At 41.9% G+C, this 125,489-nt stretch overlaps 4 protein-coding genes across 9 annotated transcripts in view; 2 read left to right on the top strand and 2 right to left on the bottom strand.

Moving 5' to 3' along the window:
- The window catches only part of LOC110525095 (semaphorin-6A), a 92,330-nt gene extending 75,323 nt beyond the window's left edge, over positions 1-17,007 (top strand). For all 6 annotated transcript variants that reach the window (XM_036979395.1, XM_036979396.1, XM_036979399.1 and 3 more), the window contains one exon: positions 13,457-17,007. In XM_036979395.1, coding sequence (XP_036835290.1) covers positions 13,457-14,574 — 1,118 coding nt within the window. In that variant the 3' untranslated portion in view covers positions 14,575-17,007. The remainder of the gene's footprint in view (positions 1-13,456) is intronic.
- A 24,327-nt stretch (positions 17,008-41,334) lies between these two features.
- commd10 (COMM domain containing 10) lies at positions 41,335-83,556 on the bottom strand. Its single transcript, NM_001160539.1, is given in 7 exon segments — positions 41,335-41,766; positions 41,865-41,927; positions 75,714-75,824; positions 77,240-77,395; positions 82,488-82,598; positions 82,957-83,047; positions 83,434-83,556. Coding segments are annotated over 7 exon segments (600 nt in total). The 5' UTR covers positions 83,463-83,556; the 3' UTR covers positions 41,335-41,727.
- Positions 83,557-84,415: 859 nt separating this feature from the next.
- On the bottom strand, positions 84,416-107,746 carry LOC110525261 (adaptor related protein complex 3 subunit sigma 1). Its single transcript, XM_021605243.2, has 6 exons — positions 107,444-107,746; positions 102,771-102,862; positions 92,596-92,707; positions 92,339-92,410; positions 91,418-91,525; positions 84,416-85,149 (listed from the first exon to the last, which is right to left on the bottom strand). The coding sequence occupies exons 1-6, from the start codon at positions 107,510-107,512 to the stop codon at positions 85,021-85,023; spliced, it is 582 nt and encodes a 193-aa protein (XP_021460918.1). The 5' UTR covers positions 107,513-107,746; the 3' UTR covers positions 84,416-85,020.
- A 10,204-nt stretch (positions 107,747-117,950) lies between these two features.
- Positions 117,951-123,731, top strand: LOC110525260 (cysteine dioxygenase type 1). Its single transcript, XM_021605242.2, has 5 exons — positions 117,951-118,225; positions 119,906-119,983; positions 120,548-120,711; positions 121,032-121,201; positions 122,759-123,731. The coding sequence occupies exons 1-5, from the start codon at positions 118,056-118,058 to the stop codon at positions 122,786-122,788; spliced, it is 612 nt and encodes a 203-aa protein (XP_021460917.1). The 5' UTR covers positions 117,951-118,055; the 3' UTR covers positions 122,789-123,731.
- The last annotated feature ends 1,758 nt before the right edge of the window (positions 123,732-125,489 follow it).

The following is a 125,489-nucleotide window of genomic DNA, read 5'->3' as shown; positions in this document are numbered from 1 at the left end:
TCTAATAATAGCCAGCTGGTGTGTGCTGCCTTCATAAGCCTGCAGTAGCTAAGTCTAATAATAGCCAGCTGGTGTGTACTGCCTTCACAGGCCTGCAGTAGCTAAGTCTAATAATAGCCAGCTGGTGTGTACTGCCTTCATAGCCCTGCAGTAGCTAAGTCTAATAATAGCCATCTGGTGTGTACTGCCTTCATAGGCCTGCAGTAGCTAAGCCTAATAATACCCATGCTACACCAAACTTTCACAAAAGTTGCTTAACTTTAAAAATTAATTAAAGTAATTGTTTGAATGGAAAATATGAACAGGTAATAATTATATTGCGTCATTAAATTAATTACGAACAAAGGTGATTGCCTACCGTAGGGCCTAACCAACAAATGACAGCAATAGGCTCATGCTATTTATTTTACGACAGGCCTAATTTTAACCTTAAAATACACTGATCAAAAATATAAACGTAAACGTCCCATGTTTCATAAGATGAAATCAAATATCTCAGAAATGTTCCATATACACAAAAAGCATATTTATGTTGTGCACAAATTTGTTTACATCTCTTTTAGTGAACATTTCTCCTTTGCCAAGATAATCCTGACAGGTGTGGCATATCAAGAAGATGATTAAACAGCATGATCATTACACAGGTGCACCTTGTGCTGGGAACAATAAAAGGCCACTCTAAAATGTGCAGTTTTGTCAGACAACATAATGACACAGATGTCTCAAGTTTTGAGGGAGCATGTAAGTGGCATGCTGACTGCAGGAATGCCCACCAGAGCTGATGCCAGAGAATTGAATGTTCATCTCTACCATAAGCCTCCTCCAACGTAATTTTAGAGAATTTGGCAGTATGTCCAACCGGCCTCACAAGCTGTTCTTGTCTATTGATGTTCTGTATTATGTTATGTTTAATGTTTTGTGTTGGACACCAGGAAGAATATCTGCTGCTTTTGCAACAGCTAGTGGGGATCCTAATAAAATACCAAATACCAATCGCAGACCACTGTGAACAGAGTGGCCCATAGTGGCGGTGGGCTTATGGTATGGGCAGACATAAGCTACGAACACAATTGCATTTTTTCGATGGCAATTTGAATGCACAAAAATACCATGATGAGATCCTAAGGGCCATTTTTGTAAGGTATCTGTGACCGATTAGGGCCTAATGAATTGATTTCAATTGACTGATTTCCTCATATGAACTGTAACTCAGTAAAATCTTTGAAATTGTTGCATGTTGTGTTTATATTTTTGTTCATTATAAATATGGAGCACAACAGTAAAGACAAAACTTCATTTAGCCAACAAAAATATCTCAACAAAATGAAACAAAACACTTTTTTGCATAGGCTATTTAAATAACTTGTTTAGATGATTAAATTGGCCTACAATAATAATAATAATAATTTACAATAATAACAATAATGACTAAACAATTGATAATAAATACAAAATTAAATCAAAGGTAGAAAATTGCATCAAACCTCAACAGCGAGTTGCACACGGTCCGTTTGACTGCACCAATGTTCTTCTCATCTTTGTCCACTACAATATTACAACTTGTCCCCGAGGACATTCCCCTCGTTGGCTCCTATTCACTATAGTCTTTCTCCTCTAACTTTCATTTAACTTTCATGAAAAAGGACTCCAACTTCACAATCAACAGTAGCCTAGGCCAAGGCTCCAGTTTCAGCCGGATATTAGCTATACGTTTTATTGAGTTGCAATTGGCTGACCCAGATAACAAGCTCAAACAGATCTCATTACACAAACACTAAATTAACAGAGGACAGGTCCAATAGGGTCCAGTCGGTAGATACATTTTAATTGAACATACCCGAGACCCGTGGCAATTATATCAGACCCGTCCCAGATCCGAGACTAAAGTCCGAATTTAGGACCACGATCCGCTCGTGTCCCGGGTCGGATCTCTGAATTTTGTGTCTGTTGAAACCCTGAAGACCTCTACTTTATCCCTCTTTCACCTGGGCAGGTGCACTTCTCTTCTCATTCCTAGCTCCAGGTGCCGAATGTACTGTGAAAACACAACAGGAGAGCCAATCTAATACATCAAGGCTGTAGGTCCTGACAGCCTCTATCTCTTAGCATAACCACAGACATCAAACCTCCCTCTTAGCCAAATCAATATGAATACTGTACATAGAGTACAGGGAAATCTGAATTCATCATCACCAGAAGATGTTTTGAAATAAATTAAGCTTTAAATATCGAAGACTTATAACTTCCCAAATTCTTAGCCCCCAGATTCATCCCTGCTAGCAATTAAAATTACATGACATTCCAACTTCTTCTTTGCAACTCACTCATTTTGGGATCCTTATCTGTTAATGAATATGACAGTATCAATATGTATTAGGGCAACACATTGGAATAATTAGAATGGTAAAACAGTGGATATCTAGTAACTCCCCATCTACCAGATGAGAGCACCACTGTTGCTTGGTGACCAGTTCTGGCTTTCACAGTACATTTGAGCACCGTTGTGTCTGGGCTCATCTATCTGTGTGATATCCCACCTCTCCCCTACGACACTCCCTCCCTCCCTGCACACCACCGTCTGTTACCATTGTGAACAGTCTCCCTTCCACAGGACCTTTCATCTGTCCAGATGGAATGTTCCAAGGCTGTACCTTATTGTAGTGCAAATGAATTACTAACCGTATTTATGGAGCATCTTACCCTCTACCAACTGGAGTTATACCTATCTATCTGTCCCCTGCTCTGTCTGAGGGAATGAATCCTGTGCTCCCCTTCTCTCCCTCCTCCACCCCCCGACCTGTGGCCATCTCTGTGTGTCTCTTCAATTTATGGGTTCATTACAAAAGCTATCCAGATGGAGGGAGGGAAGGAAGGAAGGAAAGGGAGGTTTTCTCTCCCGTTGCTCTGTGGCCTATGTCGTCTGTTCCACGTAGAGTCAATTTTCTAATGCCTGAACGGTATGTCCACAACTAACTCTCACTTTACTCCCTGGCTCAGGTTTGAATGGCATCTGTGTTTATGAAAATAAATCATCTGGTTGTGTACCATGAAGGGTAGATGTGTATAGGACATGGGAACATATTTTGTTGTGCTGGAAACGATTCTCAGTGTGTTTCTTCTAATGATTCACTATTGATGAAATGGACCTAAATCAACAAACGTGTCTGTTTTCCCCGGACAGTTTTGCTTTTTCAGTATTCCATGTTTACATGTGTATTCTATATGTATATTTCATTTCATCATTGTTTTAGACATAGGCCTTTTTTATTCAATTAACAATATTATTCACATGGTGGTGATTTGCACCCTGGTTGTCATAGCAAACACTCTACCTTCTGGTTGTCAAAGCAAACACTCTACCTTCTGGTTGTCATAGCAAACACTATACCTTCTGGTTGTCAAAGCAAACACTCTACCTTCTGGTTGTCATAGCAAACACTACCTTCTGGTTGTCATAGCAAACACTCTACCTTCTGGTTGTCATAGCAAACACTCTACCTTCTGGTTGTCATAGCAAACACTCTACCTTCTGGTTGTCATAGCAAACACTCTACCTTCTGGTTGTCAAAGCAAACACTCTACCTTCTGGTTGTCATAGCAAACACTATACCTTCTGGTTGTCATAGCAAACACTACCTTCTGGTTGTCATAGCAAACACTCTACCTTCTGGTTGTCATAGCAAACACTCTACCTTCTGGTTGTCATAGCAAACACTCTACCTTCTGGTTGTCAAAGCAAACACTCTACCTTCTGGTTGTCATAGCAAACACTATACCTTCTGGTTGTCAAAGCAAACACTCTACCTTCTGGTTGTCATAGCAAACACTACCTTCTGGTTGTCATAGCAAACACTCTACCTTCTGGTTGTCAAAGCATACACTCTACCTTCTGGTTGTCATAGCAAACACGCTACCTTCTGGTTGTCATAGCAAACACTCTACCTTATGGTTGTCATAGCAAACACTATACCTTCTGGTTGTCAAAGCAAACACTCTACCTTCTGGTTGTCATAGCAAACACTACCTTCAGTGCTGGTATTTTACACCAGACAGTTTGCCAGTTGCACCTAGAGGGTTATTTTCAGCTTCAGTTCCCTGGCACCTGTGTGGCATGATAGAAGCACAACCTCAGAGTGGAGACAATTACTGTGCCAATATGCCATTTAAGTTTGAACACACCACTATCAGGCTGGAAAGTCTGTAGGGGAGTCTGAATAAAGGGAATAACAGAAATGAGGACAACGATCTGATTACTCAGGAAGCCTCTGATTACATACCCTGTAATGTTAAGGTGAACCGAGAGAGACAATGATATGTCATCTCCTATTGATTGGAAGTATGTTTAATCTATTTAGACTGTTTAGTAGTAATGTTTGCAGAGGTCAGAAAAATAATCAGACCTGTTATTTTTACTATTGTGTACTTCCGCCATTTATATCGAGCTTCAAGCAACAGGCTTCCTTCCTCCCCATTAGCTTGCATTGTGTTGCCCTGCTAGGTTCTTTTACCTCTGCCTCAGAGAACACATACAGTGCAGCACGTCTGCATTTCACAGGATCCACATGGGTCTTTCCTCTTTGTGTCTTTCAGATGTGTTCTTACATTTTAAACCCAAGGTGCTCTATTTAATCCATTCACCGTAAAATGGGTAGCAATTAAAACAAGTGATTTTAATTTCCACAGTTTGATCTGAGTAGATCTCCACACGCTTAGCTTGAGCACAGTGTTCTCCATCTTAAATAGGTGGGGCTTTAAGCGATAGTTGTAAATAATAAAAAATACAAATAGAGTCCTAAAAGGTTCTTATGTACCCATGACTCAAACGGAGTACAACAAACTGAGTGGGAAAAACATTAAGAACACCTTCCTATCATTGAGTTGCACCCCTTCATGTCCTCAGAACAGCCTCCATTTGTCAAGGCATGGACTACAAGGTGTCCAAACGTTCCACAGGGATCCTGGCCCATCCCTAAGCAGTTTCCTTCCTGTCCTGCATCTCAGTTCAGAAGGACGACTGCATCGTTGATGTGTCTGGGTGGTTTAATACATCATCCACAGCATCATTATTAACTTGACCGTGCTTGAAGACATATTCAATGTCTGATTTGTTATTGTTCCCCATCTACCAATCACTGCCCTTCTTTCTGAGGCTTTTGAAAAGCTCCCTGGTCTTTGTAGTTGAATCTGTGCTTGAAATTCAATACTTGACTGAGGGACCTTACATATCAACATATGTCCCTCAGTCAAGTATTGAATGTAAGTATTGACTGTATGGGGGACAGAGGAAGGGGTAGTCAATAAGAAATCATGTCAACCCCTATTATTTCACACAGCTTGAGTCCATGTAACTTATTATGTGATTTGTTAAGCCAAATGTTAGTCCTGAACTAATTTAGGCCGGCCTAAACAAAGGGGGTGATATTATGCAACAACTATATTATAGTTATTACATTTGTCAAAACATTTTCACGTTTACATTATGTAGTATTTTGTCTAGATCAATGACAAACAATCACAGTTAAATCTATTTTGTAATGCAACAAAATGTGATCAAATCCAAGGTGGGTAAATACTTCTGATACCCACTGTAGCTATAGCTACATTTAATGATGGTCTGCCTCTTCCTCTCAGTTGAAAAGACGACCATGACCACAACCATGATCTTTGAACACAGAGATTTATTCAAACTGTATCGTGGAAATTCGGCGCAAAAAGCCCAATTGAAATTTAAGGCAATGTTCCCACATTGGCAGAGGCGGCATTAACTGTGAACGCTGCATATGTCAACTCAATTAAAAATTACCAAAACATTTCTATCGCAAAATCTGTAATACTTTCGATAATGAATACAGACTGAATAGAGCCCTTAGTCTTTCAGCATGTGGTAGGGACACATCACTGAACGCATTTCAATGTGATTGCGATTTTATCCTTTTCAGACAATGCCTGTGTATGCTATAGCCCCACTCAGAGGTTATAGCCCCAGTCAGAGGTTATAGCCCCACTCAGAGGTTATAGCCCCACTCAGAGGTTAAAGCCCCAGTCAGAGGTTATAGCCCCACTCAGAGGTTATAGCCCCACTCAGAGGTTATAGCCCCACTCAGAGGTTAAAGCCCCAGTCAGAGGTTATAGCCCCAGTCAGAGGTTATAGCCCCACTCAGAGGTTATCACCCCACTCAGAGGTTAAAGCCCTAATCAGAGGTTATCACCCCACTCAGAGGTTATAGCCCCAGTCAGAGGTTATAGCCCCAGTCAGAGGTTATAGCCCCAGTCAGAGGTTATAGCCCCAGTCAGAGGTTATAGCCCCAGTCAGAGGTTATAGCCCCACTCAGAGGTTAAAGCCCCAGTCAGAGGTTATAGCCCCACTCAGAGGTTATAGCCCCACTCAGAGCTTATCACCCCACTCAGAGGTTAAAGCCCCAGTCAGAGGTTATAGCCCTAGTCAGAGGTTATAGCCCTAATCAGAGGTTATCACCCCACTCAGAGGTTATAGCCCCAGTCAGAGGTTATAGCCCCAGTCAGAGGTTATAGCCCCAGTCAGAGGTTAAAGCCCCACTCAGAGGTTAAAGCCCCAGTCAGAGGTTATAGCCCCACTCAGAGGTTATAGCCCCACTCAGAGGTTATCACCCCACTCAGAGGTTAAAGCCCCAGTCAGAGGTTATAGCCCTAGTCAGAGGTTATAGCCCTAATCAGAGGTTATCACCCCAGTCAGAGGTTAAAGCCCCAGTCAGAGGTTAAAGCCCCACTCAGAGGTTATCACCCCACTCAGAGGTTATAGCCCCACTCAGAGGTTATAGCCCCAGTCAGAGGTTATAGCCCCAGTCAGAGGTTATAGCCCCAGTCAGAGGTTATAGCCCTAGTCAGAGGTTATAGCCCTAATCAGAGGTTATCACCCCAGTCAGAGGTTAAAGCCCCAGTCAGAGGTTAAAGCCCCACTCAGAGGTTATCACCCCACTCAGAGGTTATAGCCCCACTCAGAGGTTATTGCCCCAGTCAGAGGTTATAGCCCCAGTCAGAGGTTATAGCCCCAGTCAGAGGTTATCACCCCACTCAGAGGTTAAAGCCCCAGTCAGAGGTTATAGCCCTAGTCAGAGGTTATAGCCCTAATCAGAGGTTATCACCCCACTCAGAGGTTATAGCCCCAGTCAGAGGTTATAGCCCCAGTCAGAGGTTATAGCCCCAGTCAGAGGTTATAGCCCCACTCAGAGGTTAAAGCCCCAGTCAGAGGTTATAGCCCCACTCAGAGGTTATAGCCCCACTCAGAGCTTATCACCCCACTCAGAGGTTAAAGCCCCAGTCAGAGGTTATAGCCCTAGTCAGAGGTTATAGCCCTAATCAGAGGTTATCACCCCACTCAGAGGTTATAGCCCCAGTCAGAGGTTATAGCCCCAGTCAGAGGTTATAGCCCCAGTCAGAGGTTAAAGCCCCACTCAGAGGTTAAAGCCCCAGTCAGAGGTTATAGCCCCACTCAGAGGTTATAGCCCCACTCAGAGGTTATCACCCCACTCAGAGGTTAAAGCCCCAGTCAGAGGTTATAGCCCTAGTCAGAGGTTATAGCCCTAATCAGAGGTTATCACCCCAGTCAGAGGTTAAAGCCCCAGTCAGAGGTTAAAGCCCCACTCAGAGGTTATCACCCCACTCAGAGGTTATAGCCCCACTCAGAGGTTATAGCCCCAGTCAGAGGTTATAGCCCCAGTCAGAGGTTATAGCCCCAGTCAGAGGTTATAGCCCTAGTCAGAGGTTATAGCCCTAATCAGAGGTTATCACCCCAGTCAGAGGTTAAAGCCCCAGTCAGAGGTTAAAGCCCCACTCAGAGGTTATCACCCCACTCAGAGGTTATAGCCCCACTCAGAGGTTATTGCCCCAGTCAGAGGTTATAGCCCCAGTCAGAGGTTAAAGCCCCACTCAGAGGTTATAGCCCTAGTCAGAGGTTATAGCCCCAGTCAGAGGTTATCACCCCACTCAGAGGTTAAAGCCCCAGTCAGAGGTTAAAGCCCCAGTCAGAGGTTATAGCCCTAGTCAGAGGTTATAGCCCTAATCAGAGGTTATCACCCCACTCAGAGGTTATAGCCCCAGTCAGAGGTTATAGCCCCAGTCAGAGGTTATAGCCCCAGTCAGAGGTTATAGCCCCACTCAGAGGTTAAAGCCCCAGTCAGAGGTTATAGCCCCACTCAGAGGTTATAGCCCCACTCAGAGGTTATCACCCCACTCAGAGGTTAAAGCCCCAGTCAGAGGTTATAGCCCTAGTCAGAGGTTATAGCCCTAATCAGAGGTTATCACCCCAGTCAGAGGTTAAAGCCCCAGTCAGAGGTTAAAGCCCCACTCAGAGGTTATCACCCCACTCAGAGGTTATAGCCCCACTCAGAGGTTATAGCCCCAGTCAGAGGTTATAGCCCCAGTCAGAGGTTATAGCCCTAGTCAGAGGTTATAGCCCCAGTCAGAGGTTATCACCCCACTCAGAGGTTAAAGCCCCAGTCAGAGGTTAAAGCCCCAGTCAGAGGTTATAGCCCCAGTCAGAGGTTATAGCCCTAGTCAGAGGTTATAGCCCTAGTCAGAGGTTATAGCCCTAGTCAGAGGTTATAGCCCTGGTCAGAGGTTATAGCCCTGGAAAGAGGTTATAGCCCTAGTCAGAGGTTATAGCCTCAGAGGTTATAGCCCCACTCAGAGGTTATAGCCCTAGTCAGAGGTTATAGCAGTAGTCAGAGGTTATAGCAGTAGTCAGAGGTTATAGCCCCAGTCAGAGGTTATAGCCTCATTCAGAGGTTATAGCCCCAGTCAGACATTATAGCCCTAGTCAGAGGTTATAGCTCCACTCAGAGGTTATAGCCCTAGTCAGAGGTTATAGCTCCAGTCAGAGGTTATAGCTCCACTCAGAGGTTATAGCCCTAGTCAGAGGTTATAGCTCCACTCAGAGGTTATAGCCCTAGTCAGAGGTTATAGCTCCAGTCAGAGGTTATAGCTCCACTCAGAGGTTATAGCCCTAGTCAGAGGTTATAGCTCCACTCAGAGGTTATAGCTCCAGTCAGAGGTTATAGCTCCACTCAGAGGTTATAGCCCCACTCAGAGGTTATAGCTCCACTCAGAGGTTATAGCCCCACTCAGAGGTTATAGCCCCAGTCAGAGGTTATAGCCCCAGTCAGAGGTTATAGCCCCAGTCAGAGGTTATAGCCCTAGTCAGAGGTTATAGCCCCAGTCAGAGGTTATCACCCCACTCAGAGGTTAAAGCCCCAGTCAGAGGTTAAAGCCCCAGTCAGAGGTTATAGCCCCAGTCAGAGGTTATAGCCCTAGTCAGAGGTTATAGCCCTAGTCAGAGGTTATAGCCCTAGTCAGAGGTTATAGCCCTGGTCAGAGGTTATAGCCCTGGAAAGAGGTTATAGCCCTAGTCAGAGGTTATAGCCTCAGAGGTTATAGCCCCACTCAGAGGTTATAGCCCTAGTCAGAGGTTATAGCAGTAGTCAGAGGTTATAGCAGTAGTCAGAGGTTATAGCCCCAGTCAGAGGTTATAGCCTCATTCAGAGGTTATAGCCCCAGTCAGACATTATAGCCCTAGTCAGAGGTTATAGCTCCACTCAGAGGTTATAGCCCTAGTCAGAGGTTATAGCTCCAGTCAGAGGTTATAGCTCCACTCAGAGGTTATAGCCCTAGTCAGAGGTTATAGCTCCACTCAGAGGTTATAGCCCTAGTCAGAGGTTATAGCTCCAGTCAGAGGTTATAGCTCCACTCAGAGGTTATAGCCCTAGTCAGAGGTTATAGCTCCACTCAGAGGTTATAGCTCCAGTCAGAGGTTATAGCTCCACTCAGAGGTTATAGCCCCACTCAGAGGTTATAGCTCCACTCAGAGGTTATAGCTCCACTCAGAGGTTATAGCCCTAGTCAGAGGTTATAGCTCCACTCAGAGGTTATAGCCCCAGTCAGAGGTTATAGCCCTAGAAAAACTCCCTGTGATGCAAACGGGGCTTTAAAGTCTTCCCAGACCAAGCAGGCAGTATAAGCAACAACTAGGATCCACTAACTTCACGGATTAAAGACTGTCTGTGAGAATGTTCACACATCTCTGTCACTCTTGATGACAGTGTTTCTCATTTACAAGGAAGTGCTGGGTTGTTTTGACACGAAGGAAGAATATCTGAAATCTGGATTAAATATCGGTGTGACAAGGCTTTTGGAGGTATGAAATTCAAATTAGATTGTTGGCTATTAAATGTATTCTGGTGGCCTTTCACTCTGCAGTCTGAGAAGAGTCAAAACTGGAAGATATAAATCACTGTTTATTACCTCACACAAGATAACATCGTTATGAGGCAACAAATAATTAAAATTGCTTTCTTTAAATGTTAAGCCTCAACACGCTGTCCTAGATACTCTGGGATTCTCAATGTCAACCAAGAACATCCAAGTATTAAAAAGTTGAACATCTGTTTACTTGATGAAAGAGCCCTTCAAATGAGGGAAGCCACCTTGATTTAAAAGCCTGCTGTCTTTGGATTTTTCTGAGGCCTGTTGTCCTTTTGTTGCACCCTCTTTGAAGTTCATTTGAGAAACAATTGACTTCATACATGAAAGGTCTGGGGAGGCTCCCCCCCCCCCCCCCCCCCAGTTGCTTGAGGCAGGGGAGCTATGTTTGAGGGAGACCCAGTCACTGTTGGTTCAGAGAGGCATTAACCTTCCTCTTACCCTGGGAGAAGACAGTCGGCCAGCTCCATAGCTCTCTTTTCTCCACAGTGGACGCTTAGCTCTGACATGCTCAACCCCTCTGACTTGTTGTTCTCAACTCAAATCCACCTGCCAGTATTTGAACTGCACCATTGTGGATGATTCATGTGTTTAAATTCAATGTCACAAAGATTTTGTACCAAAGTTGTCCAATGATCTCCCATAATAAAACGAGCGAGACAGCGACGGATGTATTTATGTTCTAGAAGGTTTGAAATGGAAGGGACCAGTACTGCCAGAAAACAACTCACGTACGGCACACATTTCTTTCAACAACATATTTTAGAGCTGCTAACCTCAAGTGCTGTTTGGTTATACATTCAATCCTTTTTTATTTATGTATAAAGTCAAACGTTTCAGTCCAACACTTTTTAAATAAAACCTATAGCTGGATGTAATTTCAGTCACAAGACAATAACTGACAGAAAACACAGGAGTAAATTACAGTGTGCCGTGCTGGCATAGAAGGGAAAGCTGAAAGCTTACAAATGGCAGCTGAGGCGTGTGAAACAAGAAGAAAGTGGAAGAAATGAAAGACTCTCTGATGTTACCAACTTCAGATGAGAAACAGATGTTTCACATGGAGGCAGGTCATTTAGTCATCAGATGCCTCCGCATAACACACGTCATCAATTAATACCACAAACTAGATAAAACTTGTTACTCCTCACAGAAATCATTCAGTAAGACAACTCCACTGATAAGCACTTCATTTGGGCGGAATGAGGAAAAATGCTGTTTCTTTTATACTCCAGTTTTAGGACGAACGAAGCAGGATTATAGATGTTCGTTTTACAGACACTCAACAGGCTCGCCTTTTCATTCCACGAAAGATCAGTGTCTATCTGTGTTATGGGAACCGTGATTCTCCATCCAGCAACACAGTGACGTGGCCAAGCTGGAAACATAAACTGGGACTGTAATCCTGAATGGCACCCTATTACCTACAGAGTGCCCCAAGGGCCATAGATAAATGTAGCACACTAAATAGGGAATAGGGTGGCATTTGGGATACAGGTATTACATTATTCAGATCTTTATAGTACTCCTAATGACGTATGACATAGTGTGTACAGTACTGTAGTACGGCACACCCGATGGAAACCAACTGCCTAATCCTCCCCTTTAAAATAGCTCATCACCACCTCTGCATAGGTCTGATGGAAACCAACTGCCCAATCCTCCCCTTTAAAGTAGCTCATCACCACCTCTGCATAGGTCTGATGGAAACCAACTGCCCAATCCTCCCCTTTAAAGTAGCTCATCACCACCTCTGCATAGGTCTGATGGAAACCAACTGCCCAATCCTCCCCTTTAAAGTAGCTCATCACCACCTCTGCATAGGTCTGATGGAAACCAACTGCCTAATCCTCCCCTTTAAAGTAGCTCATCACCACCTCTGCATAGGTCTGATGGAAACCAACTGCCCAATCCTCCCCTTTAAAGTAGCTCATCACCACCTCTGCATAGGTCTGATGGAAACCAACTGCCCAATCCTCCCCTTTAAAGTAGCTCATCACCACCTCTGCATAGGTCTGATGGAAACCAACTGCCCAATCCTCCCCTTTAAAGTAGCTCATCACCACCTCTGCATAGGTCTGATGGAAACCAACTGCCTAATCCTCCCCTTTAAAGTAGCTCATCACCACCTCTGCATAGGTCTGATGGAAACCAACTGCCCAATCCTCCCCTTTAAAGTAGCTCATCACCACCTCTGCATAGGTCTGATGGAAACCAACTGCCCAATCCTCCCCTTTAAAGTAGCTCATCACCACCTCTGCATATGTCTGATGGAAACCAACTGCCTAATTCTCCCCTTTAAAGTAGCTCATCACCACCTCTGCATAGGTCTGATGGAAACCAACTGCCCAATCCTCCCCTTTAAAGTAGCTCATCACCACCTCTGCATAGGTCTTGTGTGATACATGCATAATACATCTGTACTTGGTGAGGACTGTATTTTTCTATGTAACTCTAGTAACTCTGGACGGGCATTAGATAACACATTTATCAAGGAGCTGGAGGTTATCACTTCTGTCTGTGTTTATAGTGATGAGGACTCCTAATGCCGGAGCTGTGCCCATTTAATTAAAAACAACCTACTGTTGTTTCATTCCATCCAATATCTTCTCTCTCTCCCTTCCTTTGCCAAGATGCTCGTCATCATTTTTTGCTGCACTTTCATTGAATCATCACTTTAGTTGCCCGGAAACCAACCGCCTTTCTTTTAGTTGCCCGGAAACCAACCGCCTGTCTTTTAGTTGCCCGGGAACCAACCACCTGTCTTTTTTCTTCTTCTTTCCAGCCCTGGAAAGTGGCCTATAAGAAATGTATGACACGACTACATTGATTTGGAGGTCCAATCAGAGATTTTTACTGTTATTCTCTGATATGAGATTGTATCGTAGCCATATGAAACGAGTCCCATTTGCATCGAGGAAAAAAAGCTTTCCTTTTGAGCGTTCATTTATCTAATATATATTTTTCATTTCAACTGCCAAGGTTTAATCTTTGAATTCATTGTAGGAACCATGAGCTCATTTTTGCCAAGTGTAAGGCTGGATTTAAACTGATAACATTTCCTGACAGTAGGCTACAGTATTGCTGCAAATAGTACAAATTGGATATGACAAATGTTTCCTTATTATTTGTGCTTCATTCGTCAGTTAATTTAACCATTAGATTTTCAGCTAAGTCATTGATCACTCATATATTTGAAATAAATGAATCCTTGTCTTTGCAGGGGTTATTCGTGAGAGTTACCAGAAGGGGCGTGACCAACTGGTCCCTGTCACACTGCTGGCCATCGCTGTCATCTTGGCCTTCGCCATGGGCGCCATCTTATCTGGTATCCTCGTGTACTGTGTGTGTGACCACCGGCGGCGAGATGTTGAGCTGACCAGGCGTAAAGACAAGGACCACGTTCACGATAGGAGGGGATCCATGAACAGCGTGACCAAGCTGACGGGTCTGTTTGAGACCGGGGTCAAGGACGGTCACCCAGAGGCCATCCTCACCCCGCTTATGCACAACGGCCGCCTCACCAATGGCAAGATGCTGATCAAAGCCGACCAGCACCACCTGGACCTTGCCGGCATGCCCACTCCAGAGTCAACCCCCATGCAGCCTAGGCGCAAGCCCAGCTGGGGAAGCCGCGAGTGGGAGAGGAACCAGAACCTGATCAACGCCTGCACCAAGGACCTGCCGCCCATGGGCTCCCCAGTCATCTCCCCTGACCTGGCTCTGAGGGCCTCCCCGGGCCACATCCCCAGTGTGGTGGTGCTGCCTCAGCACCAGCACCAGAAGGCCTACCAGCATGAGTACGTGGAGCAGCCCCACCGCAGTGACCTCAGTCAGATGAGCCTGGATGACCAGGGGGCCACGCTGGAGTACAAGGCCCTGAAGAGCCCCTGCCACGGCCTTAACCTGGTGGAGAGCGACGGGCTGCCGCCTCGCGTGCCCCAGAGGGAGGCCTCCCTCACCATCCCCCCCGCCGTGCCGCAGATGGGCAAGCGGCTGGAGGTCCACTCCTCTGTCTATGGCCACGAGTTCAAGCGAGGCTACCCGATGAGCGCCCAGAAAGGATCTGCCCTCAAAAAGCACAACACCAACTCGTCCAACTCCTCCCACATGTCCAGAAACCCCAGTTTTAACCGTGTGGAGATGCCGCCCCCCGCCCCACAGAGGGTGGACTCCATGCACATGACTTCCCAGGGGATGTCCCTCTCCCGACAACCCAGCATAAGCTCTTATGGTTCGTTGCCCCGGACCGGGGTCAAACACCTCAAGCCCGACGTCCCGCCTAAACCCTCTTTAGTGTCCCTCTCGACGAGCGTCAAGTCCAATGACTCCTGCACATAATCATCACGCTCAGAAAACAAAACAGGGAACACGATTGCATCTCCTTTAGTCTATGTACAGCAAATGCAACACACTTTTAAAAGATCTTTCTTTTATATATATATATGTAAATATTCTACAAATGGTTGTTGTTGTTGTTGTTGAGCTCAGGCTGTTGACTCCCAGTTCCTCAGAAACACAGAACACTTGCTACTGAGAAGAAAATTACTTTCATGAACATTTCATTGGCGAGCAACATGTCACCGTTGTAGCATTCAAGACGTGGTTGTGTTGGACATTTGAACACCATGACTTGACTGATGTTTTGTTTTCTTAACCGACTGCCAAAAGCAGACAGCGGGAGAAAAGTGGATCAATTGTATAGTGAGGACTGGAGGGTTCTCCCAGCAAGCACTTGGGCACAGTGAGCTCCGACTGGAGCGACAGCTTGAGTTTACGTGGAAAACTGTGAAACGCCTCTCAGTGTTACAGCTACTGGCCACAGCAATCAAGTTCTGGTTAAAAAAGCCTTGGTCTGAGAATCTCCTGCACTGGTTACTGAATAACACATGACTGTTAATACTAATAGCTTGTTGTATTTATTTTTAATAAGTGCTTTTGAAAATACTGACTTTTTAGGCTCAGAGAGAAAATCTTTTAATATGAATTAATCAAGTGTGAAATTATTTTAAGTCATTCAACTGGAGCCAGTACCACTTTCTTGACACAAAAGGTCCACTAGGTCCTTTGGTTTTTGAAGCTTGAGTTGTATGTGACCTCTGTCTGAGGAGGAGATATTTATTTAACTGTGCTAGATGGAACCTACATGTTGGAGCAGAACCTCCCATGTTAAAGCAGTCAGAAAAAGACAAAACACACAACTCCTGGAACTCACTCCCATAATCACTCCTACATGGGCATCTATCTACGTACGTTCGGCACTGTGGCTTTGCAGTCAGTAACTTCTCTCTCTCCCGGGTTGGCTGCTGGCTCACTGCGTGCCAACAAGCCTCATTCTTGCATGTAAAGTGCAAATGGGGGAGAAAAAAAACATGGAAGTCCACACATGAAAAAGAGAAGTGTGTGGATGTTGGGCCCTCTGCCAGGTGTGGAGAGCGGCCATTTTGGCAGGTTCTGAAACGTCCCATTTTCTCTAGGCGCGTCATGCAGGCCTCTGACTGGATTACATCTGTTGATAGCCTGCTTCTCTTCCACATGTACATTTGTGCCTTACACCCTGAGTAGTGACCATTTCTTTAGCTGTTAACTATGTTTCTTTGTGGTATTTTTCTGATGTTATCTTTTCCCTGGTTTGATAAAGGCAAATATAGAATGTAGGTGTCCTTGTTGTAATTCTGGTCCCTAGAAATATACCGGGGGTGGAGACCCCCACATTCTTATTTGTGGTTCATTTCTGATTGTGCCAATGATGCGCTTAAAGCAACCCGTTTGTTGTGCTGCCAGTGTCAACGATGTTGTGTGTGTGCGATGTTTTTTTTTCTTCTTCATAAAATAAGTCCTGGTATTGTCTTTTATTTTGCTGTTTGATTGGAGTGAATCATGTTTGTTCTTGAGAGGGCCACTTTGGGTCTTGCTGGTGCACAGCAATAATCTAACACTAACGAACGAGAAACACAGCAACATACTGTGCTGATATGACACCTGGTTCCTAGTGTACACTCTAGACAGTGAAAAAGCAGGCTGGTTCCTGTGATAGAGAAGAGTTTCATAACTATGAGGAGATGTATTTAACCTTTTTTAAAAACACATGTTCCAGGAGGATTCAAGTCATTTAATTTGTACTAACTCCCTTTATCAAGGTGAATGAGAGTTTAACTGAACAATCTGATGTTTGACACTTATTTTTTTTAAATTTTTTGCTTGATATTCATTTTTATTGACCACGTCTCCCCAAATGAACAGAGCACTCTCTTGGTATATTATGTAGATAGGGGAGTTTCTTGATCTCGAGCAGATTTTGATTTACAATGGAGAAAAGCCAACTATTTATCATCCACAGCCAATGCACGAAGAACGTGTAGAACATCCCCACGTCTGAGGCATATATAGTATGTGTTAATTTGAACTGACATGTACACAGATGCACGTAGGGTTCGATTGCAATGAGTGCATCATCATGAGACTAGGCTTAGTAAAGGGGAGGTCATTTGAACCCCGATAGTGCAGACTGCATCTCTGGCCGCGGTATCCATGGTTACTGTGGACAGTGAGTCTCTGTGGTGTGTGCCTTTGTCTTCCACCCTTGCTCTATATATATATATACACACACTGACAGATGCATCAGAGACACTCTCTCAACTCCTTTTGAACTGTAAGATATTGTGATGTCACACTGCTTCCTTCCTTAACATCTGATTCACAGCTTAATGTATGTTGTCGAGAAAATTTCTCTTTAATAAATGCAAAATGTAATAAAAAAAAAAATTCATGTCATGAAGATGGTTGCGTTTCCTTGATTTAAGAGCAAAACATTCTTGAAATAAAGATGCTCGCTCTGATATTAGTACACCTGAACAGATAAAAATGATTTTTAACTTATGGGCAAACGCTGCTAACATCCTCAATATGTTTAGAAGATTAAGAATTTTATGGCTTTATATCATATTTAGGCTAAGAGTAGGCCTTTAAGAGGAAGCATTTTAAAACAACTTTTCTGTTCCAAGATCTTTGGTGAATTGTTGGCGGTATTTCAACGTGAATAAACAACAGGCTGATAAGCATCAGTCTGGAACCGTTCTCTGGTTTACAGGTTGAAGTCGTTAATCATCCCCTTTATGATAGGTGTGGAGATTAGGTTACAAGGATATGATTCTAACATTAATGGCCATTGTCCTCTCACAATCATGTATTGATTGTTCACCTTTGTGGTACTTTTCCCATTTTCACAGCTCCTAACGTAACACAGGCAGTGTCAGAAGGCAGAATAAGTCCTCAATCATGATATAGCTAGTTTTACATTGACCACTGACTAAGCTCATTTCTGTAGTAGGTTAAAAAAGAGACAGGGAAAGCTCCATGTCGCCACAGCAAACAGTATCTTGTGCATGTACTAAATGTCTTTGTTAAACCAGTTAAGCAGAAATATGTTGGTTGAGGGACAACAAAGCTTTCTGGGTAACAGACACGGTGAGAGAGAGAGAGAGAGAGAGAGAGAGCGAGGGCTGTCAGTATTAGTGGGACCCCGTAAACAATACAAAGTGCTCATAGCCCATTGCTGGATACAAAATGACAATGTATCCAAATATAATGTAAGATAATGTATATTCCTCTGATAATGGACAACCAAAAATAGGCACAGTAATGACATTCGCCGTATGTTATAAAAAAAAAAATCGATGGGAATTCTGTTTGGGTAGTGATCTACTGTAACATAGCAACGGGACCTCTCTGGTGTTTGCCAGGAAACGTACCAGCACAGCTAGACCAGCACCCTCCCCACCACATCTCTCTCTAATCCCTACTGGCAAGGCTCTGTGCTCATTTTGATTGCTGCTGCCCCACAATCTGTGGTCACAACAAGCTTAGTGGACTAATCCTTGACTCCTCATCCAGCTATCAGTTCTCACTACTGATACATGTCGTATAATGACCCACATCCTCTTACTATGTGTGACACTCCCTGCCACTGGTCCACGGTTTCAGCCAAAAGACTGTACACTACAATAATGTCTCTCTGACTGTCCTTCCAAATTAGCACAGTTCATCAAGTCATTAACAACCAATGGCCCCTTTGATGGTCATGACCATTGGTTTGTTGTCGTTTATGTATCATATTGGTATTGTGTGTTGAGAGAACGCCAAGAGTGTGCAAAGCTGTCATCAAAGATAAGGGTGGCTACTTTGAAGAATCTCAAATATTATATATATCTTGATTTGTTTAACACTTTTTTGGTTACTACATGATTCCATATGTGTTATTTCATAGTTTTGAAGACTTCACTACTGTTCTACAATGTAGAACTGGAATGAGTAGGTGTGCCCTAACATTTGACTGGTACTGTATATACAAATAACTTTATTACTCCTGTATGAGCAGAGGACCCCCCCCTTTACTCGACAGCACCCCCACCCAAAGACATCGTTCCGCGGTCATGGTAGTGGGAGGAGGGGAATGTGCTGTGTGAATGAGGAGAGGAGAGGAAAGATCTTGAGGACACAGAGGGCTTAAGAGGTGACTGAGCATAATGGATGGCAGTGGGATCAAAACAAAGCCCATGGGTGATGTGAGGGAGCAGAGTGGAGCAGAGCAGGGCGACTTGGACATGGTCCTCCCCCTCACTCAAAAGCCAGTGCCTGGGACTGGGAGTAACTGACTGACTGAATTTCAGAGAGCAGGGTTAATCCTCTGGGAATGGAAACCCTAACAGGGAGCAGAACAATGTCCTCGCAACACTGTCATGATTAAATGAAGATCCTTTTTCTGCAGTATACAGTGCATTCGGAAAGTATTCAGACCCCATGACTTTTTCTACATTTTGTTACGTAACAGCCTTATTCTATAATGGATGAAATAGTTTTTTCCCCTCATCAATCTACATACAATACCCAGTAATGACAAAGTACTTTTTTTGTTTTGCAAATGTATTCAGACCCTTTACTTTACCTTGTTGAAGCACCGTTGGCAGCGATTACAGCCTCCAGTCTTCTTGGGTATGACGCTACAAGCTTGGTACACCTGTATCTGGGGAGTTTCTCCCATTGGTACTGTATGTTTTTCAGCGTCAGGGACTGGGAGACTAGTCAGGATCGAGGGAAAGATGAACAAAGAAAAGTTCATAGAGATGAAAACCTGCTCCAGAGCTCTCAGGACCTCAGATTGTGGCCAAGATTCACCTTCCAACAAGACAACGAACCTAAGCATACAGCCAAGACAACGCAGGAGTGGCTTCGGGACAAGTCTCTGAATGTCCTTGAGTGGGCCAGCCAGAGCCCCGACTTATACATCTCTGGAGAAACCTGAAAATAGCTCTGCAGCAACGCTCCCCATCCAACACGACAGAGCTTGAGAGGATCTGCAGAGAAGAATGGGAGAAACTCCCCAAATATAGGTGTGCCAAGCTTGCAGGGACACTCCATTCAGTATGATATGGTACATTTCATATGGTATGTATTCATTTGTGGGTCTCCATCATCCATGTCATATGATATGTTACGAATTACAATTCATATTATATGTTAAGAATTTGCAAAACATACAATATGTTATGAATTTTCTAAATGTATGATATGTTACAAATTCCAAAGAGGTGGCTAGGTGGCTAACGTTAGCTAGCTCGCTTACAATAGCTAGGCTAGGGGTTAGGGTTAATTTTAGGATTTAGGTTAAAGGATTAAGGTTAGGGGAAGGGTTAGCTAACATTCTATGTAGTTGCAAAGTATCTAAAAAGTAGTAAGTAGTTGACAAGTTGCTAATTATCTGAAATGCTAAAGTTCTCCGTAATGAGATTCGAACTTGCAGCCTTTGGATTGCTCGACCCATCCACCCTGATCAACCACCCTCCTTTCATTTCTGTCTTATGTAACCATACCAAACTTAACATATCAGAATAAATGGATTGTATCGGATTTACGTACAGAATAATATGAAATGTTCTGAGACCGGGTTGGTGTAACAGATCAACTGTTCAATTTGACCATATACTGGTATTATAAACCCCGCTGCCTATGATATTGCAGAAATTGAAATACATAGCCTATCTATTTAGTAGGCTACTAGGTTCCATTAAATGATTGATGCGCATGGTAATGACTCCTTTGGGGAATATTAACCCATTAGGGCCAGAAAAATGTAGAATATATTCTGCAATGATTATGAAAATAAAATAGGAAAAAGAAGTCTAATTATTTTAGATTTTAAAAATAGATTTTCGCTCTTCTCACTAATGGCAAATGGTTGCATTCAAAAGGTTCCATTCTTTATATTTTTATGGATGTGATTTTCATCATATCCCCAATTTGGGGTTTATATTTTGTCCTGGGGTCTCATTTATAAAGTTGCATATGCACAAAATATGGCCCAAAACATGTGTGGGCCAGTTTTCATTCAAAAGTTGGCCTTTCTAAAAACTGAACTTGACATGAGAATGTGTTTATCCTCCCGAATCCTTTAGACAGTGAGTGCACACTGTTTCTAGTGGTTGAAGCATTGCACGGCACTAGTAGCCTTGTGCAAATGGGAATATATGATGACGCTCTTATTCATAACAACAACAAAAGCAGGTAATAACAACATGCAACTATTTGCCGTCAGTGAGAACAGCTATTTGTGTTTTCTTTTAATTCTAAAATAATTAGTAATAGGCATCTATGTCCTATTATTTATTTCATTTTCATGATAATTGCAAAATAAATTCATCACCTTTTCTGACTGTGATGGTGTCATACTCGCGAAATAGCCAATGGGCCTACAACAAGTTAGGATAGGCTACCATTTGTCCTATCTATCATTTAACTGGACCCACTTCACAGTAACCTAGTAGATAGATAAGCTATTTCAAGTATTTTGCTCTATGCTTTCCGATCCGTAGCGTTTTTCGGCTAAAATGACATACCCAAATCTAACTGCCTGTAGCTCAGGACCTGAAGCAAGGATATGAATATTTTTGATATTATTTGAAAGGAAATACTTTGACGTTTGTGGAAATGTGAAATGAATGTAGGAGAATATAACACATTAGATCTGGTAAAAGGTAATACAAAAATAAAACATGCATTTTTTGTATTTTTTCATCTTTGAAAGAGAAAGGCCATAATGTATTATTCCAGCCCAGGCGCAATTTAGATTTTGGCCAAAGTTTTAGACTGATCCAATGAAACATTGCATTTCTGTTAAAAATTTTGTATCAAGACTGCCCAAATGTGCCTAATTGGTTCATTAATAACTTTTCAAGCTCATAACTGTGCACTCTCCTCAACAATAGCATGGTATTCTTTCACTGTAATAGCTACTGAAAATTGGACAGTGCTGTTACATTAATAATTTAAGTTTTCTGCCAATATCAGATATGTCTATGTCCTGGGAAATGTTCTTGTTACTGACAACCTCATGCTAATCACATTAGCCTACATTAGCTCAACCGTCACGAGGGGTGACCCACCAATCCTGTAGAGGTTTTAATGGTAGAACATACAGTTCACCCCTATTAGACAGGCTATTATAATTTTAAGTTATTGATCTCCTTGCTCCCCAAAAGGAAGCGTTGTTTATAACACACAGTAGAACTTAACATGTGAACAGACAGCTGATATTCATAGCCTTATGTAGTAAAACAAAACAAAACATTTAGAATGTTTCAGAATTTGCAGTGGAGCAAATTGCAGTGACGCTCATATTCCCCCCCTCCCCCCTCCAAAAAAGCAAAACATTGAATTCATACGATCTGTTTACAGGTCCACAACAATTTGAAATTGTTTTTGTCTTACAGAAACGGTCACTGAAAACATTCTGCCAACACCTCTAAACACATTTTTTTTACCCCTTTTTCTCCCCAATTTCGTGGTATCCAATTGTTGTAGTAGCTACTATCTTGTCACATCGCTACAACTCCCGTACGGGCTCGGGAGAGACGAAGGTTGAAAGTCATGCGTCCTCCGATACACAACCCAACCAAGCCGCACTGCTTCTTAACACAGCACGCATCCAACCCGGAAGCCAGCCGCACCAATGCGCCGGAGGAAACACCGTGCACCTGGCCACCTTGGTTAGCGCACACTGCGCCCAGCCCGCCACAGGAGTCGCTGGTGCGCGATGAGACAAGGACACCCTTACCGACCAAGCCCTCCCTAACCCGGGCGACGCTAGGCCAATTGTGCATCGCCCCACGGACCTCCCGGTCGCGGCCGGTTACGACAGAGCCTGGGCGCGAACCCAGGGACTCTGATGGCACAGCTGGCGCTGCAGTACAGCGCCCTTAACCACTGCGCCACCCGGGAGGCCCTGTGATAGGTATTTTTAACGGGAAACATGGGTATGGTGTGCACCAAGTTCATAACTGGTAGAAGCTTTTTCCTTTAACGAGTCCGACGCTTTCCCGGGAACAGGCCCAAAACCCAGGAATTTGCGTGAAGAGAAGACGGAGAAAAAGGGGGCGGAGGTCGGGCTGCCTTCTGAGAATTCGTAGGTCAGCAAGTAAACCCCCACTGCCATCTGTTCTATTGGCCAACGTGCAATCATTGGAAAATAAAATCCATGACCTACGAGCAAGATTAAACTACCAACGGAAATATCTTATGTTTCACCGAGTCGTGGCTGAACAATGACATTATCAACATACAGCTGGCTGGTTATACACCGTATCGGCAGGACAGAACAGCAGCATCTGGTAAGACAAGGGTTGGCGGTCTATACATACTTGTAAACAACAGCTGGTGCACGATATCTAACAAAGTCTCTAGGTTTTGCTCGCCTAAGGTAAAGTATTTCATGATAAGCTGTAGACCACACTATCTACCTAGAGAGTTTTTATCTGTATTTTTCGTAGCTGTCTACATACCACCACAGACCGATGCTGGCACTAAGACCGCACTCAATGAGCTGTATACCGCCATAAGCAAACAGGAAAACCCTCATCCAGAGGTGGCGCTCCTAGTGGCCGAGAACTTTAATGCAGGGAAACTTAAATATGTTTTACCAAATTAATACCAGCATGTTAAATGTGCAACCAGAGGGGAAAAACTCTAGACCACCTTTACACCAAACACAGAGATGCGTACAAAGCTCTCCCTCGCCCTCCATTTGGCAAATCTGACCATAATTATATCCTCCTGATTCCTGCTTACAAGCAAAAATTTAAGCAGGAAGCACCGGTAACTCTGTAAATAAAAAAGTGATCAGATGAGGCAGAGCTACAGGACTGTTTTGCTATCACAGGCTGGAATATGTTCCGAGATTCCTCCGATGGCATTGAGGAGTACATCACATCAGTCACTGGCTTCATCAACAAGTGCATCGATGATGTCATCCCACAGTGACTGTACGTACATACCCCAACCAGAAGCCATGGATTACAGGCAACATCCGCACTGAGCTAAAGGCTAGAGCTGCTGCTTTAAGGAGCGGGACTCTAACCCGGAAGATTATAAGAAATCCCTCTATGCCCTCTGACAAACCATCAAACAGGCAAAGCATCAATACAGGACAAAGATCGAATCATACTACACCGGCTCTGATGCTCGTCGGATGTGGCAGGGCTTGCAAACTATTACAGAATACAAAGGGAAGCACAGCCGAGAGCGGCCCGGTGACACAAGCCTACCAGACGAGCTACATTACTTCTATGCTCGCTTCGAGGCAAGTAACACTGAAACATGCATGAGAGCATCAGCTGTTCCGGACGACTGTGTGATCACGCTCTCTGCAGCCAATGTGAGTAAGACCTTTAAACGGGTCAACATTCACAACGCCGCAGGGCCAGACGAATTACCAGGACTTGTACTGCTGCTCTTTAATTAGTTGTTACTTTTATTTCGTATTTAAATTTGTTTTAGGTACATTTTATAAACTGCATTGCTGGTTAAGGGCTTGTACGTAAGCATTTCACTGTAAGATTCGGAGCATGTGACAAAGACAATTTGATTGGATTTGATTCACCTGGTCAGTCTATGTCATGGAAAGAGCAGGTGTTCTTAATGTTTTGTGCACAGTGTATTTGAACGTATCTGTAGTCAGATATAACTATAATTTCTGTTGTCATCTGGCGTGACTGGGACTATTGTCAGTCATCCCAATGTCAGTTGGCATTATGATGACTACTCAGATAAAGTGTGATGGAATGTTGTTAGGTGTTGTTAAGGGTTTGTATAGTATGGCTAGAAGAAGCCGTTTGGCCATTGACTCCTTTCCTGTTGTATAGAAGAGGGAGAGTGAGAGATCAAATAAGTGATGCGGAGAAACTCTCACCTCACTGTTACTCCACGGAACAACTAACACAAGACTAAAGTGACACATTTAAGTGTGAAAGTTATCACATAACTGCAAATTGGTTGCCAAAGTTCCATTTCCTACAGACACATTTCTCTGATTTCCAGATATATTTCTGTCTTCATTGTTCTATGGTTTATTTTTTATTATATGAAGTATCATTACATATTAATTTGGTACAATGTGTTGCCCTGCTCTTGCACTTTCACAGAGTTGCATCAGATAGAAGGGTAAGGTACACTGACAAACACCCATGGAAATTATTCATGAATGTGTCACAAGCATGGTACCTTCAAGGCTAAGGTAGCACAAGGTGAAATGGAAGGTGTGACAAAGGACTATTAAAATCAGCTGGCATGCTATTAAAGTCAAGGAGAACCGGTCATTCATCCACCTGTCTTGTCAGAAAGCCTACCAACAAGGCCGGTCATTGATGCCATTTGAGATTCAGACACGTAGTTGGAGCTGGTCTGATTGATTTGGCACAAACACAGATAAACATCTTGCCTTGAATCAGACGGAGCCATAAAAATATTCACAACTGCCTACTGCAAACCTTAGATTGTTAGATAGAAAATTGTTGTCTGCAAACAACTTTGGCACAAACAAACTCCCCAATTTACACAAGACCCAATAGGGAACATGGCCAATGGTCAGACACTTGTGGTTTGCACTTACATAATGTATAATTATGTCACACTGACAGACATTTCAAGTCATAAATAACTAGTTGTAAAACTGAATCTGTCCAGGTCTCTCAGTCGCAGAGCCCTGAATAAACAGATCCACATGACTGGGAATCACTCGTTGCATCTTTACACATGACATCCCCTCTGCTATCAGGCCTTGTCTGATGTCTCTGTCCCCAGACTTTCTGTGGGTTCTGTGTTTGACTCCTGGCTGTCAGATGGGCCGGTGTGGGCTGTCCCCAGTCCTGCTCCAGCGCCTTCTAACTGGGGTCCAGATATTATCACTGAGCTGGGCCGGAGAGTCTCCATGTTCAAGGTCCTCATACACCTTCTCTGGGGAAACGATGAAGAAAGCTTGTTTTTAGCCAGAGATGTTTTCATAGGCTAGAGTGATTCACCATCTTAGCAGCTGTGTGCTCTGACATAACACAATGTTGTAAATTGATTCCGCAGTCTCTTCATGGCCAAAGGTTTCCATGTTTACTGCGTTTATCTCATAGGCATATTGTGGAAAAAATACTGTATCCTTGACCTTGGATTCAATCACCTTGTGATTGAAGAAAGAAGAAAGTGAAATGAAACATTGGTATGAAGAGTTTCATCAACATCAAGTTGCAAAAACCTTATTTGTCAAGACGTATTGTTTTTCAATGTTGGGAAATGATTTTGAACTTGGCATCAATTCCAAGGCTGATATTTTCCTGGCTAGCTATACTGGATACCTGCCTTACTTTGCCTGGTGCTGTTGTGCAATATTTACTACGCATTACAACTCATTATTAATCATCATTCCAACTTCCAGGGATTACCTGGAGGTAATCACATATTGTGTGTGACGAGCAAAAACTAAAGCCAAGCCATCTGGCCCCTGTCCTCTGTTGGAATACAGCCCCTCTGGACACCCAGAGAGACAAGGCTCCTTGTACATCACCCCGCCTCCTTCCCTGCCTACCACCACCCCTGTCACCTGATCCTGAGGGTATGGGTCACAACTGTCATATCTGTCCCCTCCCCGCACACCCACACAGATACAAGCACGCTCTCTCGCTCTTTCTCTGGGCTATACTCAGGGGGGCCCAGCTGTGGCGAGGCTCACCTAGGGCTGAAGAGAGGATCACAGAGCATTGAGGAGCTGTGGCCAAGCTCACCCAGGGCTGAAGAGAGGATCACAGAGCACTGAGGAGCTGTGGCGAGGCTCACCCAGGGCTGAAGAGAGGATCACAGAGCACTGAGGAGCTGTGGCCAAGCTCACCCAGGGCTGAAGAGAGGATCACAGAGCACTGAGGAGCTGTGGTGAGGCTCACCCAGGGCTGAAGAGAGGATCACAGTGCATTGAGGAGCTGTGGTGAGGCTCACCCAGGGCAGAATAGATCACTCGTGGAGGATGACAGCGCTCTGAGGAGCTGAAGGTCACCAGTGTCGTGATTATGTGCCAGAGGTGGCCAAGCATGGAGCATTCCCAGTGATTTTTTATTTCACACAGAATAGCAATTCATGAATGAAATGTGTTTGTTTCCAAAACGATGAAAGACTTCTCAGTCACCTGTTAGAAGATTAGGGATCATCATTATGATTTTGGAAGGATTTTGATTCCTGAATATGGAGACATGACAATGTCAAATCATCACATGGCAGAAATTCAAGAGCTCAATGAAAACGACAATGTGGAAAAATCTGCTGTAGCACATGCAAGAATATAGGATTTCATTAATAAAATCAACCTCTTAAGCCTAATTTGGGATTCTCGGACCGTTTATATACCGTATATATATTAAGGAGTGTTTATATACCGTATATATATTGAGGAGTGTTTATATACCGTACCCGGCCTTTAACGTAATTTCTGTGCCGAATCTATTTCATGTCATTACAGGCGAGGTCAAGGGGCCAGACAGCGCATCAGTCACTCTTTTTACATTTAATATTGACCCCTTTAACGAGACCTGTAACCTATTGACCCCTTTAAATAGACCTGTAAACTATTGACCCCTTTAAAGAGACCTGACCTGCATCCCAAATGGAACCCTATCCAATATGTAGTGCACTACTTTTGACCAGAGTCTATAGGCCTTATGTAGTGCACTACTTTTGACCAGAGTCTATGGGCCTTGATCAAAAGTAGTGCCCTACATAGAGAAAAGGGTGACATTTGGGACACAGCCCTGGTCTGAGGCACATTACAGAGAAGAGAGTGGGTGCCTGTGAGATATCATCCTCATGATAATATGATGGCAACCAAACCCATTGGAGATGTTTATCTATGAAGGGAACCAAACCCATTGGAGATGCTTATCTATGAAGGGAACCAACCCCATTGGAGACGTTTATCTATGAAGGGAACCAAACCCATTGGAGATGTTTATCTATGAAGGGAACCAACCCCATTGGAGATGTTTCTCTATGAAGGGAACCAAACCCATTGGAGACGTTTATCTATGAAGGGAACCAAACCCATTGGAGATGTTTATCTATGAAGGGAACCAAACCCATTGGATAAGAGGACTGGCCACCCTTCATAACCTGGTTCCTCTCTAGGTTTCTTCCTAGGTTTTGGCCTTTCTAGGGAGTTTTTCCTAGACACCATACACCTGCATTGCTGGCTGTTTGTGGTTTTAGGCTGGGTTTCTGTACAGCACTTTGAGATATCAGCTGATGTAAGAAGGGCTATATAAATACATTTGATTTGATACATTTATCTATGAAGGGAACCAAACCCATTGGAGATGTTTATCTATGAAGGGAACCAAACCCATTGGAAACGTTTACCTATGAAGGGAACCAAACCCATTGGAGATGTTTATCTATGAAGGGAACCAAACCCATTGGAAACGTTTACCTATGAAGGGAACCAAACCCATTGGAGACGTTTATCTATGAAGGGAACCAAACCCATTGGAGATGTTTATCTATGAAGGGAACCAAACCCATTGGAAACGTTTACCTATGAAGGGAACCAAACCCATTGGAGATGTTTATCTATGAAGGGAACCAAACCCATTGGAAACGTTTACCTATGAAGGGAACCAAACCCATTGGAGATGTTTATCTATGAAGGGAACCAAACCCATTGGAAACGTTTATCTATGAAGGGAACCAAACCCATTGGAGATGTTTATCTATGAAGGGAACCAAACCCATTGGAAACGTTTACCTATGAATGGAACCAACCCCATTGGAGACGTTTATCTATGAAGGGAACCAACCCCATTGGAGATGTTTATCTATGAAGGGAACCAAACCCATTGGAAACGTTTACCTATGAAGGGAACCAAACCCATTGGAGATGTTTATCTATGAAGGGAACCAAACACATTGGAGATGTTTATCTATGATGGGAACCAAACTTATTGGAGATGTTTATCTATGATGGGAACCAACCCCATTGGAGACATTTATCTCATCACTGTTTTCTCTTGTAACTATTATAGAGATTACTATTCATTGTTTACTTACAAACCATTAAAGTGACAGAGGGAGAATGATTTATTGCTGCAATTCCATTGATTTATACGGAATCTATTGTTGAAAATAATTATATGGAATCGTGCTATATACTGTAATAACATGATGAGATCCTATCTCACACTGAGCAAAAATCAAGAATTATTTCATAACACATACAGTTGAAGTCAGAAGTTTACATCCACTTAGGTGGGAGTCATTAAAACTTGTTTTTCAACCACTACACACATTTCTTGTTAATAAACTATAGTTTTAGCAAGTCAGTTAGGACATCTACATTGTGCATGACACAAGTCATTTTTCCCACAATTGTTTACAGACATATTACTTCACTTACAATTCACTGTATTACAATTCCAGTGGGTCAGAAGATAACATAGTTGACTAAGTTGACTGTGCCTATAAACAGCTTAGGAAATTCCAGAAAATTATGTCATGGCTTTAGAAGCTTCTGATTGGCTAATTTACATCATTTGAGTCAATTGGAGGTGTACCTTTGGATGTATTTCAAGGCCTACCTTCAAAATCAGTGCCTCTTTGCTTGACATTGTGGGAAAATCAAAAGAAATCAGCCAAGACCTCAGAAAAAAAATAGTCTGGTTCATCCTTGGGAGCAATTTTGAAATGCCTGAAGGTACCACGTTCGTCTGTAAAAACAATAGTACGCAAGTATAGACATGGGACCACGCAGCCGTCATACTGCTCAGGAAGGAGACGCGTTCGGTCTCCTAGAGATGATAGTACTTTTGTGTGAAAAGTGCAAATCAATCCCAGAACAACAGCAAAGGACCTTGTTGCTACAGCAAAACAAGTCCTTTATTGACATAACCTGAAAGGCCGCTCAGCAAGGAAGAAGCCACTGCTCCAAAACCACTATAAAAAAAGCCAGACTACGGTGGGGACAAAGATCGTACTTTTTGGAGAAATGTATTCTGGTCTGATGAAACAAAAATAGAACTGTTTAAATGGACAATGACCCAAAGTATTCTTCCAAAGTTGGCAAAATGGCTTAAGGAAGTGACGCAGTGTACCTGAAAAATGGCGCAGCAGTGGAAAGATCATCTCGTAATGGGCCGTCTCTGACTGCCTCTGGAGATCAGGTGCTATCCACAAACATCTACAGATACATGACGAGGTCAGGCAGGCAGGCAGGCTGGCAGTAAATCTCCTACTACGCCCAGACAATGTTATGTCTTTCCTCCGCATTAACTAGATGGGCTCGACAGAGGGGTGCTTTTTAATGGGGCTATCTGGTGAGGCTTACTGCCTTGGAGGCAGCCCTGCAGCCCAGCCTGGATCAACGCCCCCTGCGGTCAATCTGCCTTTCCTTCCCCGTGCAGATGCTGAAGAACTGAAGCTTTTTCCCCTGAAAACAACTAAATACATGAAAACTTCACTTAAACAGTATGAATGAATGAAGCATGAACAACGTGACTCCTGGTTGTTTCCATGTTGACGTGCATTGGGAAAAACATGGTCAAAGGGCTTTATCAATACATTTGATTGATTGATGTCTTCATCCATGGAATCGACTTCTCTAAGCAGTCCGAGAATATCAACGGTATTTCTGAAGTGTCTCTGCTTTCTTATTTTTATAATGCACGTCGATACAATGAACATGTCAGTACAGTGAATTACTGGTGTTAAACTTGATCATAATCAGTCAATTAATACCGGTATCATCTATTTTTGAGACTACTGTTAAGGGTTGATAATTGTTTGCTTTACAACCCATTAAAGTGACAGATCATTGATCGATACAGGGAGAATTATTTATTACCGCAATTCAATTGATTTATACGGAGTCTATTGTTGAAAATAATGATATGGAATCGTGCAATATAATAACATGATAAGTTCCTATCTCACACTGAAATATCAAGTGAGCAAAAATCAACAATTATTTATAACATATAGATGTTGCATATATAAACAACTTTTTTTTCATAAATAATTTCATTTTTTTTAATAAACATGTCAGATGAAAACACATTCCTCTCCAGGTTTACTGTGTTCAGGTTTACTGTGTTCAGATTGTTTACTGTGCTGATGATGGGGGTGGCAGGTAGCCTAGTGGTTAGAGTGTTGGGCCATTAACTGAAAGGTTGCTCGATCGAATCCCAGAGCTGACAAGGTGAAATTCTGTTGTTCTGCCCCCGTTCATCATCATTGTAAATAAGAATTTTTCTTAACTGTCTTGCCAAGTTAAATATAAAATAAAACAATTGTGTGATTGAATACTTCTGTGATAGAAAATAATGTACTACTATCATCTTTGTCACTTTTTGCAGTGGTGGAAAAAGTACCCAATTATCATACTGGAGTAAAAGTAAAGATATGTTAATAGAAAATGACACCCAGTACAAAAACTACTTGAGTAAAAGTCTAAAAGTATTTGGTTTTAAATATACTTAAGTATCAAAAGTAAATGGAATTGCTAAAATGTACTTAAGTATCAAAAGTAAAAGTACAGGTATAAATAATTTCAAATTCCTTATATTAGGCAAAGCAGACGGCCACATGTTCTAGTTTTCATTTATTTACAGATAGCCAGGGGCAATGCTCCAACTCTCAGACATCATTCACATATGAAGCATGTGCTTACTGAGTCTGCCAGATCAGACGCAGTCGGGATGACCAGGGATGTTCTCTTGATAAGTGTGAATTTGACCATTTTCTGTCCTGGTAAACATTCAAAATATAAAGAGTACTTTGGGTGTCAGGGAAAATGTATGGAGTAAAAAGTACATAATTTACTATAGGAGTGTAGTGAAGTAAAAGTAAAAGTTGTCAATAATGTAAAGTACAGATACCCCAAAAATCTACTTAAGTAGTACGTTAAAGTAATTTTACTTAAGTACTTTACAGCACTGCCATTATATGTCTCAATATGGTTCTCTCTCTCTCTATTTCAATTAGACAATTCTACATCAAAATGACCCATCTGTACCATGTAGACTAGGGCTGTCTAGTCTACTTGTGCATGCTACAGAATGTATCACTGGTAATTCATATTGGCTGAAGAAGATGTAATCATGCGTGCTGAAAGGATTCTCCACCATGCACGTTAAGTTACTCCCACACCTCACACAGCTGCCGTGCCTCAGTCAAGCACATTATGGAATTATGTAAAAGTAAACACTGCAGACTGTAAACACTGCAGACTGTAAACACTGCAGACTGTAAACACTGCAGACTGTACAAACTGCAGACTGCGAACTGTAATCACTGCAGACTGTAAGAACTGAAGATTGTAGGCACTGCAGACTGTAAGAACTGCAGACTGTAAGAACTGCAGACTGTAAGCACTGCAGACTAAGCACTGCAGACTGTAAGAACTGCAGACTGTAAGAACTGCAGACTGTAAGAACTGCAGACTTTAAGCACTGCAGACTGTACGAACTGCAGACTGTAAGCACTGCAGACTGTAAGCACTGCAGACTGTAAGCACTGCAGACTAAGAACTACAGACTGTAAGCACTACAGACTAAGAACTGCAGACTGTAAGCACTGCAGACTGTAAGCACTGCAGACTGTAAGAACTGCAGACTATAAGCACTGCAGACTGTATCATCAATCAATCAAATGTATTTATAAAGCCCTTCTTACATAAGCTGATGTCACAGTGCTGTACAGAAACCCAGCCTAAAACCCCAAACAGCAAGCAATGCAGGTGTAGAAGCATGTATGAATTGTCAAACTATGAATTGTCAGACTTTATGAATTGTTAAACTGTATGAATTGTTAAACTGTATGAATTGTCAGACTGTATGTACTGCCAGACCTACTCATTTAGCAGATAAGTGTGGCTCTAGTCTCGCACACACACTCCAAATATTGTGACATGTCTAAGAGGTGATCATATTGTGACATGTCTATGAGGTGCTCATATTGTGACATGTCTATGAGGTGCTCATATTGTGACATGTCTATGAGGTGCTCATATTGTGACATGTCTATGAGGGGATCATATTGTGACATGTCTATAAGGTGCTCTTATTGTGACATGTCTATGAGGGGATCATATTGTGACATGTGTATGGGGTGCTCATATTGTGACATGTCTATGAGGGGATCATATTGTGACATGTCTATAAGGTGCTCTTATTGTGACATGTCTATGAGGGGATCATATTGGGACATGTCTATGAGGGGATCATATTGTGACATGTCTATGAGGGGATCATATTGTGACATGTCTATAAGGTGCTCTTATTGTGACATGTCTATGAGGGGATCATATTGTGACATGTGTATGGGGTGCTCATATTGTGACATGTCTATGAGGGGATCATAGCACAGTAGCACCATAGAAAGAACCATGAACTTTTCTGCGGTAAATGGATTATCCTTTTAGTGGTGCACAGCAAATATTTAATCATGATCGCCACCGCAGCACAGAGAGCAAGCTAAGCTATAACTAAGTTACTGAAGCTCGACCGCAACAAAGCTCTTTCATCCACTAAGTCAACAAGGTGCACAAAAATATTAATCAGACAATATAGCTTACTTTAGAAGCAAGTACTTATCATAATTCACAGTCTATTATTAGTACTATAGGCTAAGCATGAAATGTTCATGTTCTTCTGCTTAACTCTCAAAACTGAAAATGTGGAACAGCTATAACCTCTGTGAAATACTGATACAAGACCATGACCGTAACACTTCAAGACCGTAACACTTCAAGACCGCAACACTTCAAGACCGTAACACTTCAAGACCATAACAATTCAAGACCGTAACACTTCAAGACCATAACAATTCAAGACCGTAACACTTCAAGACCATAACAATTCAAGACCGTAACACTTCAAGACCATAACAATTCAAGACCGTAACACTTCAAGACCACGACACTTCAAGACCGTAACACTTCAAGACCATAACAATTCAAGACCGTAACACTTCAAGACCATAACAATTCAAGACCGTAACACTTCAAGACCGTAACACTTCAAGACCGCAACACTTCAAGACCACGACACTTCAAGACCATAACACTTCAAGACCATAACAATTCAAGACCGCAACACTTCAAGACCATGACCATAGCACTTAAACACCATGCCTATTATAGACTATGCCAAAAACAGTCCTCAAGTTCTAGGACAAATTTTAAGACTTAAACACTATATTTTTGCATGGTCTAACATTCAAGTCTACACAAGTGTAATGAGATGAATACAGTTGTAATTGCCTGTTTCAGAGAAGTCTTAGAAAATGAGGTTAAAATGGATGAGAGTGTGGGCTAGTGAGGGGGAGGGCTGGGCTGAGGGAGGTAGTCTGTCGTCAATCTCATTAGCACACACATTCACACGCACACTTCCCTCCCTACATAGAAGCAATTGACACTGCTCCTCATCCCACAATGGTCCTCCCTTCCACATACACAAAAAAGGACGCATGTACAGACACTTGTTCAAGCAAACACACACACACACACACACACACACACACACATAATGACTGGCGCACGCAGACACAATTACATGGTCACATGCCCACCCACACACACACACTCTACTTAATCAATCGTGTTGGCACAGCAGTCCTTTCACAGCTGTTCTTCCACTTAGGCTGAAGACGGCAATATCTGGCTATTGAAAAATCTGTCCATTTCCAAATTAGGAGACGGACTCATATTACACAGGTCGGAATAAAGACGCATAAATACTTAACTACCTGCATAAATAAATGAACAGAGAAATAAAAAATAACAGGCAAGTTAGTTACAGAAAACACACAGACTCAAACAAAGCCTATGTGGGTAAGCAAGGCAGGCACTGAAATGCAGGACAAATAAGGTGTAAAGTTGGACAACATGGAAGGGGTAGATTTCTGAGAGCATTAGGAAGCTGCATAAAGTTAGTGTCTGGAGTGGAGGACTGTTCTGTGGTAAACAGATGGAAAAATGTACAGAGGCAATAGGATTTTCTCTCTGGAACCTTAGGTACTTGGATTTGTGAAACAGGATTAGGTGATGTGTAATAATATGGGTGCTGTAGGGGTAGACTTGCTTATACTCTGCTGTGTGTGAGTGTGTGTATGTGTGTGTGTGTGTGTGTGTGTGTGTGTGTGTGAGTGAGTGAGTGAGTGAGTGAGAGAGAGAGAGAGAGAGAGAGAGAGAGAGAGAGAGAAAATATGGGGGTTGAGGAGGAAGTGGTAGGGATTAGAAGATCTCAAGGATGAAATGGGTTTTCTCAGAGGTTTAAGAATTTATGTGACTGTCCTAATTTGAGGACTGTGGCTATGGTGAAATGAGCAGGTTTTGTTGGGATGGCCCTCTCAGTACTGAAAAACTGAACTCTACAATAAGTCCCCAGACAAAGACAGCTACTGCTACACATAACACAGGAGAATCATGGTTATCACTCATGTTTTCCAATCTCGCTCCTCTATTACCGCGGAAATGTCAGCTTCGCTCATAACTCACAAGTGCTATCTAGAAAAACACAATTTCCCAGTAATATCGATAGTCTTGTTTTGCGGCATATGGACACTGGTATTAAGGCCCATTTATAAGCTACACTACATGGCCAAAAGACACGCTAACCCTTCAAATGAGTGGATTCAGCTATTTTAGTAACATCCCCGGCTGACAGGTGTATAGAATCGAGCACATGTCCATGCAATATCCATAGACAAACATGGGAGTAGACTGGCCTGTACTGAAGAGCTCAGTGACTTTCAACGTGGCAACGTAATAGGACGCCACCTTTCCAATAAGTCCGTTTGTAAAATTTCTGCCCCGCCCCAGTACACTGTAAGTGCTGTTATTGTGAAGTGGAAACGTCGAGGAGCAACAACGGCTCAGCCGCGAAGTGGTAGGCCACACAAGCTCACAGAATGGGGCCACTATGTGCTGAAGCGCCTAAAAATCATCTGGACTCAGCAGTGGCGACCCGTCATTCAGATCCCCACTTCTTTAGCTACAATTGATTTATTTATTAATATATTGCATATTATACTTTCTTGGGCTGTTTTGCATGTTATTTTGGCATTAATACATGTCACATAACCATTTGTAAACAATGTAAAAAAATATACAGTTGAAGTCAGAAATGTACATACACCTTAGCCAAATACATTTAAACTAAGTTTTTCACAATTACAGACACTTAATCCTAGTAAAAATTCCCTGTCTTAGGTCAGTTAGGATCACCACTTTATTTTAAGAATGTCAGAGTAATAGTAGAGAGGGATTTATTTCAGCTTTTATTCTTTCATCACATTCCCAGCGGGTCAGAAGTTTACAAACACTCAATTAGTATTTGGTAACATTGCCTTTAAATTGTTTAACTTGGGTCAAACGTTTCTGGTAGCCTTCCACAAGCTTCCCACAATAAGTTGGGTGAATTTTGGCCCATTCCTCCTGACAGAGCTGGTGTAACTGAGTCAGGTTTGTAGGCCTCCTTGTTCGCACACGCTTTTTCAGTTCTGCCCACAAATGTTCTATATGATTGAGGTCAGGGCTTTGTGATGGCCACTCCAATACCTTGACCTTGTTGTCCTTAAGCCATTTTGCCAACTTTGGAAGAATGCTTTGGGTCATTGTCCATTGAACAGTTCTATTTTTGTTTCATCAGACCAGAATACATTTCTCCAAAAAGTACGATCTTTGTCCCTATGTGCAGTTGCAAACCGTAGTCTGGCTTTTTTATGGAGGTTTTGGAGCAGTGGCTTCTTCCTTGCTGAGTGGCCTTTCAGGTTATGTCGACATAGGACTCGTTTTGCCGTGGATATCGATACTTTAGTACCCGTATCCTCCAGCATCTTCACAAGGTCTTTTGCTGTTGTTCTGGGATTGATTTTCACATTTCGCAAAGTACTATCATCTCTAGGAGACCAAACGCGTCTCCTTCCTGAGTGGTATAACGGCTGCGTGGTCCAATCCAGAGAATGACACACACACACACACACACAGCTCTTTTTGTCTAGGGCCAGAGAATGACAGACATTGATTACAAAATGTTCCCACAAGAAGGACCTGTTCAAGTCAGCACAGCACAAGGTGAGTCCAAAATGGTAATGTATACTGCTGCATAAATGATGTAACATGCCAAGGAGATATGTATACTGTAGCTAAGAAAGTAATAATAAGTGTATGTTGTGTAGTAAGCTGTTAGTAGCCCATGTGCCTCACCCTAATCATTTGGTTCCTTTCACTGTCATAACTTAGCCTACTGTTCTGACTTGGTGGTGCACATGTAGCCTAGAACCTGCTTTAGAGAAATGTAATCATCAAATATTGTAAGAGCTTTCATTGTGTGCTTATATTCCCTCTTTATTTATCCTATAGTTCTGACTTGGTATACAGGGAGAATACTGTAAGAATGGCCAATGTTCTGAATTCTGTCGCTGTACATTTCAAAGGTGCTGAGTAAATAGTTAGCTCATTAAAGTCTTAATTGAAATTACGGATGGCCACTTATCCGCTTGTCGTTGTCCCCTTATGCCATAGTTTGTACATATGAATTGTCAATAGAAATCACATTTGTTTAAGCAAGTCAGCCATATCAGCTGTTTTAAAAAAAGACAGTAAATGAGGCTGAATGAATTGTTTCGCTGCCAGACAAGGCTTCGCTGATAGCCAGGTGTAGCGGTGGTAAGGATTCACTCCATGCTGAAAAGAAAGCTCTGTGGTTGGGACAGCTTTATGTAGGCCTTAAAAGTCTGTAGGCACAGTTTGTCACTGTTATATTGTTAACAATTAATGTTATACTGTTAACAATTAATGTATTGTTTAGTGTTGTGTAGTGGCTTTGCTGGCATGCATAAATAAATGTTTGGGGGCGAGATTGCCCCACCAAGATTTACATGCTAAAATCGCCACTGGTTCTCGGCTGCAACACTCACTACCGAGTTCCAAACATAACTGTTTGTCGGGAGCTTCATGAAATAGGTTTCCATGGCCAAGCAGCCACACACTAGCCTAAGATCACCATGCGCAATGCCAAGCTTCAGCTGGAGTGGTGTAAAGCTCGCCGCCATTGGACTCAGTGGAAACGCGGCCTCTAGATGAATCAAACGCGGCCCTGATGAATCACGCTCCACCATCTGGTAGCCTGATGGATGAATCAGGTTTTGGAGGATGCCAGTAGAACGCTACCTGCCCCAATGCATAGTGCACACTGTAAAGTTTGGTGGAGGAGGAATAATGGTCAGGGGCTGTTTTTCATGGTTCGGACTAGGCCCCTTTGTTCCAGTGAAGGGAAATCTTAACGTTATATGATACACTTATATTCTAGACGATTCTGTGCTTCCAACTTTGTGGCAACAGTTTGGGGGAAGGCCCTTTCCTGTTTCAGCATCACAATGCTACGTGCACAAAGCGAGGTCCATGCAGAGATGGTTTGTCAACATCGGTATGGAAGAACTCGTCTGGCCTGCACAGGGCCCTGACGTCAACCCCATTGAATACCTTTGGGGTGAATTGGAACGCCTACTGCAATTCAGGCCTAATCGCCCAACATCAGTGATCAAAGTCACTAATGCTCTTGTGGCTGAATGGAAAGGGAAAGTGGGATACCTAGTCAGTTGTTGTACAACTGAATGCATTCAATGAATGGAAGCAAGTCCCCGCAGCAATGTTACAACATCTAGTGGAACGCCTTCCCAGAAGAGTGGAGGCTGTATAGCAGCAAAGAGGGGACCAACTCCATTTTAATGCCCATGATTTAGTTTTTTTGTGTGTATTTTTTGTTTTTTTTTAACCTTTATTTAACTAGGCAAGTCAGTTAAGAACAAATTCGTATTTTCAATGACGGCCTGCAGTGGGTTAACTGCCTTGTTCAGGGGCAGAACGACAGATTTTTACCTTGTCAGCTCGGGGATTCGATCTAGCAACCTTTCGGAATGAGATGTTCAACGACCAGGTGTCCATATATACTTTTGGCCATGTAGTGTTATCTCTTCGATTTGTTAGCAATGGATATATTGCAAACAGCATGACCACAGGCACAAATGAATATCAAAATAAATAAGGAGATCAAAATAAAGCTAGGGTTGTTTGATGGAGTGCCTGCGGGCTGAGCAGTATGTTTGGGCTGACGGCCACCCCTCAGTCTGTTAGCAGAGGGCGGAGAGGCCTCCTCTCTCCCTGAACCTGCCATGTGTACCACCACCACCACCACCACCTCCCATCTGTCTCCAAGTATTTACCCAATGTACTGCAACAAAACGGCCACCTCAGTGAGGGCGCCGCCACGCTTCAAGCAACACAAAAACAAGGACATCTGCAGTAAACAGAGGGAGAGAGAGGAAGAGAGAGAGAAAGCAAGAGAGCAAACAACATAAAGCGGTGATCTAACACAGAGTGGAAGAGAAAAGACGACGCCTGAAGAAAGAAAGAAGAAGCTAGTGTTGTCATGGCGCTGTGCTGCCAAGAAGGCTGGAGACATCCTCAGCAGACACCGGCCTCCACCATAGAGATAGATAGAGGACTCATCTATTTATCTGTGCAATTATAGCATCTGTGACAGCATGGGCAGCGCAACTGAAGCTATCTCCATCCATTTTCATCTTCACAATTGGCTGATCCCTCCTGATGACACTGTTGGACATGACTCCGACAGGGTCACCAGGAGGGATCCAGCCAATGAAGTTGGAAGTCACACCCAGTTGACTACCTTAAAATGGTGGAAGCCCTCAAGGGCGCTGCCCATACTAATACTGCCTTTTGGCCACAAGAGGCCTCTACCATTCTCTAAGGCCTCCACTCAGACCTCAGTCGGTGGCATCAAGGAGAGCAGCAGTGGAGCCGCAACAATGACACTTGTTTTCCAGACACTTCGGATGATTTGGCCCATTCTGCTGATTTCAGACATGAACCTATGTGATAAGGGAGCGTCAGATTTTGATACGAGGCTGCATCGTTGGTGAGGCTCAGGCTCAGGCTGAGAGGACCCTGTGGGCCCTACATTACAGTAAGTTGGGGGCTGGTGGGGTTGTGGGGCTGTGTATCCTCAGGTCTGGTAATGAACACGGTCTCAGGTGGCTGTGGATCCAGAACCCCCCACCCCACCCTAGCCCACCGTACCGTTACATCACATAATTAATCACAACATAGATATAGAACACTTGATATATTGTCTATGAGAGACATTGTCCCTCAGCACCCACTAACTCACTGTTACAGGCCCTGCCACACACAGGCTAGGCCTAATATGAGCTCTGTAACCCCACATAGGCCTAACATGAGCTTTAAAACTACACAGGCTAGGCCTAATATGAGCTGCGTAACTCCACACGGAGATCCATGTTAGAAGTGGACAAAACTGTTGCCGATTATCTGCCACTAAAAGCAAGGTGAGACTTTAATTTAGTTGTGTTGATGTGCGGAAGCGCTGGTTCTTCTCTGTGAAGTTTTAGCCTGGAGAGCAAAGACTTCTGGAGTTCCTTAGATGGCCTTGCACACTGCAGAGTATCCCCTCCTCTGTTTTCAATGTTATTGTCCATCTTTATGGTTACGCGCAAGTCTCTCAACTAAATACTGTGAGCAGACCGTTTATTTTTTGTCAGTTTGTGACTGGGTTAAATTGTCTGTCTGCTTCTTGGCACATTTGTACCAGAGCTGCTGTCATCTCAGCCCATTATTTGAGGGCCAGCGCTCTTTGCGCAGTGGTCGACCAGTCTTATCCAGGATTAGTGCATTATCCACTTATTTGAGCTGGCTGGTTCAGGCCACCCTTGATAATTGTCCATAAAAACCTGACTGCTTCGTGTTTACTGTCCAGCAGGCCTCGACACACACACGCACAAGTAGGACTCGGTTCTGTTCTCTCAGTTGGAGACTCAGAACGGATACTTTTTTTCCACGGCAGGATGCAAGCAGCCATCTGTTCCCCATGCTGTAGGACACACAGCTCCCTCAGGCAGTGACTTTGGTGATTTTTTTCCACATGGTGGCAAAACTGTAAATTGGGTAAAATAACAGTCGTTACAGAGGTCTTGAGAGGTTTTCTAGAGAGAGAGGTGACTGGATTTTTTTTTTTGCATTTCAACATCAGGTTCAGAGTGCTCACTGCCTGGTATCTTCACTCCAAAGAGGATGAAAGTAGAGCAAAGGTTTCATTTTTTCCTCAGCTATTCTCCAAATTGTCCTGCCTGCGGCAGAGAAGCATGGAGCAGCTGCCAGAACCTACTCTTAAGCGAGTGACTAACTCATCCGTTTTACAACGGCTTTAGAGCCCATTCTACATGCTTATTATCCCATTAACACAGACGCTGCCTGCTAAGTTTGATACAAAAACAACCAAAGGCGACATAATTGTTAAGAAGGAAACAGCAAATTGAAATGAAAACTTTGTTCAATAAAAATCTTCATAAATGTGATACAAGGTCGTAAAGTGTTTTACTGTCTTTCTCTAGAGGAGGAGGAGGCGGGGAAACGGTTTCTTCTTTTGTTCAGAGCGATGTGGACTTGACAGGTATTACGTGAGGAGGACGGGATAACGTGAGACCCTGGGAGAGGAAAACCTGTAGCTATCTGTTTTGGTGAAACCTTCACCGTTGGACAATACGCTTCATTTTAAATGGCTCCATTTTGTAACGCTAATTGAAAATAATGTGCTTCGTTTAGGAATGTCTGGCCCGCTAAGTGTGGAGATGAGGATTTGAACTGTGCCTTTGCACTTCTATCTGATGAAACTACAGGTGGGGTAAGAGAAGAAATAACAATGCCACTTTTCAGATTACAACATGTTTTATATTCCTCTAGTGCTTTAGATTACATATACATGATATCATGTTCAGTGTTTGTACATTAGTAACATTTCATCAGCATTCATATAGAAACATTCCTAAAAAATAACATTGCCTGAATTTCACCAGCAACATTCATGTTGCACATCGGAAAACACAGGTAGAAAAATAGTTTCATTGAAGGATGAAATGTAGTTGGATTACAGTTCTATACACACACACGCACATCCTTTGCTCTCAACAAACAGGGAAATGTGAGATCTCCCTTATTATACCATCACATTGTTATGATAGGTGTCCTGTCAGTGTGCATGGGGAATTTTAATGACAACACTGCTTCTTCCATAGCTGTCATCATATAGAAATAGAATGGAACCCGCATCAGGTGAGGGAGTCCAATTGGGCTTGAACCGTCTCCAGCTGCAAGGAGAATGTTTGACAATTAGGTGAAAGGAAACATGCCTGCGGGTGTTAAGGAGTCAGTGATGTGGAAAGCAGAACCAATGTGCAGCACTGACCTGGTTGTAGAACTGAAGCAACTCCTGGTGGCTGAACTCCACAAACACTTTCTCCACCACACTCTGGAAGAGAAGAAAGATTCACCATGAGTCAACCAACATCACGGCCAACAACACTCCCTCCGCTCTCTATAAAAAACAACAACACTCCCGTCAAATATTTGTGCACTTCTGTCCATTGAAAGTAAGTACACCTACCGTCCAGTAAGTCATTTCCATCACTGCATGTACACTGAACAAAAAATATAAAAACGCAACATGCAACAATCTGAAACATTTTACTGAGTTGAAGTTCATATCAGTCAATTTGCTATCGTACATGTCAATCCAGAGCATCCTAAACATGCTCTATTGGTGACAAATCTGGTGAGTATGCAGGCCATGGAAAAACTGGGACGTTTTAATCTTCCAGGAATTGTGTACAGATCCTTTGAGACATGGGGCTGTGCATTATCATCTGAAACATGGAGTGAGGCCGGCGGATGAATGGCACGACAATGGGCCTCGGGATCTCGTCATGGTATCGGTACATTCAAATTGCCATCGATAAAATGCAATTGTCTTCGTTGTCCGTAGCTTATGCCTGCCATACCATAATCCTACCGCCACCATGGGGCACTCTGTTCACAACATTGACAACAACAAACCGCTCACCCACCACGGTTGGAAGGCTGGTTGGAAGTACTGCCAAATTCTCTAAGACAACATTATCCCCAGCACAAGGTGCATCTGTGTAATGATCATGCTGTTTAATCAGCTTCTTGATATTCCACACCTGTCAAGTGGATGGATTGTCTTAGCAAAGGAAAAATGCTCACTAACAGGAATGTAAACTTCGCACACAAAATTTGAGAGAAATAAGCTTTTTGTGCGTATGGAACATTTCTGGGACCTTTTTATTTCAGCTCATGAAACATGGAACCAACACTTTACATGTTGCAACTATAAAATAGGAAATATATTGTGAAGAAATAACAAATAATAAGATACCAAGGAATTTAATCAAACCAAGAGTTTGCTGTGAGAGTTATCCCAGTGTTGGGTTGCACACACACACACACACACACACACACACACACACACACACACACACACACACGTAGCCGGAACTGTGGGGCTGAAGACACAATGGGGGATGGAATGTGTCAGAGCACATTAATGAAACAGATATTAATTAGACCCAACATTATCATCCATAATTAAGAGAAGGGGAAATGTCGTCTCTCGCCAAAGCCCACTTGGTATGTGCGAACATGAAAATGTAGGGCACACACACACACAGACCCACCCATCCACCCACACTTGAATTGAGGTTTGACAAGGTAACAGATTTTGTGCAACCATATTTGCACATTATAAATATGTGACACAAGTCAAATATTATATTGTGGCAAATTAATTCTGGGAATGAACCGGAAAGGAGCATCTACAAAAATCCCAAAAGATGACAAAATGCCAAAGCATATTGGCTTTAGAATTGCCCATTCAATCTTCACCCCTTACTATTTGATTTGTTGGTTTCCAGAGACCTCAGGATGATACATAGAGCTGGTTGAACTCTTTAAAATAGCCAACAACAAACTTCCTGTGATGGGGAGGTGAACCAGAGGACAGACCTAAAGGGTGAGGGATGTGATCTTCTCCACTGACATATAGCAAGAGGGGATCCTAAACATCAATGTGTCTGTCTGCCTGCCTGCCCGCCCGTCTCAGTCACAGAGGGGTTGGCTGTGTTTGGTGGTGTCAGTGTACATGTCATTGGTGGTGATGGGGAGGGAGGCACGGTTTAAACCCAGCCCAGTGTTTCAGCACCAAGGCCTGAGTAGGATTTGACAGATCTGGGCTAACACTAATGGGTATACTGCAAGAGCACATGAAACATTGAGGAAGCTAGGACAAGAGGATCAGGAGATACACCACTGCACTGCATCTCTCTGTTTGCATGGGCTTCCTGTACAAATGCTGGTTAGAGAAGGACAATTCAATTATGTATTGGTGAAGAAATAACCTCTGGGTACAAGGTATGGAAGAGAAACAACCCGTTTGGGGTACCCTCTCACAGGGTACAAGGTATGGAAGAGAAACAACCAGTTTTGGGTACCCTCTCACAGGGTACAAGGTATGGAAGAGAAACAACCCGTTTTGGGTACCCTCTCACAGGGTACAAGGTATGGAAGAGAAACAACCCGTTTTGGGTACCCTCTCACAGGGTACAAGGTATGGAAGAGAAACAACCCGTTTTGGGTACCCTCTCACAGGGTACAAGGTATGGAAGAGAAACAACCCTCACAGGGTACAAGGTATGGAAGAGAAACAACCCTCACAGGGTACAAGGTATGGAAGAGAAACAACCCGTTTTGGGTAAAGGTATGGAAGAGAGACAACTCGTTTTGGGTAAAGGTATGGAAGAGAGACAACCCGTTTTGGGTAAAGGTATGGAAGAGAAACAACTCGTTTTGGGTAAAGGTATGGAAGAGAGACAACCCTTTTTGGGTACAAGGTATGGAAGAGAGACAACCCTTTTGGGGTACAAGGTATGGAAGAGAAACAACTCGTTTTGGGTAAAGGTATGGAAGAGAGACAACCCTTTTTGGGTACAAGGTATGGAAGAGAGACAACCCTCACAGGGTACAAGGTATGGAAGATGATAGTTTGAAGTGCTGCCATAGAGGTTGATCTATGATTTGTAAATGAATCATTATGATTTCATGTTATAATGTCCACCTATCCGATGATATTCAAGCAGCAGGTAGTGTTATTTTCTGATAGGTCTAATCTCAGCAGGTGAGGAAAGGTTGACATAAAAATGCACTTTTCATGAATTATTTGTTATTGTGCACTAAAAAAAAGGTCTGATTTGCAACACTTGTCAAACTTTATGGAGCAAGTGCTATGGAAAGGAGAAGTGCTATTAGTGATAAAAGCACAGGGCGATAATACAAGACTGCTCCTACTTGTGACGCATCACCCTAACGATCCAAACCATTAAACACTGGACCTAAATAAAAAAAACACCATGTGAGAGATACAATGTTGATTTACACGAAGAAAGAGAAAAAAACACGAAGAATAAAAAACATCGTCAGGGAACACTCGATAGATACCTAGAGAGAGAACGGGAATGTCAAATCCTGACAAACAATTAAACTGCAATTAAATTGACGTATTGATCATGTTTACTTGTTGAAACAATCCCCTATGTACGTAATGAATCCCGAGTGGTGCAGCGGTCTAAGGCACTGCATCTCAGTGCCAAAGCAGTGAGATGCAGTAGATGTCACTACAGTCCCTGGTTTGAAATCCAGGCTGTATCACATCCGGCAGTGATTGGGAGTCTCATAGGATGGCTCACAGGTTTGGCCAGGGTAGGCCGTCATTGAAAATAAGAATTTGTTTTCAACTAACTTGCCTAGTTAAATAAAAAACGATGTATGTACCCTACTAAATACTCACTGTATACTTTCGGTGAACGGGACTAATTGGGAAACGTACAGATTTCCCTGGAAATCAATATGAACCCCCTAAATAAATGTGCAAGGCATACACGTTTTGCAGGGTTATGTGGCTTGACAGTTAAATGAGGCCATTTTGAATGCTCTTGCCTTTGCCTTGTGAATTGTTGATGGAAATCTTGACAGAAACAGGAGGCAGAGCTGTTGGGTTTCTGGCATCTCACCCTCAGCTCCCCAAACATTCTTAATTATGAATAAAAAAATACAACTCCTGGGTTAACCGTTGCCATGGACACAGAGCTCTTAAAAAGCCAGCTTGAAGGTGTATGGTGCTGTCTGTTTTTGGCACAAAATGTCAGACATCCCTGTGTATTTGCAGAGCTGGGAGGGATATGCTCTTAAAGGGAAATGTCAAAAATACACTATTTCATATTCATCATCTCCAGCATCGTGCTGCTTTTGCAACAGCTAATGGGGATCCTAATAAAATACCCAAAATACCCCAACATATGTGACAACGCAGCGTTTCTATGTTTTGTAGTAAAACAGAGAAAGATGAGGGTTTCCAATTACATCGGTCTGCATTGTGTGATTTTAACCAATTATGAGTAGGCATTGCTTACTAATTGCCTCCTAATTGGTTGAGGATGTCATTGGAATCAGTTATCTTCCTCAATCTTTACTACAAAACATAGAAACGTGTCATTTTCACATATGTTGATGTTGGGGTGGTGCTGGAGATGACTATGGAATTGTCTTTTAAAATGTAAATTCCCTTCAAGTATCATTTTTTTTGTCAATAATTTCTCACAGGTGACAGAAAAATGTATATGTGTGAGGGAGAAAGCTGTAATATTCTGTTACCAACACAAGGGCATGAAAACCGCTCAAATGTCAATGTAATTTGTCTTTTAATTGAAGGTGAGAAGAAAATCATTTTCATGCTTGCTGGAATGCTTATTGAATAGTCTGATGAGTTGGAAAAAAACACACTTGGAGTGGAATTGGTAAAAGCCAAATGTGTTGGACGTTTAGGTCATCATGTATTATATCAAACTTCTTCATTCACATGTCAACACAACCATTATGTTGCATGACAAATGTAAATGAAAAGTCCCAAATCTGACATTCACTCAGATCCAATATACAAGTCAAACAGTCTTCCCTGTCACACCCCCCTGGAGGGCCTGACGCCTGGGGAAAGGTTTCTGTCTGTCTGTCTGCCGGTGTGTGTGTCTGTCTGTCTGCCGGTGTGTGTGTCTGTCTGTCTGCCGGTGTGTGTGTCTGTCTGCCTGCCTGCCTGTCGGTGTGCGTCTGTCTGTCTGCCGGTGTGTGTGTCTGTCTGCCTGCCGGTGTGTGTGTCTGTCTGCCTGCCTGTCGGTGTGCGTCTGTCTGTCTGCCGGTGTGTGTGTCTGTCTGCCTGCCGGTGTGTGTGTGTGTCGGTGTGCCTGTCTGTCCGCACCTATCTGTGTCTGTCAGTGTCTGTCTGGAGACAGTGGTCATCCCAGGGAGAGACTACATCCTGTCTGCCGGTGTGTGTGTCTGTCTGCCTGCCGGTGTGTGTGTGTGTCGGTGTGCCTGTCTGTCTGCACCTATCTGTGTCTGTCAGTGTCTGTCTGGAGACAGTGGTCAGCCCAGGGAGAGACTACATCCCCTAAATTCCATTACACCATAAACATGCCAGGAGACAATAGGTAGGATATTTACAACGCTACAATTCAATGGGATTTTCAACTGTCATAAATAGATGGAGGGTTTGTGCAAATTCCTGGCTGTGGCCCCCAGCATGCAGTCAGAGATGTGTAGATTACGCCCAATGAGCTGAGGGGGCCCCAGGCTGGGAGCCAATGTGCCAATCTGCCACTCAGAGCTCTTCCGATTGGAGTCACCAGAGGCCCAGTCTGGATTCTAATGCCTGGTCTTGGTACTGGTACAGGGAGAAGTGAGTGACTTTCAGATGTCACAGAGGGACACTGTGGTTTATGACCATTAACTAGAAACCATGGGCTTTCGCAACAACCACAACTGACAAGGTTGTTTTGATATGTCTTCACAGAAGCATGACTGGGTGAAGCGTTGCTCCTGCCGAGCCTGTGCAGAGGCAGGACTGTGACGTTACGTCTTTCACACCTTTGTTCCTGCTGCTGTAGACGCCCAGGGGCAGAGAGCTGTTTTTTCTTCTAGCTCTGCCTGCATTTCGAAAGCCCACATATAAACAGGCTACCAGAAGCCCACATATAAACAGGCTACCAGAAGCCCACATATAAACAGGCTACCAGAAGCCCACATATAAACAGGCTACCAGAAGCCCACATATAAACAGGCTACCAGGGAAGCATCCATCCACTGCAAGATTGGATTGACATTTGTTGAAAGCTAAGTCGAATCAATCCCCAGATGAATACAAAGATCCAATTAGAGAATAGGAGAGCATATGTCTACATGCTCGGCCAGCCAGACTTGAGCACTGCAGAAAGATAAACAAAAAAAAATGACAGAGGATCAGACAGAGGACACATCAGACAGCAGACGATCCTAATGGCAGCACTCCTGAAAGGATTGGGTTATCAGACTGTTACAAATGGAAACTCGGGCTTTCTGGAAAATAAGGATGTTTAAATAAAGACCCTTTCTGATGTGAAAACCTGATGCAAGAGACAAGAGGATCTCTAGATTAGAATATACGTTCATGACATAGGATATCAAACAAAACATTCTGTGTCTTTTAACAACAGGTTTGACTGACACACCAAATACGTAATCGACGATGAGCATATATTAATGAAGTGTACAGACATTTGGGATACAAAGGATGTCCTCGGTGGTCGAATGAAAATAACAATGGCAGTTTTGCCTATTGGTTTGTATACTAATGATGTCAGAGGCAGAATTCCTGTTAGTGCTTGATTACAATAAACCACATCCTCTGTTGTGACTTCAAAAACAATGAGGCCGTCGCTGTGCTCCAACCACGACATGCAGCGCACACATCCGACTCCGGACCAACCTAATCTGCATTGCTCAACCACAACACAAAACCCTGAATGCTTTATTGAGAGGTTAATGTTGGTCTGAGCTCGAAGCCTCCGGGGAAATTGTTGGGTCATTTTGTTTAGCAGTTAAGGAAATAGAAGTGTCCCCCTTAGCTGACTGACTGACTGTACCCTAGTCTTACTGAACCCCAGCTGACTGACTGTTCCCTAGTCTTACTGAACCTCAGCTGACTGACTGACTGACTGTTCCCTAGTCTTACTGAACCCCAGCTGACTGACTGATCCCTAGTCTTACTGAACCCCAGCTGACTGACTGCCTGACTGTTCCCTAGTCTTACTGAACCCCAGCTGACTGACTGACTGACTGAACCCTAGTCTTACTGAACCCCAGCTGACTGACTGACTGACTGAACCCTAGTCTTACTGAACCCCAGCTGACTGACTGACTGAACCCTAGTCTTACTGAACCCCAGCTGACTGACTGACTGTTCCCTAGTCTTACTGAACCCCAGCTGACTGACTGACTGTTCCCTAGTCTTACTGAACCCCAGCTGACTGACTGACTGACTGTTCCCTAGTCTTACTGAACCCCAGCTGACTGACTGACTGACTGACTGAACCCTAGTCTTACTGAACCCCAGCTGACTGACTGACTGACTGTTCCCTAGTCTTACTGAACCCCAGCTGACTGACTGACTGACTGATCCCTAGTCTTACTGAACCCCAGCTGACTGACTGATCCCTAGTCTTACTGAACCCCAGCTGACTGACTGACTGACTGTTCCCTAGTCTTACTGAACCCCAGCTGACTGACTGACTGTTCCCTAGTCTTACTGAACCCCAGCTGACTGACTGACTGTTCCCTAGTCTTACTGAACCCCAGCTGACTGACTGACTGACTGTTCCCTAGTCTTACTGAACCCCAGCTGACTGACTGACTGACTGATCCCTAGTCTTACTGAACCCCAGCTGACTGACTGACTGACTGATCCCTAGTCTTACTGAACCCCAGCTGACTGACTGATCCCTAGTCTTACTGAACCCCAGCTGACTGACTGACTGTTCCCTAGTCTTACTGAACCCCAGCTGACTGACTGATCCCTAGTCTTACTGAACCCCAGCTGACTGACTGTACCCTAGTCTTACTGAACCCCAGCTGACTGACTGACTGTACCCTAGTCTTACTGAACCCCAGCTGACTGACTGACTGTACCCTAGTCTTACTGAACCCCAGCTGACTGACTGATCCCTAGTCTTACTGAACCCCAGCTAGCTGACTGACTGATCCCTAGTCTTACTGAACCCCAGCTGACTGACTGACTGTTCCCTAGTCTTACTGAACCCCAGCTGACTGACTGACTGTTCCCTAGTCTTACTGAACCCCAGCTGACTGACTGACTGTTCCCTAGTCTTACTGAACCCCAGCTGACTGACTGACTGATCCCTAGTCTTACTGAACCCCAGCTGACTGACTGATCCCTAGTCTTACTGAACCCCAGCTGACTGACTGATCCCTAGTCTTACTGAACCCCAGCTGACTGACTGTTCCCTAGTCTTACTGAACCCCAGCTGACTGACTGACTGACTGTACCCTAGTCTTACTGAACCCCAGCTGACTGACTGACTGTACCCTAGTCTTACTGAACCCCAGCTGACTGACTGACTGTACCCTAGTCTTACTGAACCCCAGCTGACTGACTGACTGTACCCTAGTCTTACTGAACCCCAGCTGACTAAATGTAGCCTAGTCTATCTGGGGCGGAGGGAATTTTCACACGCCTCTCCCACTGCCGTTCAGTACAGTACACAGCCTGGCGCAATAAAAGAGCACAAAGGCTGGGATTGTCCCCGGCCGCGGCCTAGCCAAAGAGCTGTAATGACAGGCTTTGCCACACAGAGGCCTCTTTCAGAGCAGGCCTCATCTCTGGGCACCAGCTAGGCCTTGCCTTCCCTCCCGGTGCCCCCACCCCCTCCCAAACAGGGAATTAGGTCTCCTCCTCTCCGGTTCCCTTGACCTCTGCACAACAGGAATACTCCAGGGGCAATGCAGGTACAACGTTGTTGTGACACTCTCTGTTAATCAGTTAGCCGGCTCTTCTGTTAACTCATGCACTGGTTCTTTTTTGGAGAATGGCCTTGACAAGTCATGTTGAACCAATCCAACCAAGACATTTACAAAAAGGATGAAACCCAACGCAAGCAGATTACCGGACTTCAACTCAAACAAACCACCAGATCCTACATCCCTCTCATCCTCTTCGATCCAAAAGGGGGAGGTTGACGTATCTCCTAGGGTTTAAACTAAAACATATCTAAACATACATTCTCATCAGGCAGTAAGCTTTGCGGTGCCTCTGATGCATCTTAACTTCCATGACCAATTTTCTCTCTGGGGACTGCTGTGGCTGGGTGCTGTTGCTCTCTGTCTGAGCTCATTTCGAAAGGCTGACTTTGGTAACTGCTCTACCACATGTGAAATCAACTGGCCCTTGTAACGATCGAAAGCAGCTCTTTATTTTGTCTGGAAACAAGCGTCAGTGTTTTCCTTAAAGCAACGCAGGGAGCTTCCAGTGTTTCAAAGCTGGCAGTGTTTGAGGAGACAGCGCAGATGTCAGAGGAAAGAGTGAGCCCCTCCTCCTGTTTACTCAGAGTGACACAGGCTGTAATAACACTCAACACTTTGATTCAAAGCTGCGGACAGAGAGGCCTCGCAGCGGACAGAGAGGCCTCGCAGCGGACAGAGAGGCCTCGCTGCGGACAGAGAGGCCTCGCAGCGGACAGAGAGGCCTCGCTGCGGACAGAGAGGCTGCGGACAGAGAGGCCTGGACCCTAGTCCAGAGGCCTCGCTGCGGACGGAGAGGCCTCGCTGCGGACGGAGAGGCCTCGCTGCGGACGGAGAGGCCTAGCCAACGATGATCATTTCAGATTTGGGATAAAAGTTGTATTTTCTTTGATAAAAGTATTGGGATAAGGCTCCATACAGAACATATATTTCTAGTTTTAATCTGGTTAAAGTATTTCCCTAAATATAACCATAGATGAGAATTATCTTCAATAGACATTATGCATGGCAGGCTCTGACATGCTAATTCGGTGGAAAATATGAATCCAAATTGATTATTTTTCCCGCCAAGTACACCACCATACATGTTCCACTGCACTAGGCATAGAATAGGACATAGAACAGTGCCCACGTACAACCTTGATTCGATTCAGAACAACAAGTCGAAGTACATGGATCGGGCTTCTTCTCTAGTCCAGCAGCTTAATAGTTTATCCACCATGGCCCATTTACCTCCATCTGTTACTTGTCTGAAACATGGACCTCACTTGTGAAGTCTCCCCATGCAAGTCATTAGTGTGTTTGTTTATGTTCTGCTTGTGGCCTCAAAGGACAACATACCTTGTTAGGAAAGCTTTAAAAGTGGAAATAAGGCTACATTTCTGCTGTCCCACGATGCAAGTTATTTCCATAATGTAGCACTCACGGAGGGCACGTCGGCCTCATTAAGACACTCGCTAAGGACCAGATTAGCACCGCATTAGCATACAGGAGGGTCCTACAATATAATTACTTTACACTTTACACTAAAGTGCAGAGACGGAGATAGTTTGGAAAAAAATACTAATTTTCGGCTCATAAAGAGATATATATATATATATATACACATACATACATACATACATATACACACACACACACAAAGTTATGTACTCGACATAATGGCACCCTGAAGCTTTGAAGTGAAATGTCGGACAGTCCGTTAGCCAAGTCAAAAGCCAATTCAGGAGCTCTGCCCTGGATATTGTTTTAATGACGCATGCTACTGCAGACAGGAAAGATAAACTTCCCCCGTTGTAATTAGTGAGAAGTGAAGGGAAACTGACTTACAGCAAGGGGAATGGTAAAACAATGTGTCTACAGAGAGCAGCACCACAAGGCCAGGCACCTCCAGCAGTCTCCATTCTAGTCATGTGTTGCTCAGAGCTCATGTCCCTCTGCTCTACATTGAAAATCATCTCCAATGTGAACGAGCTCCCAGGGACAAGAGATTATTTGTTTTAAAGGTTGGCCAATTCATTAAAAGCCAGTCCATGGCCAATGCCCATACCAGCCAGTTCCCACTAGTTTAGTTACTTACTATCAAATCGGATCTCAAAGTAAGTCTTTGAGATCATTTCTTTATGGCTGATTTGGTTGAATCACATTCGGTTTGAATGGTTCTACACTGAACAAAATATAAAACATGTGAAGTGTGGGTCCAATGTTTCATGAGCTGAAATAAATAAATAATAAATAAAATATCCCCAAAAATGTTCCATACACACAAAAAGCTTATTTCTCTCAAGTTCTGTGCACAAATTTGTTTACATCCCTGTTAGGGAGCATTTCTCCCTCGCCAAGATAATTCATCCACCTGACAAGTGTGGCATATCAAGAAGCTGATTAAACAGCATGATCATTACACAATGCCACAGATGTCTCAAGTTGAGGCAGGGTGCAATTGCCATAACTGCAGGAATGTCCACCAGAGCTGATGCCAGAGAATTTAAAATGTTCATTTCTCTACCATTACGTTGTTTTAGAGAATTTGGCAGTACGTCCAACCGGCCTCACAACCGCAGACCATGTGTATGACGTTGTGTGGGCAAGCAGTTTGCTGATGTCATCGCTGTGAACAGAGTGCCCCATGGCTTCGGTGGGGTTATGGTATAGGCAGACATAAGCTACGGACAAAGAAGCACAATAGCATTTAATCCATGGCAATTTGAATGCACGGCGATACTGTGACAATCCTGATGCTCTGGATCGACATGTACGACAGCGTGTTCCAGTTCCCTCCAATATCCAGCAATTTCGCACACAGCCATTGAAGAGGAGTGGGACAACATTCCACAATCAACATCTTGACCAACTCTATGCGAAGGAGATGTGTCGCTAACGGGGATCCTAATAAATCAAATCAAATGGTGGTCACACCAGATACTGACAGGTTTTCTGATCCACGCCTCTACTTTTCTTTTTACATTTTAATCAATAAATAAAAAGGTATCAGTGACCAACAAATGCATATCTGTATTCCCAGTCATGTGAAATCCCTAGATTATTGCCTAATTCATTCATTTCAATTGACGGATTTACTTATATAAACTGTAATTCAGTAAAAAATCTTTGAAATTGTTGCACGTTGCGTTTATATATTTCTGTTCAGTATATTATTAGGCACTTCATAGAAATGCATTGTGTCACTGTTTTCGGTTGGAATTCACTCTCAAAACATAATTGTTCCTCTGCCATACAACATGTAATGATTAATACAATTATTTACAGACATAAAAAAACTAACCTCATTTTGAATTGAATAAAAAAATTATCAGTAAATTTGGGCGTAAAAAAACTGGAGCGTTGTAGTTTTATACACTAAGGGCAAAATTCTAAGATATAATACTGGCATAAAGTACACACTAATTTACTTTCAGCAATGTTTCAAAACCCCTCTGGTCACCTTTGAACCAGCCCTTCAAGACAGAGACGTGATAGTGGAGACCTGTGTTCTTGCCAAGATGACAGAATTGCTTGAGTTGTTTTTCTACCCTATTTCTCCATCTCAGTTCAGGCACAGTCACATCAGACTTCTGTCATACAAACTCTGTAAATATCTCAAATGTTGAGGTCCGATAGTTTCTCTCCAAAACAAAATTATTTCAGGGCGAGAATGGTACTTCAAATTGAAATTCACAGTGCTACCTACAGTGCCTTGCGAAAGTATTCGGCCACCTTGAACTTTGCGACCTTTTGCCACATTTCAGGCTTCAAACATAAAGATATAAAACTGTATTTTTTTGTGAAGAATCAACAACAAGTGGGACACAATCATGAAGTGGAATGACATTTATTGGATATTTCTAACTTTTTTAACAAATCAAAAACTGAAAAATTGGGCGTGCAAAATTATTCAGCCCCCTTAAGTTAATACTTTGTAGCGCCACCTTTTTCTGCGATTACAGCTGTAAGTCGCTTGGGGTATGTCTCTATCAGTTTTGCACATCGAGAGACTGAATTTTTTTTCCCATTCCTCCTTGCAAAACAGCTCGAGCTCAGTGAGGTTGGATGGAGAGCATTTGTGAACAGCAGTTTTCAGTTCTTTCCACAGATTCTCGATTGGATTCAGGTCTGGACTTTGACTTGGCCATTCTAACACCTGGATATGTTTATTTTTGAACCATTCCATTGTAGATTTTGCTTTATGTTTTGGATCATTGTCTTGTTGGAAGACAAATCTCCGTCCCAGTCTCAGGTCTTTTGCAGACTCCATCAGGTTTTCTTCCAGAATGGTCCTGTATTTGGCTCCATCCATCTTCCCATCAATTTTAACCATCTTCCCTGTCCCTGCTGAAGAAAAGCAGGCCCAAACCATGATGCTGCCACCACCATGTTTGACAGTGGGGATGGTGTGTTCAGCTGTGTTGCTTTTACGCCAAACATAACGTTTTGCATTGTTGCCAAAAAGTTCAATTTTGGTTTCATCTGACCAGAGCACCTTCTTCCACATGTTTGGTGTGTCTCCCAGGTGGCTTGTGGCAAACTTTAAACAACACTTTTTATGGATATCTTTAAGAAATGGCTTTCTTCTTGCCACTCTTCCATAAAGGCCAGATTTGTGCAATATACGACTGATTGTTGTCCTATGGACAGTCTCTCCCACCTCAGCTGTAGATCTCTGCAGTTCATCCAGAGTGATCATGGGCCTCTTGGCTGCATCTCTGATCCGTCTTCTCCTTGTATGAGCTGAAAGTTTAGAGGGACGGCCAGGTCTTGGTAGATTTGCAGTAATCTGATACTCCTTCCATTTCAATATTATCGCTTGCACAGTGCTCCTTGGGATGTTTAAAGCTTGGGAAATCTTTTTGGATCCAAATCCGGCTTTAAACTTCTTCACAACAGTATCTCGGACCTGCCTGGTGTGTTCCTTGTTCTTCATGATGCTCTCTGCGCTTTTAACGGACCTCTGAGACTATCACAGTGCAGGTGCATTTATACGGAGACTTGATTACACACAGGTGGATTGTATTTATCATCATTAGTCATTTAGGTCAACATTGGATCATTCAGAGATCCTCACTGAACTTCTGGAGAGAGTTTGCTGCACTGAAAGTAAAGGGGCTGAATAATTTTGCACACCCAATTTTTCAGTTTTTGATTTGTTAAAAAAGTTTGAAATATCCTATAAATGTCGTTCCACTTCATGATTGTGTCCCACTTGTTGTTGATTCTTCACAAAAAAAAATACAGTTTTATATCTTTATGTTTGAAGCCTGAAATGTGGCAAAAGGTCGCAAAGTTCAAGGGGGCCGAATACTTTCGCAAGGCACTGTATATTAAATGGGAAACATTGACTAAATGTTTGAGTCTTTTATATAGTTGGACTAAAATACATCAATTACACAGCAGAATGACAGATTGGCATCTGACCATAAACAGAGTTGTGGTGGCTAGTTTTTCACAACAGAGTTAACTTCAGTTTCTGAGCTGTAGGGATAAGGAAGCACCAGAAGGTGCGGGTGGAATTGTCTCCTTCGGAATGCTTTTACCAGCACAGCTCTGACTAAAAGGATTCTGGGGCTTTTGACGTAATGGTGAGGAAACTGCATGGTTGAAGTAATTGCCAAAGGCAGAGGGCTTTTTTCTCCCCTTCGCATCCTACCGCCTCATTCTACTCCACACCAATGTGCCTTTTTAGGGGCTGCAGAGCTGGCTGTCTTATCAACGACTGCCAGGTCCCTGCAATGCTGAGTGGAAGCCACTGTCAAAACCACCCTGTATCATTCCTTCACCAGCACAATAAAGCCGACACACATTCTGATTACAGGTTTATCACGCCCAACATAAAGTCTGCCGTCAACTGGAGGCGCCATTTCTACAGAATTCCAACAGACACTGTGCTTAATTGGTACACTATAAACAGGGTATATGAAAGCAGTCTAAGAAGAAACGACCCAAGAAATAGTCACATCTCAATCTAGACAGGAGGCTGAATTAAATGAGATTTTAAACATCCTGGGTCGTTATCATTCAGATAAATGATTAATATAGAGGCAATTATTGGGAGAGAGTACATGTATGAAGGTTAATGATGTGATATGGCAGACCTGTGTCCAATATGCATCGCAAAATGTTTGAAACATTAGCTAATCATACATAATACCGCATATCCAAAAATCTGAATAACACACTGGATCGCAGGGTTCAAAACATTTATGACATGTATTTAAAAAATGCTCCTTTTTACCAGCTCAGTCACAGCCTCCCATTCCTCTATTTTCAATGACTTACTATTTCATACTTACATTTTTTTTTAATGAGCCCTATAAAATCTAGTACGTGCAGTAGACGGAATTCATCGGAAACGGACACACACACTGTATATATATTTTTCTATTGTGTTATTGACTGTACGTTAGATTATTCCATGTGTAATTCTGTTGTTTTTATCGCACTGCTTTGCTTTATCATAGGCCAGGTCGCATTTGTACATGAGAACTTGTTCTAAACTGGCCTCCCTGGTTAAATAAAGGTGAAATGTATATACTTTTTAAAGCAGGGAAACTCCAGTTAAAGTGATGCATGACTGCAAAACATATCTTCAACAACACAGGCAGGATTGTTCTTTGTCCATTGTTCAAATGCTATCGAGATGCCATCAAAATACCCATATTGTCTTATCACCTGAACCAAGATAACAATCTAGGTTGAAATCACGTTGTTGCCAAGAGATGATTTTCCACTGCCTTGTAGCTCCCCATCACCATGTTTTCCAATTAAAATAGCCTACCATCCTGCTAGGCTTTATATTTGCAAAGCCACAACCAAATGACAAGGTGATAGAGGTGTGTGGGTGGGTGGGGGTGCAGAGAGTAGGTGGAACCCAACTCTTGGCCAAAGACCCAGGATAGATCACCTGCAGGATGAAGTACGCCTAGAGCATCCTGTCTGGGGCCACATCCTTGGAAATATCACTCACCTACATAAAGAGAGAGTGGTTTGACGGTTCTAATAAGCTATTGAATTGAACAACAAAGATGAGACGACTTACAGCATGTTTTGTCTGTAAAATGCACAATCTGTGTGGAATACAATCACGCAGAAAAATGTACTTAAATCCAAAGAGTTTATGGAGAAGCCCAAGTCCCCATAAAAAAATGAACAATTAAGATAGCAAATATTTGTCTTGCCTGCTTGCCAGTTGGTAGAAACAATGTTAAAATGAATTCTCAAACACATAACCTACTTATAAAACCACGTGTACAAAAAAAACATATGCAGTGAACAAATATGTAGCTAGGAGCTGCTTGGTGTGGAGAACAAGTTCTGCTTTATTAATGCAGTATTCTTAACTGTAGGGATTTGAGGATGAGTACATCATTAGTGTGAACAGAAAAAGCTCAGTGTGACACTAACAGTTCATTTCTTTATTATTTATTTCACCTACACTTTATTTAACCAGGTAGGCCAGTTGAGAACAAGTTCTCATTTACAACTGCGACCTGGCCAAGATAAAGCATAGCAGTGAGACAAAAATAACAGTTACACATGGGATAAACAAAACGTACAGTCAATAACACAAAATAATTACAGAAATTTGACTTTAGAATTATGACTGCAATGTCTGTAGAGAGCTGCCAGGTAATTTTTTGAATTAATTTTATTTATTTAACTAGGCAAGTGAGTTAAAAACAAATTCTTATTTACAATGACGGCCTACCGGGGAACAGTGGGTTAACTGCCTTGTTCAGGGGAAGAATGACAGATTTTTACCTCGTCAGCTCGGGGATTCGATCGAGCAACCTTTTGGTTACTGGCCCAACGCTCTAACCACTAGGCTACCTGCCACCCCAAATTTGCTCCTAAAGAACAACTATTTTTAAGTGGTTAAAAGTCTGGGCTGAGGAACGTAGGCGTGTCTGTTAGTCTTTCAGGTCAACTGCAATTCCCTTTGCTATCACCCGCCACAACGCTTGGCGTTTATCTGAAACCCCAGATGATAAATCGGTTGCTGCTCTTTATGACATTCAGAATGGACCGAGGGACCATCACCCAGACCATTAAAACAGATGAACAACAGTAGGAGCGGTTTTAAACAGCTCCCTTCAAATTTGGGATGAATAATTAAGAGGGCACAGCACACACAGCACATTGATGAAGCTAGCAAATTCCCATGAATGGTCAAAAAACTAAAAAGACAAACATCTTCAGCTTTGAGTGTGAGCAGTCATGCTTTATCAGCACCTCTGAGCTTAAGTCATCCTTTGTGAGTCTAGTCCATAACGCCAACTCTAAAGGTCAGGGTCTCAGGGGGGTGCAAGCCGGTCCTGTTTGTCCTACTACAGTATGGAACCTACAATAGGATTAGGTCCTGTGTCTAAATGAAGACAAGGGATAGTATTCTACCACTGTATATATCCTCAAATTAATCTACAGGACCAACACAGAAACATCCTTATGTAATATCTAGCCAGTTGTAAAAACCACTGAGGAGGGCTGTTGTATTAAATGTATAGGACTAGCATTTTGAGCGAACAACTTTATTGACACTTAAAAAAGGAAGCTAAGATTGTACAAATAAGAGCACAAAATGTGGTTCTGGATTAACGTGAGTGTACTGTTATGCCGGAACCACACAGACTTTGCGTGTGAGTAGAGCGCGCCAAGTCACATCGCACTGCGTAGCGTATGCCAACTTAACGGTCCCGAGCATCGATAATAAATAGTTGTGTTTGTGATGTTCGCTATGTAGCCCTTGTGAATTATTGTTGCGCGCTCCTTTTGACTCACCTTACATATGTCCTACGGGAGCCACCGTACCTGCCTCCTGTTGTTATGTTGGCTCAGGAACATCAGGAGAGTTGTAGCTAATACACCCTAGCACTTAGAACGAGACTAGCTAAATTCTTTATTTCTACATAACATTATTCTCTCTTGAACAGAGTTCCTGGAGTTTCCCAGCCGTAGCCTGCCAAGGCTATATGCCTGTGCTCGAAATCAACAAAGGTAGGCATAAAGTTATTGTTTTCAAATAGGCGTATGTATTATTGGTACTGGCAGCTCAACTTAAACACTTTTTAACTATACATTTCACAATTCCAGATGTCAATGCACAAACAGTCCATTTTTTCACTTTACCAGCATTGCTTCACGTGAACGTGAGAAAAAGAGACTGGATGTTCTAATTTGAAACGCATGATGGCCCGTCTGTTGTTTTCTCACATTCACCAGAGTGCATTCTAATTCCAGCGTGTACACGCTCGTTCACACACACAAAAAAACGCTTTGTTTGATATGGGCTTTACTCGAACCTGGATCTGGAGAAGACAACGACACGGGCAGACTATGGGGCATGCAATCTAGTTCCCCAGGCCCATGGCCTACAATATGTTTGAATGATTCATTAGAATTCACAAAAGGTATTGTTTGACTGTTTTAACTTTCAGGTTAAATCCTATACATAATTTATACCTGACAAAACTGACTGAACTTAAAGAAACACAATGTATTCAAGGTATGGCAGGCCCCAGCCAGCCAGCAACCCCTGACAGCAGATAGAAAAAAATGAATCGAGCTAGTTTTCTTTTATGTCAAAGCTAAGTCCTATTGATTCAAATCCCATCTACAGATACGTGTCTGAATCCAGTATAAATTTCAGTGCTTGAACAGTGTAACTTCCAAATGCTCTTTCCCCTTAAATACAGCATAAATAGTTGATCAGTCATGTGTATTAAACACTATTTCAATTAATTTGAGAGGTTTTAGAGTTTAAATTAGAAGTGTTTGATACAAAACGCAAGATGTTCATTTGGAGTCACTCTGGATATTTGCGGAGAGATTCTCTCCCTCTACTACAACATCTCCACGTCTTTAGTTAAGTAACTAGTGACACCACAACATTAAAACAAAGACTCCCCTCTTAACATATGACATCTTTCATATAGCTTTGTTTCATATCTCCGCACCACCTATCTGCACTACCTTCTCTATCTAGCACGCCCGAGATTACATTGGAATTTAGCATTGCTTTGATGAAGCCTTGATGCAATAAAGCCATCTGGTCTCATCACGTGGTGCTTGCTTGATTTTTCTAAGCCCCATTTCTGCCGGGCAGATCCCAGCGGATAAACTCCAACAGGGAGTGGGTTCTAAGTATTGTGTCCACACAGCCTTTATGATCCAACAACAGATAAGAAGTCTAGCTATTAATAGAACAATGATGGAGACATATGGCAGAGGATATAGACAGCGAACGTAAGTAAATTGCTTACATGTTCTTTCCAACCCATCCCGTGTTTCATTGAAAATGCGCAATGCAGCAGAAAAATGATTGGTTAATGCTTTCAGAAGTTCAGTGCCACTGTAAGTCACATTACTCAGGTTTGATGATGATGAGAGTCGATACACAGGGACCAAGGAGCAGAGATCAGTTTATAGCTATGGATAGACAGAGTATTCCTAATAGGCAATACAGTACTGTACTGACGTAGGCATGCTTTCATGAATTTAACGTTATATAAAAATACACACGTTTTTAAAATCAACCTGACGAGACCTGAAGAGAGACATGAAAGGAGCTGCAACCGTATTCTTCAAAAACTTGCCAAAATTGTTTATGCTATAGCCTAAGGGGATAAAAAACATTTACAGTGTATTCAGAAAGACCCATACACACGGTTACATTTCAGCCTTATTCTAAAATGATTGATTAATTCAATGTTTTCCCCATCTACCCACCCACAGTATCCCGTAATGACAAAGCAAAAACAGTTTAAAAAAATCTAAAACAGAAAAACCTTATTTACATAAGTATTCAGACTCAAAATTGAGCTCAGGTGCATCTTGTTTCCATTCATCATCCTTGATGTTTCGACAACTTGATTGGAGTCCAGCTGTGGTAAATTCAACTGATTGGACATGATTTGGAAAGGACACACCTGTCTTTATAACGATCCCATAGCTGACAGTGCATGTCAGAGCAAAAACCAAGCCATGAGGTCGAAGGGATTGTCCGTAGAGCTCAGAGACAGGATTGTGTCGAGGCACAGATCTGGGGAAGGGTACCAAAAAATGGCTGCAGCATTGAAAGTCCAAGAACACAGTGGCCTGAATCATTCTTAAATGGAAGAAGTTTGGAACCATCAAGACTATTCCTAGAGCTGGCCGCCCACCCAAACTGAGCATTGGGGGAGAAGGGCGTTGGTCAGGGAGGTGACCAAGAACCCAATTGTCACTCTGACAGAGCTCCAGAAGGACAACAGTCTCTGTAGCACTCCACCAATCTGGCCTTTATCATAAAGTGGCCAGATGGAAAGCACTCCTCAGTAAAAGGAACATGACAGCCCGCTTGGAGTTTGCCAAAAGGCACCTAAAGGTGCACCTCAGACCATGAGAAACAAGATTCTCTGGTCTGATGAAACCAAGATATAAACTCTTTGGTCTGAATGCCAAGCGTCACATCTGGAAGAAACCTGGCCCCATCCCTATGGTGAAGCATGGAGGTGGCAGCATCATGCTGTGGGGATGTTTTTCAGCGGCAGGGACCAGGAGACTAGTCAGGATCGAGGGATAAAGAGAACAGAGCAAAGTACAGAGATCCTTGATGAAAACCGTTCCAGAGCGCTCAGGACCTCAGACTGGGCTGAAGGTTCACCTTCCAACAGGACAACAACCCTAAGCACACAGCCAAGACAACACATGAGTGGCTTCTCTGAATGTCCTTGAATGGCCCAACCAGAGCCAAGACTTGAACCCGATCAAATAGCTCTGGAGAGACCTGAAAATAGCTTTGCAACGACGCCCACCATCCAACCTGACAGAGCTTGAGAGGATCTGCAAAGAATGGGAGAAAGTACTGAGCAAAGGGTCTGAATACTTATCTAAATGTGAGTTTTTTATTTTTAATACATTTCCCAAAATGTCTAAAAACTTGTTTTTGCTAAGTCATTATGGGCTATTGTGTGTAGATTGATGGGGGGGGGGAATGAATTCATTTTGGAATGAGGCTGTAATGTAACACAATGTGGAAAAAATCAAGGGGTCTGAATACTTTCCCCACTGTAGCTTCACCAACCAACATACTGCAGAGCTTCATTTAACAAAGCTTTTCAAGCACATCCTATGCCCCCAGTCTCAAATTGTTGCTTTGGTGTTGAAAAAAAGCTTGTTTTGAGTTATGGTGGGGATTGATTCAACACTGATGGCACACAGACGTCAAACAGGAATGGTTTCTGGCGTGTCAGATGCTGGGGCATCTCTTTAGGCCTGCTGAGCCATTTCCCATGGAGCAATATGATGGGGAAAGCGGAGTATGAAAGTGACATACTGATGCTGCTTCCTGCATCTATAATGAATCTGGTTGCTCTAAACAAAGTATTGTGTGTGGGGTTAAAGACCGGAGTGTGGGGTTTGACCAGATATCCCATGGGGATCTGCCACAACCACACACCACTGAATACAACTAAACAAACCTGTGTATGTACAGTCGAAGTCAGAAGTTTACATACACCTTCACCAAATACATTTAAACTCAGTTTAAAAAAAAATCATTCCTGACATTTAATCCTAGTAAAAATTCCTGTCTTAGGTCAGTTAGGATCACCACTTTTTTTTAAAGAATGTGAAATGTCAGAATAATAGTAGAGAGAATGATTTATTTAAGCTTTTATTTATTTCATCACATTCCCAGTGATTTATTTAAGCTTTTATTTCTTTCATCACATTCACAAGTTTACATAGACTCAATTAGTATTCTGTAGCATTGCCTTTAAATTGCTTAACTTGGGTCAAACATTTCGAGGAGCCTTCCACAAGCTTCCCACAATAAGTTGGGTGAATTTTGGCCCATTCCTCCTGACAGAGCTGGTGTAACTGAGTCAGGTTTGTAGGCCTCCTTGCTCGCACACCTTTTCAGTTCTGCCCACACATTTTCTATAGGATTGAGGTCAGGGCTTTGTGATGGCCACTCCAATAAACTTGACTTTGTTGTCCTTAAGCCATTTTGCCACAACTTTGGAAGTATGCTTGGGGTCATTGTCCATTTGGAAGACCCATTTGCGACCAAGCTTTAACTTCCTGAATGATGTCTTGATGTCTTGCAAGGACCCCCCTTTTTCCTCCAAACATATTGATGGTCATTATGGCCAAACGGTTCTATTTTTGTTTCATCAGACCAGAGGACATTTCTCCAAAAAGTACGACCTTTGTCCCCATGTTCAGTTGCAAACCGTAGTCTGGCTTTTTTATGGAGGTTTTGGAACAGTGGCTTCTTCCTTGCTGAGCAGCCTTTCAGGTTGTTGATATAGGACTCGTTTTACTGTGGATATAGATACTTTTGTACCCGTTTCCTCCAGCATCTTCATAAGGTCCTTTGCTGTTGTTATGGGATTGATTTGCACTTTTCGCACCAAAGAACGTTCATCTCTAGGAGACAGAACGCATCTCCTTCCTGAGCGGAATGATGGCTGCGTGGTCCTATGGTGTTTATACTTGAGTACTATTGTTTGTACAGATGAACGTGGTACCTTCAGGCATTTGGAAATTGCTTCCAAGGATGAACCAGACTTGGAGGTCTACCATTTTTGGGGGCAGAGGTCTTGGCAGATTTATTTTGATTTTCCCATGATGTAGAGTAAAGAGGCACTGAGTTGGAAGGTAGGCCTTGAAATAAATCCACAGGTACACCTCCAATTATGTCAATTAGCCGATCAGAAGCTTCTAAAGTCAATGCATCATTTTCTGGAATTTTCCAAGCTGTTTAAAGGCAGTCAACTTAGTGTATGTAAACTTCTGACCCACTGGAATTGTGATACAGTGAATTATAAGTATAATATATATATAATTGTTGGAAAAATGACTTGTCATGCACAAAGTAGATGTCCTAACAGACTTGCCAAAACTATAGTTTGTTAACAAGAAATTTGTGGAGTGGTTGAAAAGTGTTTTAATGACTCCAACCTAAGTGTAGGTAAACTTCAGACTTCAACTGTATATCTAACAGTATATGAGAGAGAGAAGGAGGGTTATACACACACACAGACACAGTCTAGTGCCAGGTAAATACTGAATTAAATCAAAGAAATGTTGGTACTCGTGGGAATAATGGAGCAAAACCATGACTTTCTCAGTTAAAACAGTCTTAACACCACCTCCTCTCTGTATAGAACATTCGGCTATCATTAGATCTCAAAACACTTTCAGCACGAGTAAGCATCATACAGCGATTAACAAGAAGCATATCACTAATAATGCTCAGGCAAGCAAAGAAGATGCCAGTGATTGTGGAGAGAGAGAGAGAAAGACAGGAATAGAGACACAGAAACACACAGACAGAGACGCAGACAGAGACGCAGACAGAGACAGAGATGGTCTTCTAACCAATGCATGGATTCACATGTCATGACTCATCTTCTGAATGGCCGAAATAGCGCGGCACAAACAGTATTCAACACTTTCCACTCATTCCATTTCAGATCTCTCATTCAGCCTGTTGGGAAGTCACACTGTGGATGAAGGGCTGACTGACACAGAATCTATTGTGGCTGCAGATTGTGAATGACACATTAATAACATAACACATGAAGCTAGTGTGCTGCAGAGTGATATTCAAAAACACTTTCACCGAATCCTCATATTCTACAATTCATTTTTTGGAAGTGCAAATTGGAGGATATTGCCACATGGTTGCCACAACGGAATAGGTTAAACCAACACTGACTTATCTTTCTCCGGGGATGTCTTCCAGCCTCACTACAAGAGGCTCAGGTTGGAAAGCATGGTACAGACGATTTAATTCTGCCAAGATGAACACGCAACAAAACAGGACAAGTATAAGCCATAACAAAACGATTAGAGGGAGCTTTGCCTGCTATGGACTAGGCACTATGCACTTATCGCAGTGCCAAGGGCCAAACCCACAGCCCTTTCAAGAGCAACTCAAGCTTGAAACAATGTGCTCCAATTAAATGACAGAAACAGTGGCATGCCAAGGGCCGGGATACATGGACCCACCATGGCCTCCATTTTGAAACTGTATACATGTAGTAGAATGTATGCTTTGGCTCAGGGAGGAGGGAGAGGCGAGGCTGATGGCTGCTATTCACCACTGTAGGGCCTCTTCTGTGTGGCAACCCTAGTGATTGTCTAGGCAGCCAGCTTGAGCCCTCTGGTATGCAGACACCGCGGCTGTGAGAGCCTTGACCATTTTTACAGTAGGCTTGTGGGAAACAAGCAACCACCAGGTCAAACGCCTACAGCTGCCTCCCTCTCCAAATCCACTAGGTTTATTCAACCAAATCCAACCGGATGCCGGACATAAACGGTGTGAAATGGTCAACCAACTAACTATCTATCTTTTGTGTAAAACCGCGGCATTGTCGTAGTCATCTCTCTTTAGGGGAAAATACAGGACAAAGAAAATTAGGCTACATGTAACAGTTCAAGACATAATACTCTTGATAACCAGCCTGAAAAAAGGCCTTTAATTTCCATGCAATAGTATTCATTATGTCGCCTACCTGGGGCATGTCGATCTTTAAATAGTGTGGTACATACTATGCATGGAAATATTGTTTTCCTGCATTACATGCAGCAACTTTCAACAGAATCCTCTATGATGTCAGATAAAATAAAAGGAAATATAAGGAAACAACCTTGTCTGTCATTAAAGGGCTGTTGACAGTACTGGCAAGGACTGGCAAGGAAAACCATACTGTAATGGCTACCCTTCCACAACCATTATGTGTTATCATATAGAAATAGTGGACAAAGATGTTTTTACAACATCGAATGCAGCATAAAAACAGACAGCTAAATAACTATATACACAAGAGAATCCTACAGAGAAAAAAAAAAATCCAAGAAAACAGGTATGGTATATCAATATAAAAATCAGACTAGGTATTTCACCTCACTTCATAATGTCACAGGCCTCATTGAGATGAAAAGTTCTGATTTTCCTTCCCATTCCACAATCAACAGAGCTGGTTTGAGATCTCAGAATCCACGTAAACGTGTACGGATAGAGAGTCCAGACCACCTTAAACAACACCTTGCGCGTAACTGTGTACTAACAGAGTGAGAGTCCGGATCACCTTAAACAACACCTTGAACAAAAACATTGGCTAACAACTAAAAATCACTTTGCTATTGCAGAAAGAAAAACAATGTCATCTGGCAATTTCCATTTTGCTGAAGAAACTGTACAGGGCAAAACTAGCTCAGATTTGAGAACTAAGATCTGAGACCAAACAAGACAAACAAATGGGAATTAAATGTGTTTGGATGGATTTGCCACCTTCCCCACTCATGTCTGCATCAAACATGTATCGTGGGTGTGCTAAACAAGCTCTTCAAGAAGCACAGAATTGGGGTATAGAAAATTAGGAAAGGGGGAATCAACGGTCCCCGCAGCAAATAAAGCTGTGACATCATTGTATGGGTACTATTATGCCACTGGGCTGAACACATCACCAGAGGAATGGATAATCCCGGAACAATGGGCACCCTGAATGGGATCCCAAAGGAGAAAAAAAAACTAATCACCAAGGAGAAAAGAGCCCAAAAGATGGCTGCACAAAGCATCCTGGGCCATGAAGAGGATGACAAGCCCCAGACAAGGCTTTATTGTGCCATGTGACGGGTGGGAGTTTGAAGGGATTTCAGTCTGGCTGACAACATTTTGGTTTAAAAGCTATCCGATATATTGATCGCCTGACATAAAACCTGTTCCTGTTATTTTACAGTTTTAACTCTAAGACTGCTTGTTAGCTCTGTGTTTTTTGGGGAAGATAGAAAGTCCTTAAAGTTTTTGTTTTCAACTTGTCTGTGGCAGAGACATGTGAGGAAGAGGAGCGTGGATGTTTTGAATAGGGATAATCACAGCACCTATTCATAAGTAAAAATGTAATGTTTAATTGCATTCTTTATCTCTCTAGCTGATAGTAAATGAGGTCACAGTATCACTGCGAGAATTCCAACAAAGAGCTTCCGCTCCTCAGTGGATAAATACATTAGAATCAGAAGTCTTTCAAGTCAGACGCTTTGATACAAAACAAGTAGGTTTGATGAAATATAATTAGTTAGGGCACTCACTGGCTGGGAATAGCATTACAAGGAAATGGCAACCAACAACAGCACACTCATGCATAAGTCAGAATGACAGAACAGGAAAATACAATTAAGCATAATCTATTTATCTATACGAAGTAGGATGCCAGAAAACGCTAGTCTATGCGGTAGGGTGCAGGATTAGTTAGAGTTTTGAGGTGGAGATGAAAATGTTGAGGAAGAGAAGGCCACGTTTGGCAAGAACCGTCAATATACTGACAATTCTAACAGTCACCCTGCTTGGATCGAAGCAATTCCGTAGTAACCAACTTAATACACATTCAACCTATTTAAGCAATAAGGCCAGATGAGGTGTGGTATATGGCCAATATACCACGGCTAAAGGCTGTTCTTAGGCACGACGCTGCACGGAGTGCCTGGATACAACCCTAAGCTGTGGTATATTGGCCATATATCACAAACCCGAGGTGCCTTATTGCTATTATAAACTGGTTACCTACGTAATTAGAGCTGTACAAATAAATGTACAAATAAATGTTGGCATACCTGTAGTATACGGTGTGATATACCATGGCTGTCAGCCAAAAAGCACTCAGGGCTCGAACAACCCAGTTTATAATATATCTTTGACCTCTCAAATTCAACCTTGAAGCCAGTCCCTGCCTTAGACCATCAGATCAAAGACCTATAAATGAATAACCATTCTATGACTCATACTGAAGGTTAGATTAAATTAGCAAACTGGTAGGTTTATTTTAATTAGTTATGTCTACAAACACGATGTATAATGAGCTAATCCCCAAGCTGGTCCATTTAGAGCAGTGAGCAATGGAATCCTCTAATGCTGAGGGACAGAGAGATGAGAGAGGCCCATAGCCTGTTGAAGGATTTTATCATCTCAGACTTCAAGTAACATCTGAGAGACATTGTTTGTGCGTTTGTGTGTGTGTGTTAGGGATATGTAACTCCAGCGGCTCCCTGGCTGGCTTGGATGGTGAGGAGAGGAGACAGGTTTCATACTATACACTACTGGAGGTTTGCTTGCTTCTCCTCTGGGATTGGGCTGATGAAGCAAGACACTGATCAGGTGGGAGTTCTCTAACTCCGATGCTTGGCTTCCAAATCAATAATGTACAGCTGTCCTCCCTCTCAGAGATCCAATATCACACTACCTGGAAGGTTATCTGGGTATTATCAAGTCTTCTCCTTTCAATCAACCCGATATACTGAAATGGTTTCAGAGATAGTTGTTATTTTGTTATTAGGTGCATGCAGAATAACTTCTGAATTGAAAATATTTGTTAATGATATTGTGAAACTGAAGCCAAACAAGATGATCTACAGAAAACAATACATTATATTGTGTGTGTGTGTGTGTGATATATATATATATATATATATATATATATATATATACACACACACACAGATACATATATATACACACACACACACACACACACACACACACACACACTTGAACTCCAGTTTAAAGTTGAATCAGAAAACCATTCTCTCTGTAGACAGCAGATCCTGGGAAGGCCAGAAATTGTTGTGGAGCAACAGTGCCCCCTCTTGGGTGTTAGAGGCAGAGCCTCTCAGCAGATTGTGATGAACTGTGGCTGCTCCTCCCATTAGCTTGGCTTGCCTCAGGTCTGTAGCTATCTATTCCCAACAGGGCCCATGTAAGTGGATTTAAATAAATTGATTGATGTTTTTCTTGCTTGGGAGGAAATAGAGAGAATTTTTTTATTTTTTTTTATCTTCCCACTATAGTGTGCATGAGATAAAGAAAAGCACATATTACTGTTTGAGAGTGAGAGATTATTATTATTATTTTTAAATGTCTTCACATTTTCAAACAGTTTAGTAAGGCCCTCGTCCATAGAGACACATACCAGCTCTACTGGTAGTACTGCTACTACCAGCAGTACTACACCTGCACCTGTTGACAACCCAAGTTGTTCTGCTTCCACGAGCACATCCAATGCTAGCATCAGTAATTCTACATTTGTTGGTAACCCAGCTAGCATGGACACAGACAGTTGTATATCTGATGCAGCCGAAGAGCTACTGCCCCCTTACCTGGGAAAGCACCAAACAACAGACGTTGGACCATAGAAGAGGCGCAAATATGATGAGAAGTGCATTAATTTGGGGTTCACCTATATTGGGAGTAGTGCCTTTCCTCAGCCACAGTGTTATATGTGCAAAAGTACTCTCTCAGCTCGATGAAACCATCACTCTTGCGCAGACATTTTGAAACAAAACATGCCAATTTGAAAAATAAGCCACAATTCTTCCTGCTGCCATGGATATGGGTGGGACAATGCTGGGGGAAAAGGCCAAACAACCTATACAGACAATGCCTTCATCAAACAACACTGCTTCACGATGCATCAGTGACACGGCTGTACATGTTATGAAACAATTACTGCTTTGCATACAAGCCAGTGAATTCTATGCGTTAAAGCTGGATGAGTCAACAGACGTGGCGGGCCTGGCAAAGCTCCTGGTATATGTCCGTTACGTTTATGGGGGGTCAATTAAAAAGGGAGATATCCTCTTCTGAAAACCAGGACAGTACTGGATAGCTTTGTGACATCAAATGGACTTCGGTGGTCAAGATGTGTTGGTATCTGTACTGATGGTGCAAAAGCCATGACGGGGAGACAGCGGAGTGGTAAGGGACATGCAAGCAGTTGCTCCTGACGCAACTTGGGTACACTGCAACATTCATTACAGACCATAATTTTCACTTGTCTGACCGCTTGCATGATGACGAGTTTCTCACATGACTGGCCTATCTGGGTGATGTTTTTTCTCGCCTGAATGATCTGAATCTAGGATTAAAAAGGACTCGCGACACAACTATATTTAAATTGTGGGACAAAATTGAGGCTATGACTGACCCTTTCCCTCCTGGACAAAAGGAACACCTACGTGAGAATGCTATTCACTGACTACAGCTCAGTGTTCAACACCATAGTTCCCCCAAAGCTCATCACTAAGCTAAGGATCCTGGGACTAAACACCTCCCTCTGCAACTGGATCCTGGAGTTCCTGACGGGACGCCCCCAGGTGGTGAGGGTAGGTAGCAACACATCTGCCACGCTGATCCTCAACACTGGAGCTCCCCAAGGGTGCGTGATCAGTCCCCTCCTGTACTCCCTGTTCACCAACGACTGCATGGCCAGGCATGACTACAACACCATCATTAAGTTTGCAGACGACACAACAGTGCCTGATCACCGACAAACACAAGACAGCCTATAGGGAGGAGGTCAGAGACCTTGCCGGGTGGTGCCAGAATAACAACCCATCCCTCAACGTAACCAATACTAAGGAGATGATTGTGGACTACAGGAAAAGGAGGCCCGAGCACACCCCCATTCTCATCGACGGGGCTGTAGTGGAGTAGGTTGAGAGCTTCAAGTTCCTTGGTGTCCACATCAACAAACTAGAATAGTCCAAACACACCAAGACAGTTGTGAAGAGGGCACGACAAAGCCTATTCCCCCTCAGGAAACTAAAAAGATCTGGCATGGGTCCTGAGATCCTCAAAAGGTTCTACAACTGCACCATCGAGAGCATCCTGACTGGTTGCATCACTGCCTGGTACGGCAATTGCTCGGCCTCTGACCGCAAGGCATTACAGAGGGTAGTGTGTACGGCTCAGTACATCACTGGGGCAAAGCCTCCTGCCATCCAGGACCTCTACACCAGGCGGTGTCAAAGGAAGGCCCTAAAAATGGTCAAATACCTCAGCCACCCCAGTCATAGACTGTTCTCTCTACTACCGCATGGCAGGCGGTACCGGAGTCCCAAATCTAGGACAAAAAGGCTTCTCAACAGTTTTTACCCCCAAGCCAGAAGACTCCTGAATAGGTAATCAAATGGCTACCCGGACTATCTGCATTGTGTGCGCCCCCCCCCCAACCCCTCTTTTTACGCTGCTGCTACTCTGTTTATCATATATGCATAGTCGCTTAAACTATACATTCATGTACATGCTACCTCAATTGGGCCGACCAACCAGTGCTCCCACACATTGGCTAACCGGGCTATCTGCATTGTGTCGCGCCACCCACCATCCGCCAACCCCTCTTTTACACTACTGCTCTCTGTTCATCATATATGCATTGTCACTTTAACCATATCTACATGTACATACTACCTCAATCAGCCCGACTAACGGGTGTCTGTATGTAGCCTCGCTTTTTTTATAGCCTCGCTACTTTTATAGCCTTGCTACTGTTTTTCCAATGTCTTTCTACTGTTGTTTTTATTTCTTTACTTACCTATTGTTCACCTAATACCTTTTTTTGCACTATTGGTTAGAGCCTGTAAGTAAGCATTTCACTGTAAGGTCTACTTGTTGTATTCGGCGCAAGTGCGCCCGAAACGGATGACACAAACAACTGGATTCGTTATCCCTTTAATGCTCTGCCTCCAGTCCACTTACCGATATCTGAACAAGAGAGCCTCATCGAAATTGCAACGAGAAGTTCTGTGTAAATTGAATTTAATCAAAAGTCTCTGCCAGATTTCTGGATTGGGCTGCGCTCAGAGTATCCTGCCTTTGTAAATTCCGCTGTTAAGACACTGATGCCCTTTGCAACCATGTACCTATGTGAGAGTGGATTCTCGGCCCTCACTAGCATGAAAGCTAAATACAGGCACAGACTGTGTGTGGAAAATGATTTAAGACAAACTCTCCAATACACTGACGTGATCTTCCTGTCTGGGTTGGCGCCCCCCTCCCCTTGGGTTGTGCCGTGGTGGAGATCTTTGTGGGCTATACTCGGCCTTGTCTCAGGATGGTAAGTTGGTGGTTGAAGATATCCCTCTAGTGGTGTGGGGGCTGTGCTTTGGCAAAGTGGGTGGGGTTATATCCTTCCTGTTTGGCCCTGTCCGGGGGTATCATAGGATGGAGCCACAGTGTCTCCTGACCCCTCCTGTCTCAGCCTTCAGTATTTATGCTGCAGTAGTTAGTGTCGGGGGGCTAGGGTCAGTCTGTTATATCTGGAGTACTTCTCCTGTCTTATCTGGTGTCCTGTGTGAATTTAAGTATGCTCTCTCTAATTATTTCTCTCTCTCGGAGGACCTGAGCCCTAGGACCATGCCTCAGGACTACCTGGCATGATGACTCGTTGATGTCCCCAGCCCACCTGGCCGTGCTGCTGCTCCAGTTTCAACTGTTCTGCCTGCGGCTATGGAACCCTGATCTGTTCACCGGACGTGCTACTTAGCCCAGACCTGCTGTTTTCAACTCTCTAGAGACAGCAGGAGCGGTAGAGATACTCTTAATGATCGGCTATGAAAAGCCAACTGACATTTACTCCTGAGGTGCTGACTTGCTGCACCCTCGACAACTACTGTGATTATTATTATTTGACCATGCTGGTCATTTATTAACATTTGAACATCTTGGCCATGTTCTGTTATAATCTCCACCCGGCACAGCCAGAAGAGGACTGGCCACCCCTCATAGCCTGGTTCCTCTCTAGGTTTTGGCCTTTCTATGGAGTTTTTCCTAGTCACCGTGCTTCTATACCTTCATTGCTTGCTGTTTGGGGTTTTAGGCTGGGTTTCTGTACAGCACTGAGATATCAGCTGATGTAAGAAGGGCTATATAAATACATTTGATTTGAACCCAACATTGCAGAGTTATGAGCATCCTTTCAAGCACACCCTTCTCATTAACCTGTGGTGAGTTATTCACAATATTTTATTGAACAAATAAGGTTTTATATGTAAGATAGTTAATTAAAGAGTACAATTATCGATTATTATTTGTGCCCTGGTCCGATAAGAGGTCTTTGTCACTTCCCATGAGCCGGATTGTGAAAAAACACACTCATTCTTATGTTTAATAAATGTATTGTATAGTGTCTGTGTGGCAGGCTTATAATGATGACAAAAACAACATTAGAGAGTGCGCTGACCCTGGTGCTAGAGGAGGTACGCAGCTGGAGGTTGAATGTATGAAGGGGTACGGGACTATAAGAAGTTTGGGAACCACTGCCCTAGAGAAAACAAAAAAAACTATACATACCTCAGCCTAAACATCAGCCACACAGGTAACTTCCACAAAGGTAGGAACGAGCTGAGAGACAAGGCAAGAAGGGGCTTCTATGCCATCAAAAGAAACAATATAATAATAATACATACGAATTAGGATCTGGTAAAGAAAACTTGAATCAGTTATAGAACCCATTGCACTTCCTTGTTGTGAGGTCTGGGGTCCACTCAGCAACCAAAAATGGGAAAACCACCAAATTAAGAGACTGCATGTAGAATTCTGCAAAAAAGATCCTTTGTGTACAACGTAAAACACCAAATAATGCATGTAGAGCAGAATTAGGCCGATACCTGCTAATTATCAAAATTCAGAAAAGAGCTGTTTAATTCTACAACCACCTAAAGGAAGCCAATACCAAACCTTCCATAACAAAGCCATCACCTACAGAGATGAACCTGGAGAAGAGATCCCTAAGCAAGCGGGTCCTGGGACTCACAAACACAAACAGACCAGACCCCACAGAGCATCACAATTAGACTCAACCAAATCATGAGAAAAGATAATTACTTGACACACTGGAAAGAATTAACAAAAAAATTAGCAAACTAGAATGCTATATGGCCCTAAAGAGAGTACACCGTGGCAGAATACCTGACCATTGTGACTGACCCAAACTTAAGGAAAGCTTTGACTATGTACAGACTCAGTGAGCATAGCCCTTCTATTGAGAAAGGCCGCCGCAGACAGACTTGGCTCTCAAGAGAAGACAGGTTATGTGCACTCTGCTCACAAAACGAAGTTGAAACTGAGCTGCACTCCCTAACCTGCCTAATATATGACCATATTAGAGACACATATTTCCCTCAGATTACACAGATTCACAAAGAATTCGAAAACAAACCCAATTTTGAGAAACTCCTATATCGACTGGGTGAAATACCATTGTGCCATCACAGTAGCAAGATTTGTGACCTGTTGCCACAAGGGCAACCAGTGAAGAACAAACACCATGGTAAATACAACCCATATTTATGTGTATTTATTTTCCCTTTTGTACACCATTACATAGACATATGACATTTGAAATTCCTGTATTCTTTTGGAACTTCTGAGATTGTAATGTTTACTGTTAATTGTTTATTTCACTTTTTTTTAATGATCTACTTCACTTACTTTGGCAATGTTAACTTTTGTTTCCCATGCCAATAAATCCCTTATTGATTTTAAGAGTGAGTGAGTGACAGAGTGACAGAGTGACAGAGTGACAGACAGACACAGACACAGACAGACAGAGAGTGTGTGAGAGAGAGAGAGAGTGGGTATGTGAGAGAGAGAGAGAGAGTGAGTGTGTGAGAGAGAGAGAGTGAGTGTGTGAGAGAGAGAGAGTGAGTGTGTGAGAGAGAGAGTGAGTGTGTGAGAGAGAGAGTGAGTGTGTGAGAGAGAGAGTGAGTGTGTGAGAGAGAGTGAGTGTGTGAGAGAGAGAGTGAGTGTGTGAGAGAGAGAGTGAGTGTGTGAGAGAGAGAGTGAGTGTGTGAGAGAGAGTGAGTGTGTGAGAGAGAGTGAGTGTGTGAGAGAGAGAGTGAGTGTGTGAGAGAGAGTGAGTGTGTGAGAGAGAGAGTGAGTGTGTGAGAGAGAGAGTGAGTGTGTGAGAGAGAGAGTGAGTGTGTGAGAGAGAGAGTGAGTGTGTGAGAGAGAGAGTGAGTGTGTGAGAGAGAGTGTGAGTGTGTGAGAGAGAGTGAGTGAGTGTGTGAGAGAGAGTGAGTGAGTGTGTGAGAGAGAGTGAGTGAGTGTGTGTGTGAGAGAGAGTGAGTGAGTGTGTGAGAGAGAGAGTGAGTGAGTGAGTGTGAGACAGAGAGTGAGTGTGTGTGTGAGACAGAGCGCACTCAGGGGACAGAATACTAACACCATAAACACGAACACCTGATAAACCTGGTGTTACCATAACAACCAAGGGAACCATTAGGTTCCCATTTTCTGATGAAAATCTGCAAATGCTGTCCATTGAAGGACATAAATGGTCGACTGACACTGTACAGATACAGACCCCACAGGACTAAAAGGAAAGCTGGCCCTTGAGGCCATTGTTAACAAGCTCCCTGCTGTCTGGTTTCAGGTCTGCTTCATTGTCAAGAGGGACACATGCAGAATTAGCATCCATTTTGAAGATTGAATGGATCCCCTGAGATCTGCTAAGTAAACAGCCCCTCTGTTTTGAGTGGGTAACAAAGGTGTGTGTGTGTGTTCAACAGTGTGAAGTAGGCTATTTACCTCAGAATCCTCATTTCTGACACCGAGCTCCAGCACTGCATGTGGATCCTTCAACTTGGCTTGGGTGGACTTGGCCATCTGAAGGTTGAGCTGCCATCCGACATGTTCCAGCTATCAACCATACAGAAACCACAATAAAAAACATGTAAAATAGTGTTCGTTGTTTGCAGTAACTTCATCGTTGATGCAATATCTCCAGCGGACTTGGCAGTTTCACCCATTAAGGATTCTACCTTTAAGAAATCTTAAGAAACAATTCTGGGCCGGTTTTTCCCGATAGCGCTGGAATTTAGGCTTACGAGTGTTAACGATGTATCGTTCAAAATCTTGATTCTATGTTTAGCGGAGATCTTATATAAAGTGATGTGGAAGGGCAAGAAAGCACCTAACGACAAACTTAGCTGAGGCAGTCGATAAATAACAAGCATTTAAGTGCAACTTTAGTAACAATGGTTTTGGGAAACGGCTCTGATTTAACGATGCCCCAACGAAGGTTCTAACGATGATCTTAACCTTAAGATGCTTTTGGGGAAACCGGGCCCTGATCAGTTGGATGGTGCAGTGAAAGCACATTTAAAGCAGAGGCCCAATGGGACCGCTAAGTGGCAGAACGCTCCATTAATCTGCCTTAGCAGTGAAATAGATTAGGTGTGCTGAGAGGAGAGATAAGTGTTTAATGATGCCGAGTGGCATAATAAACGTGGAGCTCTCTCTGTGTGGTCCCAGGACGTCACAGCACCAAGTGTGATCACACCCACTCGAGCCTCCCAAAGGGGACAATGCTAAAGACTACTTCCCAAATGGCACCCTATTCCCTGATGGTCCCTGTCAAAGGAGTGGACTATAGGTAGTGTACTATATAGGGAATAAGGTACCACTTAGGACACCCCCGAAGACTGCTGTCGATGAGATTATCATGACAACATCACAGGTAATTGTTTTTTTAAACCAGGCAAGTCAGTTAAGAACAAATTCTTATTTACAATGACGGACTACCGGGGAACAGTGGGTTAACTGCCTTGTTCAGGGGCAGAACGACAGATTTGTACCTTTTCAGCTCGGGGATTCGAACCAGCAATCTTTCCGTTACTGGCACAACGCTCTAACCACTATGGTACCTGCCTGGTTTGACTCTATTCTATGGTGTTAATATACACAGAGATTTGTATAATCGTTTATGTTCAAATTATCAGTTGGATCTGGCAGTTTCCTATCCATGCCAACGTGGCTCGGGACCTTGGCTCAACTGGACTGGCTTAATACCAAAAAGAAAGAGCAAACGTTTTCTGCTTTCATTGTTTCACCACTTGAGAGAGGAAAGCCTAAACCTTGCGTTGTACGCAATGCAATAACGCAATTAGCCATTCTACGTACTTGTGCAGCGACGCAATTTGTAACGCAAGATGGCCATTTCTCGTAGCTACAGTAATGGCATTATTTCGCTGAGTACGCACAATATAAATAAAGAGTAAACGGCATAGCAGGGGCAGAATTATTGCACTGCCGTTGACACAGTTTCTCCTCACCTTTTTGGGAGCAAAAATCCTCTGCCTGACTTTCTCCACGACATCTGGGCAGACAGCGGTCCAGGCCTGGCAGAAGGCCTCCGCCTTCTCTGGGGAAAGATGGATCTTCTCCAGCTGCTGCTTCAGGGATGCAGGCTTCACATTATGATAGACAGCCTGCATAGAGATAGACGATCTGTAAGTGATAGACAGCCTGCATTGAGGTAGACGATCTGTAATAGTGATAGACAGCCTGCATTGAGATAGACGATCTGTAATAGTGATGGACAGCCTGCATTGAGATAGACGATCTGTAATAGTGATGGACAGCCGGCATAGAGATAGACGATCTGTAATAGTGATAGACAGCCTGCATTGAGATAGACGATCTGTAATAGTGATGGACAGCCGGCATTGAGATAGACGATCTGTAATAGTGATAGACGATCTGTAATAGTGATAGACAGCCTGCATTGAGATAGACGATCTGTAATAGTGATGGACAGCCGGCATAGAGATAGACGATCTGTAATAGTGATGGACAGCCGGCATTGAGATAGACGATCTGTAATAGTGATAGACGATCTGTAATAGTGATGGACAGCCTGCATTGAGATAGACGATCTGTAATAGTGATGGACAGCCGGCATAGAGATAGACGATCTGTAATAGTGATGGACAGCCGGCATAGTGATAGACGATCTGTAATAGTGATAGACGATCTGTAATAGTGATGGACAGCCTGCATTGAGATAGACGATCTGTAATAGTGATGGACAGCCGGCATAGTGATAGACGATCTGTAATAGTGATAGACGATCTGTAATAGTGATAGACAGCCTGCATAGAGATAGACGATCTGTAATAGTGATGGACAGCCTGCATTGAGATAGACGATCTGTAATAGTGATAGACAGCCTGCATTGAGATAGACGATCTGTAATAGTGATGGACAGCCGGCATTGAGATAGACGATCTGTAATAGTGATAGACGATCTGAAATAGTGATGGACAGCCTGCATTGAGATAGACGATCTGTAATAGTGATAGACAGCATGCATTGAGATAGACGATCTGTAATAGTGATAGACGATCTGTAATAGTGATGGACAGCCTGCATTGAGATAGACGATCTGTAATAGTGATGGACAGCCTGCATTGAGATAGACGATCTGTAATAGTGATAGACAGCCTGCATTGAGATAGACGATCTGTAATAGTGATAGACGATCTAAAATAGTGATAGACAGCCTGCATTGAGATAGACGATCTGTAATAGTGATAGACGATCTGTAATAGTGATAGATGATCTGTAATAGTGATAGACAGCCTGCATAGAGATAGACGATCTGTAATAGTGATAGACGATCTGTAATAGAACTCGAGGCACTTTCTTTTTATTCACAGTCGCTTAATACATGTTTAGACGCTAAATCTAGGTCTACATTTCTATATTTAATATCACCTTTATTTAACCAGGTAGGCTAGTAGAGAAAAAGTTCTCATTTGCAATTGTGACCTGGCCAAGATAAAGCATAGCAGTTTGACACAAACAACACCACAGAGTTACACATGGAATAAACAAAAACATACAGTCAATAATACAGTAGAACAAAAGAAAACTAAAAATATAATGTACAGTGAGTGCAAATGAGGTAAGATAAGGGAGTTAAGGCAATAAATAGGCCATGGTGCCGAAGTAATTACAATATAGCAATTAAACACTGGAGTGGTAGAAGATCTCTACTGAGCATCCAACCAAGCTTTACTGAGGAAAACAGGGACATGTACAGTATGTGGCCATACCATTAAGATGTTAGAACCAATTCTACACGACACCTCAACTCATATTACTCAGTGGAGAAACCTACCATCAGGTGAAGTTTCCTGCAGAATTCTTGGTGAATTGCATTGATGAAAGTCAATGCTTCTGTAGATTGTTAGTAGTCAGCTATTTGGCTGGCAGCTGGCGTTTGTGTGAACACACTGTTATGGGGCGGCAGGCAGCCTAGTGGTTAGAGGTTTGGGCCAGTAACCAAAAGGTTGCTGAATCGAATCCCCGGGCTGACAAGATAAAAATCTGTCCTTCTTCCCCTGAACAAGGCATTTCACCCACTGTTCCCCGGTAGGCCGTCATTGTAAATAAGAATTTGTTCTTAACGGACTTGCCTAGTTAAATAAAGGTTAAATAAGAAATATAACAAAACATGTTCTCTTTCAGACTTAATTATTTTATATTGTGACAATCATCATCCCCAATTGCACCATAGAAGGGTTACAGTGTGCATACTCTGGATACTTGAACACAGTGAACACGTCATACATCCTTTTTAAAATGGCTCTGTATGTGACACCTAAAAATTCTCAAATCAGCTTCAAACTGGGCAACAGTACACTACATTCTAGACTGGAAATGGTAGGTTAACTGGGCAACAATGAATTTAATATATTTGATTCTAAACTATACAGTGCATTCGGAAAGTATTCAGACCCCTTTCCCTTTTCCATATGTTGTTACGTTACAGCCTTATTCTATATTCATTAAATTATTTAAATTATTTAAAAAAACGATTTAAACAAATGTTTAATGTTTGCAAATGTATTAAACATAAAAAACAGAAATACCTTATTTACATAAGTATTCAGACCCTCTGCTATACTCGAAATTGAGCTCAGGTGCATCCTGTTTGCATTGATCATCCTTGAGATGTTTCAACAACTTGATGGGAGTCCACCTGTGGTAAACTCAATTGATTTAGACATGATTTGGAAAGGTACACAAGTGTCTTCATAAGGTCCCACAGTTGAAGTGCATGTCAGAGCAAAAACCAAGCCATGAGGTCGAAGGAATTGTCCATAGAGCTCCGAGAGGATTGTGTCAAGGAATTTGGAACCACCAAGACTCGTCATAGAGCTGGCCGCCCGGCAAAACTGAGAAATTAGGGGAGAAGAGACTTGGTCAGGGACGTGACCAAGAACTCTATGGTAACTATGACAGAGCTCCAGAGTTCATCTGTGGAGATGGGAGAACCTTCCAGAAAGACAACCATCTTTGCAGCACTCCACCAATCAGGCCTTTATGGTATTGGCCAGACAGAAGCCACTGGGAGACTCCTGCTGCAGAAGGCGCAGGACCTCAACTGGGGCAAAGGTCCACCTTCCAACAGGACAACGACCTTAAGTAAACAGCCAGGACAACACAGGAGTGGCTTCGGGAAAAGTCTCTGAATGTCCTTGAGCCCAGTCAGAGCTCTGAAGAGAGCTGTCCGGCAAATTCATTAAATAGTATCCGCAAAACACCAGTTACAACATCAACAGTGAAAAAGCGACTATGGGATGCTGGCCTTCTAGGCAGAGTTCCTCTGTCCAATGTCTGTTCTTTTGCCCATCTTAATATTTTATTTTTATTGGCCACTATGGCATTTTCTTTGCAACTCTGCCTAGAAGGCCAGCATCCTGAAGAAAATGCCATCTCTCAGACTGGTCAATATAAAGAAAAGATTAAGATGGGAAAAAGAACACAGACGCTGGACAGAGGAACTCTGCCTAGAAGGCCAGCATCCTGTAGTCGCCTCTTCACGGTTGACATTGAGACTGGTGTTTTGCGGATACTATTTAATGAAGCTGCCAGTTAAGGACTTGTGAGGCGTCTGTTTCTCAAACTAGACACTAATGTACTTGTGCTCTTGCTCAGTTGTGCACCGGGGCCTCCCACTCTTTCTATTCTGGTTAGAGCCAGTTTGCGCTGTTCTGTGAAGGGAGTTTTACACAGCGTTGTACGTGATCTTCAGTTTCTAGGCAATTTCTCTCATGGAATAGCCTTCATTTCTCAGAACAAGAATAGACTGACGTGTTTCAGAAGAAAGTTATTTGTTTCTGGCCATTTTGAGCCTGTAATCTAACCCACAAATACTGAAGCTCCAGATATTCAACTAGTCTAAAAGCCAGTTTTATTGCTTCTTTAATCAGAACAGTTTGCAGCTGTGCTAACATAATTGCAAAAGGGTTTTCTAATTATCAATTAGCCTTTTAAAATGATAAATTTGGACTAGCTAACAATGCGCCATTGGAACACAGGAGTGATGTTTGCTGATAATGGGCCTCTGTACGCCTATGTAGATATTCCATTTTTTTTATTTTAAATCAGCCGTTTCTAGCTACAATGGTAATTTACAACATTAACAATGTCCACATTGTATTTCTGATCAATTTCATGTTAAGTCAAGGACAAAAAAATAGATTTTCTTTCAAAAACAAGGACATTTCTAAGTGACCCCAAGCTTTTGAGCGGCAGTGTCGATGTGCAGCGACGCCCTCCATCCAACCTGAGAGACCATGAGAGGATCTACAGAGAAGAATGGGAGAAACTCCCTAAATACAGGTGTGCCAAGCTTGTAGCGTCATACCCAAGAAGACACTAGGCTGTAATCACTGCCAAAAGTGCTTCAACAAAGTACTGAGTAAAGGGTCTGAATACTTATGTAAATGTAATTTCAGTTTTTTATTTTTAATACATTTGCAAAAACTTTAACAAAAAACTATTTTTGTTTTGTCATTATGGGGTATTGTGTGTAGATTGATGAAATTATTTTAAAAAAATGATTTAATACATTTTAAAATAAGGCTGTAATGTAACAAAATGTGGAGGGGTCTGAATCATTTCCAAATGCACTGTATATACAAAAGTCTATGGACACACCTTCAAATTAGTGGATTTGGTTATTTCAGCCACACCCGTTGCTGACATTTGTATAAAAAATGAGCATAGGGAGTAGAATGGCCAGTACTGAAGAGCTCAGAGACTTTCAACGTGGCACCGTCATAGGCTGCCACCTTTCCAACAAGTCAATTTGTCAAATCTCTGCCCTGCTAGAGCTGCCACGGTCAACTGGAAGTGCTCAGCTGCAAAGTGGTAGTTCACATAAGCTCACAGAAGGAGATCGAGACGATTCTGTGCTTCCAACTTTGTGGCAACAGGTTGGGGACAGCCTAATCGGCCATGCCGATTAAATCGGTTGAATCTCTAGTCAGTGCCCGACCTCACTAACGCTCGTGGCTGAATGGAAGCAAGTCCCTGCAGCAATGTTCCAACATCTAGTGGAAAGCCTTCCCAGAAGAGTGGAGGTTGTTATAGCAGTAAAGGGGGGGGACCAACTCCATTTTAATGCCCATTATTTTTGGAATAAGATGTTTGACAAGCAGGTGTGCACATACGTAAGGTTATTTAGTGTAGCTAGAGTTGAGGCGAACATCAAGGCCTACTTCTTACCTGTTCTAGAATGAAGGCAGTTGTATCCAGCACTAGACTGAGATCCTGCTTGTCCAATGACAAAGCACTCTGCAGTTTCTGTTCTTCCTCCTCACTGAACGTACGCTCTTCCTGAGGAACACAATTAACGTCATCATTCTTTGTAAACACATGTACTGGAAAAATTTATTCAAGTGGGCTGCAGTAGTATCATGACTAAAGCCTGATGTTTGACGGCACTAGAAACACCAGTGCCACTTGCACTATTTAAAAAAACAAACAAGTGAGGCTTAGCATGCATGATACAGAGTTTGTGTAGCCTGGGTGCCAGTCGGTTTCTTCTTTCTCACCAACTAAGCCGTAAAGAATTGTCAGGCTGGACAATGACAGCAATGGAGTTAGCAAGAGAGACCAGGCAAGAGTATTTTGGAGCATATGTCTATGTTATTCCAATTATACGCCAGCTGACTTGCTCCCTTGAGACACCTACCTTCAGGTGAAGTTTCTGCAGAATTCGTGAAAGTAGTCTGGAGAATTTATTCAGTTCAATTGTGTTGATGGAAGTTACTGCTTCTTTTATGCTGTGGATTGAATAACAACGTCAGATTATGTGGAGCACAATTAGCTAACTAACGTCAGCTAACAGACATGGATGAAACTGCTCTCATGAATGGATGAGGAGGACTAGCCTAAAAATTCCGACTTACGTTCGTACTGTATAGTTCCATCTCCCCTTAATTAACGAAAGTCTGATTCTTATGGCTGTAACATGACCTCTATTTCTCATGTACATATTGCTATAGAGTGAGACCCTCGGGCAATTTCATAAAGATTGACCAGCAAGATTACTTTTTGACTTATATTTACCTAGCTATCTTACTAGCTTGCTAGCTAGCAGTGCTAGCTTAACGTTTCAGTTAGAAAACATGTTCCCTTGAAGTAGAATAAACGGACACTAAATGCCTACCTTTGTGTTTCTGTGATTATGGCAGCCATCACGGTCTTCTGTATGTTGAACAAATATATTATTCGTTTAAATCTGTCACTACAAAATGCAACAGCAGGAATCCTTATTTTCTCTTCCTGTTATGAACCGCGACCATCTACATTGTGCACTCGGCACATTCACTAAACCCCTTTATTACACACAAATACCAAATAAATGTAATAAAAACATTGTAATCTATGCTTTTATAATTAACAATAAGGTATATATATTACTGGTTTGCTTACGAACTGAGAATTCAATTTAATAAAAATGACTTTTCTGCATAAAAGCTGCGCAAGACTTGGCCTGAAGCAGTCACGTGCTATCATACGAACTGCTTGATGGCCGAACTGCACATACTGTCGTATATTTGTGCATTACTTTTGTTCTGTATCGCAGTAAATTGTGAATCAATTATCAATGGCATTGTAGTTTAGTCAAGTACTGGCCACGAATATATTTTATGATGGCGTATTGCGTCATATAGTAGCATGGCGCACCAACCACTTCCAAATGTATTATTAATAAAAATAAATAAATAAAAAAAGTTAAATTAAAAAAAACTTCCAAATGTAATCATGGGATCAAATACAATTCTATGTCACATGCGCCGAATACAACAGGTGTTGTCGGTAGTCCTTAACCAACAATGCAGCTCAAGAAAGAGTTCAGTTTATTTAGTAAATATTTTCTTAAGTAAAAAATAAATAAAAAGATACATAATGAAATAACGAGGCTATATATACACTGTGCTGCAGTACTGCTTGCTGTGGGATAGCAAAGAGAATAGTCGATGACTTGGTGACTGGAGTCTTTGACAATGTCCATAAGATGTTACCTACTTAGATCAAACTGTGGTCCAACTTGCTCTTCTTTCAGACAAACATACTTAACTGGCTATTTATATATTATTGAATACAATGAAACCTTTAACTGCCAACAAAAATTCCAAATAGGCAAATGATGATTCAATAGTTTATTAAGTTGCAAAAAACAAAAAACACATGCACTGATTAAATCAAGAGAAACATTTGACAAGATCATTTGTTTAAACCATTGTGTATACAGGTAAGACAAAGAAATACAATTTCAGCATATATCGTCATATCAGTGGAGGCTGGTGAGGGGAGGACAGCTCATAATTGCTGGAACGGAGTGAAAGGAAAACCATTCCACATATTCTGCTACAGCCATTACCACAAGCCCGTCCTTTCTAATTAAGATGCCTCCAACCTCCTGTGCATCATATACTGTATATAAGAATATTCTGTTTGTTTTACAAACCACTACTAAAGTATGAATTTACAATACTGTAGCAGCCACGACATAAGGGCACACCTCCAGTGAGGGTCGAGGAATGGAATAAATAAATACTTTATTTTCTCAAACAGAACAAAGTCACAATGACATTAATTTAAAACCAGGGAGAGAAAGAAAAAGAGTTAACGCCAAAGAAATTCACACAGTACCTTCATGCTCTTTGAGAAAAGTTGGTATTTGTTCGGATTTTGGTTAAACAATTGCATGGTAAACATTGGTCGACTTCTGCACGGTGGGTCTTGCCGGCTATTTGAAGGAGGGTAAGTTTGGCACTTTTATGCTGATGTCTCCAATGTTGATGTTTCTGGGCATTTCGGGGAGGTTCATGTTCTTTACGGCTGACACTGCGCGAGCAGGGGCTCCTGCAATACCAGCCTAGATACAAAACATAAATATAACAGAGTTAAGAGTCCCTAGAAACACGTACACCACTCGACCCTCACAATGGACAGGGACACACAACAGCACAGGACGAAAACATGCAGCACCACAGACGCCAGACAAAATGCAAAGCATCAACTATTAAAAACAGACATAATGTGCAAATGTACATCCAAATGCCTAGCTTCATATGCACATGCTATATTTGGTTCATTTGTGATTTACAGCACAACCAGGGCCAATTATGAATCAACTATGAGAACAGTGCTACATTCATTGATCTTAAAATATAAAATTGACTATTAAAAAAGACAAGAGGCAGCATTGCTTGAAAAGTGAACCAAACAAATTCTTAAGGACTGATAAGGATACAAATGCAAGGAGAGAATTGGGTAAAGCAGAAAAAAATGGATTTTGATATGAGGAGGAAATGAAGCTATAGTTATGTATAGAATGTTTACAGAATTTAGAAAACATAAATTGGGCATGTGACGTGACTGAAGTGAAATGTCTTATATAGGCTGTGTCTTGGGAAACTAACTAGAGCAATATCAGATGGCCTAATGTAAATCACTCTACAAAGATTTACTGCTTACTCACATCTGTATGTGAGGGGGACCGAGTGGCGCAGCGGTCTAAGGCACTGCATCGCAGTGCTAGAGGAGTCACTACAGACCCGGGTTCGATCCAAGGCTGTATCACAACTGGCTGTGATCGGGAGTCCCATATGGCGGGGCAAAATTGGCCCAGCGCCGTCGGAGTTAAGGGAGGGTTTGGCCGGGGTAGGCCGTCATTGTAAATAAGAATTTGCTCTTAACTGACTTGCCTAGTTAATTAAAGGTTGAATAAATAAAAACAATCTTACAGCTTAAATATTTCTCAGTGAAATATAACGCCATTATTAGAATTCATAATAGTTTCGTAGACCTTTTTATGACCATTTCTGAAGTACAATAAACAGACTGTTTTACCAGTTAGAACATTTAGGAACTTTTTCAAGGATATACTGTAATATATTACGATTTTAACAACTCAGAAGGGAACTCTTCACACGGTAAGGTAAGGACTTAATAGTTGGTAACGTGGGTGACTATGTTCAATCTAGGCTAATGTTTGATTATTAAAAAAAGTACATAAAACGATGCAAGCGACAGCTATTCAATGTTGAGTTATTTCCACAGCATTACCCAATGAAATGGACCATGTGGGGAATTGTTGTAATACTGGGACACAGCAGGGTGTCTACTCTACGGTATACTGAAGGAGAGGGAGTAGAAACACTAAAGCAGTGAGTTTCAAAGCTTTGTTCAATAGAAAATGATAAAAGTTTCTAATATAATTTGAGATAAAAAAAATAAACCAATTGGTTGAAATGTCAATAGCAAAATAAGTAATGGACATTTGCTATGAATAACTTGCCTACCTGGTTAAATAAAGGTGAAATAAAAAAAATGAATAACGTTTCTTGATCCCTAGATTGAGGGATTACTTAAAAAAAAAAATTGCAGCTGTTCTTCCACAGAATCTTCAACAGTCAGAAAAATGTAAATTCAAATCAGCTTCTAGGCTACACTTTCTAGTTGTGAAAATGAGTAGAACTAGGCATCTCTTTTCAACTACCATAGGACCGGTTACAAATATTAATCAGTAGCATTCACTAAATGTTTAAACCAGTTGTTTAGCCATTTCTAAAATTATCTTCCGATGGTTTTGTTCTGAGCAGAACCCTTCGTTCCGTTCCAATGTTCCCGACCAACAAAATAAAGAATTATAACTACGGAGGAGCGGCTTCTATGTAGGAATTTTGAATGTCTTTGAACTTCAGAGTTGGCTTAACGTTGGACCAGAGATGCAAGATCACTAACAAGCTTCTGTGTGCAGAGCGGCACCAAAATTAAAAACACATCTTACCTCTTTGTGGTTAATAAATCCAATGTGAAACGTGATAACTATAGTATCCCAAACTAGCAATGAAAAAGTAAATCCATTCTTCTAATAAGAAATGTCTCTCCCTATCTTCTGAATCACACTTGTAACGTCAGTAGGCTTCGGAGGGGGAGGTAGCCTACACACACACACACTGGCAAAGATGTTCAGCTGGCAGGCAGACGCTGGAAAAAGTTTCAGATTGACAGATGGAGGACTTTGCATAGGCGCTTTGTTTTTTGTGGGACATTTTTTTGGTTGTTGCCCGGAACTTAAAATGATAGTATTAACCGGTTCCAATGCTTTAGAAATAACAGTTCGGTTGCGGAACAGTATAGATCACTTTCATTCCAGGTTCCGGGTTCTGTTCCCTGAACCGGTTCTAACCCTTGTCGTACACAGAATTCTAATTTCATCCTCTGTAATTAAAAACACGAGGTCAGTTTAAGTGTCCTTCATAAATTTTGCTGCCCTCAAGTTGTGACAATACAGAGTAGCTACTGTCCTCAATGAGAACAACCCTGGGTTTTTACTAACCTTGGCAGCCAGTCAACTAAATTATACTGAATAGCCTATATGTAACAACTCAAGGGAGATAAATTAGACTTGCTCCTTGCCAGTTGCCGAAAGGCCTAGGTTTCTGGTCTAGTACTCAGTCACGCCGAGTGTTCCATAGGTTTCCCCAAACAGGCATTACTACGGTGTCAGCACTGAGCTGTGACTGCCTGGAAAACCAAATGACTGGCTTGGGATATGGTCTGTTGATTAATAAACACTGATGTCACAACCCAGGGGGGGAAAACACATTTCAAGTAGGTAAACAGTAGTTTACACGTCATAAAAGCAGTCCGATGAGAGTTATAGGGCAGCAAAGCAGAGTGTGGTGACAAGGACCAGTAGAGATAAACAACATGCGGTGTTGTACTTGGCTAGCTATGAGCCTAGCGAGATGTGGTTTGACATTTTCAGCACCTGCGAAATTGAGACGAGACCTCTGTTACAAACACAAACACCGAGCCAGACCCGACAGGTGAACAGTATAATTGCACCTCTTAGAGCCTCACCACAGGAGGTCAGTGGCACCTTAATTGGGGAGGACGGGCTCGTGGTAATGGCTGGAGCGGAAGGAGTGTAATGGTATCAAATAGATCAAAACACATGGTTTCCAGGTGTTTGATGCCATTCCATTTGCTCTGTTACAGACATTATTAGGAGCCGTCCTCCCCTCAGCAGCCTCCACTGCTCTTCTTACTTACTATACTTTTGGTAAAAGTACCGTCGGCTACACGTATTACTCAAATGTAAACTAGCCTACTTGCTACGTCTCTCGCACTACATCTGGAGGTGACAGTTGCCCCCCTTGAAGCAGGGCAGTGTAAACAGAATGGTCTCATTGAGCCAACACTCCCACAGTATAAATGGTAATAGCAGAGCAATGTTTTTGAAAACACTGAAATGTACTATTCAGATTATTTTTTTTGCAGTAGCTGCTGGCTGCACTGAGCCACGTAAAGCTATGGAAGCCTATCCCCACCAACAACAAAATGTAGATCATACGAATAGGAGATGTTTTTCACTTGTAACACTGTGTCTCGTGACTACAGAGGTGGCACCACATGTCCCAGAGTGGTGCTGGTGGGGGGGGGGGGGGGGTATTTTCCTGATCTGGTAGTAGGCGAACCTAAACAACTCCAGACCCTAGTTGTAGTGTATGTAAATCAGCTGTAAAAACATGTTTTATTTGGGCTATGATAGGACCCGTTTATTTTTTGATTCAGGCAAAATTAAAATAAATTAACTCTGGCAGGTATAGCTGACAAACAGTTCTATATGGCTAAGCCTAGTCTGCCCAATATTAAGTCCCTGTTGTCCTAAAAACTATTTACTGTCACCTTACATGGAGGTTTTAAATGATAATTGAAACATGTTAACCAATTTCCTTAATAGTAGCTAAGCAATATGGGGTTTCATTACTCTTTAAGTAACAGTGAAAAATTGTTGGGTCTGCTGTAAAATATTGTTTGTGACGTAATTTTGCTGTTATTAAGCGGTCGGCCCATGGAGAACTAGGTATAGTGTAAATTTGGGAGGTTACAGTACTTGGTTGGAAATTTAGCAGTACCTGTGTCTACCTGTCCTGTCTGGGAGACTGAAAGATAAACGTCTGTAAAGAGAGAAGAATGGAAAGAACTAGAAAGCGTCAGGGAAAAAGAGGAATGAGGAATGTTGTTAAAGCAGATTAAAGTAATTACAGTTTATAAATACACTGAACAACAATATAAACAACATGTAAAGTGTTGGTGCCATGTTTCATAAAATAAAATATCCCAGACACTTATTGAGCTCAGATTTTGTGCACAAATTTGTTTATACCCCTGTTAGGGAGCATTTCTCCTTTGCCAAGATAATCCATCCACCTGACAGGTGTGGCATATCAAGAAGCTGATTGAACAGCATGATCATTATTACCCAGGTGCACCTTGTGCTGGAGACAATAAAAGGCCACTCTAAAATGTGCAGTTTTGTCACACAACACAATGCCACAGATGTCTTGAGGGAGGCGTGATATTCGCATGCTGACTGCAGGAATGTCCACCAGAGCTGTTGCCACAGAATAGAATGTTCATTTCTCTACCATAAACCGGCTACAACGTTGTTTTAGAGAATTTGGCAGTACGTCCAAACGGCCTCACTACCGCAGACCATGTGTAACCACACCAGCCCAGGACCTCCACATCTGGCTTCTTCACCTGCGGGATCGTCTGAGACCAGCCACCCAGACAGCTGATGAAACTGAGGAGTATTTCTGTCTGTAATAAAACCCTTGTGTGAGGAAAAACTCATTTGGATTGGCTGGGCCTGGCACCCAAGTGGGTGGGCCTATTCCCCCCCCAGGCCCACCCATGGCTGCTCCCCTGCCCAGTCATGTGAAATCCATTGATTAGGGCCTAATGAATTTATTTCAATTGACTGATTTCCTCATATGAACTGTAACTCCATAAAATCTTTGAAATTGTTGCGTTTATATTTTTGTTCAGTATAAATAGAAAGTGATAAGACCTATCGTAGACCACATTCATAGACACTGACCTGAGAAACCTCAACATCTCCAAAGTCAAAGAAACAGTTAGAGTTTTACATTGAGCCGGTTGAGCATGTGAAAGTGAACTAAATCCAGCTTATCATTCTAAACCAATTTGTATTGACAATTTTCTTTTTTTACATACTGATTGGAATTAATTTACATCATTCTTATGACTCAGAATTAGCATTGGTGTTGAAGTTTGAATGATTATGAGGAACACTGCGGTCTAGGGTAGGTCCAAGAAGGAGAAGACGGAGCACATCTGTTTGTTGAACAGTCAAAGACTCGGCTTACAATTCAAATGTCAATAATGATTCCATTTGATCAACGACAAAATATGGCCTAAAGTTGTTACCAAAGCATTGTTTTCATTGTTAAACACAGCCATATTGCTACAGTGAGGTAAACAATCTGTAGATGTTGGAAACAAAAAGAACTTAACAGCAAGTTACCTTATATTGTGTAGTAGCACTACAGTGCAATAACAGCCAAGCAAACGTAACCTAACAAAATATCTCCTTCAAAGAACGTACTGATAAACATTTGTGGCTTTTAAATATTTCGCTTCATTTTCATTTATTTAACTAGAGAACTTTGTGTGTGTGTCAATTTAAAATACATATTGTCTAAGTCAATGGCATTGTTCTGCCATTGGCAAATGGCAATGATGCCATGAAACAATCTGTTTTCAAGAATGGTGAAATGTAAAAGACTATATTCAAAGAGATCTGCAAATGAATTAGGAAAAAAGTGACAACAGCTGCATGAGAACAAAGCAATATCTAGGCTTTAACATCATGGACAACTCACCTACAAGATATCAGCTCACAGATGTTAACAAGCTCAGCTCAGGACAACTTTAACATCAGAATGACCACAACTAACCATTCAAGTCATCCAAACGCTACCATCCCCTCCGCATTTAAGCAAAATACACCAACAGGACATTTCCAGTCTGTAGAGTGGGATGAGCAATGTGTCTCATGAGGGTTTGTGATTACTGAGGATCAAGATTACGCAGATGCATTGGAAAATGTGTACATTTACATTCGGTAGAAGAGACGGTGTTTTATGATGTTTATATCTTTGGGGGTTGGTTGGAAGAGAATGGCATTCTATGTGGTGCAGCAGTGGAGCTCCAGAGAGCACAAATACTTATCAGGAGCATCACAAGAAGGACATGCAGGGTCCAGCATACACGCATGCCTGCACGTACCCGGAGTATAGGAAGTCCTAGAGAAGTACTCTTACCTCCGATTTCTCCATTTTGTTTTGGGCGTCCACCTGTATGATGATCTCATTCATGTTGGTCTCCAGCACCATCCCCCCCATCACCATCTCTGCCAGTATATTGTGGACCTACAGGTTCAATAGAAGGTGATCTATTAACAGGTTATGCTCTGACTGAGAAAACATTAAATTGCTGTGACCCAAATACGTTCTTTTTTTTTGGGGGGGGGGGCTTTTTCTGTGTGCCTTTGAAACCTACAGGATCTATTTCAAAGAGGAATTATTTTCTTTAGCCAATTAAAATAGATATTCATTATTGTTTGATATTGAAGAGGCTAAACAAATGTGAACAGGAGACGTAGCACCCTTAAAAACGGATGACCTGATGAGAGATATACACATGCAACCTCATCTCATGTAAAAACATGCCATATGCAAACATAAATCACACCAAGTCCCATTTATAATTTGTTTGTTTCATGTAGATTGCTTCGTTTCCTCAAGGCAGATAGGTTGCTTTGGTCATTAACAATGTTCCTGCATACACCAATGGCGTAGCCCTCAGTCTGGGTTTTCCCAGACTAGGATATAGATTACTGCAGTCACAATTATCTTGCTTTCTCTTTGCTCATATTACCCTGTGTACACATGAATATCAATGGAATCTTTCTGCGTGAAATGAGGCAACCTGTGCAGAAAGTAACGCAATATCCTGCTTCGCTGCAACAGACGTGGCTAGAAATTACGAGCCCGCAGGACCGAGCGTTATCACAGGGGAGATAAATTCATCTAGACAGTCTTATAGTAAATGAATTACACAATGGCACAGTCAGTGTCTATGGGGAGTCATACATTCACTGTGAACATTTAACTGTCTCTGATATAGGACATATTTCAATGAACAGCACATTGCTAGAATATGGTTGACACAATAGGTTGTACCTTGTCCACGTGGAAAATTAAGTCAAGTTCACAGACATTCTCGAAGCATTTGTCCAATGTTTCCACAAACACCTGTGGAGAGACAATCACATTCACTGAACAGTAATAATCTACCGAGTTAGGTTGGCCATTGTTTTACTCCATCAATGACACATCCACCAACAACAAGCCAGTCTAAAATGGTGGTACCAAATGGTTCATAGTTTGACAACAAAAAAAGATCCCCCCCCCCCCCCCCAAGACTTGAGAAACATTACCTGGATAAGGTCTAGGATGCCAAGCTCGCTCTCAGAGGAATCGACGCAGAATACAAAGTAGAGCGTGGCATAGTGTCTGTAGATGAGCCTGTTCTCAGATCCACCAATCAACCTGACGACACAAAAACAAAACGAGGGGACAGTCGAAAAGTTCTCTGAACGGGGTGTATTCATTAGTGCACCAATACATTCATGGGATAGTTGTCAGCACAATGATCATTAATGAAACACCAGTCAGCGTGATGTTTATTACGCAATACTAGGGTTGCAAAGGGTTGGAAACTTTCCATGGGAAGTTAAGCCCTGGAATTTGGGGAATTTTTCTTAAATTCATCAAAAAATGTTAAGTGTATCTTTTTTTGTGGGATACATAAAGCAATTCTAGGTCTTGTGGCATATTTTGGTTAAACTATCCCCAATTCAATGGAATTGCAACCCTCTGCATGCACCACACAGTGTATTCTTCCATCACATATAAAGCTGATTCTCAAGATCTTGCACACTAATGAGTTGCTATTGAGCCCACACTATTTACCCACTAGGCTATTGAGCCCACAGGTAGCCTAGTGGTTAGAGTGATGGGCCAGTAACCAAAAGGTTGCTAGTTCGGATCCCCGAGCTGACAAGATAAAAGTCTGTCCTTCTGCCCCTGAACAAGGCAGTTAACCCACTGTTCCTAAGCCGTCATTGTAAATAAGAATTTGTTCTTAACTGACCTGCCTAGATAAATAAATGTTGTAAAAAATTTAAATAAAATGTTTGACAGTCTCCTGGAGGGGAAGGAATCTCTCCAAGAAACAGCCATATCACAGTCTGCCGATATGGACAGCCCCATCAAGAGGATTCGCCAAGATTGTGTATTTTGGGAGAGTAGTAAGCAGCCTGAAACCGATAGCAGTAGCCATTGCACAGATCGAGGGAGACAACGCCATCCTGTCTGATGTTCAGACTCTTCTTGCAGATGAAAGAGAAGAAGTCCGTACTGCCCTGCCCACTTCACTGTTGCTCCAAGCAGTGGAAACTGCAGTTCTGAAATGCATCAAAAAGCATGAAGACTTCTGACTGAAGCCTATACACAATGCAGCGTACATGTTGGACCCCAAGTATGCTGGCAAGAGCATCATGTCTGGTGCAGAGATCAACAAGGCCTATGGTGTCATCACAACTGTGTCTCACCACCTTGGCCTGGATGAGGTTCTTGGCAGGCTGGCGAAGTACACTTCCAAGCAAGGGCTTTGGGATGGAGATGCAATATGGCAGTCGTGCCAACATATCTCATCAGCCAACTGGTGGAAGAGACTTTGTGGATCTGAGGCTCTTTCCCCTGTTTTAAAAAAAAAAAAATTATTTCACCTTTATTTAACCAGGTAGGCTAGTTGAGAGCAAGTTCTCATTTGCAAATGCGACCTGGCCAAGATAAGGCATAGCAGTGTGAACAGACAACAGAGTTACGCATGGAGTAAACAATTAACAAGTCAATAACACAGTAGAAAAAAGGGGAGTCTATATATACATTGTGTGCAAAAGGCATGAGAAGGTAGGCAAATAATTACAATTATGCAGATTAACACTGGAGTGATAAATGATCAGATGGTTATGTACAGGTAGAGATATTGGTGTGCAAAAGAGCAGAAAAATAAATAAAAACAGTATGGGGATGAGGTAGGTGAAAATGGGTGGGCTATTTACCAATAGACTATGTACAGCTGCAGCGATCGGTTAGCTGCTCAGATAGCAGATGTTTGAAGTTGGTGAGGGACATCAAAGTCTCCAACTTCAGCGATTTTTGCAATTCGTTCCAGTCACAGGCAGCAGAGAACTGGAACGAAAGGAGGCCAAATGAGGTGTTGGCTTTAGGGATGATCAGTGAGATACACCTGCTGGAGCGCGTGCTACGGATGGGTGTTGCCATCGTAACCAGTGAACTGAGATAAGGCGGAGCTTTACCTAGCATGGACTTGTAGATGACCTGGAGCCAGTGGGTCTGGCGACGAATATGTAGCGAGGGCCAGCCGACTAGAGCATACAAGTCGCAGTGGTGGGTGGTATAAGGTGCTTTAGTGACAAAACGGATGGCACTGTGATAAACTGCATCCAGTTTGCTGAGTAGAGTGTTGGAAGCAATTTTGTAGATGACATCGCCGAAGTCGAGGATCGGTAGGATAGTCAGTTTTACTAGGGTAAGTTTGGCGGCGTGAGTGAAGGAGGCTTTGTTGCGGAATAGAAAGCCGACTCTTGATTTGATTTTCGATTGGAGATGTTTGATATGGGTCTGGAAGGAGAGTTTAGAGTCTAGCCAGACACCTAGGTACTTATAGATGTCCACATATTCAAGGTCGGAACCATCCAGGGTGGTGATGCTGGTCAGGCGTGCGGGTGCAGGCAGCGAACGGTTGAAAAGCATGCATTTGGTTTTACTAGCGTTTAAGAGCAGTTGGAGGCCACGGAAGGAGTGCTGTATGTCATTGAAGCTCGTTTGGAGGTTAGATAGCACAGTGTCCAAGGACGGGCCGGAAGTATATAGAATGGTGTCGTCTGCGTAGAGGTGGATCAGGGAATCGCCCGCAGCATGAGAAACATCATTGATATATACAGAGAAAAGAGTCGGCCCGAGAATTGAACCCTGTGGCACCCCCATAGAGACTGCCAGAGGACCGGACAGCATGCCCTCCGATTTGACACACTGAACTCTGTCTGCAAAGTAATTGGTGAACCAGGCAAGGCAGTCATCCGAAAAACCGAGGCTACAGAGTTGCCTCCATCATCCTCCAAATCCCATCAACATCAGCTGCCTCAGAGCACAACTGGTCCTTGTTTGGGAACACACACACCAAAGCACACAACAGGCTGACCAATACACAGGTTGAAAAACTGGTGGACATCCAAGCATATTTGAGGCTTTTTGAGCCTGATAAGCCATCCTCAACAAGGTTGGAAAGTGACAGTGAAGATGAGGCCTCAAGAGACTGATGTTCAAGAGGTGGACATTAAGGAGGTCCAGGGAGAAGACATGGAAGCCTGAGAGGAAGTCAACCAAAGCTTTAGTTTCTAGACTATCATTTTACAGATGTATGTTGAAATGTTTTTGGGAGATGCGATGGATCATTCAATATTCCCATTTTATTTTTCAGTGGAATCATCCCATGGGAAGAGTCAACTCAATTAAAGTTAAATTCGTAACTAAATAGTTTTTTTTTTTTTTTTTACTATTGGAAGGATTTACTCATTTGCAATTATGTCTACTTATGATGAGGTAAAAGGTTTTTATGTTTCTGTCTCCATATGATATGGTAAATATATCCAATGCAAAAAACATCTACATTTAATGGTATTAATATTAATTTACATATATATTTCCGTTAATTCCCACGGATGGTTTCCACTTGTGAATATTACCCAAAATGTGCAACCCTACTCAATATACACATTCAATGACATGAATCACAGCCAAACATGTTGGTTTTATGAACAAGTAACCGGGTCAGGAGCAGCATTCACAATACGGCATTTGAATATCCAGACGTTATTAAAAGGTTAAAGAAATATGACAACAAAAAAAACTATCCTTTGATATTTATTTCATTAGTACATTATTGACATAGTCCCCAAAAAATGTGCATGTCAGCAATCAAGTTTAAGATATGTAACTTTCAAAATACAGAAATATGGCCCGTAATGATGATATATTTTGCGTATTACATATCTGAAACTTGATTGCTGACAGGCAAAACATTTTGGGACTATATCAATAATGGACTAATGAAACATAGCAATTAATAGTTTTTGGGTGGCATTTTCCTTTAACCTGCACTAGCCACTTGGCCCTGTCAGTCTGTTGGACAAAATCTGGCCCGTTTGATGCATTTAGCAGCATATGATGCAACATTCATTATTATATCAGCAATGGACTAATGAAACATATATCAAAAGGATAGTTTTGGGGTGGAGTTTTCTTTAAGTCCAGGCCAAGGACAGAAGCCTTGACCAATCGTTGTAAGGCCTGATAAAAGCATGTTGACCTGAGTCTGTGTAGAAGGTCAAGCTGCTTGAGCGACATCGTATTTGTTGATGAGACTAAACTGTAGCAACAATCATATACCAGGGATCCCAGGGTTGTATTCACTAGGAACCAAACATAAGTAAATGGGCAGATCTCTAGGGAGACTAACCTGAACTTGCCTAATAAGTTTGTTGCAAAACATTTTACTACTGGTGTGCACTAATGAATACACCCCAGTTCTATTAGTCTCTGTTGAATGAGAGGAGGTTCCACAATGCAATAGCCTAACACCTGGGACTGCTTCATGAATGACGAAGGAATATTCAACTATTCATAATGATCCAATTGATCTCTCCCCTGCTGGTCACCATCTGATAGGTTCCCCCTTTCTCCCTTAGCTCTCCCATGCAGTGAAGTTTGTCATGAGCTGTTGCCTCGTGGAAAGCGGATTCTACTCGTGGAACATTGATGTAGAGTAGCCCACATCATCAGCTGAATTTGTCTACATGGAATTGAAAGGATATGCATTTCAATGTGACATGATCAGGAGGTGTTAAGACAACGCTTCAGCTTAACACTTATGGATTTCAGTACTCCAGTGCAGTTTGACGTCTTAAAAGAATTCTCTTACATTCCACCTTCTAGAAAATTGCAGACGTTCTGAACTCTTTTGGTGTTGCCATCGTAACCAGTGAACTGAGATAAGGCGGAGCTTTACCTAGCATGGACTTGTAGATGACCTGGAGCCAGTGGGTCTGGCGACGAATATGTAGCGAGGGCCAGCCGACTAGAGCATACAAGTCGCAGTGGTGGGTGGTATAAGGTGCTTTAGTGACAAAACGGATGGCACTGTGATAAACTGCATCCAGTTTGCTGAGTAGAGTGTTGGAAGCAATTTTGTAGATGACATCGCCGAAGTCGAGGATCGGTAGGATAGTCAGTTTTACTAGGGTAAGTTTGGCGGCGTGAGTGAAGGAGGCTTTGTTGCGGAATAGAAAGCCGACTCTTGATTTGATTTTCGATTGGAGATGTTTGATATGGGTCTGGAAGGAGAGTTTAGAGTCTAGCCAGACACCTAGGTACTTATAGATGTCCACATATTCAAGGTCGGAACCATCCAGGGTGGTGATGCTGGTCAGGCGTGCGGGTGCAGGCAGCGAACGGTTGAAAAGCATGCATTTGGTTTTACTAGCGTTTAAGAGCAGTTGGAGGCCACGGAAGGAGTGCTGTATGTCATTGAAGCTCGTTTGGAGGTTAGATAGCACAGTGTCCAAGGACGGGCCGGAAGTATATAGAATGGTGTCGTCTGCGTAGAGGTGGATCAGGGAATCGCCCGCAGCATGAGAAACATCATTGATATATACAGAGAAAAGAGTCGGCCCGAGAATTGAACCCTGTGGCACCCCCATAGAGACTGCCAGAGGACCGGACAGCATGCCCTCCGATTTGACACACTGAACTCTGTCTGCAAAGTAATTGGTGAACCAGGCAAGGCAGTCATCCGAAAAACCGAGGCTACAGAGTTGCCTCCATCATCCTCCAAATCCCATCAACATCAGCTGCCTCAGAGCACAACTGGTCCTTGTTTGGGAACACACACACCAAAGCACACAACAGGCTGACCAATACACAGGTTGAAAAACTGGTGGACATCCAAGCATATTTGAGGCTTTTTGAGCCTGATAAGCCATCCTCAACAAGGTTGGAAAGTGACAGTGAAGATGAGGCCTCAAGAGACTGATGTTCAAGAGGTGGACATTAAGGAGGTCCAGGGAGAAGACATGGAAGCCTGAGAGGAAGTCAACCAAAGCTTTAGTTTCTAGACTATCATTTTACAGATGTATGTTGAAATGTTTTTGGGAGATGCGATGGATCATTCAATATTCCCATTTTATTTTTCAGTGGAATCATCCCATGGGAAGAGTCAACTCAATTAAAGTTAAATTCGTAACTAAATAGTTTTTTTTTTTTTTTTTACTATTGGAAGGATTTACTCATTTGCAATTATGTCTACTTATGATGAGGTAAAAGGTTTTTATGTTTCTGTCTCCATATGATATGGTAAATATATCCAATGCAAAAAACATCTACATTTAATGGTATTAATATTAATTTACATATATATTTCCGTTAATTCCCACGGATGGTTTCCACTTGTGAATATTACCCAAAATGTGCAACCCTACTCAATATACACATTCAATGACATGAATCACAGCCAAACATGTTGGTTTTATGAACAAGTAACCGGGTCTGGAGCAGCATTCACAATACGGCATTTGAATATCCAGACGTTATTAAAAGGTTAAAGAAATATGACAACAACAAAAAACTATCCTTTGATATTTATTTCATTAGTACATTATTGACATAGTCCCCAAAAAATGTGCATGTCAGCAATCAAGTTTAAGATATGTAACTTTCAAAATACAGAAATATGGCCCGTAATGATGATATATTTTGCGTATTACATATCTGAAACTTGATTGCTGACAGGCAAAACATTTTGGGACTATATCAATAATGGACTAATGAAACATAGCAATTAATAGTTTTTGGGTGGCATTTTCCTTTAACCTGCACTAGCCACTTGGCCCTGTCAGTCTGTTGGACAAAATCTGGCCCGTTTGATGCATTTAGCAGCATATGATGCAACATTCATTATTATATCAGCAATGGACTAATGAAACATATATCAAAAGGATAGTTTTGGGGTGGAGTTTTCTTTAAGTCCAGGCCAAGGACAGAAGCCTTGACCAATCGTTGTAAGGCCTGATAAAAGCATGTTGACCTGAGTCTGTGTAGAAGGTCAAGCTGCTTGAGCGACATCGTATTTGTTGATGAGACTAAACTGTAGCAACAATCATATACCAGGGATCCCAGGGTTGTATTCACTAGGAACCAAACATAAGTAAATGGGCAGATCTCTAGGGAGACTAACCTGAACTTGCCTAATAAGTTTGTTGCAAAACATTTTACTACTGGTGTGCACTAATGAATACACCCCAGTTCTATTAGTCTCTGTTGAATGAGAGGAGGTTCCACAATGCAATAGCCTAACACCTGGGACTGCTTCATGAATGACGAAGGAATATTCAACTATTCATAATGATCCAATTGATCTCTCCCCTGCTGGTCACCATCTGATAGGTTCCCCCTTTCTCCCTTAGCTCTCCCATGCAGTGAAGTTTGTCATGAGCTGTTGCCTCGTGGAAAGCGGATTCTACTCGTGGAACATTGATGTAGAGTAGCCCACATCATCAGCTGAATTTGTCTACATGGAATTGAAAGGATATGCATTTCAATGTGACATGATCAGGAGGTGTTAAGACAACGCTTCAGCTTAACACTTATGGATTTCAGTACTCCAGTGCAGTTTGACGTCTTAAAAGAATTCTCTTACATTCCACCTTCTAGAAAATTGCAGACGTTCTGAACTCTTTTGGTGTTGCCATCGTAACCAGTGAACTGAGATAAGGCGGAGCTTTACCTAGCATGGACTTGTAGATGACCTGGAGCCAGTGGGTCTGGCGACGAATATGTAGCGAGGGCCAGCCGACTAGAGCATACAAGTCGCAGTGGTGGGTGGTATAAGGTGCTTTAGTGACAAAACGGATGGCACTGTGATAAACTGCATCCAGTTTGCTGAGTAGAGTGTTGGAAGCAATTTTGTAGATGACATCGCCGAAGTCGAGGATCGGTAGGATAGTCAGTTTTACTAGGGTAAGTTTGGCGGCGTGAGTGAAGGAGGCTTTGTTGCGGAATAGAAAGCCGACTCTTGATTTGATTTTCGATTGGAGATGTTTGATATGGGTCTGGAAGGAGAGTTTAGAGTCTAGCCAGACACCTAGGTACTTATAGATGTCCACATATTCAAGGTCGGAACCATCCAGGGTGGTGATGCTGGTCAGGCGTGCGGGTGCAGGCAGCGAACGGTTGAAAAGCATGCATTTGGTTTTACTAGCGTTTAAGAGCAGTTGGAGGCCACGGAAGGAGTGCTGTATGTCATTGAAGCTCGTTTGGAGGTTAGATAGCACAGTGTCCAAGGACGGGCCGGAAGTATATAGAATGGTGTCGTCTGCGTAGAGGTGGATCAGGGAATCGCCCGCAGCATGAGAAACATCATTGATATATACAGAGAAAAGAGTCGGCCCGAGAATTGAACCCTGTGGCACCCCCATAGAGACTGCCAGAGGACCGGACAGCATGCCCTCCGATTTGACACACTGAACTCTGTCTGCAAAGTAATTGGTGAACCAGGCAAGGCAGTCATCCGAAAAACCGAGGCTACAGAGTTGCCTCCATCATCCTCCAAATCCCATCAACATCAGCTGCCTCAGAGCACAACTGGTCCTTGTTTGGGAACACACACACCAAAGCACACAACAGGCTGACCAATACACAGGTTGAAAAACTGGTGGACATCCAAGCATATTTGAGGCTTTTTGAGCCTGATAAGCCATCCTCAACAAGGTTGGAAAGTGACAGTGAAGATGAGGCCTCAAGAGACTGATGTTCAAGAGGTGGACATTAAGGAGGTCCAGGGAGAAGACATGGAAGCCTGAGAGGAAGTCAACCAAAGCTTTAGTTTCTAGACTATCATTTTACAGATGTATGTTGAAATGTTTTTGGGAGATGCGATGGATCATTCAATATTCCCATTTTATTTTTCAGTGGAATCATCCCATGGGAAGAGTCAACTCAATTAAAGTTAAATTCGTAACTAAATAGTTTTTTTTTTTTTTTTTTACTATTGGAAGGATTTACTCATTTGCAATTATGTCTACTTATGATGAGGTAAAAGGTTTTTATGTTTCTGTCTCCATATGATATGGTAAATATATCCAATGCAAAAAACATCTACATTTAATGGTATTAATATTAATTTACATATATATTTCCGTTAATTCCCACGGATGGTTTCCACTTGTGAATATTACCCAAAATGTGCAACCCTACTCAATATACACATTCAATGACATGAATCACAGCCAAACATGTTGGTTTTATGAACAAGTAACCGGGTCAGGAGCAGCATTCACAATACGGCATTTGAATATCCAGACGTTATTAAAAGGTTAAAGAAATATGACAACAAAAAAAACTATCCTTTGATATTTATTTCATTAGTACATTATTGACATAGTCCCCAAAAAATGTGCATGTCAGCAATCAAGTTTAAGATATGTAACTTTCAAAATACAGAAATATGGCCCGTAATGATGATATATTTTGCGTATTACATATCTGAAACTTGATTGCTGACAGGCAAAACATTTTGGGACTATATCAATAATGGACTAATGAAACATAGCAATTAATAGTTTTTGGGTGGCATTTTCCTTTAACCTGCACTAGCCACTTGGCCCTGTCAGTCTGTTGGACAAAATCTGGCCCGTTTGATGCATTTAGCAGCATATGATGCAACATTCATTATTATATCAGCAATGGACTAATGAAACATATATCAAAAGGATAGTTTTGGGGTGGAGTTTTCTTTAAGTCCAGGCCAAGGACAGAAGCCTTGACCAATCGTTGTAAGGCCTGATAAAAGCATGTTGACCTGAGTCTGTGTAGAAGGTCAAGCTGCTTGAGCGACATCGTATTTGTTGATGAGACTAAACTGTAGCAACAATCATATACCAGGGATCCCAGGGTTGTATTCACTAGGAACCAAACATAAGTAAATGGGCAGATCTCTAGGGAGACTAACCTGAACTTGCCTAATAAGTTTGTTGCAAAACATTTTACTACTGGTGTGCACTAATGAATACACCCCAGTTCTATTAGTCTCTGTTGAATGAGAGGAGGTTCCACAATGCAATAGCCTAACACCTGGGACTGCTTCATGAATGACGAAGGAATATTCAACTATTCATAATGATCCAATTGATCTCTCCCCTGCTGGTCACCATCTGATAGGTTCCCCCTTTCTCCCTTAGCTCTCCCATGCAGTGAAGTTTGTCATGAGCTGTTGCCTCGTGGAAAGCGGATTCTACTCGTGGAACATTGATGTAGAGTAGCCCACATCATCAGCTGAATTTGTCTACATGGAATTGAAAGGATATGCATTTCAATGTGACATGATCAGGAGGTGTTAAGACAACGCTTCAGCTTAACACTTATGGATTTCAGTACTCCAGTGCAGTTTGACGTCTTAAAAGAATTCTCTTACATTCCACCTTCTAGAAAATTGCAGACGTTCTCATCTCTTTTGGACACCAGATGAAATGTTTCTCTGATGATTTGTTGTTCCGTGTCTTCGTTCTGTGGAACATAAATTACAAATACAGTCAGTGTGCATGGGAAAAACAAAATGTAAAGCTTTTGGTACAGGTCTTCACAACATTTATGCTTAAAACTATCCAAATGGCCTTTTTCCCCACTCATAACCTAAAAGAAGTGGCAGGACATTCACTGCATACTCTCTCCAGTGTCCACATATTCTTGCAAATGTTCTCTCTGAAATATGTGTAAGTCAGGTCATTGCAGTGAAAGGGAATGCCTTCAAGTGATCATGTGAAATGAGTCAAGTGATATGAAGCATGAGACTAGGGGGAGAGGCCATAGCAGAGAACTCTCCATGCCAATGCAAGCACAGAGACTCTGGTCTAGCATAATATCTCATAAACCTACTCTTCACTCTACTAAACATCTAGACACACACTCTCCTCACTCTAGAAAAGGAAAATTGAAAAGGGCCATAATGCACAGTAGCATATACAGTACGCTGTCAATATTATTTCTGTTTTTTGAGCAACTCTCCTGTTGAAATGTGTGAGAAAAATACTTTCCAAAATTACATTTTAAAAAATGTAGGTAATTTCCATGTGAAAGGACCCATGTGTGCTTTTCTAATAACTAAATTTCTGTTTTCCATTCATGTGCTTTTCTAATAACTACATTTCTGTGTTCCATTCATGTGCTTTTCTAATGACTACATTTCTGTGTTCCATTCATGTGCTTTTCTAATAACTACATTTCTGTGTTCCATTCATGTGCTTTTCTATTAACTACATTTCTGTGTTCCATTCATGTGCTTTTCTAATAACTACATTTCTGTGTTCCATTCATGTGCTTTTCTAATAACTACATTTCTGTGTTCCATTCATGTGCTTTTCTAATAACTACATTTCTGTGTTCCATTCATGTGCTTTTCTAATAACTACATTTCTGTGTTCCATTCATGTGCTTTTCTAATAACAACATTTCTGTGTTCTATTCATGTGCTTTTCTAATAACTCATTTCTGTGTTCCATTCATGTGCTTTTCTAATAACTACATTTCTGTGTTCCATTCATGTGCTTTTCTAATTACTACATTTCTGTGTTCCATTCATGTGCTTTTCTAATAACTACATTTCTGTGTTCCATTCATGTGCTTTTCTAATAACTACATTTCTGTGTACATTTCTGTGTTCAAACTTTTGACTGGTACTGTAAGTATTCAGACCCTTTGTGACTCTAAATTGAGCTCATTTTGTTTCCAATGATCATCCTTGAAATGTTCCTACAACTTGGAGTCCATCTGTGGTAAATTCAATTGATTTGACATGATTTGGAAAGGCACACACCGGTCTATATAAGATCCCACAGTTGACAGTTGTGCCAAGTTTATAGTGTCATACCCAAGAAGACCTGAGTCTAATTGCTGCCAAACAGTCCTTGACTGTGCTGAACTTTGATATACAAACTTGTGAAAAATAAAAGTTTGATTGCTTCAGATGTGTAAATTCAATTGATTGGACATGGTTTGCAAATGCATACACTTGTCTATAGAAGGTCCCACAGTTGACAGTGCATGTCAGAGCAAAAACCAAGCCAAGAGGTCGAAGGAATTGTCCGTAGAGCTCTTAGACAGGATTGTGTCTCGAGAAACAGATCTGGGGAAATGTACCAAAACATTTCTGTAGCATTGAAGGTCCGCGGGAACACAGTGGCCTCCATCATTCTTAAAATGGAAGAAGTTTGGAACCACCAAGACTCTTTATAGAGCTGGCCGCCAGACCAAACTGAACAATCGGGGGAGAAGGGCCTTGGTCAGGGAGGTGACCAAGAACCTGATGGTCACTGACAGAGCTCCAGAGTTCCTCTGTGGAGATAGGAGAACCTTCCAGAAGGACAACCATCTCTGCAGCACTCCACCAATCTGGCCTTTATGGTAAAGTGGCCACTCCTCAGTAAAAAGGCACAACAACCCGCTTGGAGTTTGCCAAAATGCACCTTAAGACTCTCAGACCATGAGAAACAAGTTTCTCTGGTCTGATGAAACCAAGATTGAACTATTTTGCCTGAATGCCAAGCGTCACATCTGGAGGAAACCAGGTACCATCCCTACGGTGAAGTATGGTGGTGGCAGCATCATCATGCTGTGGGGATGTTTATCAGCGGCAGGGACTGGGAGACTAGTCCGGATCAAGGGAAAGATGAACAGAACAAAGTACAGAGAGGTCCTTGATGAAAACCTTCTCCAGAGTGCTCAGGACCTCAGACTGGGGCGAAGGTTCACCTTCCAACAAGACAACGACCCTAAGCACACAGCCAAGACAATGCAGGAGTGGCTTCAGGACAAATCTCTGAAAGTCCTTGAGTGAACCAGCGAAGGCCCGGACTTGAACCCGATCGAACATCTCTGGAGAGACCTGAAAATAGCTGTGCAGCGACACTCCCCAGCCAACCTGACAGAGCTTGAGAGAATCTGCAGAGAATAATAGGAGAAACTCCCCAAACACAGGCGTGCCAAGCTTGTAGCATGAGGCCCAATAATACTGGAGGCTGTAATTGTTGCCAAAGGTGATTCAACAAAGTACTGATTAAAGGGTCTGAATAGTTATGTAAATGTGATATACACATACACATATATTTTTTTTTTTTTTTTTTTTTTAAAGAAATTTGCAAAGAAATTATGCTTTGTCATTATGGGGTAATGTGTGTGGATTTGAGGGGGGGAAACAATTGAATCAATTTTAGAATAAGGCTGTAACGTAGCAAAATGTGAAAAATGTCAAGGGGTCTGAATATTTTCCGAATGTACTGTATTCAGAGTTTTGGGAAAACGTGGACAACAAACTGAGGGAGAATTTACAGAAATTCTGTTACCAAACTTTCCACCTGCGCAGTTATTCCAGTGAATGTGTAAAATTGTTAAAAGTAGTCATTGTGTATAGAGATAATTAGTTTGTTAACTTTTAAAATCAATGGTTTTTGTTTGTCAAACATTTTAAGTGAAAAATCTGAGTCTCAGTGCAATTATGTAACTGTGGAATTGCCCCTTAGCTACCCTTGGGAATTAGTTTATCTATACCAACATTTAAAGATCATAGCCTTTTGTAAAGTCCTGTGTTGCTAAGCTGGTAGAGCATGGTGCCTGCAACCCCAGGGTTGCCTTTATTAATCTACAGTGGTGGAGATTTGTTTTTATCATACTTGAGTAAAAGTAAAGATAAGTACTGTAAATAGAAAATCACTCAAGTCAAAGTCACCCAGTAAAAAAACTACTTGAGTAAAAGTATAAAAGTATTTGGTTTTAAATGTACTTAAGTATCAAAAGTATAAATCATTTCAAATTCCTTATATTAGGAAAACCATATTTTCTAGTTTTAATTTATTTACAGATAACCAGGGGCAATGCTCCAACTCTCAGACATCATTCACATATGAAGCATGTGCTTAGTGAGTCTGCCAGATCAGACGCAGTCGGGATGACCAGGGATGTTCTCTTGGTAAGTATGAATTAGACCATTTTCTGTCCTGGTAAACATTCAAAATGTAATGAGTCCTTTTGGGTGTCAGGGAAAATATATGGAGTAAACAGTACATCATTTTCTTTAGGAATGTAGTAAAACTTAAGACATTGGCTCAAATCTTGGTTGTGCCTTTAAATTTCGAGAAAATGAACAACTAAGGAAGAATTTTTCACTTCTCGCATTCTTCTCAAACCCCAAATCCCAGCCTGGTCTGTTTCGCAAACGTTACCAGAAGGCTCGCGATGTCAGTCCTCTGGATTTAGAAACTCTGCGATACTAATTTGAGTGTCATATACATACATCTACTATGTTACGTCTAGTATTTGAGGCCATGCTAATCCATAACATGTAATGGTGTCACCATTTCCCATTTGGTCCAATCGTTTAATTTAGTAAAGTAGTGAAATAGCTATCTTTAGGAATGTAGTAAAAGTAAGTAAAAGTAATTAAAAGTTGTCAAAATGTTAATAGTAAAGATGCCCCAAAAAATGACTTAAGTAGTACTTTAAAGTAATTTTACACCACTGTTAATTTATCGGACTCTACATGGTTAGCTAGTCTGTCCCCTTGTCTACTAGCCTGTGACGAGTAATACATGTTCAGCTTTGAGAAGAAAAAAAACAAACAATTTTGATGAGGAATGAATTGATTGATAGGCAGGAGCACAAGTCAATAACGTGAACGTCGGCGTGTCATGTGACGTAAAGCCCTTTGGACGGACAGAACGAACACTCAACATGTTTTACTCAGTGATCAGTGCACGAGACTGCGAGGAGACATGAACATCCCCAATCCAGTAGCTAGCCTGTGTGTGTAAAACGATAGCTATTCCGACACATGCTTAATTATTAAAATAACAATGTTGCTCAGTCTGATATAGCATATCCCAAGATCAATGACATAGCTACCCACGTAAACAAACCAGTAAAGTCTCACATTACATCACATAAACCAGTATAACGTTAGCTACTTAACCTTGTTTGTTTGCAATAATAATTGTGCAATTAATTAGCCAAAAAATAGAGCTAGCTAGATAAACTAACATTGTTAGGATGCATGCAAGCTAGCTACAACAGATTCGAAACAATTCATTGCATACTCACGTAATGCTCGTAGAATTTAGAAAGCCGAGGTTTCCCATGGTTGTTGAATATTAGTATGGCTTTAATCATGATGTTCAGTTTTATTGAGGGGAAGAAAAAATTGGATCAGTCTATGAATGACTGTTGTCAACACTCCAGTACCGACCCAGTCTACCTGGGAACCGATTCTAATCCGTCTCAATCTAGCTCAAATTACGGCTAGCAGGCTAACAACATGCCATTTCTCCATCCAGATTTTGCGGAAATAACCACACTCCACGTCAAACCATTCATATTCTTGCAACTACAGCAGCCGCGGTGGGTCAAACTATGGTGGCAAACGTTTCATTGGACTAGTAAAAAATGAACATCTAACACCTACAATGCTTTCAGAAAGCATTCACACTCTTGTTTTTTTCCCACATTTTGTTGTGTTATAGCCTGAATTTAATATGGATTACGTTTATATTTTTTTGTCACTGACCTACACACAATAACCAATGACGTCAAATTAGAATTCTGTTTTTCCTAAGTTTTACAAGTTAATTAAAAATGAAAGGCTTACATTTCTTGAGTCAATAAGCATTCAACCCCTTTGCTATGGCAAGCCAAAATATGTTCTGAAGAAGAAAAAAAAGCTTAACAAGTCACATAATAAATTGCATGCACTCACTCTTGTGCAATAATATTGTTTAAAATAAATTTAAAAAAATACCATCTCATCTCTGTAGCCCACACATACAATTATCTGAAAGGTCCCTCAGTCAAGCAGTGAATTTCAAACACAGATTCAACCACAAAGACAAGGCAGGTTTTGTAATACTGGGCAAAGAAGGGCACCTATTGTTAGATGGATAAAAAGAAAGAAGCAGACTTTGAATATTCATTTGAGCATGGTGAAGTTATTAATTACACTTTGGATGGTGTATCAATACACCCAGTCACTACAAAGATACAGGTTTCCTTTCTAACTCAGTTGCCAGAGAGTAAGGAAACCGCTCAGGGATTTCACAATGACGCCAATGGTGACTTTAGAACAATTACAGAGTTTAATGGCTGTGATATCAGAAAACTGAGGATGGATCAACAACATTGTTGTTGGTTAGTGGTTAGAGCGTTGGACTAGTAACCGGAAGGTTGCAAGTATAAACCCCTGAGCTGACAAGGTACAAATCTATTGTTCTGCCCCTGAACAGGCATTTAACCCACTGTTCCTAGGCCGTCATTGAAAATAAGAATTTGTTCTTAACTGACTTGCCTAGTTAAATAAAGGTAAAATAAAAATCAGGTATGAAGTTAAGACCCAGATGCAGACCATGACAAATAAACAATTGTTTAATATTCCAATAGGGGCAGGCAATAGACAGGTCAAGGCAGGCAGGCGTCAGTAAACCAGAGGGCAATGGTACCGGGCCGCAGGCAGGCTCAGGGTGAGGCAGAGGTCAGTACAAGAGTCAGAGTCAGGACAAGGTCAAAACCAGGAGGGCGAGAAAAGAGAGACTGGAAAAAGCAGGAGCTGAGACACACAATGCTGGTTGACTTAAACAAATAAGACAAACTGGCAACAGACAAATAGAGAACACAGGTATAAATACACAGGGGATAATGGGGAAGATGGGCGACACTTGGTGGGGTGGGAGACAATCACAAAGACAGGTGAAACAGATCAGGGGGTGACAATTATAAACTTCTTTAAACCAATCATCAGTCATTTGTGTCAGTGCAGTACATGCTGAGTGCCCTTCTCTATAAGCATGCTGAAAGTCTGTTGTTTATTTATTTACAGAGAAATAGCATTACATCTGGTCAAACACCATTTATTTCCAAAAGTTTGCTAAGAGTCGGCAGACAGAGTTTGTTTAACAAAAAAAGTTATATATATATACAGTAAGCAGTCAAAAGTTTGGACACAACTACTCATTCAAGGGTTTTTCTAAATGTTTACTATTTTCTACATTGTAGAATAAAAGTGAAGACATCAAAACTATAAAATAATGGAATCATGTAGTAACCAAAAAAGTGTTAAAGAAATCTAAATATATTTTATATTTGAGATTCTTCAAAGTAGCCACCCTTTGCCTTGATGACAGCTTTGCACACTCTTGGCATTCTCTCAACCAGCTTCATGAGATAGTCACCTGGAATGCATTTCAATTAACAGGTGTGCCTTGTTAAAAGGACATTTGTGGAATTTCGTTCCATTTGAATGAGTTTGAGCATTCAGTTGTGTTGTGACAAGGTAGGGGTGGTATACAGAAGATAGCCCTATTTGGTAAAAGACCAAGTCCATATTATGGCAAGAACAGCTCAGATAAGCAATGAAAAACAACAGTCCATCATTACTTTAAGACATGAACGTCAGTCAATGAGTAAAATTTCAAGAACTTTTTCTTCAAGTGCAGTCACAAAAACCATCAAGCGCTATGATGAAACTGGCTCTCATGAGGACCGCCACAGGAAAGGAAGACCCAGAGTTACCTTTTCTGCAGAGGATAAGTTCATTAGAGGTAACTGCACCCCAAGCAAGTCAGTTAAGAACAAATTCTTATTTACAATGGCAGCCTAGGAACAGTGGATTAACTGCCTTGTTCAGGGGCAGAACAACATATTTTTACCTTGTCAGCCCAGGATTCAATCTAGCAACCTTTCGGTTACTGGCCCGACACTATAACCACTAGGCTACCTGTAGCTTCATGGTCAAATTGCTGCAAAGAAACCAGTACTAAAGGACACCAATAAGCAGAATAGACTTTCTTGGGTCAAGAAACATGAGCAATGGACATTAGACCGGTGGAAATCTGTACGTTGGTCTGATAAGTCCAAATGTTAGATTTTTGGTTCCAACCGCCATGTCTTTGTGAGACGCAGAGTAGGTGAACGGATGATCTTAGCATGTGTAGTTCCCACTGTGAAGAATTGTGATGGTGTGGGGATGCTTTGCTTGTGACACTGTCAATGATTAATTTAGAATTCAAGGCACACAACCAGCATGGCTACCACACCATTCTGTAGCGATACACCATCCCATCTGGTTTGCGCTTAGTGGGACTATCATTTGTTTTTCAACAGGACAATGACCCAAAACACACCTCCAGGCAGTGGAAGGGCTATTTGACCAAGAAGGAGAGTGATGGAGTGATGACCTGGCCTCCACAATCACCCGACCTCAACCCAATTGTAATGGTTTGGGATGAGTTGGACCGCAGAGTGAACGAAAAGCAGCCAAAAAGTGCTCAGCATATGCGGGAACTCCTTCAAGACTGTTGGAATAGCATTCCAGGTGGCTCCTATGAAGAATCTAACATTTTTTATATATTTTGATTTATTTAAGACGTTTTTTGTTACTACATGATTCCATATACGTTTTTTCATAGTGTTGATGTCTTCACTATTATTCTACAATGTACAAAATAGTAAAAATAAAGAAAAACCCTTGAATGAGTAGGTGTGTCCAAACTTTTGACAGGTACTGTACATGCTAATATCGCCACTGGCTGGCAGCAAGCTGATTGATCGGCTGTTAGAACCAGTAAAGGGTGATTTACCAATCTTGAGAGTTTTCTGTTACACAGCCATGCTGGTTGCGTCAGTTTCTCATCCCTGTTTTAAACAGACCTGAGAAAACTGGAGAGGCGCCCTCCTAAATCTGAAACCACTAGATAGTTTCATCAAAATGGCGGAAACTCTTCCTTTGCCAATCAGAAAGGCACAGTCACTTTGCTTATATGGGTGTGTTGAGTGGGCATCAAGAAGTGTGCACGGTTTGAGGTAAGGGGTTGATTTTGGATCAAAGAGCCCTTACAGAGGGAGGTTTTTATGAACTGAAAAATGCTTGAGCAACTGAAAAATAAAGAAAATATGATAATTAGGCGGTGTATGGAGGGTCTCACCATCTCTTTCTATGGCAGACTGGAGACTTTTTTAGGGTTTTTCCAAGGAATACGTTTTATGATTAAAGTACAAGATAGTAACATTAAAAATAAAATCTTTGAAGAATGACTTATGGACATGGAGTTGCATATAGTCCATGAGAGCAGTAGGTCTGATCTGACAACGTCATCCATACTCCCCCTAAATATAAAGTACTTTCAAATCTGAAAAGAACTGGATAGGTGTGTCCCAGTGACTTTCCTTGATGCTTTAAACTCATTCCTCTCTGTGTATTCCCACCAGATGAACCAGCAGATGTCAGAGATGAGTCTAAACGAGGCCGGGGGAGCCATGGCCTTTAGGGCAGCCCGTCTCAACCATAGGGGGCTGGGCTGCCTGGCGCATCCTCAGGCCAGACAATGGGAGATTCTTAATTGGTTTACTTCGACTCCTCGCATCCTCTCTGTCCTCTCCTCCTTTTAAAAAGGTCAAAGGTTATCGAGGAGAGTAGGTGAGGAAACGTGGAAATGAATGCACTTGTGAAAATGAAATAAGTCTCTCCTTCTCCACTCGCATCAGGCAGATGACGTTTACAGAGGAGGGATCCCGATAAGCAACAAGGTGTTATGGGTCTGCATAAAGCCTACTTCATTTTTTAAATGATTTTTCACTTCATAAGGGATAGCGTACACAGACAATTCGGCTTTGCAGCCTTCTTCAGTGTGTCGGCAGCCTTCTTCATAGGAGGAATCCCAAAATAAATGTGTAAAGAGGTTGTGCAAGATGTATAGATTAAACACTATATGCTACTTATATTTTAACATGTACATGCTTTTCTCCTCTGAGGAAACAACAGTTGATTCAAAGGAGGTGTGGTGGATTTCAAAACGTCGTTGTGAGCTGGTAGGATACACACGAGTATCCTCAGCTGGAGGAGGCTATCGAGGAGATGAGCAAACTCCTCAGTTCGCCTATTAAAACCTCTTAAGCTGACAGTCCCCTGAAATTGGGCACTAGAATTACTTTAAAAAATATGTATATAATGACATTACTTATTTTATTGATTTCCCACCGTTTTAGAAGTCAGAAGACAACCACCCAGACCTCCCTACGATCATGTCAACGTCCTCTGTCGAATAGAAGTCAATTTGCCTCTCTCTGGTGGTCAGCTGTATCATTACAATTCAATTCAAAGAGATTTATTGGCATGGGAAACATATGTTGACATTGCCAAAGCAAGTGAAATAAATAATAAACAAAATGTAAATAAACAATAAAAAATGTACAGTAAACATTACACTCACAAAAGTACCATTTGAAAAGAGACATTTCAAATGTAATATTATGGCTATATACAGTGTTGTAATGATGTGCAAATAGTTACATCCATTTATATAACTTCACTACAACGTTACCTAAAGAAAAACATTTATTTAGCTCGACTTCTTTGCGGCACAGACATAGCAAAGCAATTGCTGAATTTGTCTTGCGCAGACGGATCTAAATACTTAACTTTCATAGCTCTACGATAAAAAATGTGACCTACACACGTCCTTAAACCCAAAATAAGTAAAGAAGTAGTTTTGTGTGGAAGTCAAACATTTGTTTTCTATGGGAGTCAGACACTTTGCATATTCTCAGAATGACAAAATTGAGCACTTTACATAGCCCTTCTCCCCTTGTCTATAGAAAGGAAGCCCATTACTACATTAATAAAATATTGTCCTCTTGCTAGGTTGATGACTAAAATCATAGCGTGCAAAATGTCTGTCAGCTCAACTGGTTATTAACTAATTGATACACTCCTACATATGGCAACCACTTATCGGTTTCTGGGTCACGTGGGAGAGGAGGACGGAGGATTCAAAGAGAGTATGGACTTTTGCCCAATTGAGAATCTCCCCCTTTCGGATTGAGCTCCCCCAGGGTTGGGGGATCAAGGGTCAGTTATCCCACTCTCTCTCCCTTTCTCTCTCTTTTGAGTGAATTGGGAGTCATCAGCGGCATACAATAGCTAAACATTTTGCACCATAGCAAACCGGTTACTCCAAACACTCTGCAACGTGATGTAAAAGCTGTTGAGTTCCGTTTTGTTGGTAGAGCATGGCGCTTACAACGCCAGGGTTGTGGGTTAGATTCATACGGGGGCGAGTATGGGGGAAATAAGTATGAACATTTATGCTGTCACTCTGGATAGAAGTGTCTGTGAAATGTAAATGATAAGAGTGTCTGCTAAATGACTTAAGTGTTTTGATTAGGGGAAGGGTTACTAACATGCAAAGTATCTAAAACATTGTAAACCGTTTCTAAAATGCTCAAGTTATATGTGATTTGAACATGCAACCTTTGGGTTGCTAGACATTCACGTTATATTCCCAACCTCCCTCCTTTTGTTTTTGGCTTAAGTAACCTTCTGTCTTATGAAACCATACTAAACGTAGCATATCATACTAGCAAAGACATTATAGTAAGAAGATAGGCTAAAACTACTTCTCGAAAAGAAATCCCTGATCACACTTGTTAGTGATGTCATGGCAACGTTAGCTAGCTAAGCTCATGCCTAGAAAGACTTCATCGATATCAGTTTGTCTCTGTAGATGGTTTGTCCTCTGACAAATCAACTGTAAATTTCGTTGTTCCTCAAGGCTCCGTTTTAGCACCAATATTGTTTTCACCATATATTTTACCTCTTGGTGATGTCATTCGGAAACATAATGTTAACTTTCACTGCTATACGGACGACACACAGCTGTAGATTTCGATGAAACATGGTGAAGCCCCAAAATTGCCCTCTCTGGAAGCATGTGTTTCAGACATAAGGAAGTGGATGGCGGCAAATTTTCTAAAACTCGGACAAAACAGAGATGCTAGTTCTAGGTCCCAAGAAACAAAGAGATCTTCTGTTGAATCTGACAGTTAATCTTGAGTGGTCCTACAGTCGTCTCAAATAAAACTGTGAAGGACCTCGGCTTTACTCTGGACCCTGATCTCTCTTTTGATAAACATATCAAGACTGTTTCAAGGACAACTTTTTTCCATCAACGTAACATTGCAAAAATCTGAAACTTTCTGTCCAGAAATGATGCAGAAAAACTAATCCATGCTTTTGTCACTTCTAGGTTAGACTACTGCAATGCTCTACTTTCCGGCTACCCGGATAAAGCACTAAATAAACTTTAGTTAGTGCTAAACACAGCTGCTAGAATCTTGACTAGAACCAAAAATTAGATCATATTACACACTGGTTTCCTGTTGGCTAGGGCTGATTTCAAGGTTTTACTGCTAACCTACAAAGCATTACATGGGCTTGCTCCTACCTATCTTTCCGATTTGGTCCTGCTGTACGCTACGGTCACAAGATGCAGGCCTCCTTACTATCCCTAGAATTTCTAAGCAAACAGCTGGAGGCAGGGCTTTCCCCTATAGAGCTACATTTTTATGGAATGATCTGCCTACCCATGTGAGATACGCAGACTTGGTCTCGACCTTTAAGTCTTTATTGAAGACTCATCTCTTCAGTAGGTCCTATGATTGAGTGTAGTCTGGCCCAGGAGTGTGAAGGTGAACGGAAAGGCACTGGAGCAACAAACCGCCCTTGCTGTCTCTGTCTGAAGGTTCCCCTCTCTCCACTGGGATTCTCTGCCTCAAACCCTATTACAGGGGCTGAGTAACTGGCTTACTGGTGCTCTTCCATGCCGTCTCTAGGAGGGGTGCATCACTTAAGTGGATGGAGTCACTGACGTGATCTTTCTGTCCAGGTTGGCACCCCCCTTGGGTTCGTGCCGTTGGGGAGATCTTTGTGGGCTATCGTCGGCCTTGTCTCAGGATGGTAAATTGGTGGTTGAAGATATCCCTCTAGTGGTGTGTGGGCTGTGCTTTGGCAAAGTGAGTGGGGTTATATCCTACCTGTTTGGCCCTGTCCTGGGGTATCGTCGGATGGGGCCACAGTGTCTCCCGACACCTCCTATCTCAGCCTCCAGTATTTAAGCTGCAATAGTTTATGTGTCAGGGGGCTAGGGTCAGTCCTGTGTCCTGTGTGAATTTAAGTATGCTCTCTCTAATTTTCTTTCTTTCTCTCTGAGAACCTGAGCCCTAGGACCATGCCTTGGGACTACCTGGCCTGATGACTACTTGCTGTCCCCAGTCCACCTAGTCGTGCTGCTGCTTCAGTTTCAACTGTTCTGCCTGCGGCTATGGAACCCTGACCTGTTCACCGGATGTGCTACCTTGTCCCAGACTTTCTGTTATCAACTCTCTAGAGACAGCAAGAGCGGTAGAGATACTCTGAATGATCGGCTATGAAAAGCCAACTGACATTTACTTCTGAGGTGCTGACCTCTACAACCACTTATTATTCTTTGACCCTACTGGTCGTCTATGAACATTTGAACATCTTGGCCATGTTCTGTTATAATCTCCACCTGGCACAGCCAGGAGAGGAGTGGCCACCCCTCATAGCCTGGATCCCCTCTAGGTTTCTTCCTAGGTTCCGGCCTTTCTAGGTAGTTTTTCCTAGCCGCCACCGTGCTTCTACACCTACATTGCTTGCTGTTTGGGGTTTTAGGCTGGGTTTCTGTACAGCACTTTGTGACATCAGCTGATGTAAGAAGGGCTTTATAAATACATTTGATTGATTAATCGGGTGTAACGGTCGAACTGCGCATGTGCAGGCAGTCAAATCAAAGGCACTCCTTCGATATGAAGTTGTTTTTGACGAAAATGAAAATATGTCAGTTTGTCACCTTCACGAGATTGAAGTAATAACATGTTCAGCTACTTAAGACATTGGCTCAAATCTTGGTTGTGCCTTTAAATTTCGAGAAAATGAACAACTAAGGAAGAATTTTTCACTTCTTGCATTCTTCTCAAACCCCAAATCCCAGCCTGGTCTGTTTCGCAAACGTCACCAGAAGGCTCGCGATGTCAGTCCTCTGGATTTAGAAACTCTGCGAGACTAATTTGAGTGTCATATACATACATTTACTATGTTACGTCTAGTATTTGAGGCCATGCTAATCCATAACATGTAATGGTGTCACCATTTCCCATTTGGTCCAATCGTTTAATTTAGTAAAGTAGTGAAATAGCTATGTGGGAGAATGACATCCCCATTACGCCCATTTACCTGATCAATTGGAAACGGCAATCTTCTGAGTAGTCTACTTCCACACTTCTCTCCTCGCGCCTTAATTTTCCATTTTGGACATTACGTTCCACCTGGGTTAAGGCCCTAGGTGGCGCAAGAGTCCAATGATTTTGATAAAACGAGAATGAACATAAATTGCATTGGAACGCAACATCTGTATGTCCAAAGTGCGTAGAAATTAAATTGGTCATGATGCCTGGCCACAACTGTTCATCATGAAATTCAATCTTGATATTTACGATATATACATTTTTTTTACCTTACAAACATAAAAATGATAGGAAGAAGTTATTAGTTCCATATATTTTGACGAAGATATATCCTCTTTAGACCTAAATGTTGCCATCTATGAGATCATGTGTATATGCCAGTTTATAGTGTACATCACATCACCATGGCTACAGGCCTGATACCCTTATATTTGGCAGCATGTCAAGGAAGACAATCGTCCCACTTCCTTTCCATAAATTGGGAACAAATTACACCCTGGCTGACTCATTTATAGGTTTGTGGTGGGAAATTGCATCCATAAACATGGTTTAACTTCACATGGTGTCTTGACTTTAGCGCACAGGATTTGAGGACTACGTGTTACTTTTTGAATGATCCTGTGAAGATGTGCAGGAAGTATAGCAGCGGGTGATAAAACGATATAGCCTAATGTAACAGTAGTCTGTACCCTCGCCCATACCCGGGCTCGAACCAGGTACCCTCTGCACACATCAACAATTATTGACACCCACGAAGCATCGTTACCCATCGCTCCACAAAAACCGCGTCCCTTCGGTCATTTAGACATTTCCTTGGGGGAGCTAACGCAACTCTTCAGGACCCAGGCAGGGTTGCTCATCAGTGTGGTTCACCTCCCCACAGCCATAATATTGCATTTAAATGACTGGATGTGAGCTCAAAATGGGCAGTTGTTGCTCTCATAGATGATGTATGAAAAGCTTGAGTGGTTCTAGACAATACAATTGCCTATGATCAGATATAAATAGGCATATTATCCTTATTTAACCAACAATGCTAACAAAACTAAATGAACATTTGTATTACAAAGTGATTACATTATTTATGAAAACATGTAATTATGCTTTAAATTCAACTCTTAATTGAATTATCTCACAAGTGATATCATGTTTTGTTGTTACTAATACTCTGCTCTCCCTTCTCTCGCTCTCTATTGTTGACTCAATTCCTGAGACCCGACTCATTAAAAGGTTCAAAGGGGGTTATTGTAGATTGTCAAAGCAAAAATCATCCTGGAAAGGAAGAGGTTTTGTTAATTATCAACTGCAGCCCAAACTAGGATTGGTCCAAGTAACGTTACTTGATGTGGGGGTAAATAATTAAGAATATTATAACACCTCAACCTTAAATTGATCTTATAAATAAAATCCCTGCTATTATTTACAATTGAGGACACGTCCTTTATGGGAAATAGTGATGTTATTCCCATAAAGCTTGTTCATATTTGAACTCATAATAAGTTAACCCTTTTTCATAAATGGTACAGTCCAACAAAAAAATTGGCCCCAAAAAGAACAGGGACGCTATAAAACTTGGCTACTTCGTTAGTTGGAAAGTACGTTTTCAAGAACCATTACGCACTTAACCATGGAGAAACCCGAAGTGATGACACCAAAAAGTCTCGATGACCTGATCAAATTGCTGCATAAACTCTTTGAAAGTGACAAAATCAATGTGGAGGAGGTGCAACAAATAATGGAGGCATATGACAGCAATCCACAGGAGTGGAAGAAATTTGCAATGTTTGACCCGACCAGGTAAAACATATTTGAATTATGTTTATTTCTATTTTGAAATTATTATTATTACTATTATACCTACTATATTTTTTTGTTGAGTAGACCTGTTTTAATGTAACGAAGTAGCCTAGTTTTATAGCGTCCCTCTTCTTTATGGGGCCAACTTTTGTTGGACTGTACCATTTATGAAAAAGGGTGAACTTGTTATGAGTTCAAATATGAACAAGCTTTATGGGAATAACATCACTATTTCCCACTTAAGGTATATGGTGTAAACTTTAACATGAAAGGTGTAGCATGAGTGATCAGCAGGCAACATTAAATGTAGACATATATATATATATATATAATATATATATATACACAATTTAGAACAACTACATTTAGACCAGTGGAGGCTGCTGAGGGAAGGACGGCTCATAATAAAGGCTGAAACGGAAGATTGGAATGGCATCAAACACGCAGAAACAATATGCTTGATGTATTTAATACCATTCCACCGATTCTGCTCCAGCCATTACCACGAGCCAGTCCTCCTGTGATTTAGACCTCAGGAGATATATATATATATATATATTCAGAGGATTCGATGGCAGTGGGATGTCTCTCATATTTGCAATTATTCACTGTGTTAATAATATAATATTGTTTAAATAGCCTACATTTTGAATCTTTAACTGCATAACACATTTGAACAGATTATATTAAACTTTTGCTATGTAAAATTATCTGAGCAATATATTAAATATTTATAAAATATAGCCTAGCATGCCTGCGCTAACTTTTAAATCTTAAAAAAAAAAGTTACATTTTAAGATGTTGACAACAGAATGAGACTTTCAAAGTGAGTTTCATTGTTTGCTTCAATAAAAAGAAAATGCCATATCCACAGTTTTTCCTGACATGCGCCATCAACTTGGGAATGTTTTGATTCTTGTGGGGGTAAATGGAGGATGGAAACCCGTCCGCATATCAGAATTAGAGACAGATCTCCACTGGTTGCTTTGAGGATGTGCTGTGCGTTTGTGTTATGATCACACACTGGACCTTGCAGATGCTACAAAATCACTGATTTTCAATGCACCCAAAAACGTGACTGCTGTAATTTAAGCAGAGACATGATCTGGGCCATAGTAGGTTGTTTGAAAGGATCTCTATATCATCAGATATCAACAGTACTCCTACTACATTTATTTAGGTCAATCACTAACAAACGGGCTCTATCAATAGCCTGAATCACTGTGTGGGGAATTTGGGAACTACGGAAATTGGTAGGTAAAACGTTTCAGTTAGTTTTGAGCTAAAACATAATTTGAAAGTTTTCTGAATGAGTCACACCACTAAGAACAAAATCCATTGCAATCCATCTGTCCAAACCCTTTTCCTTTCATCTTTATTCTGGCATTAGTGTAAGTATTTATGCCAGATAATTTGCATGTACGGTATTGGGGTAGTTGCAAATCACTTTGTGGCTATACCATATGATTGTCCTACATTTCAGTGTAGCTATAACAAAGGCATCGGACATCCTACCTTTCTTCTGAAAGGATCAGTTGACGTACACCACACAATGTTGGACACGTGCTGACTAATGTAATAGTAAACATAAGTAGAAATGCTATTGATGCTACCAATAATTGAATGGGTAAACTCTATTTTTGTTCTAACCTACACCTCTGTGTTGTGGGTGTGTTCCAGGTACACAAGGAACCTGGTGGATGAAGGGAACGGAAAGTTCAACCTCATTTTACTCTGCTGGGGAGAGGGTCAGGGCAGGTTAGACATTTTTGCAAACAATGCTGAAAGTTATTTGATCTGATCCATTGAAAGCCCTCATACTTATTCCGGTGCTATTTCTATAAGAGTGTATATCGTCAGTTTCAAATAGTATTGGCAGAACCAGTGTAATTACAATGTGTTATGTGACTTGTCAGTTAAAACATCAGTATGTTGTTCTACTGAAATGAAAAAACATGCTCCAGAGTCCAAGGTTCTTGTTAAAGTCAACGTTATGTATGTTTTACAAAGATAAATACATTTGGGTAATAATTTGCCCCTTTGAAACAGTCAGATATTGACAATTGGTCACCTTACATTGCTTGAGGCAGAGAGAAAGGTACATAATAGCAGATTGTAGCTAATGTAGTTTGAGAGGTGAAGTTATACTCTATGTCAGTAGACCACATGATATATAACATTTAACACAAGGCAGAAAATATGTGTCCTTAAACAGGACTATTTTAGAACAAATGAACCTGTACAGACACATAACCATAGGTACTAAGGCTGAACACTGTTCTGGAACATTCTAAGAGTGTCTGTGTTTTTCACCACTTGCAGCAGTATCCATGACCACACAGACTCCCACTGTTTCATGAAGATGCTGCAAGGCGAACTGAAGGAGACGTTGTTTCAATGGCCCAATAACAAAACACAGGATGTTGGTGACATGGTTCAGAAATCTCAGAGAATTCTGAAAGAAAACCAGTGTGCCTACATCAATGGTAAGATTCAAGGCAGTTTAGTATTTCCTCAACATTGTGTGTCAGACAACATAAGGAGGCATTTATTCATATTATTTACACACATAATATGCATGTATATCTTTATAAACATCCTCCTACAAGTGAATATCTTTACTTTCAAGTATTTGATTATCTGAAAACTAGTTGTACATGTTACATATTATACAAATTCTTAATGGATACTGTATGACTCGTATGTGTTGTGTTCGGTGTACCGTTAGCGGAACTAACAGCTGTGTGATATTTGAATGTTTTACCTTGCGTTGCCTTATCATAGATGTGTGGTGTGTCGGTTTTAGATTCCCTTGGGTTGCACAGAGTAGAGAACGACAGTCACACCGACGGTTCGGTCAGTTTGCACCTGTACAGTCCCCCCTTCGACACCTGCCAGACTTTTGACGAGCGCACAGGACACAAGAACACTGTCAAGATGACGTTCTGGAGCAAATTTGGAAAGAGGACTCAATCTGTAAGCATTCTTTCTTAAATTAAGCAACGTTCTTACCCAAGCTCACTATAGCCATCATATCATTATCTAAACATTGGTTTATTAAGTGTTAATAGATATTACTTCCAATCACTGAAGTTTTACAACTTTCGTTTCCCTAAGAGCATAAGTTTATCACCCAAGCCAGTGGAGATTGATACAAGTTGTGAATGTATTGGTGAAAGGGCAGGTTGGCATTTATTGTCATGAATCTTGCCCTGAAGGCAGCTATGCATAGTGGTCAATAGCTGATGCTGCCACAGTCATAAAATATGATTTTAAACCTAACCCTTACCTTAACCCTAAGCTTAACCACACGGCTAACCCTAATACCTAACCTTAAATTAAGACCAAAAAGCTCATTTTGGTTTTTACATGAATTTTTACAATATAGCCACTTTTGACTTTGCAGCTGGTTCATCTAGTGGGAATCACTCAGTTCTGCCTCCAGCTCAAGATTCATGACAATAAATGTGGTGAAAGGTGCCATAAACTATTTGACATGGTTCAAACGGCTTGCTGTTGAAAGTCCACAGAGTAGGTCTACCATCAGACATTATGTTTCATTTCAACTTAATTGAAACAATGGGACATTCGTTATTGTCTCTTGGATCACTCACGGATATCTTTGAACAAATAGTGAAATTTACTGGCAGCTTATCTTAACAGTTAATTTTAGAACACAAACATGTTTTGAAAGCTGTAAACTTGGTGTCTGGACCTTCATTAACTATCAGCATTGTTGTAAAGTTGGCTATTGTTTAACTTGACTGAGTGTGCTGAAAGTTCATGATTGGTGACCTCTAAGGAGGACAACCCTGGTCTGTGAGCTCTTTACATTCTGTATAGAGTACCTGTCATGTTGCCTGCTCACACATCCTTACTCTTAGCCTGCTTTAACTGCTCTGATGCCTGCTCACACATCCTTACTCTTAGGCTACTTTAACTTTTCCTTCCAAATTGTTTAGATGTTTAATTATGCAGGAAGTCTGCAAGTCATTTCCACCCCAGCACAATCAGCAATTCAGTGAAGCCCTTAGTATTTTAAAATACATTTACTGTATTATTTTAAGCGTGTAAGCTTCCATTTTGTGTTTGTTTTTAATTCAAGGAATCTGTTCCCACAGGCTGATAGATGTGTACCTGGGAGACTGTGTTCCACATAGCTATAGCTTTTAATCTATTGAGCATGTGGAAGCCTGCATGTAATGTTCAGACTGGCTGGCTGCTTTGTCAACAGCAGGGAGCTTATCTAAAATCCGCAAATTGCTAAAGTTTATCTTGACCAAGCCACTTCTGGCCTGCATATTACAACACCGCTAGTATGTTGGATAAGATAAGAGTATGAACCTCAACACTGCTCCTCTCAATGATTTTGTTTTTGTATTGTTGTTTTTGTGTTTGAGTGATCTGAAGTTTCTCGTATGGCCAATACAGGGTTTGAATATGAATGGTGTATTCCTCTCATACTTCTGTTGTGGTGCGTATCATCATGCTCCGTGCTATGGCCTAACTTACTGTACAATTTATATTTTACAGGAAACAACAGTCTCACAAGAAAACAACTGAGGCGCAGAAGAAAACAATTGCGCTTGGAATGATAGTGTTGTCAAATAGAGTCAACATGAAGCTGCAAATAAGTAAAATTCATACCTAGATATATATATATATATAGGGGATCTTAATTTGAGCCAGTTTGCTACAGAATGAAAATGATTCTGCAGCAACAGGAAATGTGACCTGTGTAACGACACTTTTGTACCGTTACGGCATATGGCTGAAGTGTATTATGTATGAGTGGAACTAGGTTGTCTATTACATCAAGGAATGGCATCAACAGTTTTACACTTCTATTGAAGTTATTGATTTTTACAAAAAATTGTCTTAATTAACACTTGTCAAAATGGTGATGTAACATTACATTTTTTTGTGCAGTTAAATTAGTGGCAATTTACATTAGGAAAATGGAAAGCTTTATATGGGGCAGCAGGGTAGCCTAGTGGTTAGTGTTGGACTAGTAACCAAAAGGTTGCAAGTTCAAATCCCCGAGCTAACAAGGTACAAATCTGTTGTTCTGCCCCTGAACAGGCAGTTAACCCACTGTTCCTAGGCCGTCATTGAAAATAAGAATTTGTTCTTAACTGACTTGCCTAGTTAAATAAAGGTAAAATACATGTATAATTTGAAAATGTGATCCCTGTCATTGCTATTTCCAGAGTGTTTTGCTTTTTGGGATGAGAAGGGGTGTTAATTGGCATTAACTATTTCAGTGTCACTCTTGAATGTGTTTCATTGTTTAAACCTCGATATAAGGAGACTTGTCAAGGATTGCGGTTGTTTTTATTATAACCCAATGTTCAGAAGAACAAGGCACTCACTTTTTCCTTTTGCAAGTTTTTAAAAAATGTAGCTTAATTTAGATAGCATTGTCAGTTAAAATGAATAATACAGTATAAGATATAGTGAATGATAAGCCTTGCATTGACTGACCATTAAATATTTTAAATCATGAGATACTGTTGTGTGTGTTTTTTAATCAACATGTTAGTATACTCTCACACGAACAAAATGTTTTTGACAGTACTTGCTGATATAAAACCTGCTTACTGTCCATACAGTCACATCCATAATTATTGGCACCCTTGATAAAGATAAGCAAAAAAGACTGTATAAAATATATAATACAAATACAGTCCTGAGCTATATTGTTTGCTATATATTTGTTTAATAAGTAACACTGTTTTTCTCTCAAAGGTAGGTGTCAAAATGATTGGCACACCTTAAGATTCTCCAAAATAAAATCAAACAAAAGTGAATCTGCATCTTAACATTCTACATTTTTAAGTTAAACTCAGTTGAAGGTGTTCTGCCCTTTCGGTATTATGCCCTTCATTGGAGTATAAAAATGAGGTAATATTCCTGTCAACCTTCACCGTGGGAAAAGGCAAAGAATTCACAAACGAAAAGATACAAATGGTTGCTGACTTTCAACAGTCAGGAAATTGTACATAAAAATAGCACGAAAAACCCATACACTACCATTCAAAAGTTTGGGGTCACTTAGACATTTCCTGGTTTTTGAAAGAAAAGCTCATTTCTTGTCCATTAAAATAACATAAAATTGATCAGAAATACAGTGTAGACATTGTATTGTAAATAACTATTGTAGCTGGAAACGGCAGATTTCTTATGGAATATCTGCATAGGCGTACAGAGGCCCATTATCAGCAACAATCACTCCTGTGTTCCAATGGCACGTTGTGTTAGCTATTTCTGATAAATTTTACTGTTACCAGTAACCACAACTTTGGTGGGGGGGGGGACATCATTTATTTGATTTTTTAGTCAGATAAACACTCCAAACAGCCTAACATAATTGGAGGCATCAACATGGTCCTAAAGCACAGCATTGCCTTGTTTTGTGTCACATTCCAATGATAAAACTGGGAGGGGAATGCATTTTCAGAATGTGGAGCGGGACCGATCCCGAGTGAAAGTTGTGCCCCTCACCACAGCTTAAGAGTCAAACAAGTTATTGAAAAAAGGGTCCTTGCAGATAGTTAAATAGTTAACCTATAGCTGTCCAGACTAACTATTTAGCAGTCTTATGGCTTGTGGGTAGAAGCTGTTCAGGGCAGAGAGAACAGTCTATGACTTGGGTGGCTGAAGTCTTATGTCTCTGCATACAGTATGAAGGAAGTTAGAGGTAGCTTCACGAGACAATTCTAACTAGCGTGGTATCTAATAGCACGAGACGTAAAAATGGTATCCACGAGTTCATCTGACTCTGGGGAAGTAGATAAAGGGCCTCATTGCCAAAATCCTGAAGTATCCCTTTAAAGTCAACGGCATCATAAACAACCAAGTACCAGGACATTTTATCCGGATGCCTCTGCCAGGAGGCTGAAACATGGCCGCAAGTGAATCTTCCAGCAAGACAATAACACCAAGCGACCATCAAAATCTACAAAGAAATGCTTAATTGACCACAAAATCAACCTATTGCAATGGCCATCTCAGTCTCTGGACCTGAACTCCATTGAAAACCTGTGGTTTTAATTGAAGAGGGCTGTTCATATGTGCAGGCGGAAGGATATCAAGGATCTGGAAAGATTCTGTATGGAGGAATGGTCTATAATCACTCCCAATGTGTTCTCCAATCTTATAAAACATTTTGGAAAAAGGCTCAGCGCCGTTATCCTCGCAAGGGGAAGGAGTATTGAAAACAGGGGTTCCAATCATTTCTAAACCTAACTTTTAGAAGAAAAAA

The sequence above is a fragment of the Oncorhynchus mykiss genome, chromosome 6 (genome assembly GCF_013265735.2).
Source record: "Oncorhynchus mykiss isolate Arlee chromosome 6, USDA_OmykA_1.1, whole genome shotgun sequence".
NCBI classification, from domain to species: domain Eukaryota; kingdom Metazoa; phylum Chordata; class Actinopteri; order Salmoniformes; family Salmonidae; genus Oncorhynchus; species Oncorhynchus mykiss.
Note: the sequence above shows the minus strand (reverse complement) of the source record. Positions and strands in the feature narration are given on the sequence as shown.

Bases quoted from the DNA above. Each gene is read 5' to 3' on its own strand.
- LOC110525260 (XM_021605242.2), top strand. From the start codon at position 118,056: ATGGAGAAACCCGAAGTGATGACACCAAAAAGTCTCGATGACCTGATC. The intron at 118,226-119,905 runs GTAAAACATATT...GGTGTGTTCCAG, and splicing joins GCAATGTTTGACCCGACCAG to GTACACAAGGAACCTGGTGG. The intron at 120,712-121,031 runs GTAAGATTCAAG...TGTCGGTTTTAG, and splicing joins CCAGTGTGCCTACATCAATG to ATTCCCTTGGGTTGCACAGA.
- LOC110525261 (XM_021605243.2), bottom strand. From the start codon at position 107,512: ATGATTAAAGCCATACTAATATTCAACAACCATGGGAAACCTCGGCTT. The intron at 92,411-92,595 runs GTAATGTTTCTC...GTCTCTCCACAG, and splicing joins GCATCCTAGACCTTATCCAG to GTGTTTGTGGAAACATTGGA. The intron at 85,150-91,417 runs GTAAGAGTACTT...TTTTGTATCTAG, and splicing joins ACAAAATGGAGAAATCGGAG to GCTGGTATTGCAGGAGCCCC.